This window comes from Aythya fuligula, chromosome 2 (assembly GCF_009819795.1).
Source record: "Aythya fuligula isolate bAytFul2 chromosome 2, bAytFul2.pri, whole genome shotgun sequence".
Classification (NCBI taxonomy): Eukaryota; Metazoa; Chordata; class Aves; order Anseriformes; family Anatidae; genus Aythya; species Aythya fuligula.
The window spans coordinates 27,323,492-27,467,670 of record NC_045560.1 but is presented as its reverse complement, the minus strand read 5'-3'; the positions used below and the strand labels follow the sequence as shown (position 1 = coordinate 27,467,670).

General features: G+C 38.6%; 1 protein-coding gene across 6 annotated transcripts; it reads left to right on the top strand.

Annotated features, from left to right (window-relative positions):
• The first annotated feature begins 61,622 nt into the window (after nt 1-61,622).
• On the top strand, nt 61,623-134,338 carry ICA1 (islet cell autoantigen 1). 6 transcript variants are annotated; one of them, XM_032180932.1, is made up of 17 exons: nt 61,627-61,753; nt 73,034-73,080; nt 74,608-74,645; nt 78,736-78,907; nt 80,828-80,900; nt 82,552-82,675; nt 84,921-85,119; nt 108,690-108,815; nt 108,997-109,095; nt 115,547-115,641; nt 117,488-117,537; nt 120,277-120,339; nt 120,444-120,485; nt 124,345-124,626; nt 129,803-129,901; nt 131,688-131,823; nt 133,168-134,338. In XM_032180932.1, the coding sequence occupies exons 3-16, from the start codon at nt 74,629-74,631 to the stop codon at nt 131,807-131,809; spliced, it is 1,563 nt and encodes a 520-aa protein (XP_032036823.1). In that variant the 5' UTR covers nt 61,627-61,753; nt 73,034-73,080; nt 74,608-74,628; the 3' UTR covers nt 131,810-131,823; nt 133,168-134,338. The 6 variants fall into 6 exon arrangements, with proteins under 6 accessions (XP_032036826.1, XP_032036824.1, XP_032036823.1 ...); XM_032180931.1 differs by lacking the exon at nt 133,168-134,338 and adding an exon at nt 132,459-133,154; XM_032180933.1 differs by lacking the exon at nt 133,168-134,338 and having other exon boundaries at nt 61,626-61,753; nt 129,803-129,898; nt 131,688-133,154.
• The last annotated feature ends 9,841 nt before the right edge of the window (nt 134,339-144,179 follow it).

Below are 144,179 nucleotides of genomic sequence, written 5' to 3'. Positions count from 1 at the left end.
TCCACAGCCAAAGGCACTGAGAAAACTGATGTTCCATTTGGACTGCTTCTCTCTATTGTGTCTCCAGAAGACAGGAGAAAGGATCATATGGAAGCCTGGATTGATCTTTTTTGCCAAAGAAAAAAAATATATAAAATAAAATATAAAAAAGCAGGCTACAACGTATTCCAGCTGTGAACATTTTCAAAGGGAATGCACTACTTATCTGACATTTAGGATTTTTCAACATAGTCATTTGACTTTTATCTGATTCTGTAATATTAGCAGAGCAGCTTAAGTGAAATATTAGATTTTTTAAAGTTAATTTTAATTTCAACCATTTGGATACTGTATGTAATCTTAGCAACAAGGTCCCCAGCAAGGTAGTGTGAGCTGGTGGGGCTTTAAAGAATCACAAATTCTGGGCTTACTAATGGACTTTTAAAAAGTCCAATTAGACTTTAAAATGCAATTGGGCTATTTTTAAAGCTTTGAAATATATTCTGACCTTTAGGTAGCTTCCCTGTTATTGCGAAGAAAGCTTCCTGGCTTGCAGAACTAAAAGGGTCACAGACAGAAAATCCAAAGACAATGGCAAGTGATTAATAATTGCTAGGGGTTCCAAAAGAAGATGGGCACATGGTTTAATTGCTTGAGGCACTAGAAGAAGATACAGTGCTCTAATGATAAATATCAAATAAGTGGGCTAAATTTACTGTGCAATGTAACTAACCTCCCTGCACATGGGCATTTACTGTGCAATGTAACTAACCTCCCTGCACAGGTTATGTATGAAGTAAAACTGGCAAATAGATCTGAATCCTCTGCAATACAATCCATAGAGCATAAGTGTCTATTTTGGAAAAACTGCTTGGGAGAAGAAAAAAAAAAAAAAGTTAAAAAAAAAAAAAAGTAAATAAGAGAAACCAAAGGTGGGCCAGGGTACTAAAGGCTGAAGCAAGACTTAGGAGGTGAAAAGCCGATGCAGCTTAACCACCATTTTTCAGTCTGCTCTGAACTAGACTTTTTTTTTCTCTGTGTTTCATTGCTACAATCAATGCCTGGGTCAGGAATTTTCGTGAAGTCAATAGAAGTTTTGTCCCATCTCTTTAAAGGATATATTAAATTGTTAACAATGGCTGTCTTCAAACAAAAAAAATCTGCCTGTGCTATGAGCAAATATCATCTCATCAATATGCATGTTGAAGTACTATTGAATTCAAGTGCAGTTGCATATGCACTACAGTGACAGATTATGGCCTCCACAGCTTTTCTATATTTGTACTATACAGTACAGGCCAGATGCCTCATATCATTCATGTAAATAATCTTACTGAAATGTTCTTCATATTGCCAACCGCTAATTCATCAGACCTTCTCTTTTTATTCCTTCCCCTTTTCACATATTAAATAGATTTAGTTTGGTTTCAAGGAAATCTTCGTGTACAAACAGAGTATTTTTACTGTTAGTATAAATACTACAAACAGAATCCCTTGTCACATCTTATTTTCATTCTTTCAAGGTCAGAATATGACTGTATGTACTATTCATATATCTAAATATAAAAATATCTCTGTGAGACTCTTATTTTTATTGCATTGATTTCTGCCTACTTACAGTCAAAGACATACCGTGAAGTGGTGTTACTCTGTATTCAATATGGAAAAATACAGGAATACTCCAGGTACTACAAGGGAAGGGTCTTGAATTCATGATGTTTTTAATTATTTCTCCTGTCATTATGTCATGAGGAATCACACAACGGTGGAGTGAGCTGTGGCATTCAGTATCAAAGATGACTAAAAGGTAATGTACTAACAGTAATGCCTGGATCACTCGATACTTCTGTGATATAAATGTGAGCAAGCCTACAGGCTTCACTGGACTTATTCCAGGTGACACTCTGTGTGCGCACACATACTCAGGATTTTTTCCAAAATACTTGAGATAAGGTGAGACATAAATTATTGCCTATATGAATAAAATTTACAGCCAAGTTTATCTACAGGACTGGCTCATTAATAATGCCTTTAAATCCAAGGGAAAAAAAAAATCTCATGAATCATGAATGCAATAAGTAAAAAAGCTTTCTAATCTTCTTTGCATAGGGAGCTTCTTTTCTAACATAATGTGTATAATAGAGATTTGTATTTGCATTCACATTTATTTCATCCATTAGATCTTGACAACACAGGAAATAGAAGAGTTTTAATAATACCCATAAGAAAAGAAAAGAAAAAAAAAAAGAAAAGAAGGAAAAAAAAAATAAAGTAATGGAAGGTGTCTGTACTGAACAAAGAATAATGTTGTCCAGAAAATACCACAACTTGGGTGATTTTCCTAAAGACATAATTAGATTTCAAAAATACTGTAGGACTAAGTGATTTTTTAAATTAAAATCCAATTATTGGAATACTTCATGATGGCCACTCTAGGGATTATTAGCTGACAGCAACACTTGTTGAAATCGTAAAACTTGATAAAAAAAGTTTTATTAAAATCTCCTCTGTGTGTTTTTTTAATTGCACAGTAACCCAACACATATAATATTAGCTGGAAAGGCTTTATGCAAAAGAGCTAAAATATGAGGGAGTTAAATTGTCTTAAAGTATAAATTGATCTGGAAGACAGCCTTTGAGGCAGATTGTCTCCACTTTCTGAGAGAAATAAAGTGGGGAAGACCCTGAAGGGTTTTTGGGCTTCTTGCAGGGCCAGAGGAAGCAGGGACAATCACAGCTGAAGGCACCATGAAAGCAAAGGCTCTTGGGCTCCTGGAAGCACATCACTTTTCAAGGTTTGGCCAAAAAGTGCTTTGTACAAATTCTGAGCATCCAGGACAGAAGTCAGCTCCACATAGAAAAAGAGGAAAAGGCAAAACTTCTCCCCAGAAGCCTGGCTGGATAGGACATCCTGGCTCTATATCACATGTGCCTTAAGCAGAAGTCAACTCCCTGACATAGCATTACAGCCACTGAAGGAAGATCTCCTAGTGTTTTTCCCTCTCTCATTTTTTCTCAGTCACACTGCAGCAGTTGCGTATGCTCAAGCAGTGCCAGGTTGACCGTCCTGAAGACAGAATTTACCTGTTACTTTATGGAGCAGTTGCTGCAGAATGGCAGGATGCCAGGCTGTCAACATCTCCAAAGGCTCTGAGGGCAGCTCCTTCCTCACACTACTCCCTCCCTTGAGTTTTGTGCCAAGAACATTACAGAATGGCCAACAGGCAGGGCCCAGAGCAGTGCTGGGTCTTCTGCTCCAAGCTCACTTATCCATGGGAACCTGGACTGGAGCTACGGCTTATATGCACTGCAATAAACAACCTCACAGATCTGTTGACATCAAGGGAAGTAAAGGTGGTGAATGACTGGAACTGCTATGTCAAAAAGAAACCTTATTCTTTTTTATGGAGGCAGCTGATAAAGGGGCAAATTATCTCACTTTGAACAGCCCGAGACCTGAGCTCAGACGCAGGACTCTTCATGCCAAATACTGTTGCCAGTGGCTGTAGCTGAGATGAAGTGGGCTCCTGGGTGAGTTTTCAAAGAGATATGTGCAGCTCTAAACCCTTTCAGATTGTTTTTTCTTTGTGGGTAGCTTGTAATCTACCTACTATGATGATTTGGGTGGCAGAACGTGAGTGAGGGTGATAGTTTACCTTTCAAAATGACATAGCTTAGTATATTTGGTTTTGTAAGGCAAGAAGAGATATTGTGGAATAACTCAGAAATTTCTGCCTTTCATGTTTTAGACCCTTAAACTTGGTCTAGCAGTCTATTCTTCCTCAGACAAATGAAAGTTTTGAGACTTTCTGCAAATGAGGTAGAGTTAAGCCTTTGTGAAAGTTCATGTTTGGATACCTCTTGCATGAAAATGTGTCAAATTTTATCTTGTAATAACAACACAATAATTGTTTTTGCCTAGCCAAGCCTACATCTGCTATGAAAACAAAATGAGATATTTTAGACCTGAACATTCTTAAATCTTTATTAGAAATGGACAAATCTCAGAAGAACTTTCACCTTTGATGAAAGGCTGAAATAGACTTTTGTCTTTGCTTTACAAGGGGAGAGAAGGCTTCAGGCAACATATCAAATAAATTACAGAAGAAATGAAATTCCTGCTTTTGCATGCAGCTGTTGCTGAGGTATGAATACTTGGCTGCAAAAAGACAGCTGTCAGGATCACCGGTATTAATGAATATATATTTAAAAACAAAGGAATGTTGATTTGTTGAGTTACTTTGCTGTGCTGATGCAATAGCTGTACTGCACACACATGCATTTCCATTTTACTCTTGAGAAAACTTTGCTAAAAATTATTGGAAAGTAAAGCCAAAAATCAGACGAAAGAGAAGTAACCAATTCCTTTGGTTTACATCATTTAATGTAAAAAATCATACTGTCTCTGTCAAAGATTTATAAGGGATGGTGGGGGGGTACGTGGGGGGGGGAGGTGTTAATTACGCTGGATTATTACAATCTTCCAGTGCCACCTTGTGGTTTAGCATAAGACTGCAAAATGCATCCAACATTAAACTTCACATTTGCCAAGCATAAACACCCAATTGCGCATGTAGCAGTCCATAAGTTAAGATAACAAACTGAGAATGGGAAGAGAGTTTTTCATCCTGTGTATTGAACAGCATTTTTCTCTGGCTACAAACAACATGCCAGCTTCTGCTGGTATAGAGTTGCACCCATTATGCCCAATGCTAACATTTGGGTATTACTCAAAGGGCGTGATCTAAAGCATATTGCAGAGAGCCTCTGAGGGGGGATTTCCAACAGACTATGTCAGAACTGATTTAGCATTATTTTGTGTCTATGCCATGTACTTTAGCACCAAGGATGTGCTTTTTGTTTTGAAACCGCTGTTCTTACTTTACCATGAGTGTATCACCATACACGGCCTTACCACATGTGGGCCGCTATTCCAGTGCTACATCACTCCCACTTCCTAAACCTACTAGGACTTCCTTTGCTGCAATCTGAGGCTTCATTATTGAATCACGCTTAGAGCAATGGGGTAACAGTTCCTGAACAGAGACCTTAGACATTGCTACAAGAGCAAAACCTTGCATAAATATGCATAGTACCTTGGTGATAAGGGCTTTGCACCAACAGATAAGTGGACTTCTTAAAGCTGGAAGTGAAGAAATACACATCATCCAGAAATAAAATTGGCCCATTTCAGGTGGACATAACCTCTCTGAACAGGAAAAGCACACCTTTGAGAAGGGAAGGTGTACAAGACAGCAGCAATGGCAGTGACACCGGCATTAGCTGCCGGCTGGCTCACACTCAGACTGGTACTGTGAACTGTGTTTCATGGGTAAGACAGTACAGTTCCCAGGCTAACTCACCCCACATCCTAGAGAAACTGCCATTTTCAGCTATACAAGACTTGGAGCGATGGCAAAGGCGTTTAGAGGACATCAAAAATTAAACCAAGGGGAATCCAGTTGCTTGTTTTCAAAAAATCCATACAACTCACAGAAGGCAATTGTATGAAAATAATCTCTAGGTTGCTAAAGCTGAATTGACTACTAAGATCAAAATCATTCCTGGATAATTATGTCTCAAATGATCTTCCAGTGCCAGTCAACCATTATATAACAGCTCTTAAATTGGGATTCCTGTTTTGGAGAATGAACCATTTAGCGTACTGACAGAGCCATCTTTTAAGTTTCAGCCCACACTCCTTACAAATCTGTGCTGACAAATCTGTTGTTTCATGTCATCTGTCGATAGTATATATTATGCCATTTTCAAAGGTGCTGAGCTTATGTACTGTACCACTCATAAGATAATAGGATCATAAAACATAATTGTAAGAAGCACATTTTAGGAAGATTCATCTTCCTCTCGAGGATATAAGATGTGTCCATGGTTTTATATCCACACATAGATTTAAGGAGACTATCAGATGCTGACAGAGGCCTGATTTAAACAGCAATGTTAGAGCAAGGTGGCCATGATCACTCCAGCTCCCCAGGTAATCCAGACTTGTAGATCTCATTTTGTCTCACAGATGTGGAGGACAGTCTCAGTATGAATGACTAAACTCTTTCTAGACAAACGCATGCTAACTAAACTGGCATCTATGTGCACATCAGAACTTGGATGCACTGTTTTACTGAGTTTGGATATCTCCAGATTCAGATATACAGTCTGAAATTACTCTGCAATAACAGACTGTTTAGAATTAAATCTGCATTTCCAAGCTGATTAGTTCAAACACAGAAAGAGTAAATTTGAGTTCTAGAGATCAGAATTCTAGAATTTATATGTCCCTAGTCTTAAGGGGAATTACATTTCAAGTTAAGTGTGTGTGTGGAGGAAATTATATAGTTAATTATGTTTTAAGCTCAATGAAATTTTGAAACATTGCCAGCATGGCAGAGTGCACTGAGATAAAACAGATGTAAGGAGCTCAGTTTTAGAACTTGTTCAGTATAAGCCCTTGTTGACTAAAATTTAGTAAATCCTGGAGCTTGGTAGTTTAAACTCTGACTTTGAATTACATCCACAGATTTAATGAACAATCTTTAACTGGATCAAGTATAAAGCTGGTCAGAGAAAATGATAAATAGGTACCTGTTTGTTTCCCATTTGAGTGCTGGGCACTGCAAAGATAGATTAATTACTCTTAATTAACTATCTCCTTTGTAGAAGCTTGAAGCAAACTATCTAATGAGGCCAAAAAAAAGAGTGGAAGCTACTTGATTCGCTTAATGTGCAAGAATCGTCTGCGCAATTATCTGCCCTCTGAGCAAATGGGGTGCACTCGTAGAAACCAAGCTCCTGGCCCTGGTAAATGTGACAAATAGAAGGAACTTGGGGAGCTAGAAAACTATGAGTGCTCACAGAAACATCATAGCACAGTGTCAGCTGTGGGCAAACAGCCCCTGTGCTACCGAAGACAAAGCAAGTTTTGTGTAAGGGAAGCATCCACTGAACATCTCCAGGAAATGTGTTCCCTGAACCAGACAGTATCTATATATTCTCTTGAACTAAAAATATCAGTCTGAGGACAAGAAATCTAGCTTACATTGTTAAGAAGATACCCTGCAGAGATTCAATTGTCAGGCACATGAATAATCCGGATTCTGATGCCACAGAAAATGGTCCAAAGATTTGTCTGCCACATGTAACAGTGATGGACCTCTGAAGGCATCTAGTCAGTTTCTTACGCAATACCAAAAAGGATCTGATAGCTGTGGACCATGATAATATCAATATCAAGGGGAGAAGCAGAAAAGACAAAACATGACCTTTTAGGCATGGGGCTAAATTGTAGTCTGAAATGCCCCCTGAACCATGCTCATAACCAGAGAAAAGATACACCTGAAAGAATGGTTGAGCAAAGACAAAAGGGTAAATTTCTGAAACTCTCTGGAACAGACAAGATCTACATCAGAAGGAAAGCAAAGCCAAATAAGAACCAAGTCATTGGTTCATTCAGAAAATTATGCAGAACTTTTTAAATAAAACTCAAGGAAAGGCAACACTTGTGAAAAAGCACCTGCTCTTTCCAATCCTCTGTAATGTTATATCTCTCTTTCTTTTTAAGCAAGCCAAATGGCATTCCTCTTCACAGAATCCACAGCTCTGTCAAGACACCTTCATGGGGTGTCTACTGCCATGATATCTGAAGGGAAGCTCGCTTCCTTCTGTCCCTCCGAGGACTCGTAAATTCTCATTAAGAAAGGACTTTATGAGTGACAACCCCTAGAAGCAGAGTTGCCTCATCTCCATGATGACATGCCAAGATTAATCAAACACCCAGAGTAGCTGTATTTCCCAGTCCATTCACAGACAGCAGGTACCCTGTTCTTGACTTGAAGTACAGCTCAGAACTGTCAGCTCAGAGCAAGCTTCTCAGTGCCCACTTTCAAAGTACCCTTAGACAAGGTAGGAGCTGGAGCACCTGAAGCTTTGGAAGGGTCTTGATAAACAAAAGACATGAAAACACAGTGCTCTCAGGAACTAACTCGGAAGGTCTATTCTTTGCCCAGAGCCCACAGTTAGGGAGTTAAGGAAATAACATACAAGGATTCCTTATTTGTAAGGATTTGTAAGGAATGAATGACTTCTCTCTCCTCATTGATCTGAATACACTGTGGAAAGACTTCAGATCCTAAATTTCCATTCATTTGACATTCCCTCCTTCTGCTCCAAGATACTGGCGCTTAAATCAAGCAGACTCTTTCAGTAGAGTGGAAGGATGGAATCATATGTGTGTGATAAAGCATGGCCAGATAGCTGATAAGCATTATTAGGACTTTGCTAGAGGTACTCAAAGGTCCCAGGGGACAGCTGTTGTACAGAACAGTGTTAGAGGTGCCTGCTCTGTCCTATCCTCAGGACTGCTTTAGAAAAAAAAAAACATAGACATGGCCCACTTTTGATTACATATCATCATAGCTCAAAGAGTCCACAAGAAAAAAAGACAGTATTGACTCAGCAGCTCTAAGAAGTGTCTCACTTCAAAGAGACCTGCAAAAAGGCTGTAATATATTCTTATATTACATGCACAGTAACTATGCCCATAGGAGCAAAAGAGTTCAAACAATTAACATGAATTGTATTTGACTTCAAGAAAGTGAACTACTTAGAACAGAGAAAGTTGGGGAAGAGGAAAATAAATGTGACAGACAAAAGGGTAAACGTTTTTGTATGGTGTGGAAATTGTTTTAAAATGTCATATTAGAGGCTCTTGCTAAGCCAGCAATAACTACAAAAAAAAAAAAAAAACTTTTAAAGGAAAAAAAAAATAACATGTCAGTTGTAGCAAACAACGGAGTGAAGAAAGCTGATGAAAGTAAAAGCAACAAACAAGAAGTTTAATCCAAGTGAGAAAAAAAAAATCATAAACCTGGGAAGTTAAACTAAAAAAAAAAAAAAAAAAAAAAGGAAGCCCAAAATATTTTTAGAAGCAATTTGCTGAAGGCATAAAAGTGTTTCATAGAAAAATCTTTTTAAACACCTCAGAGGTAGGAAGCTTGCCAGCTAGTTAGTCAGGCAGATACATGATCAAGATGTAAAAGGAGTGCTTATGGAAGATAAGGCTAAAAATGTTTAATGAATTTTTCCACTAGTGTTCATGGTGGAGGATCTGAAGGAGGCTCAGGAAGCACAGTATTTTATATGGGGGAAGAATGTGATAATCTGTCCCAGACTGACATGTTAGAGGAAAAGATTTCAGAACAAATGATATAATAAGTTGCAACAAATCAGGTTCCGGGACGAAATAATGTTCACTCAGGAGTCCTAAAGGAATTCATGTACGAAACTGCTGAGCAACCAACTCTGTTTTGTAACTTACAGATACCAGCCTCACTGGTGGAGATGTTAAGGATGATGCCAATTTTTTTACAGAGTTGTTGACCTGAAACTAGGAAATCTGAATTCCATCTTGGGGAAATCGGTGGAAATTATATTGAAGAATAGAATTAATAGACCCAGGAATAAATATATTATGTTGGAGATGGGTCCATATGACTTTTGTGGAGGGACATCATGCTTCATAAATCCATTACCTTTCTTTGAAGAGTTGATTAACATGTAAACAAGGATACTGCAGATCATGAGCAATAAGTGGATTTCTTAAAAACTTTTGCCAAACTCTCTTAGTTAGGTCTTTAAAAGCAGTAAGCTTTCTTTGAGCAAGTTTGACAGTCCTGTTACAAATTCATTTTTTTTCCAGTGGGGGAATTTAGCCATGGGTCTCATAGAGATCTTTGCAGGCATTGTTTGCAGGCATTGTTTGCAGGCATTGTTGGTGTGCAGTGGATCTGGAAGGATCCCCAAATTTACTGATTTTACAGAACTACTCAGGATAGGAAAAAAAGTGAAGACGGTAGTGTAGAAATATTTCATTTACAAAATGGCTGTCATGCAAAATGATAATAAATTTAATGTGAAATTCGAGGTCAGAAAGGTAGAAGCTTATTTAAACATGTGCTCTAAACTAGCTATTTGCACTCAGGAAAGAGGTATGTGGAAAGTTCTCTGAAACTATCAGCTTGACAGTCAGTGGAAATTGTACAGACAAATTGATCTTTAACATTTTTTGAAGATAACGGGCAAACAAGTCAGAAAACATGAGTACACCACTCACAAATGGTTACTATGTCCCCATTGTTGACTGTGCACAGGCCTGATCACTGTATCTGCAAATGACTTTAACAGAAGTAGGAAGGCTGCAGAGAAAGATAAGAGCAATCACCACTCTGCTGCAGTTCCCACATAAGGAGAGCCTCTACAAACCAGGCTCATCTGCTAGAAAAACCAAAGGCAAAGGGAGAAAATGATCTGGAGAAGGTAAGCAGGCAATGATTTTTCACTATTTCTCTCAATACAGGAATGCCTACCCAGTGAACTGAGAAAGTAGTACTTTTAAAGGAAAGTGAAGGTCAAGATGTAAGTGAATTCTGGAGCTTGTGACTGAAGGACGTGCAGGTTATACATCTGAAAGGATGGAAAAAGAGACAACTTCATGGAAGACAGAGCCAGTAGATGCTATCAAAGGGTAACAATAGTCCGGTTGCTCTCTCTAGGTCTGTCAATGTTTAAATTGCTGGTTACCTGAAGCTGGGAATTTTTGTTCTTATACACTTCCATATTACCTGTCAGAGGCAGACTTTTGGTCTAAACAGAGCTTTTATATGTCTAGCCACCCTTAAACCACGGGAACACAGACGCACAAAATATGACTAGAAGAAACAATTTGAATCACAGGGTCCAGTCCTTGGCAGGACAAGCCTCCAACAGCAGCTACCTGGCTCTGAAAGGATCTGCTGAACAAGTAGTCTCCAAGGGCCATAAAAAGCCACACTTAAAAACTAAAGTAAAAGGAGAAAAGACAAAACTGCAATGAATTACCAGAAGAGAACATGGGAGATTGAAGGGTTCCATCTTCTCGTTCATCCCTCCCAAGTAAAACAGAACTGCAAAAAGCAGATGCCTACCCAGAAAAAAAATAATAATAATAATAATATTTTTTGCTGAACTACTGTGGATTGAAAAATAATCTCTTTTGACTGAAAATGTATCTTTTTTTTTTTTATTCTTCTATTCCTAAAAATACAGATGCCTAGATGCCTAGGTGCTGTTTTTGAAAAGTCTGATGTTACTTTTGCCTTTCTGTATTGTAATTTATGTTTAGGTGCATCTGAGTGAGTAGGACTCTCAGAAGGCAAAAGAGGTGCCAATTTTTGTAAAAGGAAATGGAAGTGCTGTTATTCAACTCTGCTATACGATCACTAAATCTTAAAGCTTGTCTCATAGTGGAGGAGCAGTGAAGCAAGAAATTGCTAATGCAAAGTGTATAAGAGAAGATCCACTAGAGCAGGATTCAGGCCTCATCCCAAAAGCCACTGTTGCAAAGGAAAAAAATAAGAAATATGTGGGCAGTGGAGAGCACTATGAAAATACAACAACAACAACAACAAAGCTAATAACCATTTTACTACTGTATTCCAAGTTTAATCGTGTTATAATTTTGAGTGCAGTGTTTAGACTTCAGTAATGCACACAGATGACAGACAGCACAGTTCCCCAGAATCTAAACCACATCAGTACATTGATTTAAGAGTGGGAGAATAATATAATTTGTTTTAAAATTGGTGATTATCTACCTGAGAAGACAGGCTGGTAGTAGCACTTCAGATTTGAAGATCTGTAGCTGCAAGTTGCTTGCTGTCCATATGGGGTTCCTTGGGACCCTGCAGGCAATGCTGGTGGACAGTCACTGGTGGGATGTTTCTGCAGACTCACTCAGAACATGTCATTTTTCTATGAATGAAGATAAAAGGCTTTTAGATCTCTGTTAAATCTAGAGCCTTTAAGCATCTGTTTTAACTCTGCTAACTTCAGCAATACCTTGTATCAATGGTGCTGTTAGTACTCTTTAAATTATGCACATATTTAAAGTGTTTTCAGGGGCACAGTTTGTATTCCTCCAGGCATAAACTCAGCTGTGTCTGGCAGGTATAGGCATGTAGAGCTATGTAATACGATTGATGACTGAAACCATGTGGCTGCATAAGTCTTCCCAGTTTAAGACTGTGAAACAGTTCACGTGTGGACAAATGACATCATGTTTTCCTGAGGTGCTGTAAAACATAATATTCCCAACCAAAATTGATTTCACACTATTTGCTCAATCCAGCTGTTGTAATTTCTGCAGTGAATACTTTCGTCTCTTCATTACACTGCAAAGGCATCTCTAAACCCAAAAGGGAATCTTCCCTATCCTACATTGTCTCAAGTGTCTTCTTACAAAAGGAAGGCTAGGAATCCTTCTACAACCCTACTGACTTGGCAAACGTGCTATGAACAAAATTGTACCTACATTTTAGATAAACTATAATATCATCTGGGTTTTATGTATTTACTTATTTATGGAAAACATGGAATCATTTGCAAAAGTAATTTGCTGAAAATGTAGCCTTCAGGATGTAGCTGCAGCTGTAATTGACAGAGCTGTAGGCATATTTATGTGTGTGATACCTATATGGCAATATTTTAACAGACCTTAAATACACAGTTATATAGTTCAGAGTACTTCACTGTCAGCTGTGTGAGATGTTAATGCATCTTAATATTCAGCATGTTCAGAGATTCATAACTATTGAACAATTCATTCTCACAGTAATAGCTGAAGCACAGTTTGGTTATACAAGAGAACAGTAAATTGGAAAATGTAAAAGATTGAACATATTCTAACCTTAGGGGAAAAATAACTCTAGTTATTCCACATAAAGCTATGACTAGCTCCAGCCTCAAGGTTAGGCTGTGCACTGTACTTGTTGAAAGCAACTAACCTGGTACATCATTCTGTCAATAGATGCTGCTATGGATCTAATTTCCAAAGGTTTTGCTGGGTTTGTGATGCAAAGCAAAATGCTTCATATCCTTTACATCTCCTTGTGCTCTTTGGGCATGAACCAGGAGCCTTTACTCTCCAAGGCACTGTTCAGCTGATCCCTCTTTCTTAAATATTGCTAACTGTATGGAGAGCCAAATATGCAAAAGGGATCTAATTTGGGCAGTTTCTATAGCTATCATTTCTGATGTGGGATTCATCACATCTACTTGTAACCATCAAAAAATTTGGCCTGTACACTTAGCTAGCTGTCTAGTTTTCACAGAGGACTAGGGCAAGAAACTCCATAGGGCAATTCATCTTGTCTAGCTCAGACGTGAAGCTTTAGAGCATTTTGACATTTGATTTAGATTCCTGGCACCAATTAGGCACCTGCTTTAGCGAGACCATATTGCGCTTTGAAGATGCCATCTCTCTCCACTGGCTGCAGAAGAGGGGCCAACACAGATTAAATTCTGTATTTCAGGCAACCAAAGTTAGAGAGAATGAAACCCGTTTCTTGTGTCCTCTAACCTGCTGGAATCATTAATTGTGGATTTTAAATGATGGTATCGAGGCAGCCTTTTGCCTGATGTTGCTTTCAGATACATTATACGCTCACTAAAATGTTAACCTTAAAGTTCAAATTTCTTAATGTTCAAAATCAGATGCTATTCTCTAAAAAAAAAAAAAAAAATGTCCCGGGATCCAAGACTGAAATCACCCTTGAAGGTCAAACTTCAAAGTCTTTTGCTTTTTCTCCAGTATGAATATTAAACAGTCACAAGTTAAGGTATAATGTAAAGATGTTGCTCAGATACAGCCATCTACATAATACCATTGCATGTATACAGGGAACAAACCAGGAGCATTTACTGTCAGAGAGCAGCAGTTATTTACAAACATAGCTGAGGTGCTTCCAGCAGTGAATTGTTCACATGCTGCTTGATGTAAATAAGCCCTTTTTACAAGCTCCCTGGGGCAGGGATCTATTCCTTCAAGAGGCTCACCTCAGCCACCTGGTTAAAAATAAACAAATAATACAATGTACAAAGATACTGGGAATACCTTTGCCATTTTAGTTGCAGGCAAAACAATTTTCCTTTCACTATTTAGCACAAAAAATTCATGGCTGAGGACTGTGGCCATACACCTACTCTAGATGCTTCCTTTGGCTGTACAGCGCACCATGCCCTAGACATCCCTGATTTCTGGATTCCTGTATTTGGCCATTCATTACTTGCTTAAACTGAGCTGTAGGCACCAAAATGAATGGATGACATGAAAAACGGTCTTAATATGGTAAAGAGCAGAGCGGTGGAGCACTCATTCAAATTTTTGTTGCATTTGGCCTCTTTCAGCAGAGGAATAATAGATTAATAGATTAATACTAACTGTGCAGCTCTGCTGGCAATGTTCCCTCCAGTTTTAACTGCTGCCTATGAGCAAACCCAGAAATAAAAGACCAGTGTACCATTTGGTGGAGTTATGCCCACTTCACTCATCCATTGTCCTCATTAGCAAAAGGCCTGAAGAAAAATGACTCCATTTGTATTAATTTCTTAACCAAAATTCCCACTGGATACCCAGCTGTCAGAACATCCCTGTGTTTCAAGGCATTCAAGCATTTCTGAAACAAGATTTGAGTTTTCCTCTGTGTTAATTACAGGAACAACATGCTGAGCTGATCTTCAGTCAGAAATCTCCTTTTTGCCACCCAAGAATGTGTCACGTACAGCTTATGACTGAAAGAAGTGAGAAGTCACAGCTGCATTTAGCACTCACATAAAATTGAACTTGCATTTTTGAGAGGGCATTGCAAAAGAATTTGAAAGATTCTCACTGGATCAAACACTGTAACAATAATCTGCAGCAGTAGCATAACTTTGAGCTTCTCTTGCTCTAACTTTGTGTTTTCTTCTACTGGGAGGAGGAGATCCAACATTCTGAATTTCCCAATAATCCTGCAGCCCATACTGCTGCCTAGGGGTGAAAGAGAAGGAAAAATGAGATACAAGACCATTTCCAAATGAAGAGGTAACAGCGATGAGATGTGACGGGACACAGCCCTTGCAAAGGAAGAGACTGGAAATGGAAGAAGCAAGTGAGATGAAAGCAAGAAATGGTTTATAATTGTAAACAGGCCCATTGTAAAGGGAAGTGAAAAGGTCGTTGGACTGCAATCAGTGACTGACAAAGATGAAAAGTAATACTGTGTGATGAAAGGATTCCTATTATGTACAGCAGCGGGTTCTTGAAAATGGAAATACTGTACTCCTGTGTATCAGATGATGCTAGTCAAGCTGTTAGCAAAAGGCTGTATGAAAGTGACATTACTCAAGGAGAAACAGGTTTTTAAAAGTGAATGAAAAGACGAGAGCACGTATGGAATTGCTGCCAAACTGTTTAAAGAACTAGTGAGTGATAGGAAAGTGTCTGCTACTGTATGCCCTTATAAAAAGTTATCTGTTCATCAGAGCACACTGCAAATGCAGCCACGAAGAAAGAGCTGCAAGAAATCACAGTGCAAGACTGTGTTCACTGTTCCCAAGAAAACAAGTTATTCAATCCACCATTACCGGTAGGGCAACCCGTGAGAGGCTTGGCAAAAGGTGTGGGTGGGTGTGCAGTATGTCTCCAATGATGCTGGTGGTGAAGAGAGATGTTGGCTTGGAGCCGGTCATTATGTGAAACCATGGAAAGAAGGTGTGCCAAACTGCTGAAGAAAATCCCAGGGAGGTGCAAGCGCCTGCATGGGTTCAGATGTAGTGCAATATCTTGTCATAGGGGCTGCTACTGAGGTGTCTACTTCAGCTTCATAGAATCATAGAAGAATCACAGAATCATTAAGGATGGAAAAACCTCCAAAATCAGCTGATCCAATTGTCCCCCCACCATCAACATCACCCACTAAACCATTTCCCTAAATAGAATAAACCATGTCCCTAAATAAAATTCATTCGTAGTCAAAAAGAGCAAGAGTAGCAAGCAGTAAGTGTAAGAAAGTAAGACAGCAAAAAGGAATAGTAAATAGTAAGAAAAAAAAAAATTTAAATGTCTTTGGAGAGTTGTGCAAATGGCAGTCTTGCCTCTTAGAAAGCTTGCTGGTAAAAATGTGAGGCACTGGTAGGTGAGATCAATCAAATAACTGTCTGAGCAGATGAGTGGGGAAGTGGCAAGAGAGAGGAAGTGTCAGCAGGCAAAATGTTGACTGCAGGAGAGGATACACAGACCTCCCAGGGCAGCCTGCAGATTGCCCTCTTCTCTTGCCTCCCCCTGGCCCTACCACAGAGCCTCAAAGGCGAACTGAAACCACCTCCTCTCCTTTTTCATCCCGCAGGAGGGGCTGCCAGAACAGCAGGTGCTTCCATGTGTGCAGATCCTGTCACTTACTCATGTAGCTCTTCATGAGCCTAAGTTTGCCTGCATGTTTCTGCCCACATAAAACAGAGGAGCCAGACTTCGAAGACAGATTTTCGTCTCAGCTAAGCTAAAAGAGTGAGAGATGCTAGCTAAAACGATGCCTGAAGGTACAGTGAGATTAGTTCATAGTGCTGAGCCTCAGCTGGACTCTCTGGAAGCTGCAGCTGCTGGGTAGTGTGGCTCTGAATATTAATAGGAAGAAAACACAGAAATGTCACTAGTATTTGTGCCTTATATAAAATGTATTACTAGTGTCAGCTAGTTATTTCCGTGCTGTACTGAAAGGGCGGTGACACCCTGAGAACCTCTCTGTCCTCCACAGGACTGAAACCTGTGTGCTTTTCTTTTCTTCTCTGACTTAGCTTCCCATAGTGATTCCAACTCAGAAATGATCTGAAATACCCGTTGGTTATCTTTTCATGGCTGGAGGGTGTTCTGTCCTGACCACATACAATCTAACACCTTTACCAGTTTCTCAGTGTTTGGAAGTTATGTAGAAAGTACCAAAAGGAACCTCCTGGATCACTGGCCATAGCTGAGACAAGTAGAGCTGGTCAGTCCACATTTCTTTTACAGGCCACCAGAACCACAAGTGAAAGCATTGTGCCTCCCTGGCTTCTGCATCCTCATGGAAGACAGCATCAGGGCTTTTCTAGGGATGCCACAGAGCTGCCCCTCCAACCCACGGTGCCAGACCCCATCCGCATGGCAGGGAAGTCAATCACTGGACCGTGTGGTGTAGCATGCACCCAAAGTTCTCCCCAGAGGTGTACAGCCCCAGAGCTACTCCAGCTATGATGTGGGTGGAAGGCAGCAGACCTGACTGCAGCCTCTGGCCTGACTCTGAGGGTACCTCTGCTGAGTCTTCTCCCTTCAGGTCCAAGCTACCACGTAACATCTTTCCACGTTACACCTTCTGATGACAGCACCCATTTGGCTTTCCTGAGTATGTGTGTGATTACCTGGGAACAGCTAAGTGTCAACAAGTTTCTTCCCCTTCTCCAGTTTTTATCTCTCAGTGAGAGATAAAACTCTTAAAGAAGTTAATGTTTGATCATTATGCTTTAAAAGACCTGATTAGTTCCATTTATTGCAACTGACACCTGTATAAAGTGAAATTTCAGATTATCTTCAATCCTATTTTAACTTTGTGATTTTTTATTGATTTTAATTAGAATTTTCTTTTGCCTTTGCAGTTCTTCTTTCTGTATTCTTCATAGAACATATAATAAAATATGCATTACTGTAAACTCTTGGTTTGTTAAGTATCATAATGATTTCAGGATGATTGGTTGTGACAAATGCAAGATGCTCTGTGATACAGCTGTCTTGAGAGGGCTGTAAGCATTAGCTGGCATTCCCTAAGTGTATTTCTCATTACTTTCCATCATTTTACTGTCTTTCAACAATGATGTCCCTTGTCTTCATTCCAATGTTGCCTTGGGGATAAAGTAATGAGTCCTCAGACCATTTTCTTCTCTTTTTCTCTCTAAAAAGAAGGCAAACAAAGTACCAGACAGAGAAGAAGATAAAGTAGCTCACATAGTAGGGAAGAAGAGAAAGAGATGGGACTATATGTCAAAGAAACTGACGATTTGATTCACATTGGATTCAGGCACCACTTGACTCATCTGTAATATATACCAGCTTGGTATATTCTGCAAAACTCCATCAAAATCATTTTAGGTTTCTCGTGCAAACTAGCTCGTTTCTCACCACCTCAGCTGCTGGATTTCAAGTAGCCCCTCTGAGCATCAGATCACAGACAGAAAACAAGAATTTTATCAATTAGAGAATGCTGTGATAGACCTTGGCATTTATGAGATGAAAGGAAAAATGACTAAGTTATTATATTTTACACTGACAGTTGCTAGAGACATTTCCATGGTTATTACATCCTTAGCAAGTTCCAGTATGTAATATTGAAACTGAATTATGGATAGCACACATCATTTTCAACACCTTTAGCTTTCACCTTGAGGTAGTCATGTGAAAACCGTACATCTTGGACTCTCCACCATCTTAAATATGGCATCCTGCTCTCTGCTTCAAGGCTACATCTCTGTTCCTTACCATGTGGAGATTATCAGGACCATTCATTTTCTTCCCCTTCTCCCGGCACATCTCCTTCTGCTTCTCACTTTTTACATAAGCTGAAGGCTTCAAGCTAAATGTTCCTCCTCAGCATAGAGATCACCTCAGTCAATGTTTTTGTGCCTAGGACCTCAGGGATCTTTATTTTTATTGCCCAATGGGTATTTCAGTTTCCACTTCTTTTGTTCAGGAAATAAATAACACTGGTTCTTCTCTATGCAATTCAGAAATCAATACCTATTTGAAATTTCCGCAGTTATCAGTGCTGTTGTTCTCTTTAAAGTGCAAAACATTTCACAGCTTTGTACCCTAGCCACACAAAGCAAGGCAGAATATTCTGTTTAAAAAACATTTCTTCCTGCTGGGGATGCACAGAAGCCGTTATGTGTGATACAACATACACATTCTTGTCACAGCTCCCCACAGCCCAGCAGCTTTCCTGACCCAAGAAACTCACATCCTGGGGAGGCTCACAAATAGTTGTAGCCTGGTGTGGGAGTCTTGAGGGCCACCCATAAACAGCCACGCAGATTGCCTGGGTTTACTCAGGGAAGTCAGAAATAAATGCATGATTTATGGAAGAGGTCTGCAGAAAAAGAGGTAGCTCAAGCTCGGGATATAGCTGTCGTGGTACCTGAGGAACCATTTCCAGGAAAAGACACTTGTTTTCCTTTCAAACTTATCCATAAAGAAAATATACAAAGCAGAGCTTCCTTAAAGGCATTTTATCCTTTTCATGTGTCCAAAGCACTGCTTTAACTGCTTATTGACAAATTGTTTCATTCAAAGCTAAAGAAGCCACACAAACTTCCAGCAGAAGTGTATAAGCATGCAAATAAGAACAAAATATCCTGCCTTTTCATTTGTCCCCCACAAAACTGCATCTTGACCGAAATCCTGATTTCTTGAAACCAAACACCTCTGGCTGTAACTGGGGCAGAATATCCCTTGTTTCTGCTCCCCTGCCGTGTCCCACCCAATGCCACCAGGCAGGCCCTCTTGGTCTGAGAGGCTCTGCTCACAGGCAGCTGTTTGCACAGCTGCTTCTCTCCGTAGCAGCACTGAGTAATTGCTCTGCAGCCACACCTCCACGACAGCTCTCACAAAAGACAAGTGCAGCATGAATGCAGCAAGTGCTTAATCTTTGTCCTCATCTTCCTTCCTTCCAATTTCTTCCTTTCCAATCAAACGTGACCAAACCATACATTTTTGTCCCCATTATCATTAGTTTACTTTTTGTTTAACACCTTAGGGCCTCTTCGGGGCTACAACGTGCTATTTCTCATTCCTGCACCCTCAGCTGGTACCTTGAGTGCAAAGGCCCATTCCCAGATGGGGAGAATTGTCCAAATGATCCCAGGAAATCTAAACATTCCTAATCACTACAGAACCATGGATAAACAGGCAGATATGGGTTGTGAGACTCTAGGGAAAAGGAATAAACATTTTTGGAAGATAACCTTTCCTCTGGCATATTTCTGCGACGGCACTTTTAAACATCTGCTGCATCCTCCTACCTTGCATTGTAATACTGTCATAACTCATCAGCAGTGCCTGGGCAGTATTTGCATAGTGAACCCCTAAGGAATATCTTGATTCCTCTGAGAGGAAAAATGGTGATTTGGTAGCTTGCATCTTTCCCTCCAATGCTAATTCTCAGGCTTATATCTCAGGACGATGTGAGGAGCAGTGAGCTGCAGAGGATTCTGCCTTCCAGATAACATGTAAATCCAAGAGTCTGCTACTTGCAGTCACTGAAGATACTATGCCACTTTCCTGTAAGGTATTATTTCCTTCTACTGTGGGTGAAATCCCAGCTGTGAACCTTACATCCTGCCTATCTATTTGCTCCTTAAAAATAAATTGGATAGGATGGTTTTCATTTCCTGTCCCTTCACTTCTTCTGTTGTTTAGCTACAGGCAGTTAAACAACCACAGTGTTTCACCCTGGAGGTGCCTGTATGTCAGTAATGGGTGAAATAATCCTTTTATGAAAAGATTTACCTGCCTCATAGGAATGTTGTGAAGTTTAAGCCCCCCACCTTTTTTTTTAAGAGGATTGAGATAAAAAGCACCATGGGTATACAGATGACCTGCATATTTGCAAAGAATTGATAAATTTTGTATGCAATTAACAAATACCATATTTTTTGAGATTTAAATTTCCTTCATCATTTTTGAGTGGAAGGAGTTGGTTTTGATTAAGCAAAATAAAAGCAGCTGAAAGATAATCCAGACAGGGAAGAAAAACCAACTACAGTGCTTTTCTTTAAAGGAAATAGCTCTCTCTGCCAGGCAGGATCTCTACAGGATGCAGAAAAACTATTGTGAAGGATGGCTGTCATATTAATGCATTTTCAGGTCTTTTCCTACAGCCACTTTCAAGACATGTGACTCAGCTGTATTTCTTTCTATTCAGCAAAAACGGTGCTTGGTTTGAATACCAAAGTCAGAAAAGAAGGAAACACAGAGAGATCTCTGTCAGCAATCACACAGGCAGTGCATTTTCTGATGAAAAGGATGGCAGAAGCCCAGATTTCATTGGTTCCTTACACTTCCATTCCTACTTCATTGAGTTTTGTAGATCTGGAGACTTGCCATTTAAGAAAAATTAACCCCTTGAGGTGAAACAAGGGAGTGTGCTTAAAATCAGGTGTTAACATTGATTTCAACAGACATGGTAAAGACAGGACGTGTTATTCCATGAAGCCCTGGCAGAGGGAGACATCAGAAACGTATCTAGTTATATTAGAGGATCTTCTGTCTTGGAAGGATAATGGCTATTATTAGTCACTGCTTCTGGCAGCATGCAACATGATTGAGAGACTTTACAAGCAATAGAGACCAGTCCCTAATCTTACAATCTTAAATTAAATACCAAGTGGGAGGTAAGGGAAATAGTACAATGCACAGAAGAGTGAGTGCTCCTTAGGACAGTTTGAACTTGTTAACGTGAATCAGCCAGGAAGTCTCATAAGTAGCACTGGGGATTATCTTGAGAATCCTCCAGTCTATTTTAGTCATAGTGTTTGCAGAAACTGAATGCTTTACTCATGATGGATTTTGTCAAGTACCTCCTGTGAAAGTAGGTATACACACTGTAGAGAGAAAATTAAGTGCAGCCTATTCTCATTTATTTTCAGGAGAATTTCCCAACTTGCAGCTTAATGAGACTTCACTGAACAAAACCAAATTCTTCCTTTTTAAATTCTCCATGTAAAGTCTTAACTTTCTTTTTTTTTCTTTCCAAAAGTAAATATACTAACTATGGCCTGGCCTCAGACATCAGTCTACAAATGTTTTATATTAACCAGGTGTTTATTATGTTTGCATTATCTCATCCCTTTCTTCCCTGGATATTTGAGGATTAGCATATGTTATGGACGAGATCAAAGAGATCAATTTACAGTTTGTGAGCTTTATTCAGGAATTATTTGATTTTTGCAAACACAACACAGCTGTTGTGTATGCAAAAATGTACTTACTTAATGGTAAGTAAAGAAAAGATTTCTATGGAGTCTTTTGTTTGACAGGATTCACTCTTCCATCTCCTACAAAAATCAATTAAGATGAAAATACAACTGGACTGTGTATGTGTTTTTTTATTATTTTTTTTAATCAATAGACCCCCGTGTTCCCAGATTCTATTGAATTAGGTTTTCAAAGCTCTTTTGTTCTCACCTGTCTATGAAAAATCATTCACAGCATCCTGGATCTCAGCTCACAGTGTCTGCCTGAATCCAAAAGGTAAAGCACTCCATCCCCAGGGAGGGCGCCAGCTGTCTCATTGATTCAGCATGGCTCTTGGATGATTCTGAAGTAGCACTGGCATAATTTCCAGAGAGAGGTGTATAATGAGGTAGCGCCATGTTAACCATTACCAGGGAGAAGTAGAACATCTGGTCTGGAACAAAAGAGAAGTCCAGACCTGAACTATCAGCATCAAAGCATGCACTTGTGGGGTAGCATATGCCAGGATTCACTGCCTAGAAGCAACAGATTTAGGGATGAAATGGGATGTGAAGATAAGAGTAAAAATAATAAGGAGGAAAAAAAAATAAAATTCTCATGTATATATTTTTTTATAGAATTTATGTTCTTGGTGACTTAAAAAGTACTGTCACAATTCTTGTACATTGATAAAAGGAGGGATATTCAGAACAAGCCTCACTTTGTACAAATGCATAGTTATTTCCTGTACTTTTTTTTTTTTTTTTAATCTAGCTGTCTTTACTCTTTTCACAGACTGAGCTGCCACTTTGATGTAATCCCACTAAAACCCCAGCTCAGTGCAATATTTTCTACCCTTTGCAGGTTCCAGTTGTACAGCAGGAAGTCTGGAAATGCCAGGGAGCCCCCAGTCTGTCAGCTGGGAGCAATCTCCCCATGCACTTCTCCCACAGTCTGGAGGGCTGAGGATGTAAACAGTGAAAATTCTTCATCAACAGTTGGTGGAGATGGTGGGGAGTGTTTTAAAACAGAGTCAGAGGGAGAGAAAAGGAAGGATGTCATCATAGGCAGCCCTTGCTAGCAGGTGCATTCACACCAGGAGCTGGCTCTGTTCTCCACTGATTCAATGAAATCTCTGTCTATAGCAGCAGGACGCTGGCAGCTTTGTCAGGGGTATACAAATGCCTGGGTATGTACGTGCTTTTTTAGGGGGCAGGCAGAGGGGGGAGACTTTTAAGAAATCTGGGGTTTATATGAGAGAAAGGGCAGGGGGGCAGAAGAAGCGTTTTCCTATCATAAGAAATAAAACAATCTCTCCATCAGCTTCCAGAGTACATCTCTCTCACTGGCTGCACTGTTGGGTACCCTGGTGAGCATATGGTACCTTCACAGCTCTCTCATCATCATTCTGAACATCTTCCTTACTGGCCTGAATTGCCTCCTAGAGGACTGATAGTAGAGAATCTGGCCAAGTCTCCTTGGTGCCAAGTCCTTGTGGCAGGTATTTTATAATGAAATTCATCATTCCCTCTCACATTCACAGAGAGGGGTGTCTCTGCCGGAGGTTTTCTGTTTGCTCTGGGGGATGTTAGGATTCCTGGCATTGCTCTGTCTCATGACCAGCAACATGGCTTCTTAGTTGTGCACCAAGACTTCTGTCCTTTTGTCTGTTCATCCCTGGGAACTTAGTAAAGTATTATGAGTTTGATTGCAATGTTATTGTAATGCTAAATACGAAATAGTTAAATCTACCAGGCACTCTTTAATCAATATCTCTAGCAATTTTCCTGCTGTCCCACCAGGTTGTTCATAGTATGGATTCAATGTGACGGACTTTAAATGACATAGTAAAGAAAAGTACTGTTGGAACATAAGACTTCTGTGACCCCTTCCAACCTCAATCAGGACTCCCCAAACTCCCTTATTTCACATTGCAAGGAGTCAAATGCACATCAGCAAATAATTAGCTCCTAAAACAGAATACCAATCCTTCATCTTCACCCGTTTTCTCCTCTTCTATTCACAAACTGCTCCAGGTAGTTTTCTACTGTGAATGGCCCATTGCTCTTCCTCTACTCCCCCATCTGCCCCTCAGAGCAATACATCATCTCCTTTCCTCATCATCATTTTCTATCATACTTTTGGACTACAAAATGCTCTGTGCTTTTTTGGATTTGCAAAGCCATATTTTCCTGTCAGCCCACTCTGCTTCCTGAGTCTTTCAGGCCCACCCCTCTTTATATACCCCCACAAGATTGCTGGGGGATTAACATATATGCTCTGTTTCTCAATTTAGGGTTATGAGTTTGTATCTTTATCACTGGAGATGTGAACTCTGTAAAACATCCACTCTCTTCAGCCCCTGATAGTTCAGATTGGCAGACCTGTTGATAGTTCAGATTGGCAGACCTGTGGGTGCACATTGTGCTCCACGTTCCAGCCCATGTATGTACGTATTTTTTGTTTGGACATTGAAACACAAACAGAAAGAGGTATTTTCCCCAAGTTTTAGCTCAACAAGTAGCCGGAACACTGTTGGCATGTGCCTCCACAGCCAGGAGCTGAAAAATACTCCCAAAAGCCAAGGTATGGCTATACCCAGAGGGTAGAAAAAAAAAAAAAAAAAAAAAAAAAAAAAGCCACTGCATTATAACAGGCTATATAGGCTATATAAAAAGGTTCTTTACAGACCCATCTGTACAAAAGTAAGTGGTTGATCCATTTCCCTATAACACTTCTGATATCAGTAGCCTGACAAGTTACTTGTGGGGAGGGGGGAAGAAAAAACTTGTCATCAAAATGAACTCCTTGAGTATTTCCATTTTGGTGTAGAGAACATTCGATAAAAAGAGGCACTTGTCATCTCTTCCTTAAACATAGTCTTCTGCCTCTTTTGTTCAAGCCACTATAAGCGAGATAGCATATGCACAGGGAGTAAATTCTTCACAGGCAGGCATCTGGATCAGTATATTGAAATTGAGTCTATTTTTAGACAGCTGATGCTAGCTTCCCCATGAAACTGCATATTTGTAGTTTTCAGGCTTTCTGAAGTGGATTTTTGCCATAAATTGATTGTAAGTCGTTTTGAGAGTATGGGAGGAAGGGCCTGCTCCAAAGTCTATTGAAAATATATTAGAGTCTTTCTATTGATTTGAAAAGCTGAAGATCAAGCCAGCAAGGACTCATTCTGTCCATGTAAAATACAGGCAATTTGCATTAGAAATGCAACATAAATGTATTTCTTACAATGCAAAACTCAGCTGAACAGCATACTTCACTGCCTATCTAGCAAATTCCACAGCTGGAAATATTGTTCTCTCTTTTATATCCTTATTCTTTTTATCCAAATAGTTAACCAGATATTTGGGGTTTTCTCAATTGTTTCGTTAGGGGGATAAATTGATGACAGAGTCTGTGATTGCTCTGGTACAACCCATTTTCTTTACCAGGAACAAGCATAAATCCCTGATGCAGCAGGAACAAGCAATAGAATGTCATTTTTTTTTCTTTCAGCATCCTAAATCTGTCTTTTTAACAATCAGTCTGTCCCAAAAGCTGCTGCTTTTTGCTTTGGCTTTCCTTCAGTCATGCCACAGTTATTTCTCTGTCTCCTGCTTTTCTGGTCCTTTCTGCTTGTTTTTCTCACTACCATTGATTCTCTGTTCTATTCATTTGATCCTCAGGCTCTGAGTCTGCTTTCCAGAAATCTAAGGCTGCTGGGATTTGCTGTCAGTGTCCATAGTAGCAAACCCATTGTGTCCCCTACTTCATACCTACTATCACTTAACCATCACTCATTTACCTTAAGAAACAGTGATAGTCATGCCTGGTAATGTCAATGAGACATGTAATTGTATCCAAATGAAAAAACTCTGGTCTACGACTACTCTACAACATATATGTTGTTACCTTGCACTATCTGATCCACACTATGTGTCCAAATATCCATGTTCCTAGGCAATGTCAAATACATAGGAAATTCATTTTGCTAAGTCTGCAAAAAGTGTCATCCAAATCAAAATAAACTTCATGTTGATCCAGTTGTTCTCAGTCCACAGAGACTCACTGAAGACTATATGTAGATCAATAGGTTCACAAGGGGTCACATGAGAGCAGAATATGGATTGAAACTTCTTCAGGAAATATCTGAGTAACCAACAGAGCTATTCCTCATTTTGTGAAATTGTTTTACTTTGAATGGCCAAAAATTGTGAAGTAGATGACATATATTAAATTATTACCTTTTGTGAACAGTGTAACTTAGCTAAGTTACACACTGTTAGGACTGAGACTCAGTGTCCAATGTAATCCTATTATAAATATATATATTTATTTTTTTCCCTCCAGCTCATGCATTTTTATTTCTTAAAGTTTTGAAATACATGCAAAGTCATGATATATTCTTAGAACATATTTTAGTAAACAGGTGTGGTATCTGATCTTGAAGGGAGCCTGGTAATAGAAATTCCTAGGATTTATTCTGGGATCAATCATCAATTTATGGAGAGTTTTCAAAACCTCTTTATATTTGAATTTTTAGTCTTGTGTGATGGCCTGGAGAATATTTTTCAGTAGACTTTCAAATTCCCATTACTTTATAAACCATGTTTACGACTGCAGTTTTCAACATAGAATAAGTTATGCAAAAAAAAAAAAAAAAAAAAACAGACCATGTCTGACAGTCAGAACTAATTCCTGAGGTCTTTGTACAGCTTCTCCCCAGAAAAATAATTGAAGTCACTGCTTCAGCTATTAACTCCTAATAACTTCAAGCAGCAAGTTAAAAACTGGATGGAAAATGGAAACAACACAGAGGAAGGACAGAAGAAGAAGTTATTCAAAACTAGATTTTATAGGCAACCCCCAAACAAAAGTAAAAAAATAAAAAAATAGTTTAGGAAAGAGGGCCTGACAAAGAGCCCAGAAGTCCTGAAAGCCTTAATCACAGTATCAATGACCCTTTAAAAAATATTTAAAAAAATATATTTTAAACAGTGGAATTTGTTTCAATTGTTCATATTTTCTTTTTCTTTTCCTTTTTCTTTTTAGATCTACAAGTCTTCTTTATTTTCCATATCTTTCACTATTTGTATGCTTAAGTTCTTTTGTGATGGCTGAGTGTGTTTTGCTTCAGCAGTTGCAGAGCTCTGCAGTTAAATAGCCTGTCAGGGCTACCTCAGGAGGGCTCTTCTAGACCTTCATGAAACCAAAACAGTTTCAGCTGAATATTATCAGGATAAAAAGTTACAAGATGCAAAACCTATTTACCAAGGTCTTCTACTGCCCAATGGAAGGTTTTTACCTCTAAACCACCATTTAAAGTTGGACACTGTTCTCCCTATTCTTTCTCTGTACCTTCAGAGAAGAAACGGATGTAATTATTTGTTTCTAATTAGCTGGCATAAACAAAAGTGATCCCTACCCAAGGGGCTCACCTTTCTTCATATATTAGGCACCCAACTCCACTCCCAGAGTCAGTGCTGTCACAGACCTGGGCCTACAAGCCTGAGCATACGCGAAATCTCAGTATAAAAAATTTGACCAAGGTCATGTAGAAGACTGGGATGGAGCAGTGGACTGAAATTCTTTCCCTGAAATGGTTTCTCACCTTCTAGTACACCTGGAACAGCCCTGAGGACCGAAGCACTGCCTATTCATATAATGAATAACCCTTCTACTAAAAATGGCTCCAGACACACTTGGCAGCAGTAACATGGATAAGTGGGAGGACTAAGCTAGCTGATAACACTTGGTAAACTATTAACCATCCCACACATGGGCTTGAAAGGTTTGTATGTGTATATATTAATCTTTCCTGTAAACACAGAGGACAATTATGGACACAGTGGCTAAACTGCCAGTGTTAATAGATTGCTAACCCAACACAATTACTACTGCACTACTCCCACAGAAATCTGTCCTTTCTGCTCAGAAGGACATCTTAGTTGGTGGGGAGTGTCTGTGTATATACATGTATATACATTTGGTGTTAGGTTTGCACTGATAAATACTAGCAATATCACAGAAAAGTTCTTCATGATACCTAATATGGAAGATCATCTCGGGGAGTGTGGGACTTGCCCTTACTTGAACGTGGCAACTCCAGCGTGCAGAATGCATGGAGGCTGCCATTTGTTGGCAGTGGTTACAACAGCAGCATCACAGTCTCGTTTTGTGGCCACAGGTTAAAGAGAAAATTTCACCTCTGCAGACCACCTGTACTCCATCCAGCTAAAGTCCTAAAAATATAAAAGCAGAGCACCTCTTAGCATGGATGTATAAGTATCAAGTATCAAAAAAAAAAAATGTACAAATGAGTGTGCATGTGTCTGCATCTGTGTACTTGTCCTCTGTGTCCTGGAAGACGCAAGATCCCAGCAAAACTCTCACATCCCTCTCCAGTTTCTCTCCGTATTCTGTCTTAATGGTTGTATGACATTGCTGGTGGCTGTGGAAAAGGTCTCTGTTCCACTGCAGAAGTACACACATACCAACTCTGAGAAATGTCATTCTTCTTTATATCAAAACGCCTGGCTTCCTTTTGCAATAAAAGGTGCTATATAAGGCGAGATATGACAATCTGAGCAATAAAACAAGAAATCCTAATCTCTTCATGCTGGGCACAGAGAGAAGTTTATTGAAGCACTGGTTTACTGTAGTATGTTATCAAATTGTGATAAAGCAGATAAAAAGGGAATGGAAATGGAAAAGTTATTAAACTAATTGTATCAGCAAGAATATTAATTTAATTTATCTCACTTTATTATTGCCATCAAGCTCAAATGCAAATCCTAAAGTGTGAGTTAAATAGATGATTGAATTTGGTTTGGGTGGAAAATAAAGGCTGAGAAATGATAAATGTTGTTTCATTACATTAATTTTGAAAAACAAGTCTTTCCTCTAAGTGATCCTTTGATATCCTTTTTGTTTTCTAGTCTTGCCAGGAACTGTTACACTTTAGAAAGACCCCTGAAGAGGACTAGGGGGTACAATTTTGCTTTACTGGACATTAACAAACTCGCCTGACATTAATTCTTAATTCTTGGGTGTTTCAGTAGATGCTTAGAAACATATCAAAATCAGAAGATATAGTAACCTCAAAGAGAAATTTGAATAGTTCTTCTGCTAACAACAAATAAATAATATGTTCTAATTCATTTTAAAAATGTATTAGGGTATTGTGAAGCTAGCGTACCCTCAAAAGTATTAAAAATTGAAATAAATTGTGGGTGTTCCATGTTTCCATTTCAGTCTATGAGATTCTTTCTTTAGATTTCATCTTTCTTTAAAGAGTTAAGGTTGGGTTGGGTTTCCTAACACTGTAAGTATTTAAAAGCTCATGTCTAAGGGAAAGCACAATAAACCAGTGTATTCTCATGGATTAAAGAAAGTTCCAGGGTGTCAGTTAAAGTGTAAATATTGGAATCTGAGAGTTTTGTCATTCTGATGGAGGCTATATCTATAATATTTAACACAGTTTGAAGTTACGTGCCAAGCACAATTTACTCTTTAAAAGACCATTTAATTAGAATGACTGTGATGCTTCTGGTACCCCAGTACCTTGCTCAGAGCACTGTGCTCTGAAGATATAACCAGAGAACTATGGCAGAGCCTGCAGTCATCTACTTAATCCCTGTACCTTAGTTTAGATGCTGACAGAGTGGAGGCAAACATGGAACTGAGATTCAGGCAAAAAAAAAAAAAAAAAAAAAAAAAAAAAAAAGAGGTAAAAAATATGGTAAACTTTGTTAAGTATTATGTAAATCTTAAATGAGAAGAATTAAGTTTAAAAACAATAGAAACAAAATTCAAAATTTATTCTGTGAATTCAATCTCCTAGTTCAATTTTAACTTTTCCTCTTTTAATTCCTTGCATGTATCACTTCTCATCCCTAGCAAGTTATCTCCAGAAACAACTTCCTATGGATTTATGTCCTACAATTGGGTTCTCTGGTGTCTCATCTGCTATTGGGACCATGCTCAAACTGCAGCCTTTCCTTGGAGAAAGAGGAAGACAGTTCTTTCTGTCTCCACCCAGCCACATATTTTATAAAGTGAGTGAAAAATTTTCTTTGATATTACTGTTTTTCTCTCAGACTGGTTGGAATAGACCAAGAAATTCAATGGTTATAAGGGGACGGTAGAACAAACACATCCACACACACATTAATCCAGCAATGATTGCAGTACCCTCCTTTTTTTAGGAAACTGAGCTGAAAATGGTTTTAAAAACTTCAAATAGTAGGTGAAGAAAAACAAGGAATAACCATTCAGAATTGCAGGGAAATTGATTCACTTCTGATAAAATTCACACTACAGTGTATTAGACCAAGTCTTAAAACATGTAATGCTTGTTCTTAAGGTAATGCGTTTAAATGGACTTCATGCCTAGAAGATTTATTAAGTTGCAGTCATACTTTGTCCTGAAAGTTCAGATTCAGATCTTATGAATTTCAAATAATAGCTAAGCCAAGTGTAGTCAATGTTTATTTTTATAGCTATGAGCAGCATGGTAATCAAAACTGTGGAAATGTCTGCAGCTGTACCCACAACATCCCTTCTGCAATGATCCCTTCGCTAAGGAAGCTGTTGAACTAAGTAGATTGTTGCCTACCATGCAACATACACAGAAAGAATAGGCAGTAGAAAGCAAAATATCATTTTGGCTGCCATTTCTCTAAGTTAATAATCATTGTAGGAGCACATGTTGAGTTTTAGTATTAAAACGAAGGGTTTCATATTACAGATTATAGGGAGACTTATGTGAACAATGTGGCAGATATAGACAATCAAAGTGTCTATTGAGGCATGGAGCTGCAATACAAAAGCAATCAGTGCAGAAAGCAAGGCAGTGACAATACAATTTTAAATCCATTTGATAGGCAAACTATATCTGTTGAAATTTCTCAGGGTGAATGAGTATAAAACTCATTATCAGTATTGCAGCATGTCCCATGGCACCACTTTATTTATTCAAATTAAGATTGGAGAAAGTGAGTAAATACAGCATCCCTGTACTCTAAAAATTCTTTGCAGATAAATCCTTTGCTTATATTTGCTCTTTGCACACTTCCTATGAGTCTCTCATGCAATGTTCCTCCCAGCGCAGGAAAACAAGCCTTATAGAAAGTACAGCGCATACGCCTGTGAAGTGTATTTACCATTTAGAATGCTCAGTGAACACATTCAGGGGCTGAATGATAGTGGAAAGGACTGAATCCTTAATAGTGGCTTTTATCATTTAATATTCTCAGCTGAGTATCTAAGATATCTGTGAAGCATCACAGACTACTCAGTCATGCTTTTAAATGATGAGAGTTATTTGGCTGGCAGAGTCCACCCAGTCACACTGTATGGCAACTTCACATCTTGACACAAATGTTCGCTTTTTACCAAGAACGTTTCACATACTAATTTTCCCCCAAGATCTGTGGATCCCAAACAGTTTGCAGCCCATTTCAATCAATGTCACTGGTCAGCATCTTGGATCCTAATGCAGAGCAATCTTCTCCTCCTATTTGAATACATAAACTAACATTCCTGAAATATTTCAAGGGCATACAACTAATCACTTTTATACATTTTTTTCAAGACAGCAGAAATTTTAGAGATCACGGTGTCAGTGATCACCAGTGTTTTGGACTGTGGGTGTTTAGATTTTTGACATCAAAGCCAACACTACACCTGATACTGTATTATCCAAACCCCGAGAGATCTCAGCACTTCTATGTGGGGATGTATAATTTCCATTTCGGTTTGTATCAGACTCACATACAATAATTACTACAGTTTGCACTGTAGTGAAGAGCTAGTGAAAGATTCAGACTATGCTTTCTTTTTATATTTTTTTCTCTTCTCATCCTTGCTATAATCTCTGTAATTGTGATGATAAGTCTAAACTACTCTGCCCTTTTCATTGTTGAGTAATTTGATTAGAAAGTAATTCCTATCCTCAAGCTCAGTAACCTTAGGGAAAAGGTGAAACAGAGAGGTCATTCAAAATACAGAGACTATCAAAAAAGGTTTAAATAACTGAATCATTAAGATTCTATAGCCTCCTGTCCACGACAAAGATGGTAATGAGAAGAGGAAATAGCATTCCCAATGTATTCATTGGGAAAATTACTGTAATGAAACTTAAGCACAGGAAATAATGCAAATGTAGCCTGTTCTCATTATATGTGAAAGATTGACATTTTTGTATCCCTTTCTTCCTGTCATTGTTACTGTTGTATGAAAATCAAACCATGCTTTCATCTTAAAAAACACATTCTACTCAACATACAATACAAATGTATCACAGAAAATTATAAGAACAGATAGTCAAGTGGTCAGAGTATTTATTTACAGTTCATGCAAAACAGGAAATAAACCTTATGCTCAAATCTAAATGCAGTATTTATCATTCATTATGACTGCATTCATTAAGTTGTATTAAGTATAGAATAGCTTTTGGAAATATCCCAAGTAAGTTTCTATGTGCAACCTTTTTATGGATCACTGAGAATGGATACTGATTCTGAAGATCTACAAAACCCAATGCATTCTGTAAGAAAAAAGCCTTACAGGTTAATTTATGATTTAGTATAGAAGAACTGAAAAAGAAATGTATAACTATCTGTCCAGTTAACAGGGCTACAGCTATCACCTATCTGCCTGTTTCATTGGCTATCACTGAAAAAATACTGCTCCTGACATAAGATTTTCTTTTTACAATGAATTAATTGTTCTAAGTTATTCCACCCTAACTCAACTTAAAAATGAAGAAGTCATTTTTCTCCTCAGATATTCCAAAGATAACTCATGCCCAAATGTCAGCCAGAGCCTAGTTCTGAAATCCGTACCTCCAAAGGTGAACATTTTGAAAAATATTGAGCAACTTCAAAAAAATCCCAACTACTACAAACAGGAACATATGAATAAGATTAAAGGCAGCAGTCACTAGAAATCATGTTAATTCTTTTCATACTGTATGGTTCCAAAACACTATAAATACTATATGTACTGTTTCTCTAAGTAACAAAATGCAGTCAACAAGATGAAGGGTAGAAAATTTTAAAAGTGTTTTAAAGTTACATAAACAAATACTTCACAACAGCTAGATAGATGCCCAAAGCAGCAAGAAAAGAAATAAACAAATAAATAAAAAGCATATAACTGTGGTTGCTTCATAACTACAGGAAATAGCAAAGATCTTTAGCAGTTACAAGTATTTTTTCTAATTTATTTTGACCATTTTCTGTAAAATACAGTTAAACTGGATTTTGAAGCCATCAGATTTAAAAGGGGTTTTGTCCAGTCAACCTTCTTTTTCATCAGTCTAATTCTGAACCAACAATGAGTATCACTTCAGGTAAATTGAACCACTTGAGCCTTTCTGATGATAATCCAAACTGTTCCTTCTGTACTGACTAGAGTGCAAAGATCATTATCATAAAATCTACAGCCCTGAATTCCTTTCTGATCTAAACCAAGGCAACTATAACAGCACCAAATTAAATCATTTTTCCTTAGGAGACTTTCATAGAGATGATTGCTCCAGTTATCCACAATACTCATGGACTTATCATCCATAATGCAAAACAAGTAAAATGTCACTGATACTTCCATAGCTCACTCTCCTTGTTGGCCTTGATCTAAACCCTTTAAATCACAGAAAGAAGATAGTGAAGTGGGGCCCAGTAATCCTCACTTCATAGAATTGTATATGAACAATGTGAACTCAGTACAGAGTGGCATACTGTATGCAACTTTTTCATAATTTCATCTAAAAATCGATTAAATGAACAGGCATGTGTCATCAAATGATTCTTTGTGCGGAGGCACTAACAGACATGAAGATGCTACTTATTCTTTAGACTCACCTGTAGCAAAGTGACACTTGACAGCTTGGGATTTCTTTTCTCTTCCCATCTGGCTTGCTTTCTTTAAGCAAAATTCTAGCTCTCCATTCCTGGTGGCCCCCGCATCAGTAAACATCCTTATGTTGCTCATGTTACATCTTCACTTGACATAACAACAAATGAAAGTGTTCTTCTGTATACCCATTTCTTTTCACATAGCTTTGGCAACCGCCAGCTGGAATAGGAAAAGATGTTCTGATTTCAATAGCTGACAACTGATATGCAGAGAAAGCCAACCAGTGCCAAAAGAAAAGGAGCAGGGCATTACAGAAATCCTGTATGTTAACATCAGAGTCCAAGGCCAAGCAAACCACTAAATAAGATTCAAATCCTGTCCTTTCTGTCCCCAGCTGTCACCAGGCATTGGACCTAAACAATTGCTAAATTCATGTTTTTCCTCACTGTCTCATAGTCAGTGCTTCTGTACGTGGATGGTGCAGTAGTTGTCACAGCTCACTTTGAATGCATTCTAGAAAGGAGGGAAAATGGAGAAATGAAAACCAAGTGAAAAGACCTGAATATTCTTCATGATTTCAGCTGTTCTCCTCTTCTCCTATCCCAGAGATGAGGATTATGAAATAAGGGAATAGGGGCATACAAGAGAAATTTTGAGAACTGCTAGTAGAGTCTACAGAAAGCATGAAGTATAACATTTTCCTCGTGTAAAGTCATGTCTTGTACTGGAATAATGTTTTTCCCCATTTGAATTCATGGCCCCTACTGCATACATGCCTTTGTCCTTAGAAGGTGTAGGTAACACTGTGTAGGTACATCTAAGGACTTGGGGAGTTGGGAGAAAGGGTGTAGGAGTTGTCATGGACAGACTTGATGTATGAAAACGTCACGTTTTGATTTGAGTGACATAAAAATCCTCTGTAACTCTGATAAAACACACAGAGTTTGCTGCTGATCTCACTTCTACTAACTTCTGACTTCCTAAAACTTCAGTTTAACAAATTCCAGGGCAAACTCATCTACAGAAGAATTTCAATGTATACAGAAACTTATTTCCAACACTTCACATGATATTACCAGACATGTGACAAACCCTGGATGGAGCATTTATGACACCTGACATCTAGAGCCTTTCCATGCCTTTTCAATGACAGCTGCTGAGAAGAAATAACATCCTCCAGCTGCACAACTTTATCCTTCCCTCACTTGTGAATTGAGACATTTTGCTTTAAAGTGGCACTCTATACTGTACTCTTAAAACTGCAATTGTCACTTGATGAAAGGAAGCCAAATGCTCCATCAGTGACATCTGACAGCAAATAAAAATCTCCTTCCTAAGGGCATAATGGGCAGGATGCAGCCATATCATTCTTTCCTCTTATTAAATCACACTATCAGTGGGATTAACTATCAGGCAGTAGACACAAGGGCTCCATGAGAATATACAAAACAGAAGCAGGGCACAAAAGAGCAGTGCATGCCCCTCCTCAGAACTGAGCACTGTGACATTCCATGAATAAATTAATGTGATTAGTCCTTCAAAGAAAGCCTAAGGAAAACAGTCGGCACTAACACAAGGCCAGGTACTCTATCACCTTAAGCCTAGCCTTCACAGTGGGATGAAGCCACAGGGGAGGAAAGAAACAGCAGTTCCTCACTAACCAGATTCACTTGCAGGCTACATTTTAAAGAACAACAAAAACATATACAGAGTAATTGCCAGACAGTTAAACAGGGATGAAAAGCATGTCCAGATGAACAAAAAGTCTGAGCTTGTTCATTCTTTCCTCCCACAGCTGCTGTCTGACCACAATCTCCTTCTCAAGTCTAATTAGCAGGCCAAATTAAGCCCTCATGTTACTCTGTTCAGTGGAGTTTGCATGTGGCATACATTTGCATTAACGTGCTATGCTAGAGATTTTCTTAAGTGACTTTCTGGTAGTACGAAGATGTTAAAGGAATCTGATTTCTGAAAGGGCTTGAGTGTCCCTACGCTCAGATATTCTCTTTGTATAAGGACTGAGGTGTCAAAGGCAATCCAGAGTCAACCAACTAGTTGCAGCTCTACAGGGGCTGTGGTCCCCATGTCAGACCTAGCAGGCACATGTCTACAGGCACAGCATCTTCAATGACACTAGACACCTGTGGTTAGGAACCTTAAAAATTCCTCATAAGTCAAATCAAGAGGTTTCTGACTCATGCATGCTGTATAAAGACACAATGACCCTGAGTTATCACATCTTTCTTCAGCCTAAAAACCAAAACAACAACAAAAATAGCATTAATAAAAATCAAATAAAATAATAAGAGCTTTTTGTTTTTAAACTCTCTTTTATTTATACTTATGATGCCATTTTCAAATTATAGATAATTCCAAAGGATCTACAGGGGCTTAACAAAAAGATTCCCTCTTGAATACAAACAACTGCAATACCAAGGTCAGTACACCTGTCTCCTCCACTAATTGGTCAAAGAGAAGCTGCTTTGTTGGGAGAACCTCACTATAAAAATATCCTGCCCCAAGAGACTATCCATGTCCCTGCTACTCCCACCCTGCAGAAAGGCTGACCATATCTCCCCTTCAGCGTAAGCAAGAAAACATGGGAGGCAACAGAATCCCTCTTTTCTTGTCTGTCCTCACTGTTGAGGAGTAAGGGGTCATCCCTGTGAAAAGCCCCCATTTCCTTTATTCGGTGGTACAGCTTGGGCTGCTAAGACACAATGTTACTGTTTCTCTCTTGCACAGAAAAAGCCAGATTCTGTGTTGCATGGTATAAGTGATGAGTGGATTTGGGCTTTCCTAGGCAGACATCTAGTGCAGACCTCAGACTAGAAGTGTCTCAGATAAGAAGTACTTACGCATGGGGTGAGGGAGGAGAGGACACACATCACTGCACTATCTCTGACTGCACAGCAAGCCCGGACCTCCCCGATGCTCCAGTCAAAAGCACCATGCAAATTACCTTAACTGACCCCATTTTATTCACAGAGCATTTTATTCTAGAACATACATCCTGTGAATCCCCTTGGCAACTAGCTAACAGCCAGCAAAATATTCTCTGGCAAATGCCCATTAAACTTCACACAACGTTCCTACACCAAAGAGGCTTTATCTCTAGTTTGTAGTCTCATTTTTTTAAGCATCCTGCAGTACCAGATAAGCTTTATAAAAGCTGTTCATTATTTCATGTTTCCTTTGTTCAGAAAAAATGACAACAAATAAATTTTGGGAAAAAATAGGCACCACTTTGATATTTTCAGTGGTGCTATTCAGAAGACAAAGAAAAGATACATTTTTAACATCCTTGCCCAGAATATTAAAGCCCTGGGTTTTGCCAGAGAGATGGTTTGGGTATAGAGAGCTTCATTATCAAAGGTCTCAGCAGTTCTTCTTGTCTGTACCTTCCCCAGCAGCATCCTGGATGTCACAATCACTTTCTGGAAAACCAATTTTGATCTTTCACAGAAAGCTGTTAAAAGTAAGCTGGATCTTACGGATATAACACTGTAACCTAAGAATTTTAGAAAGCTGGTAGCCTTTCTTAATTGTTTAATGAAGGTTTAGCACTGGGTGTGTTAGCTCCTGGGCAGAGCTGTATGTCAAGTATATGTCATAGGATTTGTTACTGAAGGATGAACATTAATGTCTGTTGTCACATTAGGAGACAGGCTCAACCTGGGCAATACTTTACTAATAGTTTGCAGGGTGGGAGGACTTTGAATTTCAATCATTTTAAATGATTCATTTGTGTTTTAATGCGGATCCAGGTTCACTTCACATCCTTGGGCCATTGCAGACATTTTAGCCCCCTGAGTTAATCCTGTGTTCATTCTCCAAAATGAATATTCATACCATTCAAATGCATTTTTTAATTAACTGCACCAGCAGCATTATCATTATTGCACCTGAAAGATACAAAGCCAGATCAGAGAAATGTTGCCACAATAGAATTCACTAAATTCTGCTCACATTCCCTTCTAAGGCTGATCACCTTTAAAGTAATGAGAATAAACTGTGGGATAATATGAGACAGATCTAATTAAGATAATGAACTGGAGATTATGAACATTGCTACTCTGTGTCTGAAGAATTTTAATATATTAGTCTAACAGAAGGTTAAGGATTTACAAAAGGAAAGATATAGAAATATACAATGTGTTTTTGTTGGACAAAGCTTGAGATTCAGCACCTAAAATGTATAAATGAAAGAAGGATAGAAGGAAATAAAGGAGCATATTTCAGGAAACACATATCATAATTTATTTTAATTAATTTACTTAACACTTGCTTAGAACACAGGATGAGAGCTTTCTCCCTACAAAGTGTGGAATAAAAAGAAAGCGGGCAGGGAAACATTATGACAAGCTGAGAGGCACTTATAAGGCTATACTGTGGAGTTTTATCCTAGCTTCCATCTGATATGGCTATTATGGCCTTGGATGAATTTTTCTTGTGGGAGCAGCCTAATTAGCTTGCCAGCAGCAGCAAGGAAGGGAAAGGGAGGGAGGCAGACAGAAAGGAAGGGGGTAAATGAGCTGTTAGGTAAAATAGAGTTGATATCAATAAGACCCACTGTTCCTGTGAAGCTTCATCTTCCAAAACAAGGCAGCAGAGAGACAAATGTTTGAGGCTGAAACTAGAACTCAACAATTTTCTGCAATCAATAGCAGACTGTCAGAAATCGTCCTTCTCACATTTGCAGAGGTACATTCTTCAAAGCCAGTGCCTGGGAACTGCTGCCTTGGAAAGGTACCCCCAATTATTTCACTGTAATTATTCTGCCATGGATAAAATTTCACTCCAGAAAGCATCACTATTATTTTCTAGAATAGAAACATCGGTTTATAAGCATATTCATTACAGAATTAATAAAGGAAAAAAAAAATATAAAAATAAATAAATAAATAAATCTAGACCAGGCTGTGCTGACCCAAAGCTGCATACCGGGTAGACACCCATGTCCTCTGTTGAGATGGGAACATTGAGAAAACTGAATTCTTGAGGTGTACGTCAAACATGAGGCATGACTGCAGCACAGGCAGGCATAAACAACCCATCACTGACAGTGACAGCAGCCTCCCTGCAGCTGCACAGCTTCGCTCAGACAGTACTGCCCACAGCTGTAGGTAGGTGCTGGGCTATGAAGCCTCAGCTGCAGTCGAAGGTCTGCTCCTTACACCCAACACAGGAAGTACAAAGCCCAGGCCCCCGCGTCCCGGGAGTCCTGATGGTACAAGGAGGGACACAGCTCACAGAGAGCTTTTTCTCTGTGTTGCAAGATGTTACTGTAGACTAGGAGATCCTTTGGTGTGCTCCAGTACCTGTGCAAGTATAAACGAGTGAAAATGTCCATGGTGCCATTCTGACTCACCACAGGCACCTTCACAGAGCTCAACTAGCATTGCTAGAGGCAACAGGAGGCACCAGACCCTGCACTCAGGGGGATGCAGGGTCTGTAGCACAGACTGATCACCTGGGTGTAGGTGGAAGTAGTTGGGGTCAGCCAGCCCAAAACGCCATTTCATGTTGCGTTGCTATAGCAATATGATATAAGGACAATGGAATCAAATTTTGCCTGATTAAAGACCACAAGGTTTAGTTTAGAAAAATACCCTTTGATGGAGAGACATATCTGAGAAAATAAAATGACAGTAATCTCATTCTGGTCCATTTCTACTGCTCCAAACAGGATGCCATGGACAATACGTAATGGCTCCGAAGTTCATTTCCAAAAGTACAATTCTCACTGCTGCTTCCTGTCCAATTTTCATCTTGTTCCAGAAGCAAAGACTGTACTATAGATAAGCATAATTGTCATTGGCTTCACTGAAATAGCAATGTTTTTTCTCTGTATTTAGGAAAATACCCTTTCCTTGGAAAAATAGCCATCTATGGATCTGAAGACAGAGAAATTCAACTTGTTGGAGCTTTCCTTCAGATTGCTCTACTAAATAAATAAATAAATAAATGATCGGCCTTTTCTCCCTACAGCACCAAGAGACAATATCCATAACATATTCTCTACAAGGAGGAAAGCCTGTCTGTGAAGCAGACAGATATTTCCTGGAGGTTTATTCAATGCTTGAGGTAAGCAAGAAAATAAGGACATAACCAGTCTCATTGCTCATGCTCTGAACACCAAGCACATTGCTTTTACCCTCACTTCTCTCTTATTAACACGGTATTAAAAATAATTCCAAAGGAAAACATTCTGCTGTGCACACTCGTCCCCCTGAGGAGAGGATGAGAGAACAAACACACACCAGCTGTTCGTTGTGCTGCTCTGTGCTCTACTGCATGTCACTCTGTTTCTTTGGTCATGAGCTCAATATAAAACCCCAAAAGAATAAACTGGAAATCAAGACTGTCCTAATATCACTGAGCAGAGCCTGAAAAAAATCATAGCGAGAACACTGAAGCAATTGCTCAGAGGTCTGTCAGCTGTGTACTACACATCAGCTCACTAGGAGAGGACAAACTAAATGAGAAGGAGTCATCTTTACTCCTCAAATTTTAAAAGAGACTCTTAGGGAATGTCTTGTAAAAAATCAGTAGACTTCAAGGGTGGATAAGCCTGGTCTTTTAGAAAAATCTGGTTTACCCTAATGACTTGTATTGACCAAGGCACTGTAATAATTGTTAATACTGACCCAATACATACACATTTAATACAGGCATTAAACATTATATACCTCCCTCGTGATTTTTGTTAGACAATATGGTGTTTGAACAACAAGCAAGGTGGAGAATCAATGAGAATTTAAGACACCACTTGGTAAACACTTGGGCGATGTGAGGTTCCTTACCCTCAGAAGGACAGTCTCAGCCTAACAGTGATCCCACAAATTGTCCTCTGTACACTGAGAAGACAAAGCAATTCTGAATGCATAAAAAGTTAGTATCTCTATTCCAGGAAAAGGCATCTAGAAATACAGGGATATGTTTAAGCAGATATTGTCTGGAGGTAAGTTGAAGGCAGCAGGTCAGTCTGCCTTTAAAAAAGGAAACATAAATACATGGGGACAAAGATTTGTTTTAAAACCTTTTTCTCTAACTGCTGTATTCTTACTGCCACCTTGGAAAAGAAGCAATCTAGTCACTAAATTCTGTCTAGCCACTGTCCACGAGATCAGGACTTGGTCAAGTGAGGGAGAGTCGCTAGATTTTATCCAAAGAAAAATTATAGATGCAAAAGCTAAAACATGAAACCTGAGAAAACAGAAAAAATAAAGTAAAGTTGGCCTTGCAAAGTGTTACAGATTAGTAAAGGAAACAAGGAAAGATGCCAGAGAATCTTATTTTCCTGCTTACTAATTCTGACAATTTTTCAGACAGGTAATATAATTATAGCTTGACCATTTCTGATGTAGCTCATAATCATCATGGAAAGATAAGATAGCACCTGTCATCTCTGATTTGCAGAGCTAAAGTATTTTTACCCATATTTAAGAGATTTGTTCATTCTGTCCAGGATTTGTTAGCTTTAAAATAAATAAATAAATAAAAATCCAAAGTGATCTTAGCTCACACAGACACTAACTTACCTCTTGAATTCTGCCTCCATCTTCAGGGAAGAGAGAGAATTCCTTCACAAATGGAGAACAAAGACCTAGCTGGAGAGTGACTTGAAGTGATTTCTTCTGATTAAACTGGAAATAAAATAAATTATTTGTTTTAAGAACACAGTCTTGACTCCAAAATTGTTGTATTACATATTATTTGTCTTTTACCGTCAGTGTTTATTGTCTTTTCATTATCACTGGATTTCAAGGATATCATCGTTTATAGGTATTTTCCTTCCCCAATATTTAAATCAATAGCTTCAAATACTCTTTTACTCTCCATTATCCTTCCAACTTTTGTTGCCCTCAGGACCATATTTCTATCCCATGCATATGCATGGAGATGAAAAGATCAAGAGATACGAGCTCATTCAAATCTCATCATCTGTCTTATATCCAATGTACCGTACATTAATGGAGCATTAAAGTTTTTGAGTTAAATCAAGGTAAAAAATTCAGTTATGATGATAAAGACTGCTATGATCTAGCAATCACAATTTTAACTGCTGCATGAATACAAGAGTAGGACATATTATTTGAATAACAATGGGAATATTGACAAATATTGAGTAAGTGTGAAAGTATAACGTTTAATATAGCAGCTGTATTATTCTTAAAAAATGTAGGAAAACAGACACATCACCTGACCAAGAACAAGTCCTGATTTTCTCACTACTTCTATACTGATCTTTAGTTACTTCTCATTCCAGGTACTGAAGTGTACTACCTTAATCATGTTTTAAAGGCCTTTGTTATTGCGTTGTTCTATTTAAAGTGAAACAACTAAAGGAATAATCATTTAGCAAAAAGACCAAAAAGTATTCCAGCCAAAAAATTCTAGAAAACTATGTCACTCTCTTAACAGGGCTTTAACTTAGCAGCCGCCAAGACAATCTACATCAAAATCACCAGGACAGTGAGATGCAATTCCAACCTGGCATGATAAGTGTGGGGAGGAAAGCATTGTCACTCTGACACAGCAGCCTCTGAGCAGACAGCTCTTAAGAGAAAGTTTCCAGAAGTCTGGACCTATGTTGTCATTGTAGAGATGTTTCTGGATGATGTACGGAAGACACTGTAGTTAAAACGAGTCATTTTCTGCACATGCACACACACAAGCACACACACACATACACAAAATTCTCACTTCTAAAAACTAAAATGACCTAATAAAAAGTCAGGTATCCCGTTTTTTAATTCGTTCTCCTAATTATTTGTTTTCCAGCATCCTTAGACATCCCCAGAGAACTCTAGACTCATCTCTGCTGGGACCAACACTTGGAATAAAATCCAAACACAATCTAAAAAGCTTACAATTTAGGGACACGTAAATAGAAAAGCATCTTATACCTGAGACTTAGAGGGATTAAACAGAAAAGCCTCTTCTTTACTCTTATCCATCCTAAAGGGGCCCTAAAAATCCCTTACACCAAGTCAGTTTTCCTCAGCAGAATCACTACGAAAAATGCAATAAGCCTTGTTCCTAACATCTTTTCTCAAGGTCTAGTGTAAGAAGCATGCTACATTTTGGAGTGAGGACAAGAGGAACAGCATTATGGCTATTTCAGCCATGACATTTCTATTTCATGCAATCCTATTTCACATCCCCTTAGGACACTGCAGAGGAACCACAATTTGAGCTGAATAGATTACACCAGAGCTCTCACCAGACCCCAGGGCAATCCAAGGTGAAAGGAGCACAAAAGTATCTTGAAGTTACTTTGGCCTATCTTCCTACTGGGTCATGACTTCTGCGCTCCTACTCTAGAGACACAGCACAGAATTTCACTCTGATTTGCTCAAAGGTTTCAGTTCCAGAACGGATTTCAGGTGTCCTGAGTTCCCACTCTGCCTGCTTTACTCTGCAACAGCTGGGGCTGCTCAGCCCAGAGAAGAGAAGGCTTGGGTGGGTCTTATCAGTGTGTGTAAAGACCTTCATGAGTGTGAGTAAAGAAGTTAGAGCTAGAATCTTCTCAGTGATCCCAGTGACAGGTCAAAAGGTGACTGAGACAAACTGAAATAAAAGAAATTCCATCTAAATGAAAGGAAAACCTTTTTTATGGTGAGAGTCATCAAATCATCAAACGCTGGAACATGTTTCCCAGAGATGTCACAGAGCCTCCATTCTGGGAGATACTCAACACCCAGCTGGCTATGACCTGAGCAACCTGCTCTAGCTGACTCTGCTTTGAGGAAGGGCTTGAACAAGACAGTTTCCAGAGATGCCTTCCAACTTCAGCCACTCTGTCCAGGCAATAACTTTATGGTGACTTTATTGTCAGGAACTGAAAGGTATGAGCATCTGGAATGCCTGCTTCAAAATATATGCTTCTCTAAGGGAACACAGGATGTGCTGACATTGAGATGCAAGCTGAAAAATGCAACTAGGAGCTGCTCTGGGATACCAAAGTAATTCAAAACTGTTAATTAAGAACTGCTAATGAAGAACACAGTGCTGGATCAATTTCTTCTAGGTTTTATTTCTAACTGCTCTAGCCTGATTCTCAAGGGTGTCTGAGTGAAAGATGGGCAGCAGAAACTTGGAACTACAGGACTCCCATATGCTTCTGTGTGTCTTCAGCAATTCTCCAGCTTTAATGCTTAGTTATACACAGGATTTCTTAGCACTAATTTCCACTATAAATTAATGGCAATTTGGACATCCTTTGCTTTGGCTGGTGAGGAAAATGCAGCCCACTATATTTTTCTCTTCTTGTGTATGGCTCCTTGCAATGTGAGCTACAAATTCAGTGATGCCAGACCATGAAAGTTTCACACCCCTCTAACAATAATTCATTGTGGGCCACTTTATCCCATATGCTTCTGTCCAGTAGCTCATGACTTTGGGAGCCACGGACCCCCAAGTTAACAGAATGCATCAGGTAAGGAACAGAAATTCTTTCCCAGAAAAAAATAACCAACATAATGATGTTGTTAGTTGTCCTAAAATGGTATCATTCTACAGTAGCAGACGATGAATGTATCAGATTTTTTTGCATTGCACCAGGAATATCAGCTTCCTTCTTACCTTCCTTTTTTTTTTTTTTTTTTTTTTTTTTTTTCCACAGGCTCTGAGGCATCAGCTTGTACCACTATTGTTTCCTCACCTTGACAAGCTGTCACAGAAAAAAACAGGAACTATATGGAGGCCACTATATGTATTTTACGTGTAGAAAAAGGTTCAAAGGTTCAAATCTTCACTACGGCTTGCCTCAATCCTAACAAAGAATTCCTACCTTTCACTTTCATCTCAAACCAATTATCTCATGCTAGCAAAATTTGAATTACATCTAGCACTCACATCCTGGATCTCCATGTCCTAGAAAAGCAGGACCCATAAGAACACTTACATAGCCTTACTTTAGCCTGACACTGGGATCTGTGAACCCCATATTAAATAAAAACTGAACGAACAATGCAGTCTGTCAGGTCTGCCTGCCACAGATAGGAGCTTCTTTGACACTGCTGCAGAGCTAACAAACAGAAGGGACATTCATGGCATGCGTGCACTTCTCAGGGGCCCCTGACTCTCATTTCTCTGAAAAACCCAAAGCTCTTTGGATCTCTACTGCACACATAGCCTCAGTGATGCTCAGTTTCTTTGCTTCCACGCTGATATTTTGCAGATTCTTAATAACCCCTTAGTAAACAAAGGAGTGCCGTTTCATACATGTTAATAAGAACATAATGTTAGTTCAGGGAGAAGGAGGCACTCTCTTGCAATGAAGCCAAAACTTTGCCGAAATACCTCGGTATTCCCATGGGCAGGTGAAATACATACTTGAGGACAGAGTAATAACAAAGCCATATTCACACGCGAGGACATCTGAGCATACATGGCATATAATGAATATGTGTTTAAGCATCTGAACAGAGTGCCTCTGCATAAAATGCTATGAAGGGATTAAGCCAAGAGAGTCATGTGGCAGTGACTCAATGAGAAAGATAAAGCGCAATCATTTAGACCCCAGTTCCCCCAAAACCTTAGCTTCAGCTGCTCAGGCTTCATTTACATTACCACATCTTGCGCTTCAGCTATTAACAGCATACTACATTGTGAGTGGGCTTTTGTGGGGGCACAAAAAGAACGAGTGGTCACAAGGAAACCTTTGTGCCTCTTCCACGGTTGCATAGGAGCTCCAGTCCTTGCAGTCCACAGCTGTATGGGGAGTTTCAGAGTTAATAATGCCAGCAGCAGAACACTTTTCAAAGGAAAGTGGAGCAGAAGGGAGGGCAGCTAAAGATCTGCTCTCTTTCTCTCACATCGGCTACCAAACTAAACAGAGGGAGTTTATGCTACGTCTCCACAAAGGAGATGTACAAACTACTTGTCATTGCAGAAAGCCTTTCCACAGCACCAAGGCTTTCCGTCTGCCCTTGAGAGCTGACAGGCACGACGCTTTCAGGCATTACCCGTGCTGCAGTGCACCTGCAGCTCACCCATGCTTTTGCTGTGCCTTTGCTAGTGCCTGGAGAATAGGTATACAGGATTTACACATGTCCTGTTGCTGGATTTATTTTTGGTGTTTTTAAGCACCAGGCATATGCATGATGCTTAATAAAACATAAGCTTCAGATAGCCTCTGCCTGGAGAAGATTATTTGTTACATATTTATTTTGTGACTCAAAAAGATTGCAAAGTATATTTTTAAAGGGAGGCAAGAAGCCTTATTCAACCTTAAATAAGGGTGTCCATCAGCATGCCTAACTAGCCACATTTTCAGCACTAAATTTTTCCTAAATATCAAACTTTATGAATGAGCAATCATAAAGTGTGAAGTTAGAACTGAAAACCCAAATTCTGAGCATGTTTTACTTTTCTTCCTTCCTTCCTTCCTTCCTTCCTTCCTTCCTTCCTTCCTTCCTTCCTTCCTTCCTTCCTTCCTTCCTTCCTTTCTTTCTTTTCTTCCTTCCTTCCTTCTTTCTTTTTTTCCTTTTTTATTTTATTTTTTTCCTTTTTTTTTCCTTTTTTTTTTCTTTTTCCTTTTTTTTTCTTTCTTCTTTTTTCTTTCTCTCTCTCTTTTTTTTTTCCCCCCAAGGTTTGCTTATATTATGCAATATCATCTATAAGCCCCACAGAATAATTGCTCACAACCTATAGAAAACCAAAAAAGAATAAACCGAGGAAGGGGACGATGCTAGAACACCAGGAGTGCCCTGATGCAGGGAGGATGCAGAGGGCTGGCTGAAATGGAGGCGACGTGCCCCGCCTGCAGAAGCCGGGCGGCGGGCAGCACGGCCGGCAGGTGTCAGCCTTGCTTTGCACAACCCGCGCCTCCCTAGCTCGCAAGCCAACGCTGGCAAATGGGTTTGATCTGATTATTAATATTGACAGTAATTTTCTCGTGAGGAGCAACAGTCGCGCAAGTTAACCGCGTTATCGCAGGAGCCTATAGGCAGCGATATTTATATAGGTTCCAGTGTCGAACGAGCTGTTACCGTGGCAACTGCTCCATCGGCTGGATTATAACTGGGCAAAGGAGGGGACAGGAACAGCTTCCTGATGAGAAATTCAATTAATGTGCTGCTGTTCGCAGGCAGAAGCTAAACAGCAATTCCTCTGAGCGGGCAGTCACGTCTCACATGCAATGTTTTGCCCCAAAGGGGAAACGCTGTCCACTGTATGCTTTCTTCACGCTTACCCTATGCCCATTTTCAAGGCATTCACTTGCGAGTGAATTCACTTGCAAAAATTTTCCTCCTACCAAATTATGTGCAGGTTTCCGTTCAACATAACCACACCACACAGATAGCATTTTGTAACGCCAGGTGTCCTTCTGCCATGTTGCAACATGCAAACAAAATATTTTTAAGACAGCGTTTCCTTTATTAAAAATGCATGGAATATATCTTTTAAGGTACAGCTTCACAATCAATCAATCAATCAATAAAAATGCTGTTACTCACTCAGTATGCTAAGAGGGGGAAAAAAAAGAGCCCAGTCCTTGTGCAATTTAGTTTCTGAAAGACTCCTTATCTCCTGCTGTGCTGTAATTTTCACAGCACTCTGAATTCACAGGGATGCTGTCAGTCACTCTGATGGGTGCAGCACCCAACCCTGTTCATTTCTAATCTTATTTCTTCCCTCATGATCTTTTAAATCTCACCTGTACAGTCCCACCCACAGGAAGCACCTGCAGGGAACAGTTCACAGAAGCAAAAATTGTGTCTGTGGAAGAATCCTGACTCTTCATTTACTTATCTGCATTAAATCACGCCATAATTTGATGTAGGGATCTGTAGTCATTCTTTCTTCTGTAGTAATTCTCTCTTCTGAGATCCCCAAATCATTTTTGGCCTATGCTCATATGAAAATGTCCTTTTGGTTCTGTACTTTAAAAGCCTTTGATCTACTTCAACCACAAAAAACCTTCAAATGCTAGCTAACATCCAAGCTATCTTATTTCCATTTGAAATAGAAATGTAGTACCTGACTCATCCCTTTCTTAACAAATGAATGCAAAGAACATCAGTAGGAAAATATATTGGAAAAGTTTCCCACTTACAAATTTCCCAATCTGTCTTTCCAGCTAATCATTCACTTAAAATAAGCTTTCCCCTCTCTCATAGTACTTCCACCCAGCGCTACACTCACAGATTCCCTAGGTCTCTGCTATTTATCTTCAGGCAGACATCTGCACCAAACTGATGCATCAGTCCCCAGAGTTGTGGTCAGTTTTGAGGGAAATCCCCTTGGCTGCCAAGCCAAATATTCTACTTGGGCCTTGTCCAGTCTAACTCCAGTTTCTACTGCTTTATCTGCCATTAAAAAGAGTGAAAATCAGGGACTTCCTCACTTAGAGTAAAGCAGAAATAACTGTAGTAATGCGCACCCAAAAGCATCTTTGAGGTCAGCCAAGAAGCACCACAAGAAAGAAGAGTAATACCCTTTCACACAGGATATGGTCAAACTTGTTCATAGTAAGCACACACCTAACATGAAGCTTGCTACTGTCACAAGTAAATCGGTGTCAGCAGATACCTATACGACCTCTGACAATATCTGTTTTTTCCTTTGAGATTGTGTTATTGTTTCATTATCAGTGCAACTCTGTGAATTGGGAAGGTTTTCCATGCAACCAGAAGGACTGAAAATAGCCTATAAAATTATCTGTTAAATTGTGCTTGGTGCAGATTGCAGTTAGGTGGGCTCAAGGAGCACGTGAGTGGCAGTTTATACTAATAAATAAGCCACTGGACTGAGGCTCAGATGGATGAGACTCGAGAGACTTGTCTCTTTCAGCTTTCTCACATATCTGATGGGACCACAGAAAACTCACTTCCCTTCCCCGTAATTGTTTATATTCTGCTATCCTTTTTCTTTCTTGCCTGCTAAGATTATGTAGAGACAGAGACTGCCTTTCATTTTATTTATATCATGTTTATACAGAAGGAAGTATATATTGTCTGGATGTCTGAGTACTCAAGCACTACAGTTGTGCTGCTAACAATTACAAAAACATTATTAATAAATCATAGATACCATGGCAAATGTCAACTCACTGAAAATAGCTTTGCAATATTTGTCATATAAGCAAGGCCATCCATCTCAGGGTTTATTGATTTTTTTTTTTCTTATAATATTGCATTAAACATTTCCTGAAATCAGACAATTTTTGGCCAACTTCCTTTTTCTATTCCCTTTACCTAATAAAAGAAATATGCAGAAATATGTTTTATTATTAAAGAAATCATTTCAAAATACAGTTATACTGAGATTCCATACAGGGAATTGCTGTTAGTATGTTAAATTGCAATAAACAAGTTAATTGTCATATTTCAGTGTCAATGCAGTTTCACTCTATCTAAATTTATGGACCTTAGAGGTGAAAGAAGTTGATTTCGATGACACTAAAGTATACTTGGGTTTCTTATTAGGCAGGTTATTATGAATGTATGTAATTTGATATGGAATTATACACAATGTAAGTCCAGAAAAGAAGTCGAATCAAATCAAATAGGCAATTTTTGTGAAGATAAAGTATTTTTATGCCATGTTGGCAACCATGTTAATGAATTAGAGGATAAATGTATAAATCCTAACTACTCCTTGTACATATTTATACCACACAGCTGGGAGGCTAAGAACACAGAAGCAGCATAACTAAATAACAGAGTAACCAGAACAGTAACAGGATGTTATCAGGACATTGCTTCTGCTTTAATTGGTCTTCTTTTACTAACTTGGAAGTGAGGCCACACCTACAGGATTATAGCACAGTCAGACATCAACAAATATCCCTCACTTTGGTGCACTACAGAGTTTGCACATGAGCACAGGCCAGCACAAGAATGGGCATTTCCAGCAAGATCCACTGTGCTTTCTAGACTTAGCAAAAGAAATGGTTTTGCTGGGCTGTTGCTATGGAGTACTGGCTTAATAACACAGAGTGACATTTACTAACACTTCCCAGTGTTTATCAAAAGAAAAATCAAAACTGTTGCCTTTTATACTTGCTTGTTCTTGTCTGCTGAAATGCTCCACAGAGAGTAATGCAAAGTGTCTGTAGAAATTCAGGCACTTGTTAATAGGTCCCTTTAACCAACTGCATCGTTTCAGACCAAAGATCTTTCATAATCTACTGCCATTTCCTGTGCTGTAATTATAAATCTTACATCTTAACACAACCTACTGCTCCAGCTCTCTCTCTCTCTCTCTCTTTTTTTTTTTTTTTTTTTTTTTTTACTAGATGTTTTTCAGAATTTAGTTTTCAGGAATATGTCAGCATCCATGAACCAGATTTTTCACCTTGCATAAAGTTCTGTAGGTACAGGATGTTTTCTGTGGCACAAATTGCTGGGAGCCTTAGATTTGTCCTGGGAGTTGGTTACCTAACTGTCCTTTGTGCCTTAGAAAATATCCCGTGGGGCCCCATATTTATTTTTCTAACTATTTAGAACACTTTGGACCTGAGCCAGCAAGCTTCTTTAAGAGGCACTCAACCAGTTTCTTCATGTAAATTGCAAACGTCTTTAAATACGTGAAAAGTAAAATACATGAAAGTAAAGAAAATAGTTTCCTCTGGACCAGCCACAATCCCCTCTGAATTAAAAATAAAAAATAAAATAAAAATAATCCAACCAGAAATAGAAGACCGCTAATTATTTTTATAATGTTATCATTTTCAACAGTACCTTGCATGTGAAAACCCAAAGCACTACAATGAACTCGTGATTCCTCTACGACTCTGTGATCAATAAAAATTATATGGGTTTTATATTTTGGAAACACAGTTACAATTAATGAAGTCCAGAGAAGGGGAAGAGGAAGTGTACAGAATACTGACCAAAGTGGATGAATGGGTGCTCTCACAGTACAATGTTGATAAAGTCAGTAAGAGCAAAAACGAGTTTCGTGGTAAGGTGGAAAAAAGTTTAATTTCTGTTTAATGTACATCGCTTCTCACAAACCCAGACAAACTGGCAACTAGCGTGAGGAAAGGACTAGACAAAATCACCAGATGAATTAGAAGGCTGATGGATAAACCAAAGAAATCACCTTCTCCCTTCACTGGATGTGCATCCAGTCACCCACAGTATCTCAAGACTGTTGCAAATTGGGGGAGAGTGAAACAAAAGAGAAAAAAAAAAAAAAAAAGCGAGAGAGAAAAGTAGTTTTACAGAGAGAGACTGAAAATACTAATACTGGTTTTCTTCAAAGGAAACAAGCAGAAGAATGACAATAAAAGGAGAGTCCATTCTAAGTCCTTTTAATCTTACCCATGTCTACACACTAGTGGCATCAGGGTTGTAAAGGTCAATGAGAATAACAGATAAGAAGAAAGAAGAAAACTTTATGCTTATGGTCTTAAACTGAGGCATCAGGGATTATGTAGGGAGCTACATGTGGCCTCCAACTAACTCCCATATATTGTTTTGTGTCTTCCCCTAGTGCTGGCCATGGTTAGATAGAGGACAGCATACAAGCCCAGTCTAGTAGGGCAGTTTCTTTGTTCCTTTATCTACTGGACACATTCTATGAAAATGTGAAAATGGACAGGATTCCCAAACCTATTAACTAGAGTCCTTAAAAGGAGGAAATTGCAATTACTACACTACTCAAGTCTGACTTTCATTCCTGAAAACCGGAATGTGAAAGTCATTCATAATGCATTCTGCTTCCATGTTCAGCACAGTCACTCCTTCTAGCTCTTTATCTCCAAGTTGCCTTGGATAAAACCTGCAGGAACTAAAAATAACAGCATTAGCTCATCACCACATTCTGGTCAATGAGTTGAGTAATGCAGACCTTATGAAACTGTACGTTTAGAGCTCTTTCAGACAAGCTGCATAACACAAGCCATTAAACATAACTCTATTGATCTAATTTCATTATTTTCAGCAGACTGGAGTTTAGAAATTATGAGCCTTCCTAATGAATACCAACCACAAGAAAAAAAGGCTACAATTTATTATATCTTACTTGAAAACGCCTAAAATGAGATGTTTGTCATTATGGATAAGGGTTTACTGCAATATAAGTCTATGTTACTGCAAAATACTCATAACCTATTTTTTTTTCAAAGAACCATTATGAAGAAAATTGATTAATTCCTTCATGCTAATACCTGACTGCTTTCTAGTGATAGGGTTAGAAAATTTTATCTTCCTGGAAACATATAAAGGGCGGTAAGTTTAACAGAATATTATGTCCGCATTTGTTTATTGAAATAGAAAAGAGGACTTTTTAATGTTGTTATTAACTAAGCTGTTTTTTCAGTACAGGTGGAGAGAACTAGCCATACAAAGCAAATACTTCCTTGCCACACAACAGCGGTATTTCTTCTTGGCAACAAGGGCCTCATGGGCTCTCCTTCCTTAGCCACGGATGTTGGCTGGGATGCACCTAATCTGCCTCTTATCCATGCCAAATATCATGACTTTCATTGAATTCCCACTGAGAATGAGTACAGATTTTACAAAAGCAAGACCTACCAACCTCTTTGGGATTCACCATGGCAGCCAGACTTGCCTGATACATTTAGGACTTGTTGACTATTCTGTCACTTGATTATTGTAGCTTCATGGGTCATATTCCAGCTTCAGTTAGAGACAAACCTGAAACTCTGAATTCTATTCATTTCACATTGACAGCAATGTAACAGAATTTGGCTTTGATATGATGGAAGAGGAGCAAGTAGCAGTGCTTACATGTATCTTCAACACTGAAATATATGTATTTTTATGACAAAGTTTGTTTTTATTCTGTGCTTTAGAGCAACATATGAGGTTAATTTGTGCTATTTTCTCCAAAGGCCGTACCCAGCTGACATGATGTAACAGTAGAAGTAAGATCCTGGCACGACTGAAGTTGGCACAAAGATATTTACATTACTGCTCTTTGGAAACCTGTCTATCAAATTTGACTTATACCTGGGTGCAGCACACCTGTCTGAAGATGCAATATGTGGTAGGTGTTCTGCTCCGTATCTTGAGTGCCAGGCAGGGCATAGCATCATTCAGATTTGAACCTTGTCACTGATTAATAGTTCTATTACACACAAGTAATGTCCCTACTCTTAAAGCAATTTATCATAATTAAATCATATTGCAGAATAGATAATAGACATTATATCTGCCCTGAGATAAGTCTATGTATATGCATCTACTCATTAAGACACACACATGTTAAGCAGCAAATCAGCCCTAAATTCCATGGCCAGGTTTCACAGAGAGTGCAAGAGATTTATTTCAATTTATTTTCTTACTGAGGGAAGAAAAATTTGCCATTTCCCATCTCCTTAAAAAAATAGAAAATTATATATATATATATATATATATATATATACTATTTTGTTAGAATCATTTCAAAAGTGCTTCAGTGTGAAAATACAACCGGCTGTCTTGCTCATGTGGACTGAAGTCTTGGAGGGATCCTATTGAGACTAAGCGAATGTGCCCTCTGACATTTGCACAATAGTGACAGAATTTATAGTTAAGTGGGTTACAGCCCCTAACCAAACTATCTTTGATTGCTGGCAGTAAGTATTTTTGGAAAATGACCTTCATGAAATCACAAAAAAATATAGGTTGAAAGGCATCCAGGGAGGCCCTCTAGCCCAACCCATCAGCACAAAGTATGGCCTAATTCAAAGTCAGAAACAATTTTAAACTCAAATAATAAATTATATGTTTTATTATATGTTTATATATTTTGTCCAGCCAAGTCCTGAGTATCTTCAGAAATGGAGATTTCAGAGTTTCTCCAGGGGCCTGTTCCAGTGCAATAAACTTGTGTATGTTCAGCATAGATTTCTCTAAGGATGTTCACTCAGCCTTTATCTATCATGGGTCATACTTCCCTCCCTGCATTTTTGCTACAAGACTCAGGACATTGGGAGACCTGCAAGCAGATCTTGCCAACAAAGACCAAAAAAGATATTCAGATATTCATGATTCTGAGAGCTACATTCTCTTGTAGCTCTCAGAATCGCTTTATAAAGGGAGATATAAAAACAATAGGAAGGGAGGAGGCTTTTTTGTTTGTTTGTTTGTTTAATTATTGTTCATAATTCATAGATCCTGTTTGGCATGGCTAAATAGCTCAATGTCTTCAACATTACTCAGCATAAACACTTGGCTCTGCATTGTTGTTCCTGGTTCAAAACAGAATTGTTAACATGAGAGATGAAATTATAGGCATCATAAATGTATCTTGGTTTAGTCTGGGTTACAGTACTAATGTTTATTTTAGACCATTTAGATTGCGTTGATTTTGGTTTCAAGGAACCCTTGAGGGCAGAAAAAAAAATAAAGTCTTGTACCCTACTATGCAGAAATATTAAATCCCAATTATATTTTTCACTGCTCAGCTTCATTGGATGGAGGATAGAGCTCTCTTTTCTTGACACAATTGTGAAGGAACCACCTCTAGAGGACAGACTAAAATGAGCTGTTGGTGTAAACCAGTGGGAAACAAAACTGTAATATACCAGAGAAGAGTGTCTCAAGTCTCTGACCTAATTTTGAGCTGAGCAGATTACACACCATTCACAGATCAAGACTGTGCTGAAACAAACAGTCTAGCCCTGAACATTGCATTTTTCAGAATTCAGTCTAATGAATTCTTTCACTATAGGGCCAACGAATAGTAATAGACGTGAGAATATGACTTGTTTTGCATTTCCCCATGCAAAGGAATTTTAAACTACCAAAAATATATATTACAAGCCAAATTTTATCCTGATGGGAATTGAAATGAATGACTTAGGATCCTCTCCGAAAGAGACATGATAATGCAAAAGTTGACATTTTTCACTGCAGCAGATCAGCACAGTAAACTATTGTGGTATGTACCACTGAGCTGAGAAAATGGCAAATTTTAGCAGGCTTTATCTCTAAAGCATAAGATGATCCACATGATTGGTAACTCGAAATGACAAATAATCTAGTGTGCTTTCACAATAAACTTAATAATGTGATTTCTCTAGAATTACATGGACATTTTAAATCTTAGTAACAATATCTGTGAAGTTTAAGAACCTTTTACAGGCCCTTCATTGAGATAAAAGCTGAATCTCAAGATTTTTTTTTAAATGTATGTTCCAAATTAATGTAGATTTTTCTTCAGCAGTAATGAGTGAATCTACACTGTATCAACCTAGTGAGCAAAATGGTTTAATTGCCTATGACATTTTCAGCTTTGTTAAATGTTCTGAAGGTGCTGAAACACTTCTCACAGAATCAAACTGAAGATAATGTCATGAACAACATGCAAGAAATCTACTCAGGTTTAGTTATCAGGGATATACATGTATGCAATAGAAAAAAAAGGAACAGCACAAACAGCAAATATTGAATCTCTGTGAGAGTACAGTTTGTCTCCTGGGACAAATGATCCATGTTGTTCCAAAAAAAAGAAGGAAAAAAGAAATAAAAATCATTTCATTTCTGAATAAGAGAGGCTGCAGTATTTTGAAGAACACTTTCTTTATTTAAAAGCACAGTTCAACCTTTTTTTCTTGGTCCAACTCAATAATACTCCTATGGTGAGCTGAAGTGCTTTTCAAAAGCATAGTATGAAAAGGGTTGGAAAATAGAATTTTCAATAATAATTGATATTTCTCATCACTTTACCAAAAAAAAAAAAAAAATTAAAAAAAATCTGCCTCACTCTGTAGAAAATTAAGTTTTGTTTTTCAAATGCAAAGATGTACTGCAGTTGCACTAAACAGTATTTTCAGAATAGCAGCCTCCAGGGCTCTTGTTCAGGTAAGGAAATAAAATTTAAAAAGAAATAGAATGGTAAAGATATTTCCAGAGATAGGAAATCTCGGGATAATAGGACATGAAACTTCACCAATGTTCTGTTGCTCAATTTCAAGCAGTGACAGATTATTATTTTTTTCTATTAAAGTGTAAAAATAACATAAATTTCTTACGTTATCTATCCTTAAGGAACTGAAAAAAAAAACTTCTATCTCAATGTGGTTATCTTTGGACAACCAGATCAGATTGCCTGGGAGGCCAAAGGGATTATACAGCATGGGAAAATCTCACTTAACTTGTTGAAATCTCAGAGATTACTAAAAACATGATGTTTGGTTTTACTTCGGTTTTATCACTAAGATGTCTTTGTCACACACGACAAAGTTTTAGCAAGCACGTTGACTTCATTTTAGTTTATTTTCAGGCAGGTATCAGAACACGACAAAACTGAACATTAACATGTTTTGGGAAGAATCAGATATTTTAATGAACTGCAGTTTGGATTGTTGAGGGTACTCTCAGGAGGGACCTGAGATACCAAGCCACAGTATTACATGGCTTGATATCGAATACCTATTAAAGGTAACACCTTTAGAAAATTCAGTAGGTATACATTTTATTATAGAAGCAATAGAGGAGCAGTTGAAAGCAAATCAATCTCTTTAGCAGCATGCAATAGTTAATGGGCTACAAAATTTATTTTTTGACATAGTAGAATTATTCTCACATTACTGAGAGTACGCAGGGTCTACAATTCACAGCATAACAGCTGTTACATTTTTTTTTTAATAGACTTTCATCCTCCTAACATATGAATCGTCTCCAGGAGATCTTTAAAACTGGTATGACTCACACTTTTAATGGGCAAAAATATTTCAATAATGTAATTGTTTCAAAGTTTTATTTTAAATGGAAAAACTCTCATGGACACATCAAGGAGAACACGGTAACAATCAGGAGCTTCAGCTCATATTTCAGTTCTTTATTATGTATTTTGCCTTCTCAATAATTGTATTTTCCAGAAAATATGTCATGGAGTTCATATTATCATCATGTGAATCTATTCAACGAACAACTATTTTGTTGATACAACCTCCACCCAAGCAGTTTTTGTTTGTTTGTTCATTTTTAAGTACCCCACTTCTTCCTCATCCTTGACCTTCTGGAAAAAGCATGTGCATTTCTAGCCTCTGAAAATATTGGAAGGAAGATGGGATGGTTAAAAGCAGTGGTGAATGACTGTAAGAACCCTTGGCTAGCTCTGCCATTGACTTTTTTGACAAATCACTATTCATTTGTGTCTCAGTTTCTCATTTACCAAGTGGAAAAAATGATCCTTGTTGTCCCTTTCCTATTTTTTTCATTTTCTTTCACACTGTAATCCTCTTCGGGTAAGAAGCTACTATTTGCAAACTGTATGTACAGAGCCTAAAATCTCCAATTCAGAATACAACTCATGACTATGGGTTGCATTTGTGTTCAAATTAACATTTTCAAGCAGATGCTTAGAAAGATTTTTTTTCTTTTTCTCAGATGGAAATCAGTGCAAATCACCACCATGCTAGTTCTCATCTTCCTGCTGTGTACTTGCCTTTATTAAGGATAAACCTGGCTCTTGAGCGCTTCACCAATTCTCTAGTGGATTTCCACAAATACCAACTCCATCTAAACAATGGATTAATTAACACGGCTCTTTGATTCAAAATGTCATGTATGAAAAATAGATGGTCACTCCATGTGCTTCATTCCTGCTATTCTGATGCAAAATATGTGACAGAAAATAATCATATGCTGTTTGCAAGGGTATCCAAAGAGTTTGATAATGACAATTAGGGAGAGAATCAGTGTAGGATAGTAGAAGAAAGCACAATAATAGCAATGCTCAGTGTTATCCAGACAAGGAAACAGAAGTATTGCACACTTCATTGATCTTGAATTACATAAAAAAGTATCCACATTAATCTCCATTTCTACAGCAACATTAAAAGATAGGACGGTAGACAATATCTAGAATGAAATCAATCCTGCATGCAGAAAGATCCCAACACACCTATGCTCACACCTGTTTCATTTTCAGTCCACAGAAGTATAGGAAAGCAATGCTGAGTAAACTCATGAAAGCTACTAATTCGGGCTGACCCTCTGCCATTTGGCAGAGTTTTGGTCCAAACCTGAATTTCAGAGATACTGGCATCACTCCAACCAGAGTCCTCAAGTTCTAAACCTGGCTTTCTATTTCTGGGGTTTCAGTACCCTAGTATTTTCCATTCTGTGCACACTAATTAATTAATTGTTTCCATTTTCAATCTCTGAAGCTGCCGATAGGCTGAAGGGTTTCAGCAGATAACTAAGCTGTAATCGTATTTGCCACAGACAGAAGTGCCCAAGCAGTCCTTACATTAACATAATTTCCTCAGATGACGACTAGAATTCATCTACATTAGCCTCTCACAACTGTTTGTTAGTAGGAATTGAACACTCTCCAGAGCCTCCTCCATTCTGTGTGTTGGCTCCTACAGTTCCTAATGCTACTGCCCAAATGAATATGCTCTACTTTTTGCTGACTTTTCATCTGCAGGGCTATCACACAAACAATACATGTTAAATGTTTTACAGAGCTAAATTATCTAAATATAGAAATTAATACAGAACAGCATAAGGCAAAATGAAGAATTAAACATGATTAAAGTGGATAGATATATTTTACTAAGAAGTTTGGAAACAAATTAAAGATTGAAAAGCCATTTGTAAACAGCAGTGATGTTCCAGACATTGTAAGCACTGTGGCAAGACAAAAGACCATCAAACAGATCAGAGATGACAGAAAAGAGTAAAAACATTTATATAGGACTGAAGGGACTTGAAGAGAAGTGTCATTCCATAGAACACACCATGAAATGTTTGCACTTCCTTATGTGGATGAGAAAAAGAGAAGGCAAGCGTAGAGTTACAGGAAGATTACAAAATACCGATGTCTGAAAGTTCAACCATCAACTACTATAACGTTAAAGTCCAGGGAGGATGAGAAATCTTCAGTGTCATTTCTTGGATACTGTACAATACTATACCATTTCTTAACTGACTAATTCACAAATGCAACTAAACAGAGGAGGGAATTAAAACATACATAAACCTGAAGAAAATATGTAGAAGGGAAAATGTTCACTCTTACTGTTTCAATTGGTAAACAGCTATCACTGTACTTCCAAAATACTTTAATTTCTAGTTTACTCCCTCCCTTCGGATGGATTTCCATTTCTTATTTTAACTTCTTTCTTACTACTAAGAGAAATGTAATATCCTGGATTTGGAGGAAAAAAAGCACAGACATTTGCTGAGATTAAACTATATAAATAGCATAGAATGCAGATGCAGGAGAATGTACCAAATTAATGACAAAAAAAGGATATCTCCTAGTATGCTTTTGTAGTAATGCAATATTGTAAACACAACGGGAAAGTGAGTCTCACACACTCAACATATGATTCCAACCTTTATTTTTCCTTTTACGAATTAAATGCAGCTAGGGCATACTGTAACACTAAGCTCAGATGTAGAAAAGATCTTACAATAAGAGGGATAATATTTATTGCTAGTTCACCAAGTGATAAGACGAGGGGAAATGGCTTCAAGTTGCGCCAGGGCTGGGGGTTAGGTTGGATATTAGAAGAAATTTTGTTACTGAACAGGTGTGGCATTATTAGAACACACTGCCCAGGGAAGTCACCGTCCTTGGAGGTCTTTAAGAAAAGTGTAGATTTAGAACTTAGTAGCATGGTGGGATGGACTTGTCAGTACTAGGTTAAAGGTTGGACTAGATGATCTTGGAGGTCTTTTCCAACCTGAATGATTTGATGATTCACCCTTTCAAAGAGCTAGGTTTGCATGACAGTGGCCTTGGAAGTCAGTTCTCTCCCCAAAAACTGTGACCTTTCCAACTTTGGTGTGACTAACAGTTACACCTCAGAGGGCTGTATTTATCTTCACTTGTATCTTCCAGCACTTCTGATGATTCTTTCAGGGAATCAGTTTGCATATGGAGCTCTATAAAACAGCAAAAATGGTGAGTCTGGACATTTTCAAGGCCACCGTATCAATTGGTCAGTTAACGTGAGCAACTAGAGTGCTTTGATGCCCCAAAGGGAAAAAAAAAAAAAAAAAAAAGCAGTAACAGAATGAACGCAGACCATGTTTCAGGGTGTTTTATGCATCCATTCAGCTTTGGTAAAGAACGAAGTTTGTGAAAAGTAGTGGGTACACCTCATTTCATACAGAAAACAGTTACTGCAACTGATGTATTTCTGCTGCACTAAAAATATCTCGATGAGAGATAAGAGAGGTGCTAGAACAACCAGATGGCCCTTGCTTATATTTATAACATTCATGTCTGGTGATAAACTATATGAAACATACTAAAAGACTAAGAAATGCTTGCAATATAGTAAGGAATAAAAGTTTAAAAGTAATTGTTTAAATTTATAAAGTGATTTCAGCTTATACTTTAAGAGATTATCATAGACAGTCTAGAAGGTGTTTGTAACTTGCAGAACGCTAGGCTCATGTAAACAGAAATGAGCCAAACTCAGACCCTCATTCTAGGTATATTCATAATCACACATAACCAGTGCCATAAAATAGTTCCTAAATTAGAAAAGGATAATGTTTTTCAGAATCAAGGTTTATTCAGGACCACTTGCCCTCTGGTGCACCTAAGAAAAATATTATGTTTAAATTTACCAAATAAAATCTCTCTTTGAGTCTTGGTATTGCTCCTACAGTGCTTAAGGTACTTGGTTCACATGCTGTGAGGTTTTCTTTGTTTATCCTTCTACCATCTGGGTGATTAGCACACATAAACCCCATTAAAAACAAGAAGTTCTTCAGGTTCACTTGTAAACTAAAAATACTAAATACCAACGACAGATCTTGCTGAAGGGATCCCAGATCCTTATCCAAGGCAGACAGACTTGTTGTCCCTCATTAGCACCACTTCCCTTTGGAGTAAAGAAGTAACTCTTGTGAACAGCTTTGTCTTTAAAACAATAGTACCAATAATCATTTTGACTAAATCAATAATACCTGTAAGGCAAGTATATACATCCAAGCCTGTTACCCTTTCCTTGCCATGAGAACTCCAGTCAAAAGAATGATTAAACTCATTGGAAACTAAAGTCAGATAAACCACACCCTAACAAGTGCCTTGTTTTCCTACATTTGGTCTAAAAATCTCTGGATGACCACAGCACAGACTGGGAGGGGGGCAATCTGCTGTTGGTGGTCAGACCGGTGCCACAGAGGGAACCACACAACCTCCCACGTCTTACCGGGAATTCCTCAGGTTATAGCCATCACTATCTGACAGTGGAGTCCCATTTCTGCTTCTAGATGTGTGACTTCCAACAAAATGACTCTGCTACACCTCAGTGAAACAGAGGCAGTGACGTGACTGCTTCAGACCACTAAGGTTCAGTCGATCTCCATTAGTGTCCTCATTTCCACCCTTTTTCTTTTCTCTTCTCATTTTCCACAACACTGCAGTCCACTCCTCATCCCTTCAAACTCTGCCTCACCTCCTTCACTCCTGCTTTCGTTTGGGCTAAACTTGCTGCTCCCTTCGCAGGCCCCATGTCAGCAGGAGAGCCCCCGACTCCCATTCTTGCAGCTCCTGTTTCTCCTTCTACCTGTTCAGACTGATGTCAGCTGCCACCTCTGAACTTCTCCCTTCACTCCAGGCTCGGAATTCAGCTTAAAATCCAACTCAGGCGCTTCACTCGAAGCAGCCCTCTCCAAAATCCTCCCTGAGCCATTCCCGACCCAGCTCAACACCATCGCTCTCCCTCTGCCCTTCACCGCTGCCACCTGTCCGCCCTGTCAAGGAACCCTTTTCCCTCACGACTCCGCTCCCTTGTGCCAACAGCTGATCTGGGCAGCCGGAGCCTTTTAATACTGCCTCGTCTGAGCAGAGGGACTCGCTTGAGGGAACCCCCCAAGGGCCCCAACCCGTGCGCCTCTCCCCGCCGCCTCCCCTCAGGCCTCGGCCGGCAGGAGGAAGCGCGGCGCCTCCCGCCCGAGGCCACCGCCGGGAAGCGCCGGGGGCCCGGCGGCCGCCACCCTCCCGCTCCGGGCGCTGGGCGGGCGGCGGCGGCTCCGCTCCGCCCCGCTGCGGGGGCCGCCCGCGCCGGCAGAGGCGGCTCCGTTCGCCGCTGTGACGCCGGCGGCGCTGGAACACCTGGAGGGGCGGCGGCGGCGCCTCCGGCTCGGCCCTGCCCTGCCCTGCCCTGCCCTCCGCTGCTCGGCCGCGGGCAAGGTGAGTGCCGGGAGCGGGGACCCGTGCCGGAGCCTGGACGGGGGGAGCGGGCTCCGCTCCGCCGGCGGCTGCCGCGGCCGGGCTCGGGCAGCGGCGGGGCCGCGGGTGGGGGGAAGGAGGCGGCGCGGTCGGCGGGCCCGAGGCGTCCGGTGCCTGGCAGGGCTCGGCGGAGGGGCCTCCGGGGGTGAAACGGGAGAGGCGCAAGATGGCATCTGCCCGTCCTCGCCGCCCTTCCCTCCCTCCCTCCTGCCGGCGGCTGTCTCGCCATGATTGCTGCACGCATCCGCTGCTGCCTGCCGGCCGCCCTCCCTCCCTCCCTCCCGGGCATCCTCTCTGGCCGCGGGCCCGCAGGGAGCGGGGAGGAGGGGGGAGGGCGGCCCCGCCGGGCCCTCACCTGCCGGCCGGCCGCGGTGGGCCCTCGTGCCTCGTACCAGCTGCCGAGGCGAATGAAATGGGAATTAAAAGGAAAAATACATGTATATATGTGCTTCTGGTTCTACACCTCTGTTTTGGAAAAGGTTGATCTTGGTAATCGGATTTGACCTGCATCCATCTATACCTGGCTCCTGAGTGTTGGTCACCGGGTGCATTGTTCTGGAAGACAGAGAAGGAAGAAAGAACACTACTCGCAGTGGTAGCGCTTAGTAGGAGGAAAGGATGAAGGGCACTGTGCTCTTTTATTGCCAGCGCTGTGTACACGTTCAGCACCAAATGTAAATAATCTCCTGTTCCGTGGTGCTGTGCCCTGTGCTGGCACCCCAAGGTCCTGCATGGATCCTCCTCAAGCACGCCTTCAGTTCACCTTGGGGGATCCAGGTCTAGTTCCTAAACGTGGAACCGTACCAGATAATCTTAGGGATACATCAGTTGTCCCCCTGCCCCCAGTTTTCACCATGGATGTTCTGGAAGGTTGGCGTTGGCGTTTCCTTCTGTTTGGCACTCTACCCACACGCCCTGCTTTAAACCAAGGCAGTAGTTTATTTCTGGGAAGCACCTGTTTGTTTTTTGTTTTGTTTTGCTTGCGTTTCGTTCTGTTATCCTCCTCCTTTCAGTTTTGGGATAGTCAAAGGGTTTTATTTAATTTGCGTCTCAGAAGGTGGCTGTGACCCTTGTTCTTGAGGAAACTTCTTGGGAGTAAGCTGCTCACGTCTAGCAAGGACATTGTTGAAAAGAAAAATGTATGTTTGGTTGCTTTGCCAAAGTGTTGAGCAGAGAAAATGGTAGGCAGAGTTTTGGAGTCTGTAGTGTCGTTGGCTTTGGGTATGGACTTTCACCTATTTTTTTGTTGTTTTTTCCTGGTAACCAACTCTTTTTTCAACTCTGTCCATGCAGGGTTCCCAGGGAGTGAGTAGAAATGTTGCTTGCTAGTGCTGTCTTCCTCGCAGTGATCTAGGAGTTGCACTTCTTGATGGTGCTTAGCTTAAAGTCTGGGAACAACATCTCATTGTCATTGGGACAGTAGCATTTTGAATGAGCTATTCAAATAGCATAGCCTATTGGTTTAACCTGAGTGACTTTATGATTTAAGATTTGTGTTAATACCACCGCAAAAGGAATTTAGCGTAAAGCCACGGAGGTCTCTGGTGTAGTAAACTGTCATAACTGGTAAAACCAGTCAGGTTTTTCCCATAGCAATTTCTCCTAGAAGATGGTGTGGCAATTAAATGCTGCCAAACGTTGGTCTAAAGTTCCCCTACTGTTTAAACTTCATGAGTGAAACATGTTTACTTCCAGAATGGTTTGAACAACAATAAAGTCAAAAGTTAGATCCTGGCAATTGGAATTTGCTTTTTAATTGAGAAAGGATTGGTTTTATGTAAAGGTGATTTTCTCCATTCTTTTTATAAGAGCTAAGATTTAAATAGATATACAGCTGAAGGTTGTAAGTTCAAAAATCAGTTATGACTGTATAGAAGGGAAGAGTTCTTGAACTTTTTATTTACTTGCTTTTGACAAGATTTTTACCATTGTTGGAGTGAGGTAAGGAGTCACTTAGTGCAAAGTAAAATTCCTGCTGAACACTATTGCAGGGCTTAGTAGAGTCTCAAGCCAACCAGTCTTGCCTGTTCTGCTGTGTACACTTTACAGGGCTGCTAAATTGTTCTGATGAATTCTCAAGTAACCTTTTCTGGAAAAGCTGAATAATAATAGCTCTTTTCACTCTTAAGCTAGTGTTGAAAGCTGTTGGTATGAGTTGGCAGAAAAATGTGCTAATATCTCAGCTAACAGTGTCTAGAAATGTCCTCAAAGACTCTTCTTAATACTTTTTTTCAAAATCTTCTCCAAGTGTTGCTGTGAAGCAGTTGGTTCTTCAGGATGTTTTGCCATTGCTCAACTGTAAAATCACTCTACAGACAAAATTATACCACATGATGCAGAAGCATTAAAAATACAAAAGCCTGGAGAGTGAAGAATGTTAAACAAAGAGCCAAGCAGTCAGGAACAGTAGAAACCTTTGACCTTTTATGTGTTGCTAGTAATAGTCTCACAGTAGCTTTTCCTGCGGCTATTGTTAGCTGTGGCAAAACGAGGGGCATTTTGGCCGGTTATGCAATCACTTACGTCAACCTTGGGAACTGCCTGTTCCAAGTCACTGAAACAGTGCTCAGGTCTGTCATGCGAGCAGCTTCATAGGGATCACCGCTGCTCAGGGAACAGTCAGCTGGTGTGCCAGGGTCTGAGAAGTTCCTGCTTCTGTGGCTGAGGAGCAGAGGTTGCATGTGGACTGTGCATCTATCGAGAATATGCAGCCTGTATTGATCGCGTTGACTCAATGTGCAGTGAAAGAAGATCACCCTGTATTGCTGTTTCTGTGCATGCTGAAACTGTTTCGTTAATCAAATTTCTTACCCATGGATGTGAAATGATCTCCTGAGGGATTCTAGAGAAAATTATTTTCCCTGTTCCCTCCCCCTGCATTGTTCCCCCTCAGGTATAACAGCGTTGCTTCCTGGCTTCTGCACAGATGAGAAGGGAGGCAGACTCTTGAGTGTTGACTGTGTCAACAAATAGGGTATCAAAATAAGAGAGAGATTGGTTTGAACTTTATAACCATTTTTATAAACCACATTTATGACAACGTAAATGTGAAAATGATTTCATGAGTATTTGTACATCCACTGCTTTTTTCTTCCATTCTGCAAGGGGAAGCGTTCCTAAGATTAAGACTAGACTGATTATGGATAAAAAGTGTCACACAAACCATCTTCCTATTGTCTTTTATAATCTGTGCACAGCAGGTGTTCCATATGGCACTTTCCTTAATAGTATTTGGCTACTAAGTTTAAAAATACCATTTTGAAGCTGGAAGAACAAATGTGTATTACAAAACAATTTGATAGTCATTTCGGAGAAATGAAGCGAGTCTGCATTTAGAGTGAAATTAAATCCTGGATTGTATATATCCCCAGTTTTGCTCATTTGCAGAGAGAGATTAGACCCATCACTCAACTTCTTTTGTAAGACAGATACAGTACTTATTTACAATACCTATTCCTTCCTAAGGACATTTGCTTGGTGTTCTTCACATATATAAATGGAAAACTAGTAGCTGAGTGAAAGCTGTTACGTAAGGACAAACTAATACTATGTGCTGTTCTTAAATTATTTCACAGTCACCTGCTGAAATTCAGTATTACATGAAAAAGCAGCCTAAAATTAGTTTTGCCTGTGTTTAAATACGTGTCTTTGTGTATATAAATAGTGAAGTTCTGCATGCAGTTTATTGAGAAAGGACTATCATTTGCTTGTTAATCTGCCTACTGTGAGTTTACCAGCATTTATTTGAAATATTTTGTTCTGAGACTACATGTACTGTGTTATGACTACATGTTCCATTCCCATCAGTAGTCTTGAGATAAACCACTGTTTATAAGAATTTGTAATTCAACTGTTTGAAAAACAGCTCAAAGTTTCATTTCAGTGTATTTTATGTTCTTGCAGGACAAGATCGCTTTGCCTTTAAGTTTATCACTTTGGGATAATTTGGCAGACATATAGTGCCCAATATACACCAAATTGTTTTTTGAAGAGGAATACTAACAGCTGATTTCATCCTTGTACTTGCATGGGAGCAAAAATAGTTTTTAAAAAAACTTGATGACATAGTGCCAAATTTCCACATCTTCATGTTGGCTAAAACTTAACCTCTAGCAACTCAGATATTGAAAACTGGTGCAGCCCAGATGGATTTATACTCAAGTTCTGGGTGTAAGTGTATAGTAAACTTCTATTGTGCAAATTTGCTGTATTTATCTGCCACTGCCTTCTATTAACTTGTACACAGTGGGAATAGAAAAATAAAAGACTCAAAATGATAATAAAAGAAATGGGACCCTGGCTATCGTCCTCTGTTTTGACTGCATCAGAAAATTAAGCAATTTCCTATGTTAATTGTGTATTCTGCAGTAATTATTCCACACTAGAAACATAATAATTGCTTTTGGAATAAAGCAGCTTGTACAGTACTCTCTGCAGTAGCTATTGGTCATCTGCCCTGTGGAGAGAGTATTAACAACGAGTTTAAAACCGAGTGAAAGACAGATCATTTTATACTTAATGACAATAGTGCTGCTCATTTTGTTGGGTGTTCTGTTCACAGACAGGTCACTAGTTAATGCTACTAAATGCCAGAAAGAACACCCCAAGCCTCCAGATTTCTCCATACCTTGTGCATAGTTTCTAATGGTGCAAGTCTTTAATCACACGATCTTAGTCATTCAAGATGCCTGCTTGTATTGCTGTGCCTTGTTCTCCCTGCAATTGATCAGCCTGAAAAAGAAGGCAAAGAGAGCGTGATACTGGCTCAAACTGGAAAACAGACTCCAATTTCTCTGATACTTTTGTTGTTTTCAGTTCACAGTTGTTGGTTCATTTTCCTTTGCATGTCTAGTTTTGTTGTTAGTGTTTCTTTTCTTGATGCTTTAAAAGATCAAGACAAACAAATAAATGGAATGGAATAAATGAAGTTTTTGCTGGGATCTTTCGTAAACCTTGATAGACCAGCAAACCTTCTGTTGGCTGCCTTTGTAGAGGTTTAGTGTTGAGAGACTTGTATGGTAATTTGGGCACCACAGTTAGATGACTGGGACCAAACAGCACAAATTTCTTTCCCTCTCAGTACCCACCCAGGAGTATGGAAACTGCGAAAGAGATCCCCTTGCTGTATAACCTTCATGTTTCTGTTAAAATTGCATGAAACGTCTTTGTAGGTGTCAGCTCCTGAAATAGGTTGAAAGAGTCATTTTGTTGATGCATCTTCTCCCCTCGTAAGACTGCAATATTTCTACTCCTGGGAAGTTGTGGGTAACATTTAACATCTGTCTTGGGACCAAGGAATAGACAAAAAGTTGTGGTGGATGGAAGGAACTGGTAATGCAGCACTTTCACAACAATTGTTAAACTTTTTCAATTAATAAATAAGTGCATCAGTGTGTAGTCTAACAATGAAAATATGGATATGAAGCTAAGCATGGATGATTCAGCAGGATTAGAACAGCAGTGATGAGCTTTAGAGGAAAAATTAAATCTTGTCATTTGTCATATCAACATAAACTCTAGATTCGTTTTATCTGGATTACAGCAGCACCTATTCATGGAGTTAGATTAGGTATTATACTTGTAAGTCTATGTATAACTGTGATGCTAAGTGCCTATATAGACCCTGGCTTTGGTTGTCAAATGCAAGAAGAGTGAAAATGTGGATAATTCAGATCAATAGACTGCTCTATTCGCTTTTGCTTGTGAAAGGCAAAATGAAACGTGGTTTGAAGCCCTGACTCATTGGGTCTGCATGTTTGTAGAAAGACCATAGGAGATATAACTGTACCTTGCTTGATCTTCCCCTTGCAGTGAGACTGCTTCTTGCTTTGGAGACCCATTTACTTGATTCAGTTTGATCACAGCTTTCTGGCAGTAGAGGAGAGGAGAGAGGTTGTGAGGCAAGAGCTGTTAAAGAGGCACAGATGGCATTGATTCCCTCACCTAAGCACATCACAGATTTTCCTCCCATCAAAGTATTTTACATAAATGAAACTATCACTGTTTTACAGCTCTTTAAAATTCTTTTTTTGTTGTTGTTACCTAGTACCAATGTACTGTTACTGTATTAAGTTTCTTGGAGAATTACTGATTTTAATAAAAACATTTAAGTGAATCAACTGCAGTGCATGATTCTGCCATTTTTATAGTTATAAGTTGTGGCGTTTTTAAGGTGAAGAGAGTTTGAGGACCTTCCAACCACATTAGCTGCTTTGAAAGGACAGTAAACTGCGAGGATAGCGCTAACTATCAGTGAAAATGCAAATCCATCTGTCTCTTTTGATAAACACATTACTTTCCCATCAGGCTTGCTGAATTCTGCTCTGCCTCTCATTCTGTTCCCTTTTGTTGCTTCTGAAGGCATCTCAGAAGAATTCAATTTACTACTTTCCTATGTAACTATGGTAGGTCGTCTTTGGATGCTACATTTTATCTTCAGCATCTATAAAAGCTTTGCAAGGATTTTGGCTTACCTCATCATTCTAAGATGTGATTGGATCAACAGTTTGTTTTAGATATAATTTCCATGGATGAAAGATTCTTGTTTGCCAAGTCCTGCTTTCTTCTATGGGATCTGCTGGCTACTTGTATTAGTGTAATGCTCAGTCAAGAACAGATACTTGAATGAGGGGAAAATATATATTTATTATTATTTTTTTCCAGTAACTAGGAGGGCATTAAGATCAGAATTTCACTCTGCTACATGACACTTGTTATTTTTCTTTTCCAATTAACATTAAATATATCCGAGTGACATTAATACACAGATAATGTTGTTCAGCTCTTGGGAAACCAGACAACTTATGCTGCAACAAACTATAATATAATAAAGCTAAAAAAGAGGAGCAAGGAAGTATGAACGTCATACAGAGGATGAGCTGGAAGGAAAGCCTAGGGAATGCTGGAGTTCTAATCATTCAAAACACCAAGCTAGCATTTTCCTTGTTTGCACAGGAGGATGTTGATGGTGTATTCAAATGGTTTTGGAGGGTGCAGAGAATCAGAGGATTTTTTGTAGTCATGTGGAGTAGAAGTGCATTGGCTAATGAAGATATTCTCTATCAAGCCTCCTTCGAGCATCATGGCTACTAAACGTTCCTGATACGAAAGCAGGGTGAATCAGTATGCCAGAAATATTATCAAGTCCTGTAGCATTTCAGCTATTATGCCTACTTGTGGAAATAATTTGTGGATAAGTAGCCCACAAACCAGATAAACTGCCACAGATGCGAAAGTGCCCTAGCTGGCCATGTGCAGGGCCATCTTGGTTCCAGCATGTCTTGTTAGCTCTGGCGGAGCGCTGATGAGTGCAGCTGTCCTCCTTCTGAAGCCAAATTGAGTCGTGAAACACTGGTTGTATTTCAGGGTCCAGGCCAATGACTGTGCCAGACCCAAGCTGGTTGCATGTAGTCCTGTCTGGTATCTGTCTGCACACAGGGAGGTTTGTCAAACATGGTGCTGAGGCTTCTCAGCTGCTTCTCAGAGGGCCAGACAGGGATTTTCAGGGGGACAGCAGAGCTAATGGGCCCAGCTGGTTCCACGTGGAAATGGATGTCTTAGTGCTGTGATCCATGTCTTCCAGGTAGGCTTGTTATGATAGGGCCAGCTCAGGTTTAAAGCTGAAACTGAGGTAGCATCTGTCTCAAAACACTAGAAAGCATGTGGAGAATTAGCAGTGTGTGGACATACCCAGACAACTTCAGATCCACTGCTACACAGCTATAACCATGGGTTTGTGTACAGTCAGCTGTAGCATGATGCTGTTTTCCGTAGCAGGCTCTACAGCACCTATGTTTGCTGTCTCTTTTTTTTTTTTTCCATATTATCTAGATTATCCCTACCTTTTGTTAGTCAAGATAAAGGCTTATGATAAAGAATGACGCAACATGCACAAGTGATCTCTATGACAAAGCTAATGGAAACTTTCTGATAGAAATGTTTTCCAATGAGGTGGTGGATGCTGTTGTGTTTTTTTTTCAGTCATGTCAGTGTAACATTATTTCTTGAAACATCTTTTAGTCTTAATACAGTGGGAGGAAAAGCGGAACAGGAAAAAAATAATCCTTTCACATCAACTCACCTCTGGCAAATTAAGCTTAGTTTTATATGCAAAATTCTATGATAAAAGGTTAATTTTAAGTTTGACTGCAGTTTTCAGGTCAGGTATTGGTGGGCTTCAGTCAGTGTCATGTGTTTTCTATTGTAGTCAGCTCTGGCAAAGAGCAACTCTTGTTACTTCTGTCCAGGATATTCGGGCGTTATTCTTTGAAAGCATAAGAGTTCAAAACCTAAAGTAGTTGAAGGTTGTGTGCTCATTCATTCATGTCTTTCTGCAGCCTCAGGGTCTGCCTTTCCTGACAGTGGGGTTTCTTTGTTATGTGGTTACGAAGTTTCCTTTTAATTCCTTGATACTTCGCTGGCCTGTTTCCAGTCCCTGTTTATTAGCATCTCTCACTTTTTGTGGCTGGACTTACGACTTTGGGTTTTCTTTTAAAAAAAAAAAAAAAAAAAAAAAAAAGCTCACTGCTTTCAGCTGTGCCAGATGCTTTCAATAATCTCCTTTGTTACAGCTGAACCAATATCTTAACCCTCTTTTGTTCCCGGAGTTGGAATAGGCAGTAGTAGCATGTGAAGTTAGAGACTATTCTAAACATAAAAAAATTGTGTCCTTTTTAAATGACTGCAGGAACAATTCACGCTGTGTGTGTAGTGATATCTGAAGAAATGAAAAATGTTAATCTTCAAAGTTTTGGATGTGAATGAAAATAATACAACTAAAAGCTTAATGTGTTGTAGGTAACTCTTTGAAAGCTAACATAAAGTACTATTTTTGTATGTGTGTCACCAGTGGTCACGGTACAATGTCATTCCACTGTCCGTTTACAGCATGTTTTTAAGGAAAGTTTTATGCATTAAACCAAAAGTAGCAGCAAACTGTTGCTCACCAGTCTAATATTTTACATTGTACAAGTTGTCACAGAATCACATAGGTATCACATAGGTATCACAAGAACCTGTAAGGTTTCTGTGGGACACCATGACAAAGGCATTGCTAACATCAGCACACAACATCCCCTGCTCTCCCTTCACTCACTCACCAGAGGCAGTCACCTCATTGAAGGCAGTCAGCTTAGGAGTGACTTAAATTCATGTAAATCCATGCTGGCTGTTCCCTCTCTCCTTCTCTTCTTTCACGTGGCTGGGAATAGTTTCCAGGAAGGATTTCTCCAAGATCTTTCTAGGAACTGTGAGGTTGATGGGCCTGAGGTTTTCCTGATGCTCTTTTCTGTGCTTCTTGAAGATAGGTGTGATGTTTGTCTCACTCGAGGCATCTCCTCTGATCAACATAACCTCCAAGAGAACAGGGAGAACATCTGAACAATGACATCAGCCAGCTCCCTCAGCACCCCCAGATCCATCTTATCTGGTTTCTTGAATCTGTGTACATCCCAATGGCCTACATACCTCCTGACTGAGTCTTTCTCTAGTGTGGTTAATGCTTCATATCCCCAGACCCTGACCAGTAGGCTTTGAGAACTAGAATGCTGAAGGGCAGATCTCCCACTGAAAAACACAGCAAAAATGCAAGTCTGCCTTTCCATATTCTGTCACAGTGGGCCTGTGCCTTCTGTAGCCTTTCTTTTGGTGCCACTATCTTTATAGAGCCATTCTTGTTGCTCTTTGTATCCGTTCCTAGTTTCAACTCTAGAGCACAGCTTTGGCTTTCCTAACTCCATCCCTACATACTCTGGTAATACTTTTGTATTCTCTTGAGTAACCTGACCATGCCTCGGTCCCTACGTGTTTGTTTTGCATTTGAGTTCAGTCACAAATCCATCAATGCTGGCTTTCTGCCATAGGTGCTCAGCTTTCTGTGCATTGAAATGGGGAGGTCATGTTCTTTCAGGAAGCTGATTTCAAAGATCACACAGGTGTCCTGAGCTCCTCCTGAACTGAAAGACCAGTTTAGGATATAACATAATCAGTAAGACTGTGTTTCTTAAAAGAAAATCCTAAAATCAAAAGCTAAAAATTTGTATATTTGCGGTTGCTCTCAGATACAAACATGAGAAGTCCTTTAATAGCACATCTGCTACATCCAGCTCAAGTAAGTATTCCTATATTACATTTCCCTCTACCCTTGATTCTGATTTTAATGTCTACATTAATAAATACTGTTTCCATTTCAGTCGAGCTTAACTATAATGCTGAAACATGAAATGTAAATTAGTATACAGAACTATAAATATCACACAAGTGTATCTAACTTGAAACAAGTTCTGTGTGAATGGAATCATTTAGGGTACCACTGAAACCAGTGGGACCCAAACTGAGTGCACTTCTGTGGTCTAAATTAACAGCTAAAAAATGGCATAATAGTAGTGGGCATTCAGGTTTTTCAGAGCATTCTCAGTCAGTAAGAAAGGTGAAACTCATCTGGGACTTCAGAGGCATAACTGGTTTCATTATGAAAGTTCTTTGAACAGCATCTGGAATGAATGGGATCCAGGAACTCTTCATGATGGAAATTGCAGGTGATATGGCTTTTGCCAACGCTTATGGTATCTGATTCTTTTCAAGCAACCACAGTTCTGTTTATTCAGTGCCAGTGCTCACTGAGCCGTCTTTGTACAACCTGAATTCTCATTTAGGACCAAAAGCTAATTCCGTATGGGTAATAAAAGGGATCCAGGGACTAAGCTTGAGCACCGGGCTGTTTCTTGTTCCTGCTGTTTAATTGCTGTAATCTCCCTAGAGTGGTTTTTGTCTATACCACCTACAGTTCTCTGGGACCCTCTATTTCTTGGCATGTTCTGGGGGAGATGGCATGCCAGGAGGCATATCCAGTAGACAATATGGGTAAGATTCCAATTCTGTTTCCTTCCACCCTATATAGCCATACAGCACTATCTCAGTAGCCTTTTGGCCTCAAGCACCTCATGTGCCTTCATGTCACACAGCAGGGCCAGGAGAGCATACCCTCATTTTCATACCATGAAAACACTATCCTAATAACTGTGACACAGTCCTCACAGGTGCTCTGAATTAAAAAAAAAAAAAAAAAAAAAAAAAAAACCACCATACAAAGAGTATCCTGTGGGGATGGGGGGGCACTATGTAGATCTCAAAGGAGTATAACTAAGAAGACCCCAGAGTCAATTATAGGAAAAAAAGAATGTGAGCTATGCGTGTAAGATGAGAACTCTATGTCACCATGACCCTTATGTCTTCTTTTTTTAGGGACATTGGTTTCCAGGAGAGTCAGGTGAACGTGTACAGTGTTTAAGGTCAGTGCCTAAGACCTGTTCCCCTTGCTGAGCTACACTTTGTTCCACATAATACACATTATTTCACCTAGATGGGCTGTTCTCTGCTTCCTGTCAAGCCAAGCATGCTGCTCAATAACTGAGTCATGGATGTGCATACAAGCCAAATCCTGTGTTCTTATCTCTCGCACACACCCACTGTTGACTTAAGCAGAACCTGTATTAAAACAATGAAGTCAAGCACATAGGTATTAGAAAACTGGAGTTAACGTTGTCTGTGCCTCATGGCTCTAGAAATTAAAGCAAAGCTGTGGCTGTTGCTCTCCATTCTGCATGTTGTCTGACATAACAGTGCTGTAATGCAAACAGCAATCCAAAGCAGTTCTTCCTCTTCATTATTTGGCTGTTGGCCTTACAATTAAATGCTGCTGAAGACAGGGTTATGAATTTACTTATGATCTCTTCTGCAGTGCATATGAGCTCTTCACAAAAATTCCATTTCAGGAAAGTGTCCTGCTCTGATAAAATCTTCCAGCATCTCATGGAACTTTGCCAGGAAGTTTCACAGGTACAGAGAGCAGAGAGGCTAGAATCCAAAACCTGGGATTTGGCTTCAATTGGCTGTAAATGGAAGTGTATGTGCTTCACAGTTGCAGGAAGCACTCAGGTTTGCATTGCCTTGTCCGAGTCCCTGCAATCTGTTCCAGTCCCATTACCATCCAGTGTTTGCCATACTGTCTTTAGGCAGCACCTTGTTAGACGTGTTGCCAGAGCCATGGCTCCCCATTGCAGGCCCTTTTTTCTCTCCAAGATTAGTGCCAGAGAGTCCTTTCTGAAAGCAGCAGAGGAGAAGCCAGGTGCTTGGTTTTTTGCAATGAGTGTCTGGCTTGACTAGTAAATTTGGCCTAGAAGGAGTGTGCTCAATTACTGGTGATGTGTGCACCATCTGGTCAGCTCATTGTGTATCAAAACTGGAGATATTAACTTTTGAAATTTAAAGTCCAAACACATGCAAATCATATTCTATTCACAGGAACTGCGATGTCCCTCTGAGAAAAAAACAACTGGTGGTTAAATTTTGCATCCATTGCTCAAGACATAAAGTAGCTAATGCTTTTGAAAAGTGGATCAATGAGACATTGGTGAAAAGAGTAGCTGAAATAGGTTGTGGTTAAAATTCTGGTTTAAAAAACAAAAAGAAAAAGAAAAACACACTTGACTGGGGATTATTCCTAGATTATTCCTAGCATGTATGCTTTGGGCTTGCCTTGTCAAAAATCACTGAATTTACAACAGGAGAACTTGCTAAAATACAAAAAATCAGCAACACCACTTAAATGTGTTTGTCATGGATTTAAGTGAGAATTGTGTGTTATATGAGAAAAGCGTTTGATCTACAGACGGAAAAAATTTCTTTTGTAACATATACAAGATGATAAAGTATGGTAATTTTTATATGTGAAAAGGCAGGAGTTTTTCTGTTGTCTAAATTGAGAATTATATTTTAGAGATGTTTATATTAACTGATAATTTCTTATTTTATTTAAGTGTCTGAAGAAAATAAGAAACATGGAAGGTCATAAGTAGTAAGTACCTTGGTCATTTTTTATTATTCTAAAGAGTTAATGGTGTTTGGCGTGTGATTTGTGACTGCATAATCATGCATTATGTTCTGGCATCTAGTATTTATATGAAGTCACTGGTAGATGTTCTGTTTAAAAAGAATAAAAATAGAAAGTGGAAAACTGCCAACTTATCAAAGAATGGAAAAACAAGTGAACTGATGAGATGGAAAAGTAGCATATGTTATCAATTTTCTGCATAATGGCAAAAATTGTATGAGTGTCTCATTTCAATGGATTTATCTGTGATCATCAGCGTTAGAATAAAGTAGATCCTTCTTCTAGTTATATTTTTGTGTTGTTTTTTTTTTTTTTTAGTAAAATTTAAATATATCTATGACTGCTTGACAAAATCCATTTTTAAAGGTATTGACAAGGACCTTTAAACCTCCAGAAAAATTGTCCACCAAATATTTCATTAAGATAATTATTTATAAGCACATTAGACATAAACAGGAGCCAGAAATTTCTCCAAATGAAATTGAAAGTTGAGTTTGTCTGTAGTGGTAAAAGATTGTATTCTTCACATTCTCCCGGTTTGTTTATCTGTGTCTAATTCAGAAATCTCTATTAATCCCAGGACTTTTTTGTGACCTCACATTAATGACTCATTTTTATTTTTTCCACCCAGTCCCTAGAATTTCTGGTGACCTCAAGCAAGGTAGCTATTAAGGCTGGTTGACAGCAAATGAATTACGGTGTTTTCTTCGTTTGATCACTGAACTGAGATATCAGTTATTTGCACAGCTGTAGCACAAGTTAAAGCACACAACTAGCCAGATAGCTAGGGTCTTAATACTGCCACATGATCAGTTTGATTTTATTTATTTATTTTCTTTTAAAAGTAATGTTAGTTTTATTAGTTAAGCTCACATATTCTGCTTTCTCATAATGCAGGGGGATTTGGGAGATATCTAAATGTTCTCCTAATTTATTAGAGGTACAGCAAGTCAGGTCAATACAGGCTTCACTTAACTTGATAGGCTAGAGTTGTCAGGGGATGTGTAATATCTTGTTTGTGCAAAGCTGCATGTGAAATGTGATATGTTTTCCAAGTGTTATTTTGTGCTGTGGCACCAAAAAAGTGTCTTATTCTAAGCTTAATGAAATTCATAAACTAAGGACTTTGGACTGATGCTTTGGTAAAATTAAATGGGTGAATACCTTTTCTTTTAAAGTTTGGGGAAGAAGCCAGGAAGTGCTGTATATATGTGCATTTTGACTTTTGTCTTTGCTCATTTTACACTGCAATTTCTTACCATCTCTTTGGAGATTTAAGTCACTGTCTCCTAACTCACTGATTAGAAATAACCAAAGCAAATAACAAATCCCTGTCAAGCAGATTTTCTTTTCAGGATGAATTGTGTCATTAGTAACTGCACAGGGGAGAGCTGCCTCTCTTGGTGAATATGTGTGCCAATGGCTTTCAGAACATCCGAAATATTTCACAGCAAGTGTATATATCTGTATGTCTCTCTGCATGACTTGATGTGTATGTTGAGTCTGAGGACTCTTTGGGGTAGTATCAGTGAGTTACCCATGTGTTATGTGAATTGAGCTAGTGAGCAGTATCTCAGTAATGTAAAACAGATAAAGAGCATCTTTACTTGAAAAATAAATTCAACCACTTTAATTTTCTCGGACTATTTAATATAAATTTAAGCAACCATGTATTTCCAAAAAAAAGCTGCAGTGATTTTGAATATCTTACTTTATACACATAAGGGAAATTAATAGTGGAATAACTATTACTGAAAGAGATCAAGATTTCATTGTGAAACTGTAATTTCTATTCATATGGTTTAAATATTGTGGAATGTGCTGGCCAAAAAGGAAAGACCTGATGCAGGGGGTGAGGTGGAGTGAGCTGAGTTAGGCAGCCTGATCTGCTCCCAGCACAACAACTGGTGCAACTGAGAAAAAGTGACAGGTGACAGGTAAGGGGCTCTGTTCTGAGAGGTAGAGACGCATCCTTTTGCCAGCCTGATCCACTCTTGAAGGAAGTCAGCTGCTTACCAGGGGCTTGTATCAAGGATGTCACCTGGAGACTGCCAAGCCTCATACTGGGCACCAGTGATGCAACCAGGAGCAGTCTGAGGGGTATCAAGAGGGATTACAGAGCACTGGGAACAGCAGTAAAGGACTCGTGAGCACAGGTAGTTTTTTCGTGAGTCCTCCTGGTCAAAGGGAAGGGGCCTGAAAAGGCAAGTGGAAAGTGTCAAATCAGTGAATTTACAGGACTGGTGCCACAGACAGGGGTTTGGCAACCTGGACCATGGGACTGGCTTTGAGAGCTTTGATCTGCTGGGGGCTGATGGGCTCTACCTGTTGGAGAAGAGGAAGAGCATCTTTGGTCATAGGCTTGCCAAGGTGGTGAAGGGAAGATGAGGAGGGATCGTCACCCTCTATGTCAATGTGCAGCTGGAGCACATGGAGCTCCTTCATGGGGAGTGTGAATCTCAAGGGTAGTCTTGGCTGCAGTGACCGTGAAGTGGTGCAGTTTAGGATCCCGAGGGCAGTGAGGAGGCAGCATGGCAAGCTTGCTACCCTGGACTTTGGGAGAGCAGACTTTGGCCTCTGCAGGGATCTGCTTGGTAGAATACTGTGGAACAAAGCCCTAGCGGGAAGAGAGGCCCAAGAAAGCTGGTTAGTGTTCAAGGATCATCTCTTCCAAGCTCAGAAGTGATGCATCCCAACAAAGGGTCAGGCAAAAATGCCAGGAGGGAGGCCTGCAGGGATGAACAGGGAGCTCCTGGCCAAACCCAAACCAAAAAGGGAAGCATACAGGAATGGAGGGTGGAAGAAAAAACAGATAACCTGGGAGGAGTACAGAGAAATCATCCAAGCAGCCAGGGATCAGGTTAGGAAAGCCAAACTTCTATTACAATTAAATTTGGCCAGGGACATCAAAGGCAACAAGAAAGGTTTCTGTAGGTACAACAGTGATAAAAGGAAAACTAGGGAAATTGTAGGCCCTCTCCAGAAGGAAACGGGAGACCTAGTTACCCAGGATATGGAGAAGGCTCAGTCTTCACCAGCAAGAGCTCCAGACACTTAGCCTGGGCTACAGAAGGCAAAGGCAGGGACTGGAAGAAAGAACCGACCACTTTAGGAGAAGATAAGGTTCAAGACTAGGTAAGGAATCCTAAAGGTGCACAAGTCCGTGGGACCTGACGAGATAACATCCACGTCTCCTGAGCTAAATGGCAGATGTAGTTGTTAAGCCACTTTCCATCATATTTGAGAATTTGTGGCCATCTGTTGAAGTTCCCACTGACTAGAAGAGGGCAAACATAACCCCCATTTTTAAAAAGGAGAATAAAGGAAGACCCAGGGAGCTACAGGCCAGTAAATCCCAACTCTGCCAAGCAAGATCATGGAGCAGATCCTCCTGGAAACTTTGCGAAGGCACATGGAAAATAGGGAGGTAATGGGTGACAGCCAGCGTGGCTTCACTAATGGCAGATTGTACTTGACAAATCTCTGTTTTGCACCTACATTTATCACGTAGTGATTGCACAGTGAAAGAAATGGGCTATCTTGTACATAGTGTGCTCAAAAGAGATAAGTATTCTCTTTTTTTATTCAATTAAAAAAAAGTCAGTGAATAGTCTAATTTCATTCATAAAATGTACTTTGTGAAATCCTGACAGTACTAAAATTGCATGAAAATTGCTGTCTGCTTAAGCAATTCTACTAGCGCTCTTTAAACTTTCCTAGTAGCTATATAAAAATAAAGTTTTAATTCCAGGAGCTGTAAATCATTCCATAATGCATTGGAAAGAATTCTTTGCAGTTGATGATTTGGAAGTACTACAAACTAAATACATTCATATTATATGCAATGTATTATTCTCCGAAGGAGGATGGGAAATGTTAGTGGAAATATATTACTATTTTAATGGTTTGTTACTAATGCATAATGAGGAAATACATACTAGAATACATGTGTCTGCATGTAAATGCAGTATTCCCAATAGGGGTGTATTAATCTAGCTTGTTAGTCTTATTTTATCCTATTGACACTTTGTAATTTTCTTCCTTAATATTTTAGTAATTATCCAAGGGAATTTTATGATCAATATGCTCAAAGCCAGGAGAAATCTGTGGTCAATAAAATGCAACAGAAGTACTGGAAAACAAAACAAACCCTTATAAAAGTCACAGGAAAAAAAGAAGATGAACATGTTGTGGCTTCAGATGCAGATCTGGATGCAAAGCTAGAGGTTTGTAATGTCTATGTAACGTGTGTTCTCTGATAACTCTTAAAATATTTTCATTTCCATAAAGTTGCTAAGATGTGTACGTATAGATACCAGATAATAACATATATAAATATTATCATTGCTTTTGTGTAATATCCTTTCTAATTTTGGACAAATATACTTATGCAGATTCAGGGAGTCTAGTGGAAGTTTTGTAACACAAAACTTTATTCAGAACTTAACATTTATCGTACCTGTTTTCAGGTAGCTTTTTTTCTTTTTTGGTGTCGGGGGAGCAGGACGTCACCCTTTGTATTAGCTATCCATATCCTTTCCATGTATCAGTTTAAATCATTTTTTTTTAAATACTAGACTGTAGTATACATAAATGATGTTCTTTTTTATAACTATGAAATGCCATATCGTAGCATAGACCATAAAAATATGGAGTATGCAAAGAAGGAATAGATGCACATTGCAGTCTGCTCTCTGAGGCTTTTGTGCAGATTCATGTTTTTGACGTGACCAAAGACAGCTTCTGAAAGTCTGTGAAGTGTGACTGAGAGAAGAAATCCTACTGGGTGATATCTACAGTGCTACTGTCAGTACCCTCAGCCCCACTGGAAAAGAATTAAGGTTCTACAAACTGAAGAGCTTAAACGTCTTTGACACAGACCAAAAGACAGAGAATGGACTTCCAAAGTTAGCATCTAGCTAAATTTTACTTCTATCATTTTGTTACATAAGGGTGAATATTTTGTCACTATTTTTCTTAGAAAATTGTTGACTTAGGAATCTCAGTTTCATACAGATTTTAGCTGAAATACAAGAGGCGCTTTTACAACAATCAAATCTTAATAGTCTACCTATTGTAAAGACAACTTATAAAACTTAGATTCTAACTGTGTGTGTGGCCTTCATGATAGATTTTAAGTCAAAAGTATTGGTATTAAACAAGCTGAAGAAACTGAAATAGTATTTTATAAATACATACCTGATTTCCTATTGTGCTTGTTGTGTGGCAGATTAATCAGGAAGGATGCTTTGTTACTTCATGTGGGATTAAAAATAGGGCAATTTGTGTTTACCAGGTAGAAAATGAAAACATGTTTTCACTTGAACAGTTTCAAAACTGCAAGTCATGCTCTCTCTTGAAAAGACAAGATCCTAGTAAACATACAGGAGGTTAAGCAGATGCAAAAGGATGACAGTTACTAGCAGTCCATTTTACTAATATTTTCATGGTACTTGATATAGTGGAGTTGAGGTTTAAATTACAGTCTAGAGGTTTTATGTGAGCAGAAAGAAAGTAGTAATTTCTGTTTTCCTCTTAATTCTCCAAACTTAGTCAAAAGTGACTTTTTTTCCTCTACTTTCTTTGGAAACTGCTACTCTGTCAATTTGGTTAGAGTACCAGAGCTGTGACAGTAAAAAGTCCATTTTAAAATCAAAAACCTTCCTGTTTGCATACCCATACAAGTTTCTTGCACTAGATTTTGTGGTATTAAAAATTCAGTATACATATTGCTGCTGATCACACGTCATTGAAACTACTGACAGCCTTTTGTTCCATTGAGGGCTGTTCAGAATCAAAGATTTATGCATCTTCGTATGTATCAAAAGATAATTAAAAAAAAAAAAAAAGAGTATTTTGGTTAACTATGAGCTGTTTGGAATAGATCTGTTTCCAAAATTATTTTGTCTTTGTTTATCTTTATGTTTGGGTTGTCTGTCTGTAGTTTCAGTGGACAACTTGATTGAAAGAAAAGCACAATTAATAAGGAAAAAAACACTTTCAAGCTTGAAAGATTACTCGGTGTTCAAGAAGGAAATGGTGATCCCTAATAATTTCTACAAAAATAAAGACAAGCTCTTTCTTGTGTCTTAGTCTTTACTGTTTCTTACATACACTTATTTTTTTGTATTCTGTTTCAATTTCAGCTCTTCCATTCTATTCAGAGAACATGTATGGAGTTGCTGAAAGCAATAGGACTTTATCAGAAAAGGATTTGTTGTAAGTATGAACAAATACAGTAGTTGATAAGGAACTCTGCAATATGAAATCATCTAAAATGTAAAAAAGTAAAAATGAAGTTGGAGAACTACTAGTTTCTTTCTAGTTAAAATTAAAGGTAACATTCCCTGCAGACAATTAAATGTAGACTTGTTTAACTGCTTAAAGATCTCCTAGTTTATGTTAAGCTTTTTATTTGATGTTATACAGTGAAAAGTGGCAATTATGGGAGAAAGCTTGTTTTTTGGGGATTTTTTTTTTCCATTAGTTGCTATGCCCATCTAAATTCAGAACTTTTGAAATTCTAGCTCTCTTCTGAACTCCTGTGTTTTTTAATTGGGATTAACAATGAAAAGATTACTAGTCTTATTACTAGTTTTATAATTAAGTAACCTGTGCGATTATGATGAAATTGATTATGCTGACTTGGCTGCAACAGGTGGATGTTAATTAGTGGCAGTCGTTAATGAGAGAGAGGAACCTCACTTGGGAAGTTTCAAACAGCAGGTTGTATTAAATGACCTAAAGAAATTGTTCCCTCTAATCAATATTTTTGATTCTCTGATGCTGTGACTTCTGTCCTGGAAAAGAGAATCAGCTATGAATGTATCTTTTAATTTACTTTCTTTTTGTTGAATTTTATGCGTATTTTCTCCATTCTTTCCCTTTTCTTTTGCCTGTCCAAAGAGGTTCTGAGCTGATGTTTAAGGATACTGAGGTAAAATTGTAATACAGAATAGAAATATGAGTTCAAGAAGTGTTACACAACAGCAGGTAAAATCTCTTATGCAAAGATGTGTGTGCATACTCTGGCAAAATGTGCTATTAGACTGCAATAGATTTGACTGTCAGCATTTTAAAATGAAAAGAGGACTTAAAAGATCTTCTTTTTTTTCAGTATACTACACTATTCTCCTCATTAAGCCTGGGAAAAAATAGGCACCATAGGAGACAGCCACTTAAAAAGACAAGTAGACAAGGCCACAATGAAATGCTTTTGTAAGGACATGAGATTGTGAAGACTTATTGTTCCAATCTGGAAGTAGCCAACATATAAATGTATAAACACTTTTATTTTTCTGCATCCTAGTTTAAAAAATGAATTCGTAAATAGTATTTTTCATATAAAAAAAAAAATCAATATTGTAATGGAACATGAAAAATGGAGACCAAGAGAAAAAGCAACTGAAAAAGTTTTGGGTAGTATAGCTAAGAGTCAGCTTCAGCAAAAGTATGCTAACTAAAATCAACTGAGGTAGTCCATGTGCTAAAAAAGGATAATGAAAGACAAAACAAAACACAAGACAAAAAGATACTGTAATCAAGCCTTAAGTGGGCCCTTTATGTAGTCTAACCAAGCTACTTTTTTTTTTGTTCAAGAGCAAAGTAGCATGTTTCTCCTACCGACTTTAAGCACTGACAGAATTTTGTGATTCTTGTTAAGTACAGCAAACCTGTCAACAAATGTCTTAAGTGAATCATAATTTCTGATTGAAGATATAAATATATATATAAATGCAGGAATTCAGTTGAATTATTTTTTCTGCACTGCTTGGATTTGGAGTGATTTAAAGTATTTGATATTAGGCCAGCTTTAAAACTGTCAGAAACCTATTAAATTACATTTGACCACTCATTTATTTTTCATTAGTTCTGTCTCAGGAAGAAAATGAATTGGGAAAATTTCTTCGATCACAGGGTTCTCAGGATAAAACGAGAGCAGGAAAAATGATGCAAGCCACAGGAAAGGCCCTCTGCTTTTCTTCTCAGCAAAGGTATGTGTATCAATGTTACCATCTGATTACATGGGAATAATGGTAGTTGATTCATTGCCACAGTTCATTTGAGATATGAGGAACCAATTGATACAAAAGTTGTTATCTACCAAACCTGCTACAATATTGGCAATATTACTGTCTTGCTGTGAGTAATTTTGCCTGATCCTGGTTTTTGTCCATGAATCTGCTATGTCTTTTGATCTGCAGATTTCCCCACCTATGCCTGTTCTGATCAGTGTTTCTGAAGCTGTACAGGTGCCATCTGCATGGCCTTTCTAACAGTAGGACAGTAAAGGAGCTGATATCAGGTCTCTCTCCTGCTTGATGGCATTTCACACTCTGAAAAGAAATGCTGCTATAGCAGGCCTCTTGTAAAAGTGTATTGGTCCTGGGAGAGTAGGAAGTGTCTTTTTTTGGACTCCTGCATTAAGTAGACAGAGAAGAAAGGAGTCTGCCATTTCCTGCTTTAACCTTATACAAAAGCCTCCAGGAGAAGATCCTAGGTTGCAACTGACTTCATGCACATTGAGTAGGAGCAAATTGGTAAAAGGTAAGGAATACAGAAGAACTCATATCCACATAAATTCTTGCTTTTACCTAGAGCTCTTTGACACTCTGACTCTGTGTTCATTCAAAGAGTTTAGAAGTAGCAGTACTTGATGATGTTATGGATTTTACTATATAAGGGTTTCTTTCGGTTTTGTGAATTTTTCTTGGTTGGCTCCATATTGGTACTATGGAATCTTGAATTTCTCCATCATTCAGAAAGTAAAAGTCAATTCTATGACAAATTACAAATTAAATTCTATGCTTTTACAGGATTTTGGGGGGGTTCTTAAATTTGGAAAGTTTCACAATAATTAGCTTAACAGCGCAGCTGTTTGGCTCAGAATAAAACATCACATACCAAGCACTGAGAATTTCATGTTTATCTTGGGCTAGATTTTGGTTATTAGCACATCCAGTAAAAGCTATGAGTGGGATCTTCAAAATACATGTAAAGCACCATTAAAAACCCTAATGATTTGCTTCTTTAAAAAACATATTATTATTATTATTTAGAAATCCCACTGTATGACTTGTCTACATAAGCTGAATTTTTCCTTTAAATGGCTGTTTGTCTGCTTGTAGAATGTGAAGAAATGTGCACTGCACCTACAAAAGCCTCAATAAGAAGTTTGCATTTTGTCATCTGTCTTACTTGATGCATTTTTAAGGCATCTTTATAAAGAACCAACCATAAAAATAGAACCAGTTGTTTGTCTTCCTCCTCTTCTTGAGCCATCCCCAAGCTCATCTTGGAGTCAGGACTGCTCTTATTTATGTTGTATGCCAATAGCAAGCTGGAGAGCATGTAGATGAAATTTGCTGGCTATTGGAGCTGAAATTAAGAATTCTCTCATGCCTAGGAAGTCCCTAAGTGGCAAATTAAACTAGCTGTACACTGATGTGGAGCTGATTGAACCCATTCCAGTGAGGTGGCTTCTGGCAACAAACAGGAAAGCAGAAGCAGCAGGAGGAAACAGCAAAAGTTGGAGTAATTCTGTCTAGTTCTGAGATCCCGTTAGGAGCTGAAGTGATGGCATAGGGAAGACAACAGTGTCCCCTACTGCCTCTCCAAAATGTGGTGTCTGGAACAAACATGTAAGAAAATGCCTAAAACTTTCCCAAAGATAAATGTCCTTCAAAGAAATTGTTCAGATTCTTTAAAAAGAAGAAAAAAAAAGATAATTATCCACTTGACAGATGACTTCTTTATTTATGCGTACATTTGAAGACTAAATGCTAATAGAAGTACTTTTTTTTTTGAGGCTTAACATGACAATTCTGCTGCATCAATGGTATGTATCCAGTAACAAATTATCTCAGGTATATTCTTACATTTGTTAAATGCAACCGACAAAGAGGAATTTTAATAGCATAAATACAAGCAGTTTGGCTAAATAAAATATACGCATTAGTAAAAGTTCCTTTTCCATTCATGTGTAAGAGAAAGGAACTGTAAAAGGTAACTCTTTGAACAGGAGTGTTGCAAGCGCAATATATTTGTAAAATTACCCCATTAATGCATACCCGCAACTAACCTGTAGAACTGTCTGAAGGCAGAGTAGCAATTATGTGAATTCTTTTAACTGTGTGTCTTTTGATTGCTAGCAAAGTATCAGGAGTTGTATTAATATGTGTGCTTTTGTGGAACAGCTTTAATGTATTCTTTTCTTCATTCCTTCCTGCCTTTCCCCAGATTAGCACTGCGTACTCCTTTGAGTAGATTATATCAAGAAGTGGAGACTTTCAGATATAGGGCCATCTCAGACACATGGCTGACAGTGAACCGAATGGAACAGTATCGGACTGAATACAGAGGAGCTCTACTTTGGATGAAAGATGTGTCTCAGGAGCTGGATCCAGATCTTTATAAGCAGATGGAAAAGTTCAGGAAGGTATGACGTTTCCTGTAGTTTCCTAGAAGGGGATGCCTGATGAATGACAATGGAGCGTGATTTTGATTCTTCTGAGGAAGACATAACTCAGCAGCGCTAAGGATGCCATTAATCATAACCAATCTTTTCTGTGTGACAGAACTCCAATTATTCTGATATGGAATACAGTATCCTTCACAGAAGAGTGGGCCGTAAGGGAAGATATGATAGTAAGAAATAGCATTTTTCAGTAGCCGATTCAATTTCAAGCTAAATCTTCATAATTTAAATAAAATATATGGTTTAAAGAATGTTATCTAATTTTAAATACTTAGCTGTGATGCCTGAGTGACTAATGGAAGAAGATACGTCTTCTTTCAGCCGGAAAATGGAAAATTGACTTTTGTAACTAAAATGGACAGAATAGCAGAAATGCCATGGTATCAGCTGATAAATCTTTGGGTGCAGTCAAAGGCCAGTATTTCAAAATTGACTGTTGTAGGATTTTGGGGAGGAGTCGCAAAGTTGGAATTTAAGTTCCTCATGCAATTCAGCATAACTCATGGGCAACCACTAAACACTGAAATAATTAAGAATGCACTCTCCATAAATTGTCTTCCCTCAGTGTCTCTCAAGTTTGCTATAACTCCTCCCCTGCCAAAGGGCTTCCAAAAATCACAAGTTACAGAAGATAGTCTGCAGATTTTCTATCAGATGTGAGGATGGAATTTATTTGGGCTGATTCTGTTCAGGAATGCTCAGACCTTTGCATTTGTTAATGAAACTTAAAAGCTGTGTTTTTTTAGACTATAATGTTCACAGTTTGCTGTTTATAAGTGTTGAGTATTATGAGGAGTTAATATTCTAGCTGTAAGTTGGTGGCTTGTGCTCTGAGTAAATGCAGTAAAAAATAAATTACGAAAACTGCGATAATTGAAAACAGAGGCCTAATAATAGAAATTGCATTAAAGTACATGCATATGTATGTGGCAGGTAACATAGAAAAGAGAATCCCTGTTCATTATTGTCTTCCTGTAAGTGAAAGTGTTTGGAGATGAAAGATGCTTAATTTGGGATTTGAAAAGCTTGACTAAGCCATCCTAACGGGAAGGAACCTGTATGCATACAGACTGTGCCATTTTTGTAAACTGAAGTGGTGACAATAGCAATTAAGAAAGGAGTGGAACAGGTGAAACTCCAACTAGTCATCTAATCTTTATTTAATATCCTTCAGTACAGGATATTCCTGTAAGTCTTGTGGCACCAGACATGTATTTTATTATGCCTTGTGGGAAATGTTTATAATGGCAAGTTCTTGCAGGTAAAATAATTGGTATGGTCTTGGCCTCAGCCGATTGCTTATGTAAAATGTTTGATTTATTAGAAAAACACTTAAAAAATGGAATGTTAGAATGAATAAAGCAGTGCTGGTAATGGTCATACAAAACTGATTTATAGCTTTCTTGCAAAATAAATGCTATAGAAGGTATAAATTATATAAATGGCAAAGTAATTAAAATAATGTATGCCTTGACATGTGAGCTGCTGTAGTTAAAAAGTTACATGTGAAATTTCAGCCCTCTTGTGTTGCTGTGCTTCAAGGTCAGCAAAAATATGACTTTTTAAGCTCTCATAAAACTTAGTAGCATTTAGAATTTCCCCATTTTTACCATGTTAAGTATATTTGAAATATTTCTTGGTCTAAAATGAGTTATGTTCTGACATAAAGAAATGATCAATGTGTTAGATGTAGATTCTGAAAACTTATGTAGCATTTCCTTGAATAGCTCAAAAATATCTTGGAGAAGGTCTTTGAACCTTTCTTTTCTCTGGCTGTCAACACAAAACCTTTCAGATCATGTTGTATTGCAGAGAGCAAAAAACCTCTATTTTGTAGCCAACAAAGTAAAAAAAATGTTTTTGGTATCAACTTTCCTATGTATTTTAACACCTGTAAAAAGTAAACTTTATTTTACTCATTTTGGAAAAACTTTACAAAAATAAAATACTAAAGCATAACATACCTAGATGGCTGTTGCTGAACAAGGCACAATAGTATGTTTCTATTGCTTTATGAAAGTAGTAGACAAACATAGCTAATGGTGAATACTGCAATCCTAAATAGTCATAGGAGTTCTTTTGTCTTTTTGTTATATTTTTGCTTGCAGATCTTAATTGTACCATAGTGTGGCAGTGTAATGCTGGGCTTTTAAGGCTTATTTTGGATCTCTAACAACAATTTAAGTCATGCTAGCTTTGTGTTGCTTTGTGTTGAGAGAGATGTTATAACTACATATGTAGGGGTTTAAATTCTAAAATATACCATCACCAGGGAGAAGTGTTTGATCTGGAGCTGCTTATGTAGTGATATACCAGCAAGTAGTAAATGAAGCTGGACCTGACAGAGCGCTTGAAAAAAAGTTTTCTTCAGACTTCTAGTTGTAAAAATCCTAAGTATTACTTCACTAAACATTTTTTTTATTTCAAGTAAGCATTGCTAGTTTAGAGATTTTTAATTTACCTTGTGCATCAGCAGTATTTGTATCACTTGGTTATAGGACTGTTTTTCAAGTTAGTAGCTTTTTATAATGTAATCCTAAATATATCACTATGTATACAGATATGGTACTTGTTTTAAGAGACCAAAGCTAAATCAATCCAGATGGGTTTTTCATACCTTCCCTCAGAGCAGCTCAGGCTAAAAGATCAATAGTTGAGTCAGTATTTTCAGAGCTGATAAAATCTGAGTTAAAACATTGACATTTTTGTAGCTCTCTTTCCAGACAGTGGGGTACTTGAAAGAATTTTCTACTGCTGTTCCCAAGGCATCTGTGTAAAGATGCTAGTTCCAACAATATTACAACTTTCAAAGTGTTCCAGTGTTGATTTTTCAGCAATAACCTGCAGAACAACCCTTTTACACTATTATTTTAAGATCCTTGTGATTGTAGCTGCTTGAGTCAAACCAAGGAAACAGGTAAAGTATTTACTTCCCCACAGAGTTCTCTAAATGCTATGTACCTCCCATTTGGGGGACATTTGTTGTTCTTTTTGGTTTTCCTGTAAACGGATTTTATGGATGCTCAAGTGTAGTACTAGTTATAGTCACTTGTCATCCCCAGTTTGGAGTATGAAGTGTGGTTGGAGAGAATCTAACCAGTGCCTTGGTGGGCGATGCTGTGATATTTAAAAGAATTTGAACAAGTTAATATCCCCTTACCAAATTCTCCACCTCTGATCAGGTTTGTAAGGCTCTTAAGTTTAAGCTGTTCTATTGACTGTACACTACAGCATGAGCTCTGCTGTGATACTGTAAAATTACAGACCAAGTAGCCCAAGTGACTTTGGTCCCTGAGTCTCCTTGCCATGGTTCTGAAAAACATGCAAAATTTTCCATGCATTTCCTGAGGAGGAACATACTTAAAGGCAGTATACATACTAAAAGGCAGTAATAGGCTATGCCACCAGGCAACAGCTCTTTCCTAGGAGCTCTGCTTCTGTAAGAACCAAACAAAGCTTAGGTGCGAGGAAGAAAAGTTGGAAACTGTGCAAGGGTAAGGAGCAGCACATGGTCTGTTTGCCACAGCTTTGTAAATGCTATCAGATTCATCTGCTTGGAATACAGTGCAAGTCCTACCTCTGTGGTACTCTGTGGTACTGAGATTTTGCAGCAATAAATGTTTGTAAGGCATTGTGTATTAGGCAGGGGTACTATCTGGAAGAGGAGCTGGTTCTTGGTCAATATATTTGTGTGGCAGCTGGGGGGAACAAGAAGTGTGGTTTGTGCTGGGCCTTCTTGTTCTGGGAGATTAGACAGGCCCTACCCCACAATGCAACACCCCAAGCTACTTCAGTGATGCTGAGGAAGTGGCATAGATCCTACTATGGAAGAGAAGTTTCAAGGATATTCCCAGTTCCCCTAAAGATCCTAAGAGTTACAGGACCCTTAATGTCTAGATGTTACTTTTCATACAGCTGTGAGAAACTTGCAAGCTTGCTGCTGAGCTATTTGGGAGCTGTTTATCTCAGGTTCTTCCTAGTTGTAGCACTCTATATACTTGAAACAAAATTAATGCCCTTAAATGGCATTTTAACATTAAGTCTGGCAAAATAAAAGGCAAAGCAGTAAGAAAGAGGAAGGCTCAACAAGAAGGATTTGTAAGGACATAACAATCGTTTAGACTTGTTTTTGTAAATGTACTCATGTAGGGCGTGGCTGGTCTGCACAGTTCTCTGTTAAATGTCTTTTAGCAATGAAAAAGTTAAAGCTTGTGTGGACAGTTGGGGAATAATGAGGATCTAAATAAATCCATTGATCAAAAGGTCAGAAGGGAAACATGTAAATATATGTATGTATTGTAAAGATTTCAGCACGTATGGATAAGATACATCTGCCACAGCCTTACAAGGAGGGCTTAGGAGACTGTGGTCAGCCCTACAACTTTATCTCTCTGCTGCCTCCCTTGCCTATCAGCTGTGCCTGCTGTGAGTGCACTTTGGCTTGTGTGGTGCTGAAGGGGCTGCACGATGTTACAGCATCATCTGCAGCTCTCCTTCTACCCCCCAGGCCATTGACATCACAGCTGCAAACAGCCCTGCAAACCTGGAGGCACTATGGAAAAGTGCTTGAGGATTATTTTTTTAATTGTCTGTTACATTTTAAAACTCCTGGAAAACTGAGGAAATGCAAAAGCCTAGGGAGGGAAAAAAATAATATGGTACTGATCTTTGAAACAAGACCAGACTTGGCGGTTCCTATCCTTGTAAACTTAATTTCAGTTCATGGTAAAATGACGAAAAGAAAAATCTGTAGGCATTTAGAGGGTAACAAAGTGAGGTGTAGAAAACAACACAGGTTTATAAATAACATTACAGAATTTTGTGATGTTATTTTGTGTTTTTAATTCAAATTATGAAATTGGTAGAAAAATACATTACATGTCATAAATCTGGATTGTTCAAAAGTATTTGTTGCAGTTTCTTAGAGATCACTGGGAAAAATGAATTTAATCTTGCTGAAGTAGTAAGTACTCTCAGAAGTTGAGAATGTTGATTGAGGAATGTTAAAAACAAGTTTCTGAAACTCTTAGAAAACAAGGATGGAAAATACTATGAATATCAACTAAGCTGTATTCCTGCCAGGACAAAATTTTGTGCTTTGTAATACATTTTTCCAAGTGTTCATCTAGTAAATATAATTCAGTTGAGGGTGACGGTCTCAGAATTTTTGTGGGTATTGGTTGTGTTCTAGTTTAATTATTTAAAAAGTCAACCAAAATGTGATAATGTTAATTACTTCTGCAGATGACATTGATCTGGGAAGTGTTTGGGTTTTCCAAGCAGTAAAGTATACCAGTACCTCAAAGAAAAATGTCTTTGGCCTTTGCAATCACAGTGGTGTAATCAATAGACTTTCAACTGCCATAGTTACAAATAGCACTGTAAGGGATTCAAGTTTAGACCCAGCTATGGTATTCACTGTTTACTAACTTTTGAGTTGTTTAAAAAAAAAAAAAAAAAAAAAAAAAAAAAAAAAACCTCTAATTACCTCTGTTTCTTTTTTGGTGATACTCCCACGTTAACTTCCAAGTTTAACTTCTTCAGCAAAATGTAAAGCTCTTTTGCCTTTAGGTGACAAGACCATCTTTGCATGCGAGAGAGCAGATGATTATTGTCAGAAAGATCTGTGTAGCTTTAGTAGACCACACATTAGATATGAAGTGTTTGTGGCACTATAATGTGAAAAATAAAAATAATGCTGGCTTTTACAATACCTATTAGGAATGTGAGGTGGTAGAATCTGTCACTTCAGAAGTCCATCTTTATTATTCTTGGTTCAAAACCTTCCTTGACATATATAAATCCACTCAAAAAAAAAAAAAATCCAATCTATTTGCTAATTTGGAATGCTGCTACTCATTAGATGAACAGGTGAGCTTCCGGGAGACACAATTTTGCTGCAAGGTAGCTGCATACACCAAAATTAGTACAACATTATCACTCTGCACTCAGAGATCCACATCTCAGTGTAGCAAGTGATCGCAGAGATAATAGCATATTCTTATAATATGATGATAAACAATACCTACATACTTCACTTCTTGTGAGGTGCTTGTAGCATCAAGACTACATTTGCTTTCATTCTGGTAGAGAATAACAGAAGGAGCGTTATTTCTTTTTAGCATTTTTTTTATTTATTATGGAAGTATATTATTCTGGAAGTGTTAAATTTAATGATTTACCTGTAAATCATGGTAATGAAAATCAAAACATGTAAATAGTGCTCTTTGTACAAAATCACAGCTTTTGCTTTGTCATTATTGTTTCTCCTTGTGAAGTCAGGTGGAGTTTAAGTGCTGAGAATGTCTTCTTTGTGCAATTCCTGCTGTAATGTTTTTTCCAGGTTCTCCAATGTCAATTTCAGTAGCATTAAGTGGAGAAACCAAAGCAGTCCAAGATACCTTACATACAAAATATTTAAGCATTTTTAGTTGGTTGTAAAAGATGTACTTTTTTTTGACAGCATGACCTTAAGCAGAAATGTTTTTCACAGTGTAAGTATTTTATAGTCTTATAAATTTAAATTACCATTTCAAGTACTATTTGTAAGGATTGCTGTAGACAATGAGATAAAATCAATGATTTTCTGAAGCCATTTCATGTATATTAAATATCACTGATGATTGTTACTGGGTTAAAAGCAAAGTAACAATTTGTGATAGAGATGCCCTTTTAAAAGCATGATAAGAGGATGCTATTTAAAAATAGAAGCAAGCTTCTTGGAACAGATTACATCATCTTAAGATGTATTGCTTGTAGAATATAGTTGCTTCCAGAGATTGATGCTTGCCCTTGAGAGGTGGTTCATCATCTCTTCAATTATTTTTAAGAAGAATCTGAGATATAAGAGCCAGCAAAATGGCTGTAAAAAGAATAAAATGAAGTGTTAGACTACAAATACAATATATTTTTGGATGATCTTGTTTAATGTAACCTAGCTGAAATGCAAAAAATGGTGGACTTGGTTTAATTCTTGTGCAACTTCAGACTTTTATGTATACCAAGAAAAAGCAGGCTAAAATTGCTGTTCTTATAATCAGAAAAACTTGTAATGCTTCAACAGAATATAGCAAATAAAAGTATACAATAATAATTTTTAAAAAGATAAGTGATTGAAATCAATAATGGTGTTAAGTCAAACTTTAACGTTGGGGTTTGCAACAATAATTATTGCATTAAACAAGCACTCTCAAATATGATGTGAAAAACATTGTGCTCCAACAATTTTTCTTAGACTTTATTTTATTAGACTTTTTCTGAAGTCCAATAATTATTGAATGTGTAAGCATTCAATGTAATCTTCCTTTTTTTTTTTTTTTTTTTTTTAATTTCAAGAAGAAAGGAACTACCAAATGCTGTTTTCACTTAATTATCCTGCTCTGTTTTGATCTTAAAATCTGAAGGAAATTATGATTGCGTAGGCAATTTCAAATGCTCTAACCTTGCAAACCAGTCTGTGTGGGTAAAGCCCCTAACCCACATGGATCATTATGTGAATTCAGAACCTAAATGAAGTGTAAAAATGTAAACAAGATAGGTTGTGAAAGGAGAAATGAGATTTGGAAAATTCTCTCAGTTTTAATAATCCGGAAGGCTAGGAGGATAGCTAAAGAAATATTTTTTAAAAATAAATGAAATACAGATGTGACTGAACTGAGAGAATTCTGCAGGAGAGAAGAATAAACAGGAAGGGGAATACAGCTGTTGGGGAAAACATTGTTTACACAAGAGAACCAAGTTTTTCTATGGTCGCCACTGCCCAGGAATTCCTTTTTATACTTTCCTAAAATGCCTGGGCACATACATAATGTAGTCCATCTGCTTTCACTTCGTAAGGCCTTTGCTGTTCAGTAATGTGCTACATAGGCTTTGAATCTTTACAAAGATGCTAAGTTTGATTTTTCTTAACATAATGAAACCAAATTGAAGATATGAATGAAAAAGAAAAAATAATCTAAAAAACACAAAACCATTCTAACCAGAGAAATGGCTAATGTGACATTTCATCTTTTTATTTATTTTTTTTTTATTTTAGGGATATTCTGCCTGAACCCTGTTAGATTTTAAATGTTTTCTGTGATAGGACAATGTAAGGTCAAAAAAGCAATGCAGTAAGATTGTTTTTTGTTTTGTTTTTTTGTTTTATAATAACTAAAATCTTTCTAAGTTTGCAGCTGGACAAAATATAATTAAAGTGTTTTGAGGTATACGAGTGAGGTATACTCACCGGTGTATTAAACACCAACCATGAAACCTATTAATCATCGTGCATTTATTTTTCTATTTAACAGCATTGCCATTTCAGGTAATATATAGCTTAGTTGTGTTTCTCACTGGAGCAGTAGTAGTGTACAGGATTAAGTACAACAATGCAAATCAGTAAGTGTCATTCTATTATCTATGCGGAAAAAGATTAAATAGAAAGCAAAACCTGAAATTCAACTGTACAGCTTCTTTTCTTGCATTAGCACTGTAAACTTCATGCTCACAACAGTGAGAGCATATAGGGAGTAAAAATTAAAGGCAACCTGGTCATCGTGGTGATGTTGCAGGTATTTTTCTTAGAGTGTTGGTGTCATACTGATAAGGTCTGCAGTGTGTCAGTTGCATTCCCCAGCATTATCTCGTATCCACCCATCCCAAGTATGCTGCCATCATTTGTGTTGGCCAAGAGGACCTTGAAGGCCAGCTTAGTGTATTACGGTGCTTTAACTGGGGAAAATGCTAGTGCCTCTAAGCATGAGCTTTTCACATCCCATTCCAGTTGATTCATTTCCCCTGTCCGCCTACTCAAAAGGGACTGGAAGTCAAATAACAGTCTTGCTCAGACCATGAAGAATTTAATCTGGAGGCAAATAAATGAAAAAACGTAAATGACACTTTCTAGCTGTGAGGATATTGCACCTAAAGGATTCAAGAAGACCTCCACCACATCTTCAGTAAATGAGATGGAAACTGAACTGTATAATTACTAGGTGAATAAAATCTTGTAGAGAGTTTAGTTTTACACTGTATTGCAATTTTCTTTACATAACCCCTCTTGCTGGTCTTTCAGTCCTGACAACCTTTCTCTGCCTCCTGTGGGGCGTAACTGCCTAATTGCTCTCCTCTTGCCAACACCTCCCCAGCTCCATGTGTGCCAACCATCCTTGGTTCTCAGTTTCCATAATATAATCGGCACAATTGACTTGTGGAAAAAACGCGGAGCAGTTCTCAGTACATTTAATACTAAGTCCAGGTTTCTTCTGGTTTAGAGCTGATGAAGATCTTTTATATCTGAAAGCTTATTTCTTTGCCTTTGCCATCTCCTTTGGTTGGCCCACTTCTTGCTAGAAATCTTTACAACCATTTTTGGCATCTTGCAGACTTGCATCATAGTATCCCCAAAATGACTGCATTCAGACTGTGTTGAGTTACATGCATGTGTGCAAAGAACTGTTGGATTTTATCAACTCCCTCACAGTCATTTGAGGAGATGTTCTGAGTTTTTGGTTACCAGGAACAATATCTTCCCTAAAGAGGATGTATATTCTTGTACAAAAATGTGCACCCGTTTACAGTTAGGAATAGTATGTGTCCAAGCATGTAGTTGTGGTAATTACTCACAACTGCAGACTGACAGATGCGTGCTTACTACTGGAACTACATTTGGGCCTCATAATGTAAAAGTCTATCCCAAAACTATGAAGTAATGCTACTTAAGTGAGTGTTGTCCTGTTTGCAGTTAAGAGTTTCTTGGTCAACAGAACAGAGAAATCATTGGTAATTATTTTCTGTGCATTGTCATTGCTTCGAGGTCTCCATTAGTGTAAATACTTTTTTTTTTTCTTTCAGCTTAGTATAGCACACATCCTGAGTTTGACTAATACTGAAACTTGTCACCAACAGAAAGCTGAGGCACATATGTAGGCTGCTTAAGGTAGAAAAAGCAGACCTGCTAGGAAGGTTAGATGCTAGATGGTTACTGCCTTCCCTTCCTTTAAATTGTCATTTTCTATTTGTTCCCTTCTGAAAACAATTTCTGTATTGATCCAAGCTAAAAATGAAGTACTGTGAAAAATCTTTCCATTGCAATTGCTTGAGTGATATGTTATGTGTTGGCTGATAATCAAAGAGTAGCCAGAAAGTGTTTACCCTGTGAGAGGTAATGCTGCTCTCACACAGTTTATGCCTGTGAACTCCTCTCCTGGACTGGAAATTATTCCTGTCGCAGGTTTGACAGGGATTTGGTCAGGCCAAGTAAGAGGTTTGAGTGAGGCTTCATCTGCCACGTGAATCGAAACAAAGTCCATCTTCCCTTTACAACAAAGCAAAAGACTTTGAGGGAGGATGTGGGTGTAGAAAGTTGCAGCAGGCCAAGGCCTGCAGTCATGCAGACCTAGCAGTTGCATGAGTGGCTGTGTTCTGCCCCGTCAAGGCTCTGTGTGTCACTGTGGCCACCCTGTGTAGCTACCCTGAATGTGCTCCTGCTTTGTGGCCCGTTCACAGCTGCTGTTCTAGTTTTTGTTTGTTTGTTTGTTTGTTTTTAACAGTATAAAACCCCTTTTTGTCATGTAAATACCAGATGGCCAGGGAAATTGCGTTCACCCAATGTGAGCAGGTTTTGAGGAGATTCCACTGGTGTTCTTGCTCTCAGCTGTCATGTACCTGACTGCATGGCAACTGCTCCTTCTTTGGCACAGTTCAAAGTTATAAAGATTACTTTAACCCTAAGGAGTTTGTCCATATGCCTAACCAAAATAGAGGAGAAGCCTCATGCATCCAGCAGTGGTGTCAGTGGGGATGGAGCTGCTGACAGTGCCCCAGTTCTGTCCCATGTCCTCATCTGGCACAAGGGCTATGGCTCATTGGGTCAAAGCCCCTGAGGTCAGAGCATACCCTACATACAGTGTAGGCACATTTGTTTGGAGTTCATTTCTTTCACTCTGCACAGGCAGGAGATGGGGAAGTTGGTATGTACCATGTAAAGAGCACTGAGCTATGTATTTGAAAAGTAGGGCAAGATTTTTGGAAAGAAAAAGCCAATAGTACCAATAGGAGTTGTTGAGTTTTTTCTTCTGGGAATAGGAATGGCTGTACAGATGAGCTGCTCTTCTGAAAGATGTTGCCTAAATGTAGTTTAACTGGTGTGAAACTCAATGCAAATGTTCACTGTGTTTTGATAATAGCATATATGAACTTAGCTTAAAAATGTATTCTTCACAGCTTAAATCAAGTAAATAAAGTCTTGTTTAAACATGCTTAGCAAGTGTTTAATTCAAAGTCATTTTTAAAACACTTCAGTTAAGCTGCAGAAAAGTAACACATCTCCTCCATCTCTAGGACTGAACTTGAATGTCGTAAGATGGTGTGACTCAGTCATGTTTTTTGCTTTGCCTGAGTTTTAGTGTGTGGTTATGTTGTGCTGTGATCTTAATTTTAGTAATGACTTTGAGTGTGCATCTGATGGATTGAAGACTTACTGTTGCTGCTTTTTGCTTCTTAAATTTAACAGACTTTTCCCTGTTTTATAGGAAGTCATGATTGGAGTTATGGAAGTGACCCACCTCTCATGCCTGAGTCAGTTGCATCCTGTGTTTGATAGATCTTTTTCTTAAAGCTGGCTTATTGTTTTTGCTTTGTGTTGTGTGTTTTGTTGCAAATAGTTCATTGCTAGTAGAGTGGTTGGATTCATATTCTGCAATTGCGCTGTGGTGCTCTGTTTGTAAAAGCTGTTGTGAGGCTTACAGCTAAAGATTTGTTCTCTGGATTTTGGCTGGTTGGACTTGCTGGATTGTGCTGAGAAATGTAACTTTAGCTAGGGCTGTGTCCAGCTGCTGGTTATGTGAAAAGGATTCAACAGAGGCTGCTCTCACCAAATAATATGACCATGTCTCCTTGTGTTGGGCCATGCTGGAGGGGCATGGGAAATTGGGAAGGAAGAAGAACATATCTCCAGATCTCCTTAGCAAAACAAACTTAAGAGTTTTTCTGTTGCTATTGGGCTGTACCTCTCAGTCTGTTGGTTTTGTTTTGTTTTTTCTCTGAAGGGACTAAATTATTTTTTAATAATGGAGGAGAAAGTGTATTCATATTGCTGCAGGGCAGTTGTTCAGAAAGTTATTTTGCACAGAGAGCAGCAATGTTACTCACCACAGACTGTTGCCATGTCTCGAAGATATTTGATTTGGATGTAACAAAATTTTGCTGCTACAAAGATGCATTTGGATCCAGATCTTTGCACTACAACAGTATTAATAGTAGGGTGGAAAAGGTGTCAGATTCAGCTCAGAAAGTTAAACAGAGAAGGAAAAGAAAAGGACTCTCCTGAGATGTATTCAAGCAGAATACCTTGTTGGTTGAATACCATGAAGACCTTTGGCACATGAATTTGGGGTATCTTTAACTGATGGACCGGTTCTGACTAGAATATCTAAACCAGTAGTAGGGCTCCTCTAACAATATTTGTTTTTAGCAAACTGCCTTGTCAAAAATTATAAAAAGGAGAAAAAAAAATTAGCTGTATATATGCTTTTTCTAGAGGATTCATATAGATGATATTACTGTTCAGTGCACCACTCCCCTTTTAAATATCATGAGTACAAGTTTCACTCAGCAGAAAACCCTGTAGGACTTTAGGACTTGAACAAGAAGAGAGGAGTGGTGCCTGCATGCTTGGGCAATGGATACTGGAAACCAAGCTAGACCTATCTAGTAGGTTTTGGCAGTTTGCAAAATTGAAACCCCAGGTCTGAATATTCAGACCTGGGGTTTCAAATTTATATATATATATGTGTGTGTGTGTATATGTATATGTAGACTTAGGTGGAGTGGTGTACAGAATTTTGTGAAAATAAAATATTGAGATCTGGGCTTCTCTCTGCACTACAGATATAATTGTAAAAATGTTGGAGTGTTTGAAAATTGCTCCCATTCCTTCCCCAAATGAATCTGTGAATGCAAAGCCTACTTGCTGTCATACAGTTACAATATAGGGAGTATTTGTACATGCTTTCTATTATTTAGGCATGTTTGGGCATACACAGTGCTTGAATACACCCTGGCAATTGAAGATGAACACTCTTAGAGTTATAAAATTCTTTAATTCAATGTGCTTTTGAATTGTCGTAAGGGAAAACCTGCTATTACTGCAGTAAGAAAAGAGATTAATACCTTTTTGGAAAAATGGAAGTATCCATAACAGAACAGCTCTCAGGCAGCACCATGAGAAGGCACCAAGCCAGTGGGAGTCCAGCACAGCACCTTGCTCACAAAGCCACCTTGACCTGCCTCAAGGTTACCTGATTCTTAACGATGGATGCGTTAGCTCAAACTCATCCCGCTATCTGTCCAATATCTTTGTTTGTGACCAATGGTAGCAACCAGTTGCACAGAGGAAATATATGTTGATATTTTCTTATAATACTGTGACCAATGGATGCATCATAAGCTGCAGTGTTGTTTTTTTCTATAAAATTGACCATTTGCCTTTTGAACTCTGGTTCTCACAATGTATTGCTATGATTGAGAGTTGCCCTACTAACACAGATGTTATATAAAGATCCACTGTCCTTCTGTTGACCCAAACTGCTGGTTTAGTATAATGCTCTCTGCTTCCTGCGTTGGCCAATGTATAGTCTTTCCCAATGTTTGTATATGCGATCTGATGGCCTCCCAACACTCTCCTTATTCAGCTTTTTTTTCCATACTGAAAAACCCTAATCATTCTTCCTATAGAAGCTAGTTACATCTTTGATCATACATTTGTTCTACCTGCCTTTTTCCCTTTCCAGAGTAATGTAGCTTTTTCCCCTCAGTTCTAAGGCCAAACTGGTACACTTTTGCAGATCCATCTTGGCTCTGGGCAGAAGAAAAATATCCAGTGGGGAAAAAAATCTTCATGCCACTGTATAATATTCATGGAACCAAGTACACAATGTGTGAGTAGGTACTTGTTTCTCCACATACCTAAAGAGACACAAGAGAGGTACAGTGCAAAACAGCAGGAATAAACAGAGCTAGGAAGGAAGGGAGGTGGTAGGAAAAGGGAAAGAGAAATGAGTAAGGTGTTTGTGTATTTGTATAAACCAAAGAGGAAAGCTTCTCAGTAGGATTCAATTTCCATGATAGCCATCTTTGAATATATTAGAAGATGGTACAACCAGCCTTTGTTTTTTTGGGGGAAAAAAGGAAGAATATTCAAGTCACCCATAATTTTATATCCTCACAGGGGTCACAGAATTGCTTACATCTGCTGATCGTCAGTGGTTATGAAGCAAGCAGGCTTGACCATGGCTTAGTCATTACTGCCAGGCTGGAGTTACATGGCATGTAAGCCAATAGACTCCAGGCAGTAAAATTTTTACAGGCTGAGTACTGAAAAACTTAAGAGGGAGATTAGACAGAAATGTGACACAAACAGCAGATTTCATATTCCACAAAAATGGTGGCTTGAGTCCATGACCTTGCTGTTTTGTAAATATATTTGTATAATATCCTTTAGAAAAAAAATCCTCTGTTGGGATTTAAAAATAGCACTGTTTCCAATAACATATTTTGTTACCTTATATATTGCTCTTAAGGAAAAAACAAAATACAGGAAGGTTCATTAAGCACTTTGCTGCTTGCCATGACGTTGTCCTTGACCTGAGTGGCTTACCACAGAAGAACATGTTGCAGACAGCCAACTAGGTGACATGGGTCTTGAAACAGGAAGAAAAAGGCAGGTATCTGACCCAAAGTACTGGGAGGATAGGGGTAGGGATAGAAATTAGGAAAAAGCTACACAGGCGGGGAAAAAGAAAGAAAAGCATTAGGCAGTTAAAGAAAAAAACAAACAAACAAACAAAAAAAAAACAGAGAATGGAAATCGTAGTTTGGCATACATTTGTATCCTGAGCATAATGGAGTCCTGTATTTAGGAGCTCTTTTGTACACTTAATTGTAATTTCATCTCTTTCTATATCTCTCTTTTCTGCTCTCAGGCAGCTAATCGCTAATTGCAGCAATGCAGCTGCATTTGCAAGGTGTCTGTGCCAATTTTTGTCAAGATCTTCTGTGAAGGTGTAGCTTAGCCAGCAGCAGGATTCCTAGGAAACTGAGACAGTTTTTCTGAGCAGTCCACACTTCTGGCCTGAAAAACTGGAGGGGCAGAGAGATAAAGAGAGAGAGAATCAAAAACTGTAAGAGGTAACTTGAGGACTAGGGGAAATTGCTTTAGACAAGGTGTTTCTAGGTCAGTCTGTCTCACTTATCAAAGAGAAGATGGAGAGTTGGATTGACTGTGGTATATAAGTTCCCGAAGCTCCTCAGTCCCCTTTTCAGGAGTTTAGCAAGAATCATTTATTGGAAGCTTATCCTACATGAATTCAAATAGTAAATGAGCACATATTTAAATAGTTATGGTTGTTATTAGCAATAAAGGAGCTTGTTTTATTTCCAGACATCACTTAGGTTAGGATTCCTTGCCTTTAACTTCTGATAGTTGCTACGTAGATGTCTGCACTTAAGCTAATCATCAAAAGCTCCTTTTTTAGTTCAATGAAAGGAAATGGGTGGTTTTAGGGTAACATGAATCAAACTCTAGAGTCAATAGTGGATGCAGAGCTGGCCAGCACAAACTAAAGACTGCAGAGTAACGGTGTAGATGTCAGTGGCTAAACTAGTTGCACCTAGTGTGTCTTTCTGGAAGATGTGCCTTAGGGCAAGCGCAGGAGAGATGTTATGTGATTGATCTGTTCTGTCCCTAAACTCTCTAGGCAAATACAAAGCAACTATCTAGGAACACTTCAAGAAAAGCTACAAAACTTCTCAAAGCTGGATAAGGTATGAATGATTCAGCTATGCATAAGGGAAAATTTTGGCAAAATAGTGACTACAACTTTGAAGATTACTATGGGAGTTACAGTGGCTTTCAAAGAATTGCTAAAATGGGCCCTGTCCTATCAGGATATGTATTGACAATCGCAGAATCACAAAAAATAATGGATCTCTCTTAGTGCTTCCTGGAGTTTAAAGGTTTGTTACCCACAAATACCTGGACATTTTAATGAAGTGTTTTTAACATATTAAAAAAAAAAAAAAAAAAAAAAAAGAAAAGAAAAAAAAAAAGAAAATGAAGTATAAATTCGTTTTATTTAATATCCAAAATTGCAGTATTTTAAAATTATTAGTTCAGCTAAAGCTAACGACAAATCTGATTTAAAAAAAAAAAAAAAACACAACTCTGAAAACTTAGTATATTTGCACCTGATTAAGCTTCACCTATTACCTAATTATGTTGTTTTCTAGGTAGCTAAGGTTTTAAATGTTGTAATTGCCGATGGGTTTAAAGTACAGAATATTATCATCCCACCTTAAAAGACTTTCAGGTTGTTCTGTTCCATTCTGGGAGATTATAATGATCTCTAGTGATAAATATGTATATGTATGTTTGTATATTCAGTTTAGGTTCTAAGTAATGCAACCTTGCAAAGTTTCTTAAATATAGCTTCTTAAAAGGCTCTTCAAATTTTCCTTTTCAAATTATAATATATGTAGTGCCTCAGGTCAGCACGGCATGTTAGAAGCAGAAGTAAGCTGTGAGAGTACAATCAGTTCCCTGATGAAAAAATAATTAAAACTCCAGTTCTGTGGTGTAGCATCAGAGCCACTGATGGGAGTAGAACACAAAAGGCATTTTTATTTCTATTAATTTCATGGGCCTAAGAAACTCCATTGTATTATGCATTGCATGCTACACACTTATTTAGAGCTGTACATTGTGTCAAAGCTATCATGTGTCGGTGTAAAGTGTCCATGTGAAATCTAGTTCTGTCATGTAATCCTTTCCATGCTTGGTGCACAGAAATTTTCCTGTCCGTAGCATCTTCCAGAGGGGGACAGAAGGAGAAGAGAGAGGGAAGTTTAAAATCCTATGGCCTTACCCATGAGAAATGGTACACAGTGTGCAAAAAAAGCCCCCTGCAAAGCATGAAACGTTAAGCAGTAATTTGAGTTCAGTTTTATCTTCACTTTAGTCAGGATATGTTTATATTCTTATTACAAAACAGTAGAAGCAGAAGAAAAATCCAATCCCTTCAAACTCTCATAATTCTCAGATAAAGAAGCACAGTTGAAGGCTGAAGCTCATTTGAATGTGTTTTGTCCAGACACCCTGTGGCAGCTCTGATGCTTTTTAGCTGGTAGGTGTTGGTGGTAGAGCTGTGCATGTGCGTGCACATGTACTGAAGTGTGTACTGCACTGAAGGTTTAAGAGAACTGTACTACCCAAGTCAAGAATAGTGCACGCTGTTCACAATCATGGCTACATGATAGGGATGTTTAGGTGGTAGTGTTTGTTTTTGTTTTTGCTTTTTTTGAAAATAGGAGGGATTCCTACCTTGTGAAGGAACCTTTTAATTTCTTCTACCTTCTGTGCTTTGCTTTCAGCCTGCATTACCAAGTGCCTGACTCCACTACTTCGGAGATGCCCAGGGTGGTCTCATCTCAGGGCTTCTGTGCAGGTGCATTGCATGGTCTCTTACAGTGTGTGCTGGTGCTGGACTTGGTGCTAGCATGGCTGGCATCCATGCTTAGTGAAACTTAGAAAAGTTTTACCAAGGCTTGTTTTCCCAGCGCAGCCCCAGTTTAAACATCCATCCTTCAAACAATGGGGCTTGTACTTCAGTATTGCATATCACTGGGGCAAGACCTGTAACTTATTTGGTGCTTTTTGGTGTCTGATGCAGTGGGATTCCTCTCATTGAAACCTTCAGTACCTGCTGCAATACAAATTTTACATAATAATGAGCAATAGTATTGAAATCAAAGGGGATAGATGAAAATGGGAATTATCATCAAAGACTATTGTTCTTATGTGAGAATTAAAACTAGTACAGCTATTACTTTGTCTCACATTTTGATTACATTTTGTGAGAAGGAAAACTGAGTGTAAGAATGATGCTAACACACAAATTCAAATAGGATGTTATAGTGAAAATAGGTATAATAGAGCTGGTTTGAATGACAGAATTTGCATGCAAGCTACCAGGTTTGGGGGAATAACATTTCAATTACAAAGTGACTTTCTACTAGTTCTTTTCTTTAGACAGCTTCGTCAGAGTAAAAGCACAGCAAAATATATATCAGTCATGGAGATTTAATTGTTCTGACTAGAAATGTGATTAAAGAAAAAAACAAACAAAACACTTTTACCAGCATATGATGAAGATTTTATGGTCACCTTGTTTGTACACAATGTTTCAGATCTAGCTGTTTGACAGAGAAACATGGTTGTTCTTTGTCCCAGTAAATACAGCAAAATGCTGCTACTGGTTCACTAACCCATATTAAGCTGCATTTCTCTGTATTCTGCTACAGAATGCTATAGCATTTCTTCTGCTTCCCCTACTCCCCCTCTTCTTTCTTTGCGGTACTTCTAGCACTCTTGCTTTATTGTGTACGTTCAATTCCAGGACTGTATGAACATGCTGCAGTGAGAACTCCGAACAAGTGAATTAGATATTCCAATTAAATCTAAAATTTCTGGGTAATTATGTCAGGTAAACTGCTAGTAGGTATTTGCAATTATTTGAATAGAGATTGATTTCATCATGTTATGTTGGATATCACTGTTTCAGCTGAATGTTTGATGTTCTCACTATAAATGTTTCAGCTGCTAAAAAAAAAATGGTCTTACATTGCTGAAAAGTCTTTTTGCTGTGTTCTATCTTATGATAGACTTGCCTTGATCAAGTCCATACATAATGAGAGTTTTATGCCCCTTTGGATACCAGAACGTTTTCTCAGTCTCCTTTCCAGAATCTTTATAGCTTACAACACAACTGGCCTAATATATGTTTAATTTAGCTTTCACTTACATCTGTTGTCTTTTCTCATGGATTTTCTAATACACAGAAACAATCTTGAAACAGGACATTTCAGTTTTCAATAACGCTGTTCCAAAGCTTTATTTGCTTGTACTGCTGTAGTGACTGGGATCTGAGTCATGGGTAGCAATTCTACTCTGCTAGTCTTGTATAGGAATAGAAGAAAAAGGCAGTCTGTAGGGCAGGCATATCTGCATTTTTTCCACTCATCACACAGAATTAACCAATACTTCAGAGCTGATATTTCTGCTGTTCTTCTGTGGCAGAAAGGCTGACGATATTTCTCTTGCTTTGAAGAGTAAGACAGGTAGACAACTAATGGTAATTAAGTCCTTTATAAGAATTGCAACACGACTGTTAATCTGCTTAATCAAGCTTAATAGGGTGAGGTGCCTGGGAATGTGTGCTCAAGCAGGAGAAATTGCAATTAAGTCCAAAATGTCAAACTTGAGAAATGTATCATTGGAACTTACACACTTTTTTCCAGGTTACCTAAACTCTTACCTCTTTCAAGAATTGTTCCACTTCTTGAACAGATTTGGTGTACGTCTGCTTAGCTTCAAACCTGGCAGATATTATTAGGATCTATTACACTGTCCAAGTGGTTTTCCTTTCTAGGTAGGCATTTCTCACTTTGTAAATTTCATCTCCTAAAATTAACTTTTATCAGTGTTTCTCATCAGTTCATAAATGAAGGGCTAAGGCAAACGAACAGAAGTTCGCTACCTCTTTTTTAAACATTATTCTTATGTGTTATTCCTACAAGTTCATGGAACAGAGATTAATACATGCAATAAATACTATTCCCACTCAAGGGAACAGTTGAGCCGAAGTATAGCCTGCAAAATGCAGAACATAGTGAAGCACACTAAAATCAGGCTTAGTACTGTGCAAGACTTAGGAAGTCCGCATGTTGCACATGGAATAGTTTAGTTACAGTCGTTATTTTGTATAAAACATTACCTTTTATGTTCTCAGATTATGTGGCATCAGTCTTGACTTTAAAAAAAAAAAAAAAAAAAATCATCATGTGCTTGCATGTGTTGGTGTAAAATTGTAATGGGTGCTCCTTTTCATAACTTCGTAGCTTGAATGGTGTTCTTACAGTTCTGTGGGAACTGTGATAACCTAGTTCCTTATGCTTTCTGTGCTGTATGCTACATAATTTGTTCTCAAACTGCAGTCTACTTTAGTTTCCATTTCAGTTTCCCATAGTCTTTACAACAATCAGGTATGCCAGAAGGTGCTACACTTACTTAATGCAGAGATTTGTGTCGATTCCATCTGCTGGTGGAGTTTACCCAGAGCCCCCAGCAGGAAGGTTTGCTATATTCCAGGAATTTTTCCCTCTTGATTTACTTCCCCCCCCTTTTCCACCCTGTACACACACTGTGCATGCTTTTCAGATCGAGTAAGTGAGAGGCTGGGTGACAAATTAGACTGAAAGCATCTGTTTCTGCTTCTATGCTGAAAGTGCTGAGACAAAAATATACAGTATATAGAATGAGTTAGTGCATTTATCTGATTTAAGTTCGGTTTGGAGATGATGCCTCACTAGCTGTATTCTCCCTGAAACTGGGCTACTACTAGAAATAAATTTTCCATGTTATGATAGACTGAAAGAAAGTAGTAATATAGAAGACACAAAGGTTTCTTGAAAACACATGACAAATCCATATTTTAGTAACTGAATGTACTGAACAGGATTTTTGATTGCATCTGAATATTATTATTACTATTATTATTATTATTTTATGATAGCACTCTTGAAAGCTGGGCCTTTTCTGTCTGAGATTTAGGAACCTGTGTTTGCAGATATTCGCCCTTACAATCAAGCATGCCAGAGTCTGACTTTCAAACTCCCAGGATTTAGGATCTTAACACTGATTATTTATTTATTTCAATCTATTCAAATTATTTCAGTTTTATCTGGCTTCTTAAAGTTTATCAAGCTATTGATTTAATACTTTGTTTTCTCATGTGTTCTCTTTAAAGAATTCTGTAATATTAAATATTACATATTTATATTGTAATATTGTACTTTGATATTTGCATTGGAAAATTAAAAGTAGATTGTTTTTCCTTAGAAAAAGGAAAATATGGAGGGTAATGGTCTTTTTTTTATGTCAGTGCTGCCATGGTAAGATTTTCTTGTACAGCATAAATCTCATAACTAGCACCTATCGCTTCAGATGCTTCAGAGCTCTTTTATTGTAAAATGTCTGCCTTGCCTTTGCTTCGGTACAATTCTCTTAGTCAGTAAACTCCCAACACTTCTCAGACCAGGATTTTGAAGGAATTTTTTATGTTGTGCTCCAGTGAAACAAAACATACAAATAAAAATTTGCAGGATAGAAACCACAATGAAGTCCTGTTTGTAATGTCTTAGAGTAATTGAAGGAAAAGGAGAAGATTAATATGTATTACATTAGCTTTCCCTTGAGTAGAAAAGCAAAGGTTCATTCTTATAACTTGTGTGGTATTAAGCAGATTACACTTCGTAAGCGTAAAGGTTTTATACCTAATTCCTGAAGCCACAAGTAGTTTTAAATGTTGTCTAATAATAATTCAAATTGAAAATGCACTTATACATGAAAGGTAAAAGCTTGTGCTGATGCATTAATGTGGTGGTCTTCCTGGGCTGTCCTACATTGCTGCTGTAAAATGGAGAGTGCTTCTGCTGAATAAACCTTCAGGATATCAAAAAAGCTGAAAAACATTCTTCATTTAACAGTTCTTATACTTTTGCATCTTCTCTGGTTGGCAAGATAAATGTGCGTCATTTGGTAACGCAGCACTGCATTAGGTATTTTGGATCATCTATACAGACATATCAAGCATATATGCTTGATATTCCATGTTGTGTTATGAATCCTTTTTGTCAGTGTTCTAGGTTTCAAAAGAGGCACTAATTGCATGTTAAGATAAAACACTGATGTTGTTTCTTGCTAAGTCACTGAAGACTGCAACTAGAAACTTTACAAGTTTTTTTGTTCTCTGGCCTTTTTACTTGTCTTTCAAGGAGTTGGAGACATGAGGTAGACACAAATCCCGGTCTGTTGTATGAAGTGGAAACCATGGGTGCAATTTCCTCCTTTCTAAGAGAATTCAAATCTGTCTCTGCCTCTCCAAAACATATCCTAACTACCAAAGACATCTTCCAGCTATGGACAGCCCTCTTTAGTTTGAAGTTCTTTCAATATGCTAAAACAACACAAGTAGAGTGGAATTGTAGAATCACAGAGTAGCTCGAGTTGGAAGCAACCTTAACGATCGTCTTAGTTCCAATGCCCCTGCCGTGGGCAGTAGTCAGTAAAATGCTGTAGTCTAGTGTTTAGAGTACTGGATCAGGCCAGGAGTATGGGATGTAGTTGTGTGACCAGAAGTCTCATGTACTATAAGTGAGTTTAGGTAAATGTGATTGGAAATATGGTAACCCTAATGCTTCAGGTTATGTTATGAGGTATGTCGTTGTCCTTCCTGTGTAAATGAGCACAGGTACTTGCTGCAAGGTGCTGGATTCACTTCTGAAGACCAGAAGCATACAAGTTTGTCATATCTTTTGTGACCGAGTCTGTGTATTCTGAACAAAATAAGTTTACTCTCGGAATTAGGCAAGTAAAGAAAAAGAAATGTATTTGATTTGAGTTCGTGTGTTGTTTTTTTTTTTTCACTGATTTTTTTTTTGGGGGGGGGCGGTAACCATTTTATAGTGACAGTGAAGGAGTTATAGGAAAAATTATCGCATTTTCTGCTTTGATAATTTCGTATTTACTTGGATGAAAACTAGATTTTGTGTACGAATTTTGCTGTACATAAAGTTCTCTGTTAATACAATATTTAGCGTGTTGTACAAAGCTGTTTTAAAAATGAGCTATTCTGTGCACAAAATGCCTTCATCAACTGTGTACCCTGATACATGATGAGAATACAAGTATTTTTGTATAAATACTTGTATTACAAAAAATGCAAAAAAAAATGTGCTGTTTGTGTAACAGACAGTATCGTGTATGCACCTAACACATAGGAGAAGAATCATTTGAAAAACTAAAATTCTTTGAAACAGAAATTGATTGTTGGGCCTTGATGTTTGTGTTTTAGCAACGAATGGGGTAAGCACTCCTATTTCAAGTAAAATTTTAATGAGAACTTTTTCTACCAGTTCAAAGTTATTGAAGTGCTATACTGTCAACAAGAAATTCAGACTGCATTTTAAGTTTGTCAGTATAATTGGTTTCCTACTGTACGTACATGGAGAAGTCTGTGTGTGCATGTATATTGTGTTATAAACTTAAAATTCCAAATCTGTTGGTCAGGATTTGGATTGGTATTTCTATAGAGAAAAATAAGTGTGTTTTCTAGTTATCTTCCTGGTGTATATACAATAAAACTATTCATCTTATAAACAGGTTAGAAAAGTCTCTTCACTGAATATATTAGAAAAGTAGTAATATAAATGATAGTAAGAACCATATTGTAGCATGTTAGCCTGCCATAGCTTATTTTGTGTTGGACTATAATAAATACTATAATACTAAATACTATAATAAAGTTCTGCATAATTTTTAATTGAGTCTGTTCAGAATTTTGATTTTTTCCCCGAAAGTTGTATTAGTTTGCTCTTTCATGAGGAAAAACAGAGGAAAAAAAATCACTACATAAACAATTTTCCTTTGTTTGAAGGTTCAAGCTCAAGTGCGACATGCAAAACTCAACTTTGACAAACTGAAGACTGATGTCTGTCAAAAAGTCGATCTTTTGGGAGCAAGCAGATGCAACCTTCTTTCTCATGTGTTAACAACATATCAGGTATTCAAAACCCTATGAGCCTCCAAAATAAGATTTCCCATTAAGGTGTTTTTAACAGGTTACTATAGCAATTTTTAAATACAAGAATATGTAACTAATACTGGAGGGGAGATGTAAAATCTGTAAAAAGCAGATTGGTGTTTAAGCTAATATTGCCTTGAAATTTTACTCTCCCTTACAGACAACACTTCTTCATTTTTGGGAAAAAACTTCACACACGATGGCAGCTATCCATGAAAGTTTCAAAGGTTATCAGCCATATGAATTCACAATGTTAAAGGTAAGGAATACATCAGTGTGTTTGTCTGCCCAGTGATAACAAATAAGAGACCGTATAACCATGTAGAAAGCACACATTCATATTTTGTCCATATGTTGTCTGGCAATTTAATACCTGTCCCGTCTTTTCATTTGAATACGTGCTTTCTGTCAAATGCATTTCTGGCTAGTAAGATCAAAAACTGCATGTACAGTGTAGTGATAAAGGACATATTTCAAAGGAAGACAATATTCAGGGCTACACTTAAGTATGTGTTTAAGTGCTAACTGGGATTGGTTTTGATTGTTCCTGAAGAATCATGAAGTCCAGCATAATTAGGGATTTATGCTCCCCTCCAAAATTCCACAATGAATTAATGCTGCAAAGCACTCTGTACTTGAAGAGGCGGCTCAGTTTGAAAGCAATTAGGAGTCATAGCCTCAGTCTGTGAGATGTTTGTGCATATGACATGCAGAAGTAGAAGCTGGGCTGCAGTGTGCTGTATAGCCTGTGGCTACCCCAGAGCTCCTGGAGAACAAGCACCTGAAGGTATAAAGTTTAGTTCACCCCAGGCTACCATACTTGCTCTTACATGACTATGCTATATTTAAAGTTGTTTTCTAGAACGTGTGTTGGGAGGGAGTGGTTTCTGATCTTTGAAGTGCATAAAGAGCTTGTGGAGACTGTTATTCCGGCAGCTTGAAACAACACAACAAAAGAACCGGCCAAACACATTTCAAGCTTCAGTCTCTCCTGACCAGAGGACAGAAAGAAAAGGAAGTTCTGCTCTGGACAGCTTTAAAGACTCAACCTTTTCCATCTTACCCAGTCTGTCCTGCCAGAAAAGTCTGCATTTGCTATGAAGCTCACAGAACTCTGCGCTTCCTTCTCACATCGTCCGTATATGGGTTCTAGCCAGAGTGCATCTCCAAATTCCAGCAGGAGACAGTTGGGAATAGTTATCTTGACACTGCCAGTAATTGCCTACAGACTCACCAGTTAAACTCTAAATCAGTAAAAAGGTCCTCTTTGTTTCCCCATCATCACTTCCCATTGCAGTGACGGCTGGTTCACAGCCTGGGTTTAGCATGGCCAGAGTCCTGTTGAGGAGCCTGGGAAGCATGCAGTGGGGCTGTTCTGCTCCTAACCTCATGATGTTTGAAGTTTTCTGAAGATTTTTTTCTCTATGCTTTTAAACAAACTCTTTCCAATCTAATTTGTGCAGATACTCAGAAAAAAATACAGGCTATTTATTCTCTTTCATATCTAAAAACATGATTATGTGAACAAGACATGTTTTAAAACACATAATGTTTAGATACCTTGTAAAGAAGCTTGTATGGAAAATGCACCACTTCTGGAGCATGAAATACCCTTGTGATGGAGAATGAGAAGTACCCTCGTGTTGGAGGATGAGAGAGATTTTGGAATGCCTGTTATCTTTTGAACTTTCTCCTGTGAAAGATTTTAGTATAATCTAAATTTGGAATTAAATTGGGAATCTGTGATGGAGAAATGCAATCTATATTGTGTGCACATATGCAACAAGCACTCCCTGGAATAGAAAGTAACTGTAAAAATGATTGTGGATATTGTAGTATGTTTAGGGTGAAGCCCTTTGTTATGAGAATCATAACCGTTTTTATTGCTGGCCTCCTGCTCTGAAAAGATGTGATTTCCTGTTTGTGCAGTTATATGTATGTTGAGAAATAATGCTAATCAGGGGTTAGTTTTATACTACAGAATTTCATGGAAGTCTCTGCTTGCAGAAAACAGCTGCTTGGGGATAAGACTCTGTTGCTGCCTTTTAGTATCAGTTCTTTATTTCTTTTGGTCTCTGGAGTGTGGGATTATTATTTTATTTTTTTTTAGTACATCAAAGTTCAGTCTCCTATATGATCTCTTTTGCCTCAGTTAGTTTCTGTTTGTTCACATTAAATGGTTGCTGAGAAGATTCAGTTAAAATCTGTTAGTTGCATCAGGTGAGGTTCTGTTGCCTGACAGCTTGGGTGTCTACTGCTGCTTCAGGGACATTCAGGTCAGTCTCCAAACCTCCAGAAGAGTGTGGACTCCCTCAAGTCCCATGCCTTCTCTGCTAGACGTGCTAGAGTGTGGAAAAACAAGAGATGTTTATGGTTAGGAACTGATCCTTACCAGTCATGTCATGTGCTTATGCCAGAGTTTAAGGAGTTGCAACCTACTTCAAGTATTACTTTTTTATAACATATAATAAATGGCTATAGGTGATCTTGGGTAAGTGTAGTTTCTAGTGGAGAAACTTCTGGTCAAAAAAGATATCATGTCTGCTGTTTATGTGTTAAAAACATACAAATGGGATATTAATTGCTTAAAACATAAAATATTTTGATGTGCCCATTTCTACATGTTTAATTGGGAGTTCTCTCTTAGATATAAGACAAGGAAAAATATTCTTTAAAGGGATCTTTTCTAAAATAGTGAATGAAGCAAATCATTTTTCTTTTGTGATTCTAGTTCTGTTAGCAGCTTACTACTAGCAGTTTAACTTTACTCATCCTTAATTCAGGAGTGGTCCTGCCGAATTAAGCAAAGCTTATGTGTATGTAGGGTCAGCATTTTTACTTCAAAACAAGAATTTAAGGAAACAATGTTAATATTTGACTTAGATGTAAATTGACTTACTGAAAAATTAGAAGGTGCCGTGTACTGGAAAATTACTATTTGTATTTTGTAGTATGAATATATTAATGTACTAGATTTACCTCAGGAAAGAGACTCTTAAATGCCTCTCGGTGTTGTTTCTGGAAAGAAAACATTGTCTTTAGAGATGTTTGCCAAACTCCCTTAATGAAAAGCAGCCCATTTGTTTTCTTTGCTTCAGGGTATATGCTGAGAGTAGTATAATTGTGCTTTTGCAGCTGTATTTCCTAACTGCTAGTTTTATGCTTGATGAAAGATGATTATTAATGTGCTAACAGATCTATGTATCACGATGTAAAAGTATCCATTACTGCAGTATTAAAGATGATGGGCTGCTGCTTTGGTAAAATCTTTAAGGTTTCATTGTCTTGAAATCACTATATATCAAAGGAATTCAAATTTATTTCAGGGGCTACTTTTCATGAATTGTACCTATTTCTAATTTCTGTCACTGTTTATTTGTCTTCGGTACTTCACGAATCTTTAGTCATATTGTTTACATTTCACTACTCTAATAATAAACTTCCTAAAGAGTTCACATGAGCCTAGAAACAGTATTAGCACTGGCGAGGGAGTCAAAAGGCCTAAATCTCAATGCATCCATCTATTTGTGTGCAAAGTGGAGCACTGCTGCTTCTGCTGATTACTTGGTTTGGAAAACCCTGCCCTAACACAGCTACTTCAGTACTGCTGCCTTCTGCTGACACTTGCTGTAGACCGGTATCCTTTCTCATTTCCATTTTGTTGCACCATGACTTTATTGCCTAGGCAGAACTGCATATAATCTTACATCTCTGTTCTTTTCTTTTTCTTTTCTATTTTTTCATAAATCTCCCTGAGGAAATACTGAAGCTACCTGATTGTCCTCCTCCCTCTCAGCCCTCTCTTAAAATGAAGCAGATCCAAACTTTTGTCTCTTCAGTGGTGTTATGCATTTCTGGATGTTGTTATGATGTCCTGGGATGTATCGCTGGCTCCTGGAGCTGCCCTTAATCATGTTACTTTGATTCCTTCCTCAGTAAAGAGGAAGAGCATAAGTTGTCCAAGGCACTTGGGAGGAATTGTGGGCAAGCTGAATGCATTGTCAGCACTCTGGTGATGTAACTACAGAGAACAGATTTTGTGTGCAGTCCAGGTCATCTCAGCTAGTCTTGAAAGAAGCTATAACATAAGCGAAGGAGTTTTCATGAGTAGCAGTCAGCTTAGGAACAGTGCCTGAACTGGAATCAGAGCTGCCTCCATGGTGGAGGAATCTCACAGTTAACTGGCTGGGGATATCCAGTCTGAGTGATGGTAGCAAGCAAAATGTCACTGGGTAACTTTTGGTTGCAGAGTCAGGATAAGCACAAGGAATGACTGTGAACTTGCTTCTGTAGCGTGTACGGTCTTATCCTGATTTTTATAGTTTAAAAAAAAAAAAAAAGAAAAAAAAAAAGAGAGAGAGACATAATGAAGCTAAGAAGAAAGCTTTTTAGACCTGAAACCTTCAGTCACATACATGTGTGGCTTACATACATGTGTGGCTTACAACAAAGTCCATGTGAGTTCTTGCTAGCATCCAGACACATGCTGTGAAGATGCACATTTGTCTGTTCAGAGCCAATGAGGTCAGTGATGCTTTACACACCAAACAAGTATGCTTGCTTTTGTCTGAATTCAGTCTGTATCTCACAACTTTGTTTAATCATTTTATTTCCTAGATGATGGGAGTTCTTCCTTTCTTTAGATCTAACCTGAAACAACAGAATGTCAGTGTCATTTCTATGCATGTTGACAATAGTGATCACATTACTGTGGCTTTTTGTTTCGAAAACAGTTGAGAATGGCTTTTTAACACTTATTTCATACCCATTGTCTAGATTTTGTTTATCCTTTTATAAAGATACCTCAGTTCGTAGTACACACTGGGCTGCAGAGTGGAGGAGGCAGGGGAGAGGATAGTAATTTAATTATTTGCTGTTAGAATTGGAGGAAATATTGGCTATATGTCAAAATAATTAGGTAAATTGAATTATTGTTTCTGCTAATTTTCAACAATTTTATCATAATCTCTACTTAAACTGAAGCTGTATTTCAGAGCTATATTTATTTTTCTAATACAGGAAATAGTAACTCCCATTATTATCGTGCTGTTTCCTTCCCGAGGTACTCATGAACTCCATTTCTATATGCTTTTTCCGTGGGTTGATCACAGTCCTTTAAAAATGGATTTCCTGAAACACTCTTTAACAATGAAGGAAGCATCATAATATAGTTTCTTGAAGAAGGATGCTGATTTCTTTGTATTTTTCATGAAGATGTGGAAGGTTTTACTTCTGATAATTCTCTAAGTTGCACAAATTCTCTAACTTCTACAAGTTAGGCTGTAGTTAACGTAGCTGTTTGTTGTTTGAAACCATTACATCCTTCTCAGGCAGGCTCAGTGCTGCTATGCGTAGCCACAGAGCACCACACACAGTTGCAGCATCACCTCCTGAGTGCAGTGCACGATGTGCTCTACAGTGGAGGTGTCAGAGATGGGTCAAGTGCCAGAAGCACTGCTGTCATTCTCTGCGCTCCAGTTCTGTGCGTATGTTTCTGAACTTTAACCCAGGTCCTCGCGGAATCAATGGAATAATCCCCCACCAGTTTTAGTAGTACACAGTGCAGTCTAGTCAACAGCTGGTACAAACACAGCTGAAGAGTAACATTCGTTCATAGGTGATCTAGCTGACGTGGCTTGTGTCCGTTATTCAGAATCCAAGAAGTACACTTAGCAGTGGTTCTGGTTAGCACTGTTACAGTGTTAAAGGAAAAAAAAAAGTGGCAACCATAGATAAGGTACATTTCTTTAAGGCCTCTAGTTGTTATTGCTGCCTTTGTGATCCCTCATCTTCTGACACATGATGTCTGCAGTGCTCTAGGTGCTTATGACAAATTAATCCGTGGCACTAGATAAAGGCATTAACTTACTGGGAGGAGAAAAAAAATCCAACTGCAGTATATGACAAGTCCATTCGTTTGGTTTCTAAAACACAGAAGTATACATCTCCACACAAGTACTAACAGAAACAGAAACTGGAATGCCCCTTCTGGTGACTAATGCATTCTGGTTAACAGGGCAGTGCATACAAGAGCTACAACATGTGTGGGAATATTTTTCTCACAGCAGGTGAGCTGGGGACTCTAACCTTTATTCAGTAGGTGAGACAGACTTAGCAAACATGTTAAGTAACCTTCAGTTATTTAAGTTTTCATGCAGCAACCATAATTAATGCATAACATTAATGCATAACATTAATTATGGGGAAAACTAGTAGTATATTAATACTTCAGTAGTCTCAAACAGTCACTACACAATGCTTTTATGTGTTGGCTTGTTCACTTGCCCAACTTTGGGTTATAAAAGTGCAGACCGTGAAACTGCTCATTTTTATCTTATAGCCTGGTCTTTCACATTGCAAAGGGTCAGCAGGCTGTGGTAATATCACACCTGGCCTCTATCAAATTATCCAAGATTTTAACCCCTGCTTTTGGATTGAGGATATGAGCAGTACTGTCCTAGTGGCACTGCAGCTGCTAAGGTTCTGTGAAGAGTTGGGTCAGGGAAAAAAAGAGTAAAGAAATAAAGAAGCAGTACAAGGAACAAATAGGTTTAAAGAGTGCATCTATTCATTCTGTTTGAGTCAGATATGCTTTTGATACTAGACTAATTTATATAGGCTTTATAGTCTGGTTTGGCCTTACATGACATATTTTTGCTTCCCTGAATCTTTTTTCTTCTCTCTTTTCATTTATAATGATTATGATCTAGAGCTTGCAAGATCCTGTGAATAAACTAACAGAAAGAGCAGAAAAGGAGGACCTGCAGATTGAGAGCACCAAATCAGTAGAAGATCAGCAGAGTCAGTAAGTCACATGTCCTGTATCTCAAAATAATAAGTAATTTTATCTATAATCTACTTTCTCTTTGCTAGTCACCAAATATTTAAAACTAAAAATGTAGACAATGGTAGTCGGACCACACTAGCAAACAGTAAGCTTAATACAAGCATTACTGAAATTATGTACTGTGTGTATGAAAATTACTAAACTTTATGGTGAGTTTAAGAGCTTAAAAAGGACCCATTTAACCTTTATATGTTACTCATTTTTCTTAGCCACCTCTTTATTTTTCTACTTTTGCTTCATCTTTTCTTTAGTAAAAGAAGTGCTAAACAGCATCACATGGGAGAAGATATATGAGCTTTGTATTTCTCCCTTCAGCAGCGTCTCCTTACACCTGGGAACAGGATATGGATTCCTGATTGCTTTGGGCAGCGATTAGTTTTTGTAATGTATACAGCATTGGTTAGTAATCCAGCAAAGCAGGAGGTACTTAGTAAAAAGTACATCTAAGTGAACTGATGCTATCAAGGTTTGGGTTACCTGTAGCTCTGAGGTGAAAGAGAATTATGAATGGGCTGCTATAGAGAGAGAAGAACAGGAGAATGAGATGTGATCCCTCCCCTATGGGACCATCAGGATTCAGTTGCAATGAGATGCTACATTGATACAATCCTGCTGCCACCTGTTGTTTTGACTATCCATGGTTAAGTAAAGCACCCAGCTAAGGATCAGTTGTCAAAAAGCAGAGAACAGCTTGGCCGGTAATTAGTGTATTTTGCTTGGCTATTTATGGTAACAGTTTTTGAAAGAGTTCAGTTTTTCAGTTGTTTTTGCTTGCTTAGATTCACATCCACTGACCAAAACCAGTTTATAAATTGGTCAGGTTTGGGGCTAAGCAGATGAGAAATGACTTGGCCAAGTACCATTTGGCAGGTGGCTGTTTTCATAGCAGTTCATTGAGTCTGATGCCTCTCACGTGACAATAATAGAGAATTTCAGAAACAATTGTTTTTTTTAGTGTTGAAAATAAAATTCTAGAATAAATGCGTGATTTATGCAAAATCTGGGCATTGGCATCTACCAGCAAATGCGTCAGATCCATGTAATGGTTTCACTGCTTTTTACTTATGGATTATCTTTTTCCTTTCATTGAAGTGGGGAAAATAACATTTCCTTACAACTTTGGTGTATCCATCAAAGCATAAACATGCATCTAAGATTCTAGTAGAATGATACAAAGTAAAATAAAGCTTTTCAAATCTTCATGATCTTTCCATTCACTCTAAACATTCATTATACTAGAGTTTGGCCTGAGTAACTTCCCTTTGTGTAAGAATTGCTTGTAAACCATTGGTGTTTTTTTTGTGTGTGTGTGTGTGTTTTGTTTTGTTTTGTTTTCTTTATTGCAAGAGCTGTTTCATCAATAGTGCTGATTTGGTTCTTTAGAAACCTGCTGTCATGGGACAAAACTCACCTGACAGTTGTTTTTATTTAGTCACTATTACAAAGTTAAAAAAAGGAGTGCAAATTGTTTTTCTGTGGACCAGTTATACCTCCTTAGTGATATTAATGACAGCATATTGTGCTTTTCCAGATTTGGTCTACGCTTTTTATTATAGATATGTAGGTAGGTGGTAGGTTTTGACAGTTGGTCTTCAATATTATTTTGGTTTTCAACAGATTTCTGCCAATGAAGCAATAAAATTTAACAACAAACTAGCATATACAGCAAATGCAGGAATCCATATGAATTAGTGTTTGTTTATTGTCAATATGATTCTATAGTGAAGTGACCAAAAAGAAAAATATATGATAGCGGTAGAATTGTTTCCTCATATTTTTTTTTTTCTTACTCTTTCAAATTAAGGTTGATTTCATTAGATGAGGAGAGCCATACCAAGGAATCAGACTATTCAGGTATTTTATTTCATGTGTTCATAACTTGCTAAATGCTGTAATTTATGTTGTTTTCATTTCTGTTATTTAATATACATTCAGCTTCAACAAGCAAATCCATATAAATGCATAAAACTTAAGGCCAGGAAGATCTGGTAAACATAATACCTTATTTATTGTATCATAATGCATTTCACTCAATTACTCTCAGACAGGTCAAATAGTTTGTCTTCCAAAGTGTAATTCTTACACTGGGCATGTCCTCAAGGAAGGGATTTTCTGATTAGTTGATGTCAAGACAAGGAAAGTATGCCACTTAGCTTGCTAGTTTATCCCAGTGATTAAATATCCACTCTGTTAAAAACTTGTTAAATTTGGTTGAACTTCTGGCTAAGTTAGGCAAAGTCCTATTCAGCTGCTGCCAGTGACCTGGTGGGTGGTTATTACCCAGAGACACAGCCAGGCTCTAATTGGAGGTGCACAGTGAAAGAAGGGGAGACAATGGACACAAGTTACAAGAAGGAAATTCTGGTCAGATACTCAGAAAAAAAGCTTCACATTGAGGATGGCAAAGCATTTGCAACAAGTTCTTGGTGAAGCTGTGGAATCTTCATCCCTGCAGATATTCAAAACTTGACCCATCCCTGGGAAACCTGATCGAGCTTCATAGCTGGCTGTACTCTAACAAGGGGCTTGGACAAAATGACTCCCAGACGTCCTTGTAGCCTAAATTATGCCATGGCTTTATAGTATATTTTTATCTAATAAATTAATGGAGAATCCGTCCAATATGTAGTATTTCAGCCTCCATAAAGGTTCTTAAAAAGTAATACATTAAAATCAAAACTCCCCTCAAATCTTCCTCTTGGTAGGCTAAGCATATCAATGTCTTTAAGACATGTCCTATAGACCTTTAGTTTTGAAGCTTTTGTTTCCATTCCACTTCCAACATTCCTTTTAAAATTTGAAAAATACTACTGTAAGAAACATTCCTGATGTTGGTCTCCCCAGTAGTGTTTCTAGAAAGTAAAATCACGTTCCTTTTTCAACTCATCACCTTCCTTTTTGGATTTCCAGGAATATCTAATTTTTCAGTAACATCATATTAGAAGCTCACATTTGATTTTGTTGTTGTTCATAAAAACTCAGTTCATTTTGGTCACAGATTTCCATGACTCATTCTTCCATTCTGGAGCACAGCTTGTATTCCGTATTCCTTGAGATATAACTTAAGGCTTAGTGGTAGTAAATTCTCCCAGCTTGACTATAGAAACTCAATGACTGGCCTGAATGACCACCTCTAACAGTCTGTTATAGTTGTTTGTACGTTTTATTCAAGAGGGATTCTGTGTTTACTTCCAGATGACTGTTAAAGCCATTGAAGAGCAATGGAAATAACACTAAACCTTGCAGATCTAAACTAGAAACACTTCTACTTTGCAGTTGTTTCTGCTAACAACTTTTTTTGACATCTGTTAGTTGTCATGTTCCTAATCCATTCAATATGTTCCCTATAGTTATTATGCAGTGCTAACTTTTTAGCTGGAAGGCTATGCAGTGCAAAGTCAACTTGTTTCTAAACAAATATCTTTACTAAAATAAGCTCACAGTTTCATCAAAGAATGGAATTAGTCATTTTGTGTTTTGTTTCTTTTAAAAAATTAAAAAAAAAAAAAAACTAAGCATGCTTTCCATAAAAATACCTTTTATTATAGGAGCATTTATTATGCTCCTATTCTTTATTGAATCAGTTAATGTTTCACCTTGGAGTAATGATGAGCTATGAGCCCCTAGTTACCTACAGTTATTTGAATCACCCTGTTAATTACTGTTGTTGTTTGAGTGTTTTTTTTAATAGTGGCACCATAATAGGACTTTTTTGGTGTTCTGAAGTTTAACCCATTTTGCAAGTAATCAGTAAGATCAAATATCTGTTTTATCATATATTTTAGCGTTCCTGGATGCAAAATCTGACTTTTAAGATACTGTATTAGCAGATGTTTTCTAGAACCTTTCTCAGTTATTTACAGACTGCAATATATTTCAGCATCATCCGTAATGTAAATACCTTGTTCTGTCTCTTTCTGTGTCACCTTTAAAAGGAACTGAAGTATTTTGTAATACCTCTGCTAAATTTTTCCATTTCCCTATACTAGTGAGTCTAAGTTTTTTTTTTTTTTTTTCTTGAAGTACTCTGTACATCCTAAAATAATAGGCAGCACTGCTAGTGCTGTTTCTTCATAAGAGCAGTTTATGAGGAATGCTACTTCATAACTTCCAATTTGTATCATTTGCTCTGCATTTGCCTTTAATGTGCTATGGATGTTTTTAAGATTGGCTCCATCATATATGCCATTCAACTGATGTATGGTCAAGAATGGCAATTTAAGGAACAATGAGGTCCTGGGCACTTTTATGCTCTCTCCTGCCCTGTGCAAGTACAAGCTTCTGAAAAAAAAATAAAATAAAATCTCTGCTTCTGCAGAAAAGCAGATACCTGTCTGATTCTTGCAGTTGCCTCAGCTGGGTGCACCTAGCCTGGAGATGGGCTTCTGTGGCGGGTGGTAATTAAAAGGAAGATCAGAAATTTGACATCCTTTAAAGTGCTTGTATCTAGGCTGGGTCTTTCATCAGTTGCAATGAGGTTAATTTTAAACATGAATACCAACAACTGTTGCATGTTGAACTTAGTGACATTGTTTATGAACATATATTCTTGTGCCAAGTGCAATTTGACATGTTTATGGATCTTGATTACAGCTGCCGATGGCAAGGATGCCCTATCCAAGTTACAAGGAAATTGTAATCACAAGCAGAACTCAGGTGAAGTGTCTTAAGAAAACTACCTCTAAATATATATATCATAATTGCCAGTGTACTGCAAGTCTTCTTTTGTTACTTTCTAATTATTTTTTTTCTGATCTTAGGTGCCATAGATGACTTATTAGACCTACAACCTGAAGAAAATGGTATGAAACGTTTGTGTATATCTCTTTCATTTGCCTTTCCATTGTAGGTTTCAAGTATAATTTTAATCCTAGATGTTAATTGTTTTCCTAATCTAAAGGGTTCATGTGTTTCTGAATGAAATTGTTCAGTTAGTTTTTAAATAGTGTTAAAAGAAGCTCAACTTCATAAACCTACAGAGGCACTATACCTGATGTTAGAATATAAAGCATACCTTATTGGTATGCCAGAGGTGATTCAAGGGTATATTGCATTTTCCCCGTTAAAGTAAGTTCCACTGTAAACCTACCTTTCCTATAACTTTTCAAAATCTTTTGTTTTTAGTTCTCTTGTTGTACCCCAACCCTTCACTTGGCAATACTTTGTAACCACAAGATTTTATATCAGAAATGGACATATAAGAAACAAATGATTAAATCCTCTTAGAAAACATGTAAGAACAGGTAACATTTTCAGCCACGTAGTTAATTAAATCTGCTGTGCTTTTCTCAAATACCCATGCAAAAGCAGTCTTTAATTCTGGACTCTACTCCTATTGTTAACCTTCTGTTAGATTAGTGACAGCTCAAGGGGATATGCTGTACCAAAGGGGCTGTTTTACCATGTAACATATGAAAGATCTAGGCAAAAAATTTGTATCGAGTTCTCGCATGGAGTAAGGCTATTGCTCGTAGTTTCTTGATTTGCTCTTCACTTCATTCATCTCAGAAGAATGAGCAAAAGCTATCTTAAGAACAATGAAAAGAAAAACCTGTGGCAAGGCAAAAAAAGCAAGCAAAGAAAAAATCCCTCCCTGTGGTTTAGTCAGTCAGCCTTAGTGTTATTTGGAGTATTTAAGGTACTGCCTTCATGTTAGGTAAGGAACAGTGGACTTGCAAACACTTTGACTTTGGATTTGCCACAAGCAGTCTGTCGCACTGTGGGGAAATTACACCTCCACTCACGAAGGCAGAAAAAGGGAAAGTTTCCTCGGGTACCTGTGCAGATAGTCCTAATCTGTGAACAGATAAGGTAGTGATTACTTCGTTTCTGTGGTTAATAACAAAAAGGTCAGTGTGTGGCCTTTTTCCTCCTGGTTTTCCCCTTAATCATTTGCATTCTTTCTTGGACCTTCTTAGAGCAGGTACAGATAATGCATACAATTACTGGTCATACAAGTTTAGCCTTGTCAGTTAGAAGTGCTTTCTTTTTTTCTTTTTTTTTTTTTTTTTTTTTATAAGTGAAATAGCTATGTCAATATGAAAGCAGTTGTGGGACAGCTACATCAGATAAAGATGCTTATGTTAATGTTATGATATCAGCTGTCTACCCTAATTTCACACAATAGCTAGCTTTAGGCTAGTGAATACTATATTATTTTAATTGCTCCCAAACACCCTTTTTTGTGTGTTTCAGAAGGTAGTAGTCTTTATCCTGTATTTCAGACCATGTATCATTGTAAACATTTTTCGCTTCTCTTCCTATGAATATTTTTAAATACCAGCAAAACGAGGTGACATTGCAAAGGAGTATGAGGGTTGTTAGAGGCTTGTTCATATAAACACAGAATATAGTGACATTGTTTTTTTGGGTGTTTTACTGGAAGTTTTTTTTTTGTGGACATTTATAAGATGAGGGGCAGCATGTGAAGGCAAAGAAGGGATCTTGACTGTGAAAATGGGCAATGAAAACAGAGAAACAGGAAAAGAAAGAATAGAAGTTCTATGGGTGAGGTAAGAAAGTCCGTATCATTCTAGTAATCTAGCAGATACCACATGAGTAATGTCTTGATAAGCAAGACTGGTTTCAAGATAACTTTTATGTCAAACAAGTCAAGCTTACTGCTGTTTACTTGGGGTACTCTCAACATAAGCATCACCCTGTCCTCCCCTACTCTGTGTGCGTTTTCTCTCCAGGGAAACCAGAAAGACTGCTGAGACATGAAATGTGTCACTCTTCTTTTCTGGTGGTCACGTGAAGTACAGCAAGATCTAAGTGCTCTTCAGATGTAAATCTATATGTTTTGCTTTTTCACACAGTAATAATGGGACTACTGCAATGGGATAGCCAAATGAAGCACAGTTTTGCTCTGAGCTGTGTTGCTGCAGAACTTCTGTTCCATTATAGTAAACGTAATTTGTGGTTAGGCACACTATTGGTTTGTTTCAACAGTTCTGTTACTAAGGATGCTCACTTATGCATCTCCTTCCAAGTTCATGAAGGGGCCTAGTGCAAGCAGTTTTGAGATGGTGCTTTCCAGTAAAAATCAGTTCTTACATGTCTTAGAAATAATAATTGTCTTTTCCCTCTGGAAGGATTCACCCCTCTTCTTCACATGATGGAACAGCGATGGGCTTGAGAGAACTATAGGTGCTGGGAGAACATTCACATTTATTACTATTTATCTGAAGTTTGGAAAGTGCCTGAAAGTTCGTGAGAACAAGTTGTTTTATATGGTTTTAGTTATAGTCTAGTGGAAATATTAGAAGAATTGATTTGTTTGTAAAGTTTCTGTTTCCATTTTTTGGTCCTGTCAGGGAATATAAAATGTAAAATTAGAAAGGAACTGAACCTCAGTGTTGACTTCAGTGTTGACTTAAAAAATCCTTATATTATGTGTTGGCTTGTTTGTTTCTTAGCATGTAGGTGTGTATGTTGACTCATCAGCCTATTTTTAAAACAGTTTTGTACTTTTTTTTCTCCTATGACTCAAATTCAGCCATTTCATTACAAATGATTACAGCTTTTATAAGGGAACTTTCCTGAGAAGGTAGTTGCATTTAAATCAATAAAAATCATCTGTTGCTCTGATAGCAGACACTTTGCTGCTATCCATCGTTTATCCCAACCCAGAAGGGTTAAAACATCTTTGCAAGCTGTATGCAGCTTGGAGAACTCAGCTGATCTACCAGAGTTTTGGAAAACTGAAGTTGTTTCTGCACTTTACCACAAGTTTGAAATGATTGTAATTAAGACAAACTGATCTGTGTTTTAGTAACAAAGCATTATCAGCATTGTTAACCACCATTTTTGTCCTCCACATACTCCCACAATGGAGTTCTAAATGTTTCCAAGTAAAATAACACTTGGGATTCCTTGATAGTTCCTGCACTCTCCAAACATTTTGTAAGCTAGGGAAAGGGATTGTAATCCTGGTTACAAGCTTCATTTATTTTATATAACTGTTTAACATTTCTAAAATAGGAAAAAAAACGTTTTTAAGGAATGTCAGCATAAGATTCCTCTGCTGCAGTTCTGGAACTAGGAAAACTAACAAGGGTAATCAGAAGGAAAGTGGCCCCAGTTATTTCTCAGTGGCCTAAGGAAGAAAAAAAAAATATTACTATAGCATTGAACAGTGTAGAAATCTCACTTTGTGTGGAGTAACCTGTTCATGTGGGGAAAAAAATACAAATAAACAATGAATAGAAGGTCATAAAGGCTATCTGAAATACATTCTCACAAAATTCTAGAATCATGCCCAACTGTTCTTTATTTTCAGTTTGTACCAATTGGCTTTTTTGAGAGGAACTTCATATGATGCTTCAAAAAGTTTCTTCGATGCTTTTAAGTATTGGACTATGTAATGGTTTTGGTGGGACATTTAATAGATTTTTAAGTATATCTGTAGTTTTTTAATGGGAAATGAGTCTGAACAGTGAAGTTATCTAAGGTAATCAAGGAATAATTTGTTGCATAAGCTACAGCCCAGCTGTTCAAGAGAATTGGTTCTAAAAAAAAACAAACAACAAATATTCACAGAAAAATATCCCATCTCAGTTAATATATAAAAACTAGATTGTATATTTTTTAAATGTTCCTTCTATTCTTTGATTGTTTAAAAGTTGATTTATCTTTACTCTCTGTTTTGCTCTGAGACAGCATCAAAGGATCAGTTTGTGAGGCCCTTGGAGTCAGAACCTGGTGATAAGGATGACATGGTGTTACTGAATGAGATCCTCAATGCTTCCTCCCTGGATGAGGGGGAATTCAGCAAAGAGTGGACAGCTGTTTTTGGACAGGTTGCACTTACTGATCTCACCATGAACTCTTCAGCTGGAGATGAGGAGACCACTTCATCGTCAATGGCATCAACACCATCAGGCTATTTGCCCTCACAACTGTTAGACCAAAACATGAATGACCTCCAGTCATCTTTACACGGTGAGAGCTCATCTTGGTTTGTTAGATCTTTGTTTCTGCTTTTGGGCTTTAGAGTATGTCTTTTTGCTTCTTATAAGTGTGGTGTTGTCTTACATCGTGTCAGGAACTGCAGAAACCCTGAAGTTAAAGTAAGGTGTGGCCTGGAGAAAAATATATGTATTTGTTTTTCAAGTCCTGCTCACTCAGTGTTGGATGAATTAGTCTAAAGCCTGAAGTACAAATAATTGTCTTGAATATTTTCATTAAACTTTCTGAAATATTCTGTAGGCCTTTGAAATGTTTTTTTTCTGTAATAGAAAATATGTTTTGGTAGGTTTTACTGTAATCATAGCTGCTGTGACAGTTAGGGAGCCAAAGAACTAAAAATGATTACTGTATTTTGTCTGGAAATAACTATTTTTAAACAACTTAATGAAAATCAGTTGCATTCATTCGCTGCCTTATTTTTAATGCATCCAACACTGCTGCAATGTAGGGATATGGGTAAGGTAGAATGGAATGTTTCTCATCCAAGCAACAGGTGGATTCCTCTTGTGGGCTGCATATCTGCCTACCACTGCAGGTAACAGCTCCTTCTCTCCCCCTTGTTCTGTGCCGATTGTTTTTTTGGGGCTTTTTGAGTTGCTGCTGTGGGAAGGGAAAAGGTGGGAGTGATACTAGGAGAAAACTTTCCTATTGCTTATGTGGTTTGGGGGAGGGATGCAGATGGTATTAAGCCAACAGCAACTACCTTTGTCCTCCCCACCATACTCGGCTGCCAGCCTAGGTTTCTCTGTAGGGCTAGGGGAGAAGCTTGGCGTTTTGGGCCAAGCCCAACAGTCATTTTCATCTCATTTGGGGAAGAGCAGAGTAGGGAGACTAGCAGACTGATTTCTTCCTGAAGACTACTTCTTGGAACCCATGAAACTCACACAGTCACATGTGATCTGAAGTGAACTGTGCCGTTTTGGCAAAAATAAGAATGTTTAAGTTATAATTAATTCAGATACAACTCCTTCCCGCCATCCACCCAAATGCAAATACTTAGGTTCACTGACTTCAAGGATTAGATGGGAACTGGGCAAGTGACATTTGCAATGCTGCACAATTTTGTGACGATAGATAGGAGGATATATCTTTTACATATATATATATATATATTTATATATAGTGATACATCATACAGGAGTATGATTAATAGAGTAAAGAGGGACTGGAGAGGATTTGACTCCATAAAATATGAAAAGAAAAAAATCACGAGGTTTAGTTATTACATTGTAAACTGAGCAGTTTCTGACCAGAAGTAGACATGCTATCTACTGAAAGGAGAAAAAGGAGCAATGAGAAACACCTTTTTTTGATATAGAGACATAAACAAATTTTAAGCAGATTACTAAAAATAGCAGATATATTATGAGATTGGGTTGTGTTTTGTGTTATTATTGTTATAGCTTAGTTTTTGCATGTTTTTAAATGTAAGCATTATTTTGAAGATAAAATATTTTTAAGGTGTAAGTGGCAAACAGACTTGTGTATCCTTTCTGATGTTACCTCTTTTATTCGCATGAGACTGTGACATCGGCTGTGTTTTTGCCACTTCAAAATCAGAAGTCAGATCTATGGCATTCAAGAAACACTAGAAATAGAAAATCAGTTCCAGTCAATATAATATCCCAGAATTGTTTTGAATAAGAAAAATATAAATATGTATTAAAAGAGTAAAATATGTTGATGTTTTCAAAATGAATTTCCAAGGTTTTGGCAGAAGATCATAGTAATTGATCTACTGGCATTTGAAAAGTCACGGCTAATCAACTCCATGATTGTATCTGATAATCAGCATGTTCCCAGATGACTCTAATTGCCAAGTGAAATACATTATTTAAACTAACTCTTACAGAATATTTTTAATTTTTTCCATATTTTAACTGAAGGTGAAATTCTGTCCATTTGCGTTTCAACTTTAATTTTAAACTGCATTTCATTTCACAGCACTTCTTTCGTAATTTGACCTTGCCAATAAATTTGGGAACAGAGACTATTTTTTAAAAAACAAAATACTAACTGCAGAGTAAACATATCTAAACATTAAAGTTGAAAAGATCAGACAATATGATTTATGGGTATTTTACTGAGGATCTGTAATACATATTTTACACTGCTGTACTCTTTTTTACTCTAATTGATAATGCTTAATAAATATTCAGTGTGAGGTGCTGCAGTAGAGCCTAGATGGTGCATGCTTCCTGTGTGAATTTGGCCTTAAGACCATAAAGATTCTTAAAACTCACATGCTTAACTTTAAGCACATTAACTTTTCTATTAACTTCAGTGGGATTACTTACTTATTTTACGTTAAGCACACTCATAAATCTTTGGGGCTTTGTTTTCTCTCTGCCTCAGATCTTAATCTGTAAAACAGGCACAATGCTATGCAGGTTATAAACTGTTATGGTCAGGAATTCCCAGCTCCGAGTTTTCTCTGGCTGTATTTATGGACAGGATCTAGCACAATGGGACTTTGAGTTGCTATGGGACTACCAGGTGCTGTTTTTAAAATATGTATAAATATTAGAAGCAACGCATGCTCACAGCAATTTTTTTTTTTTTATATTCCACTCCAGATACAGTTTTGTGATTTGGTTGCCTTGCCATTTTTTTCAGACAGCACTGGCTTTCTCTTTCATAATGTATATAGCCCCCTTTACACCACTGAGAATTCCTCTTTATATTACCTACACATGGTCATGTTCTGGTTAGTACGAAAATGTGCAGTGCACTGGTTCCATTTCTAAATGTAATTGTGGTAGCTTTTGTGAAGATGCTAACTGAAAAGTAAGCTGTTTGGTTTCCTTGCTGTCTCAACGATAATCTTTTGTCTAGTCACGTAATGAATCCATCCTGTGAAGAGGCAAACCAGAGTAGGCGTCAGGCCAGCAAGAGCTTGCGATTTGATAAAGACTGCAATTTTGTTTTGGAAGGCAAAGCTTTTGTTCTCTGTAACTCACCGTGAGCGGACACTAAAAATAAAATCCATGAAAGTATTTCATAAAAAATCAGTGGCAATCCTTCCCAAAACCTTCATTACGAAAGCATCAGCTATTTTGAGGAACACTTTGGGCATGGATTTTTTTTTTTCCTTGGTTAAGTCCTTTTTGTTTTCTAAGTGGTGCTTAAGCTAGCTGTGTTTCAATGAACACAGAACTGGAGCACAGCATCTCCCATGGACATGCTGCTTGCCAAGACTCAGGCCAGGGAGTCAAAAGGAAGGCCCCAAAGGAGTTAGGTGCCCTGCAGAGTTTTGCCTCATGGCTTGCTGATTGCATCAGTGCAAACTCACCTGGGTGAGTCCTTGGAGAGACAGCTTCTGACCTCGCTGAAGGCAGTGGAACTTGCACAGAATGTCTCTGAGCAGTGCCCCCATTCACTTATATGAAATTTGGATTTGGCTCTGTTCATTTCAGCCACTCAATTTGTCTGTTGCCATCCATGATATATAAAGCACTTTCTTGCAATTTATCTGGAAAGAAAAAAAATGCATTACATGTTTTCTCTAGTTGTTTGTAATCTCTGCCAGTCTTCTCTTGTGTAACACAAGAGACAAAATGCCTGAAAAAAGCATGTCATTCTGAAGTGGTAATGCATACTTTTTTATTAGTTATGATTCAGATTTGCTTATTTGAAAGATTAAACTCTTAAAACCTCATTTTTAGGAGGCACAGGCTGGCTTATAAGCCATTATCACCTTTGCCTAGAATAAATGTTTGTGACCCCTCTGCATCCAGATTTTGAAAAAGGTTTTGTTTCCTCTCCTTGGAGATACAGAGGATGTTTGTGGCTTAAAATTCCCTTTCTAAGCTATGTGATTTTATGGAAACATTCTTCTTGCCCCCTTTTAACAACACTGCTTGGGCTTCGAGCCCTTTAGAGTCAAGGCCAGATCAGAGAGTGAAAGAAATAATCTGTTAGAGGAAGGAAGGGCTCCTGTGATTTAGCAGCTGTTGCAGGAGTTCTCAGGAGGCTGGGTACCAATATCTGACAGCAACCTCAAAAATTGAGAAAGTAAAGGGAGAAAGGAAGAAGAGAGAAAAAAAATGATGTGAGAGCATGAACTTGTAGACTGAATAAGGAAATGCTAGCTGTATGTACAGATTAATATCTTGTTTCTGATACTGCCAAGTCAGATATAGCAGCTCCCTGTGATGGATAGATAATTGACCAGGCAACACTTAGAGGAGACAGAGTTGAAATAAAACATAAAAGCTATCTATACAGGCCTGTATTGTAACATTGGTGTTAAAAATGTGACTGTTTGTCCTCTAAATGTGATAAAGCATAGGAATTTAAATACCTTAAACCAGGGATAAAAATGCTCCATTATTTCCTAATATGTATCCACACTATGCCATCCCTAGTTCATTTTGCCAGCCTAGAGCATCCAGCTTCAATAACTGTAGTTATCATTACTCTCTTGCGGATGGAGAATATGCATGTAGGAACAAGAAATTGTGAGTAGTTTCAGTTTTTTCCACATAGTTGCTCTCTCCTGCTGAGAAGATTCTTACAAATGAAAGATAACAAAAAAATATTCAATTAAAACCTAGTTTTAAGTTAACAGTAAATAGTGCATCTAGAATTAAATTCTTCAGGGTATTTTGCAACAAATGAACTTTTTCAGAATTCTTCGTTTTAAAATTAATTTAAAAAACAGGGTCACAATTACTTGTTTTCTGGACCAGTTGGAATGGAAGTCTTTGGAATTGTAAAAGTAAAGGAAGGAGGAAAAAATGTTTAGTATGTGTGATATTTTTGCCCAAATGTAACTGATATTCTTTGCTCTACAGCTATGCTTGACTTGATTACTGTGCTGGCATTTCTGTGAACAAGTATTAGCTGTGATTGGATAAAAGAATTGAGAAAAAAGTCTTTGTTTAGACATATTAAAGGTTTGAGAAGAGTACAGTTACTTGGATCTGGAGATGAAGAAACCACTCCACAGCTATTCTGTTCTCAAGGATAGTGGTTGTCTGCAGAATCTGACTGTTGATGTCTCGTGTATGAGGAAAGATACAAATAGCCATAACCAAAACAGAATACTCTGCTCCTTCACCTGGTGTGAGCGCTGTGCTGCTAGATAGGGTGGCAGAGTGGACAAAGTAATTCTTAATGCTAATGCTGTTATATTATTGAATTCTAGGATGGGCAGCTAACAGTGGGAGCCCTCCATCTATACCACGGCCAGCACAGAAACCGAACAGCCTGAATGTGAATGCTAACAAGACACCAATGAAAGGTGGTAAGTCATTTAGTTCTTCAGTTATTTAGCTTTTCCTGTTTAGCTGTGACTCATGCATCTTTCTAGTCTTCCCATCTAATCTACCATAATAAAACTTATTTTTGTAGTAGTTACATATCAAGAGTCTTGTGCTTACTGCTAATTACTCTTTCGGTGTCAGTTACACATATAATACGTGTGTGTCTGTGTATTGTGTGTAGGCTTCAATGCTGGTAATCTGTCAGAGGAGTAGCGTGCTATATATATAACAAGGGAGCTGAAACAACAGTTTCTTCTACTACTTTAATTTTGAGTCATACAGAATAGCATCTGCATGCACTTAGTCTAAGCTAAACACTGTTTTGAAGCTCTGGGAAGAATCTGTGGCTAAAATACAAGCTACTAATAAGGCAGAAGAGACCTGATTACAGATTTCATTGATAACACGCATCATATCAGTAGTCAAATGAAGCAATTCACTTGTGGCAAGTGAGCCAGGAGTCCTGTCATCAACTGATATCGAGCCCCACTATTTTGACTAGTGTTTTATGGGTAGGCAAACTAGGAGCACATTGCATCCTTATTGCCAGTTTGCAGTATATTTTCTGCATTCATATTCAAACAAAAGCTATGTGAAAGGTGTTCAGTGCAGAAGGAAGGAGCAATGTGTATTCCTTCCCCTGCCCCCTGGGATTAAAAGACTGACTAATTTCAGCCCAGTAGAAAAAGATGGTTAAGATGTTTTGGGAACAATTTTGGGAAAAGCGAGATGTCACAGCCACAATAGCTTCACCAGAAAAAGGAACAGCCTTCAGCTATTTCAAAATCTGTTTGTAAAAGTGACAGATCTTCTAGCCTTGCAGACATGAAGATGGAAATCATGCTAAATGGAGCCTATTCTGTCCATGAATTCCTCCTAGCACAAAGGGTGCTTTCATTTAACATGCAACGTTATCTTTCTGAGTAGAATAGCACATCTCCATATCTTATTTCTCTATGAATATAATGTGTGTTAAGCATGAGATCACAAAAAAAGCAAGTGGTGATGTAGCTTCTTTATAGCAGCCAAACTCACTTCCTCTTTAATTTGAAAATCTGCCCTTTTGGAACAATCAGGTTCCAAAGGAAGCAGGAAGGCAGGAGACCTCTGCAACATCTATATGTCAATACAGATACAATAGATGCAATAGTCCAACTGTTGCTGGTATTCAACATATTCCTGGTTCACTTTTTTTTTTTTTTTTTAATATATATCAAAAAATATACCCTAATACCAGAAGCCATACTTGGGACATGAATAATGATATTGTATGGTCATATACAGGGGGAACAGGAAAGTCACATGAACTGGATTTAGGTTAAGGAATTCAGGCCTGTAAGATGGTAAGGTAAAGTAGAGTTTGCTTAGCTTTTGGTCTTTCACAGGCCTACAGGTGCGCACACAAGTAAAATACCTTTCACTAAACAAAGCTAGACAGAGAGAGATTGTTTCTATTTTTAATTAAAGTGTTCCTGTACTTATCATGGCAGGAGGTATATAAAGCACACAGGCAGCCAGATGTAAAACATTCATTCTTACTAAAGTTCCATATTCTGTTAAAGGTGGTGTTTTAAAATGTAATCACTCATTCTGATTTTCTTGTCAGAAGTGCCCTTAGTAATAAATTAAACAATAGCATGGCGTTTGTTTGACCTTAGTCAAACTTTCAGTCACTTTTGTTTTAAAATAGCTGACAAGCAAGAATTCCAAGTTTGTACTTTTCCTTTTTCTTTCCTTTTTTTTTTTTTTTTTTTTCTCTTTTTCCAGAACCTACAAGGAATCCTAAAGACTTGACTGCTTGGTTCAGTCTCTTTGCTGACCTTGACCCATTATCCAATCCTGATGCTGTTGGGAAAACTGATAAAGAACATGAATTGCTTAATGCATGAGTCAGCTGCCTATGGTAACTCACATTCTTCCATTCATCAATGCTATTTTTGGGTTTTAAAAAAACTAAATGAAAACTAGTATGCTGTTGTGAAACTATGAAGTATGTGCCATGATAACAAAACTAAAGGGAATGAACCCCCTTTTATATACCTACAGTTATTTGCTCTTGTTTTGTATAAAGACTTAGCATTTATTTTCTACGTGGATTTACAAAAATGAGGTTAAATTAGGGCAGATTTCTTGCCAAATAAGATTATCTGCTGAAACACTGTCTTTGCCTGAGGTGATGCAGAGCTAATACTGGAGTGAAATACAAATTGCAAACCTATTTTTTTATAATGTTTCTTGAGTAAATTAAAAAATACATATATCATGTAACTGAGGAGGCTGCATGAATCGAACATCTATCACATCTATAATATATATATATATTACTGCTATGTTAAGACGTTAACTGAATTTGTTTTGTTAGTACTCACAGTGAAAAATCTGTGCTGGAGTTAATTATTGAAGAAATACATTTGGGTCTACGCAGCCATGGAAATTGTGCCCTTTCTGATTTAAATTATTAGACAAACTGTACTACCTAAACAGAAGTAATGCCCCAAAGGCTTCTTTTCTGACTTTTTTTTTCCATTGCACCAACAGAATTTGCACCTGTTTGCAGAAGTTTCTTGCAACTGATGATTTACCATGCCTTCAAAACGTATTTCTGTTCAGAGTGTTTTTCATCAAATTTATTTCTGAAGCATGTGTTATTTTGAGCTTGTTGTGACATTAACTCTTTAATAAAATGATTTTGACAAAAAAAGATATTTTATTCCCCCTGGAATGTTGGTGTGCTGTTGAATTGGTATGTAACAAGCATCTGAAGATAACATATAACTAGCTTTTAGAGAGTATCTGATAATTCATATCATTAGCTCACACTGTTTCTGAATAGTGATGCAGTAGGACAGTAAGAAAATCTGAACTTGATGGTCTCTCTTTGCCTCCCTTCTCTCCTTTTACAGTGAAGGAAGGTGAAAAGGATGGCAGCAACCACAATATCACAAGTTCTGCATGTTTGCTATATGTGCTGTATAGGATCTGCTCTGCAGTTTATTATATTTGGCCTTTTTTAATTCAATTGATTTTTGTTTTATGTTGATGAAGTTTTTCATCCCCAGTTAATTTGTATGCTCAGGTAGTTAATCAATTTCTCACGATCTATTAGATAACTACATACCTACACTGTAAGCCTCAAAATAACCATGTAAATGCAGAAGTTATCTAAACTGTCCTGCTTCTCAAGCACAGCAGAACATCATCTGGAAGCTGCACTGAGCAGTATTAATGTGTGTTTGATATGTTCTAGCTAAAAAGCTACGTGCTACTTAGTGGACACACAAGCTGGACTGACTGGGATCCACCTGACTGAACCCTCGGCAAGTTTTAATCACCTCCGTACAAATCTGTAGTGTTCAAAATCCTTCTTAAGGTGCCACATAGCTGGAAAGTCTCAAGGTACTTCCATTTTTTGCCAGAGATGTTCTTCAGCTGTTATTATACTGGATAATGGACAGCCTGGTCTTCTCTTTATGGAGTACCCAGCCCACTGATCCCCAACAGTAAGACCATTCTATTGTGTGGCAATTAAGATATGGAAGTTGATACAGATGTGGATACCTAACTGTTTGCAAAGATCACTGTTTCCTGCTGTTTGGTAGTTGGCAGCTTCTTGCTCAAAAAGCTGTCACCTGTGAAGTCTCTCCTGAGACATGTAACTTCCTTGAGCGTTAGGGCTGGAGCCTGAGGTCCTGACTTTGAGCTGCAGTCTCTGGCATTAAGGAAGGCATCTGCAAAGAAGATTAACTGGAAAACACCTAACACTTATGCTGAGGTGCATTTACACTTATGAGTGTTAGTTTGCACTCAAAACACTAGATGTTTGCCTGAAATCCTCTTCATCTCAAACAGTAATTATCTGCAACGCCAAAAATGTTAGCAGCTCTAGGAATAGACAGGCTGCTGGCATTTTCAGCCCAGCTTGGTTACCACTGAAATCATCAAACAGATTCTTGCAACGTTAAGCAAGTCTGTGGTTACTAAACTTGTTTTAGATTATGTTTGTCTCAATACTTCTTAAAACACTTCTGGATGATCTATTCTAGCATTTTTAATGGCTAAAGCAGTTACAATAAAAGCACAGGTGAGGCTAAAATGTGGCCTATATTCAAAATAGCTAACTGTACGTTAAGTTAGAATTAAGACTCAGAAAATGGTTGTTTTTTAGGTCACAGATTCTAGACTTTCAGGATGTTTAAAACAAACAAAACCCTCCTTCTTGATTGGGAAAATTAAGGACATTGTACAAGTTTCAGCTAAATGTGTTGTGAATCCTTGTCATGTTTTTAGGTAGAAAAATAGCTGAATAATCATCCTTTTTACACCAGAGAAACCATAGCTGCAGGTTTTTTACCTCAAGCTGCAATACTGATTGGTTCATATTATGCATTTTCTTGTAATATGTGATTTTTTTAAATTAAAGTTAGCTTTGAATTTTGTGCTTTCTGCCTATGCATTTTTTTCACATTTTTCAATTAAAAAAAAAGAAGCCAGAGGTTTTTAATACATGATTAAATTTGCTTAAAGAAAAGCAAGTGAAATTGCCATGTACAATGCATTACTATCGTGATTATTATTTAAGTAGAAAACTAGAGCAAGAAAAGAAACACCCTGCAAATAGCCATTTTTTTCAGCAGAAAAAATCTTAATTGCAGTTACAAACAATACTTCCTTAATCATAGAGAAGTGTATGGCATGCACTTCTCTGTGCAGTCTGGGCTGCAGAGTAACTCCAAGCCACAGTGCCATTGTTATAGGATTTTCTGTGATGTGTGTGCAAGCTCAGCAGTAATTGGGACAACAGGGTAGTTAATCATCCTGGTAAAATTACAGATTGATTGTTCTACACACATAATGTTCATCTTGATTTAATATGCTTCATTCCAATTGCATATTCTTGTTTAGTAGAGGATTGTCTTAAAATAAAAACAGCTGCAGAACCCCTATGGCAGATGAAAACAGTGGTAATTGATTAACTGTCTTTATCAGGAAGTTTATTAAAGTTGATGTAATTGATTTTGGTGAGTCTAGGATTTTGCAAATCTAAGAACAGCTACTTCAGGAGAATTCAGGAGAATTGGACTGTGCACCTTGGGAAGTTGAATAGCTTATGGAAAAAACAGTAACTAAAAAAAAGTAACTTTTCTGACCTCCTTAAGTGATCAGAATTCACTTCCACCACAGTAATATGATGCAGCTTGTTCCTTTCTATTCTTTCCATATACAATATTGCATGGGCATGAAATTGATGTACTTTCTTTGAAGCAGGACCACCTGGCCATGACAGCTCCAAGCCTGAAGGGCTCAGTGGAGCAGCAGATTGATGTGAGGACACAGCACCCAGTCACTGTCATGCTTCAAGCTGAGTTTTCCCAGGGCCTTTGCCATCTACCATTGCAAGCACCTGCTAGTGATACTGGATAAGCAAAGTACAGTGATGAAGGGGGGTTGTACTGTCCCTGGTTGCTGCTGAGAGCATCCTGGGCCACCTGCAGCGACACTTGCTCACCTTGCAGGCTAGGATGAGTTGAGGAGCCCGTACTTGTGCCGCAGTAACCTGTAGCCATCCCAGGGGCCCTGCGTGTTTGTAGGCTTTTGACCCTCTGGTGTGTAATTATGTGGATGTTGAGTCCTCACTGAAACCTGGGGTTTGCTGTACCCCACTCTGGTTGGCCTACTTTTACAATTGACGCTCTTTGTCAGTGCCTTATTTTTAAATAAGGCACCATATGGGAAAGCAGGAAGCAGAGCAACAGCTCAGCTTGCCAACAGCCGGCAAGCAGAGGGTTTGCCTCAGCTGAGAAGCAGCAGTGTTGACAGTCTAGCGCTATGTTGGCGAGCTGGGCCCAAACGGGCTGTTAGGGCTGTGCTGCCGTCCTCACTCAGCCTTTGCTTGGTGTACAAGGGAGAGGAGTCTGTCCTGGTACTCTGTGCTCCTGAGACCCCAGCGGGAGTGCTGCCTTCAGCTCTGGGGCCCCAGCACAGGAAGGATGTGGGCCTGGTGGAGTAGGTCCAGAGGAGGGCCAGGAGGATGATCAGAGGCTGGAGCACCTCTCCTATGAGGACAGGCTGAGGGAGCTGGGGTTGCTCAGTCCTGAGAAGAGAAGGTTCCAGGGAGACCTTACAGCAGCCTGCCTGTACCTAAAGAGGGCCTACAGGAAAGCTGGGGAGTGACTGGGTCAGGGAGTGGAGGGATAGCACAAGGAGAATGGCTTTAAACTAAAAGAGGGTAGGTTCAGATAATGTAAAAGGAGGACATTCTTCACTCAGAGGATGGTGAGGCACCAGCACAGGTTGCCCAGAGAAACTGTGGATGCCTCATTCCTGGAGGTGTTTAAGGCCAGGCTAGATGGGGCTTTGGGCAACCTGATCCAGTGGGAGGTGTCCCTGCCCATGGCAGGGGTTTGGAACTGGATGGTCTTTAAGGTCTCTTCCAACCCAACCCATTCTGTGATTATCTGATGATGCTGTAGAGTAAATGAGGCTCACAACCACAGGTGTGGACCCAGGGCTGCACCTGGGTGCCCCAGCATCAGGACCTGCTGACTGCCCAGCACACGACATAGGCACACAGGCCTGCAGCTACATAGTCACTGTGACAAGGAATGACTAGTCAGAAATCTAGGCCTCAGCCCTGTGGCAAAAGTTTCTCAACTAACAGGAATCCTTATTTTCTGCCACTTGGCTGCATTTAGTCATTGTCCCTGGGAGTGCAGCTGTGTTTACACATGCCAGATATGACCCAGGTGCTTTTAGGGCGATTCACCTGCACACCTGCCCGTAGCAGTGGACAAGGACACCATGACCAAAGGGGCCAGGCAGGCTCAGCACATTTTTCCCCTTGGTGACCACCAGCCCTCCATCTCTTAGGCAACCTGGCTTTGCAGTCAATCACTGTGCTAACCAGGTGTTTATTAACAATATTATCCTCAGCATTACACTGACTTTTCCCCTCATGCAGTAATTATAAAACGGTCTAATTATGCAGTTAAAGAACACAAGGTATTTGTCTGCACAGGAGCCACCATGAAGGGAGGATGCTGCCACTTGCCAGGGAGCAGCATCCAGCTCCTGGAAACTACATCAAATTTTAACTCTTCTATCACATTGGAAGGTTGTGCCTGAGCTCGTACTGAGCCATAGCAGAAGGGGGGGGGGGGGGGGGGGGGGGGCTGGAGTTTGCTGCTTTTAAAAAAAATATATAGAATTTAAAAAGGAAAAAAGAAAAAAAAAAAAAAAAGAGAGAGAAGCATGCATGCTATAGCATGGAAGTGAATGTCTGTCTCATTCTACCTGCCAGCTGCTTACATGGGTTGCTTTTGAAATCTTTATGGGGTAATGAACACACACACAAATAGATAAGGAGTTTAAGAAATAGCTAAATGCCTGCAGACCTACCTAGGCCATTAGGCACATTAGCTGAGCTCAGCCAGCCTTCTTTTTAAACAAAAGTTCCCAAAAACCTTCTCCGTAGGGTGTTTCTTTTATTTTGGACTTCCATAGCTATTAAGGCAGCAGGAAAAGCCCCAGGACAGGTGCTGGAAGCCATATGCTTCATGAACAGGCTGGAAATTAAAAAGAATGTGCTCTAATATGAAATCATCCATCCTGTCTCCACCTATTTGGGTAGATGGCTGCAGGAAACAAGCATGCTGAATATAGCAGGAGCAGGATCCAATGAGGAAAACAAACAAAAACACTACTCTTATTCCAAGTGCAATCTTCACAATAAATACTTGACACACAGAAAGTATAGAAACTAAATTCACAGTCCACTGAAGTAACTGCATTGTTAATGTAGTTGCTTGTTTTCCTGGACTGTTCAGGCAGTCCATGTGGTTTTCTGCAGCCTGCCATGAGCGACTCTGCTTTGAACATGAGTACCAGGGCTTCAAAACACCAAAGTCTGACAACAGAGAGATGGCCTCACTGTAACAGGGTTTAGTCTGATTCAGTTTTGTGAAGAAGACAACAATTCTGATAACGAGACACACCCTGAAGGGATTTTTCTGATCTACATTACAGCTCAGTCTTGAGCCAATCTGACCTTTCTGTGAGGCTGTCCCTGAATTTGGTGACAGCAGCAAGGGCTGCAAACAAGCCATAGATAGACAAGTGCTCCAAGGCTTTTTCTCCAAAATGGCTGCCCATACTGTTAAGTCACAGAATCCTGCCCAGGGGTCAGATCAATGAGCATCCCCAACCCATAAAAAAGGGGGCCACCGCTCTCCTACCATCAGCCCCATGGTCTTATAGCAGGCACTTTCCAACTGCTAAAGAAGCATTTGTAATCTCGCTGAAAATCTAGGGAAAAGAAAAAAAAAAAAAAAAAAAAAAAGTTTGAGCCACTGCAGCTCCACACAGGCACATGAGCAGTGTGGATTGGCAGCAGTGGCACCAGAGCCTTTGGCTATTTGTCTCCAAAGCACAGGCAAGTTTACCTGCAAGGTGTGTACAGCCATTGCTGCTCTTCATGTAGGGAAATAATAATTATGAAAAACCCTAAAATGAACAAAATCTCACTATTAGCCACCCTTAACCCACTCCCATGCTGAGTGCTTTACAGCTTTTTCTTTCATTTTTAAGGGAATGGATCCAATCCAGGTCTCCTTGGAGGTAGAGGTGCTCCTGGATTTGCTGGCCTTTGCCACTCATTAGTTCTTTTTGCTGTGCTTTGAAGGCTAGAGGGACCTCAGAGAGCATCTGTCTATCTCGTAACTTGCAGTTTAAGCAGTGGGAACTTTGCCAAGACAAAGTAAAAGGGAAACAAGATTAAAAAGCAAACAGAGACTTTCAGGAAGAAAGGTTGCACTGCCTGCTTCAAGTCCGTCCTGTTCCCTGCACTCCCCTCCAGGCTGACAGCCCACCCTGTTAGCAAACAGGGAACACAATTGGAAAACACACAGAGTCCATAATGGGTCATTTTTCTACCTGAGCTTTTAAGGAGCAGGTTGAATAGCCTGTCCCGGGGTTGTTTTTAGAGAACACTACAGCTTGCCTGTCAGTGTTTTGGCTTCTACTTCCATTCCCTATAATCACACAAAGTATGTAATGGAGGGAGTGCTGAATTGATGTGAAGGTACATAATGCTGTTTTCTTTGATATGCTGTTATCCAAGTGAAAGAAGGAAAGTGTTTTAAAATACAGGAAAATGCTTTTATGATCCTAAAATCAGTCCTCCCCTTGTGCAGCACTGCCAGAATAGCAGAGGTTCCTTTCCACAGGGCATGCTGCCAAAATGAAGCAAGTTCCTTTACACAGGGAAGACTTAATGCAATGTACACACCATCAGCATTGACAAAAACCTCTATTAAGTTTCTGCACCAGCACATATGAAAAAAAAAAAAAAGGAAAAAAAAAAAGGAAAAAAAAAAAAAGCCTGACCCATGGCAGTGTCGAGTCCCTTGGAGGCCAGTTGTACCACAACTCACAGGTGTGATGGTTCCTGTCCCCAGCTTGTCCCTGGAGCCTGAAACAGTGCTGAAACTGCTTAAGTCTTGAAGACTGCTGGTGACTTCTGGCATCAGGACAACAGCTCCTGCTCCACCTTCAGATCTGCAGCTCCAGGACAGCCCCAGTGCCCTGCTGACATGCCAGGGGATGCAGCTATGTCCAACGAAGCACCCACACCAGCAGAGCCATGCAGCGGTACCAGGAGGAAGCAGCAACTGAGAGCAGAGACAACTCTCTGCTGCCATCCCGACCTATCATCTATCGAGATTTGCAGCATCCCAGGAACTTGGATCCTGGATGTCATGGAAAGCCTGCTGAGGCCTATCCAGGCCTCAGATCCCCAGCCAGGTGACAAAGTTGCCCAGGTTGTCAAACACAGGGTGTCAGGCCACGTGGACAAGAGAGACCTCAGGGATCAACCAATGCAGCTGAAGAAGGCCCATCCAAGGTGTAGATACACCAGTAAGGAAAGTGCCAAGACAACAGCATTACAGGGAAGATCTCCTACCATTTCTGGGAATTAGGGGTGGTTTCTTGAACGAGCTGTATGAGGTGAAGAAGCTTGGGATCCTGAAAAGAGGGGAAAAACAAAACAAAACAAAACAAACAAACAAAAAAAAACAAACAAAAAAAAAAAAAACAAAAAAAAAAAAAACAGAAAGCTGGATCATAACCCTGGACTCCAGGAGAACATCCTTTGGGCTCTTCAGCGACCTGCTTGGAAGAATCCCATGGGATACAGCTCTGGAAAGGAGTTCAGAAAACCAGGTTGATTTTCACGTCCTCCAAGCTCAATAGTACTCCAACCCCACAAGCAGGAAATCCAGCTAAGGTGGCAGGAGGCCTGCATGGATGAACAAGTAGCTCCTGACAAAACTGAAACAGAGAAAGGAACTGTACAAATGATGGAAGCACAGTAGGGGACCTTGTTCAGTCTGGAGAAGAAAAGACTCAATGGGGGTCTTATCCATGTAGACACATGGACAGGGAAGCAGGCCTGAAGATAGGCAGGAAACAGGGTGCCAAAAAAAATTGGAGCCAAACTTTTCTCAGTGGAGACAATGGGCACAAACTGAAACACATGAAATACCATTTAAACATAAGAATTACTTTTTCACTGTGAGTGTGGTCAGACACTGGAATATGTTGCCCAGAGGGGTATGGTCTCCATCCCCAGAGAGTCTCCAAACCCAACTGGACATGATGCGAGCAACCCAGTTCCAGTTGATATTTACGACAACTATGACATTTATGATCACCAGGGTTATACCCACAAATTGACTTGCCATGTCCAGAATAATCTTCCAATTCTATTCAACAGTCCCTGATCCCAAAGACACACAAATCTCCACGCATTTCAGTTTCCCTCAATGTGTTTCCACAAGCACCTACACCAAGGGCAGCTATGCAGATACCAAAGACCTCAGGCACCTGGGGCGTCCCACACTGAAGCAGTCACAGGATTCACAAACTTCACTCTTTGCTCAGCATCTAGTTTGCTGGCCAGTCTAGTAGGTACACTTTGTCACTTAGTGGATACATTTTTTTTGCCACTTTCAAAAAACAATTACTCAACAGCGCTGCACTCAACAGCCTATCAGTTAGGAGGCCACCAGAGACACAGACTTCAACCTACCGATGGCTTGATTTGGGTTACATCTACCCAGGTTTATGCTCATGGGGAGCATCAAGGCATCTGCTTTCTTCCTAACCCAAGGAACATCCTGTATGTACAAATACACAGATACAAGACAATCCTCCAAATCACGTAGAGGTGGAGCATACGCTGCTTTTGTTCTCCTGTTGCTTGAAAGGTGAAAGACCTATTACCAACATTTTTTTTTCTTAGGTTGCAGGCATTTCCCTCAAGAAGAGGGTCAAAACAGGAAGTCCTTCCTGGTACCTGAACTCAACAACTGTCTGAACTCTCTCCTTAGCATTATCCACCAGAACAGACAACGATCATATCCTCTGCTGTACCCAACTTCAGTTCATAAATAAAAGTCCCTGAATGAGGTGGCAATCCTTAACATACACTCACCCCATCTAAGGTAAGACCATGCAGTGAAAGCCTGTAGTATGGTACCATCCCTGCACTGTCATAGCAATGTAGGCTACACCTTACACATTTTTTTCAGAGATCGATATTGAAATGCTACATATTTTTCAGAGCTTTCTCAGGAGGTGCAATGAATTAGAATTAATCCAAAGGAATCACAAAAGCAGAGCCAGGCATTTGGTTTTGTTTCCTGAAAACAAGGTTTTGTTTCCAAAGGCAACACCCTTTCTTCATTCTTCACACGAATGAGTTCTTCCTTCCTGATGTAACAAGCCCAAAGATACCACCAATCTTATGGAAAGGGAGGCTGTTACCCCCTGAGAAACTTCTGCATCACAAACATAGGGCAAAACTAGAAATTCTTATCCAAATAAAAATCAGAATGGAGGAATTGCATCACCCATATTCTTGGCACCAAACCTCAACAAGGAATCTACTCTCTCTCAGCTTTTTCCTCCTTGGAGAAAGAACCTCCTTCTGCCAAAATCTCAGTGACCCTCTTAGACCTCAGCTGCTCTTTCAGCAAGCAGTTAGACATCCATAATTACTTAACGTGACCACTATGCCTCCCAGTCTGTATTTAAAAAAAGGCTATTGACTTGCAGCTTATTTGGAGAGCTAAAAGTTAAAGCAAGGGTGCAAGAAGCATATTACCATGAGTATTACAAAACATATGCTGCCCTGAGCAAACCCAACCAACAGCTGTACAAATCCCTGCGAAGTTTAGCCACGCACTTCACTATGCACATACACACACAAAATCCAACCACCACCAGAAATTACTTTTCTACAGGCATAGTTTAGTATAATTGTGCTTCGTTAACAAGCACAGTCACTAATTCAGAGGGAAGAAAAAAAGATTTGAAAACTTCTTGTTCTCCCAGGCTTTCAGCTTTTCTGTTTCTGAGCTTCCAGGCTACAGCTCAAGGCAGCCAATTTAAAATCAGAACTTGTTACAACCTGACATAAAATTTCAAGTTCTTCTTAAAAAAAAAAAAAAAAAAAAAGGGGGTGGGGGGTCATCTATCAAGCTTGATCTGATTCCTATTCTTTCTTGTTGAATTAGCAGTTTAATATCCATATTCACTCACCTCCACTGAGGTCTTTACTGAGGAAACACTCTACCTTCTCAATCAACATCTTCCTATCAGCTCCACTTGACACATTATTTCTCTGACCAATGCACTCTGAAAAGGCACCACCTACTCTAGTTCCTCGCCATCTGTCCAAAATCACAGCATTATTGAGGAGGTGACAGAAATCAAAACAACTCTAAAGCTAGTCAGCCACCTCTGCTTCACTGGAGGCTTCATTCAAGTGTGATGCAAAGCAAAAATCTTCAGAAGTTATCTTCAAAGAATATTGCAGAAAGGTTTAAAAAAGTGTTAACCCCACCCACCCCCACCCCAGTTAAAAAATATTTCAGGATGCTATTTTTTCAGTGATGCAAGAATGCTTCAGGTTTGTTAAAAAATGCCTCTTCAATGTCAAGTGAAATGTAAAAAGCCCAACATAATCATGAGCTACTAGGACTTAACATTGTCTTCTGTCATCTACACAGTAGCAGCATTTCAACTTTCAGAAACTGATTCTTCTTTGAGAGCACCTTTTGTAAAACCACCTCACACTAAGCATACCAGTGCTTGACAATCCACCTTTCCAAGATGGCCAAGTACCCGACTACCCTTAGGGCTAGAAAATAAATCAATCCATATTTCTAGTATGTATTTATCTAGCTTCATAGTCTGTTTTATTCTTTTAAATTTAACTAGCTTGATACTAAGCATATTCTATACAGGTATTTACTAACTGGAATTAAATTAGTCTTCATCTGTTAAGTTAAATGCAAAACTTTGCTGTGTGTTTTTTTCCAGTATCTCACTCATTCCTAGAGCCCTTTCCTGAACCTTCTCCAACCTTTTACGGTTTTTCTTGAACCAGATAGTTTTCCTGGAGTGGTTACACTAATGCAAACAGAGACAAGATACACATATTTTAACTGCTTGACGATCTTTGATCAAACAACTTCCTTTAGCCAAGCACCACACAAGGAATGGCAGTACGTGTGCAGCCCATTAACAAATGTACTTTCCTAGCTTCAATCACTTTTTCCTTGCATTTAGGTTCTGGAAACACATTGCCGGAACTATGGTTATTTCCTCCCAGTTGCGCAGCTTCAAGTTTCTGTTTGCAGGGCTGCGTTTTGCAGAGCAAGCCAGGCTGTTTTACAGCAGTAATTGATTTATACTCCTACCGGCCGCCTGTCATCTCCAGGCTGCTCGGATTTTACCTCAAGAAACAGTTCTACGTATCGACCTGCTATCACCAAGCAAGGCCCAGAGCGAGTTCGCTAAGACTCGGTGGTCTTTGCCTGCAACTGCAACATCAGCTGACATCTCTAATCCATTCCATTTCTTCTGTTTATTTTGTATTACCCCAGGCTTATGTTTAAATACTGGGAAGATATTGAGGCTCTACCCACAGGCCGCTGTCTGGCCCTTCCCAAGAGGTGATTTGCCAGGAAGCCATAAATCATTTCCCTGACAGCGCCCTGCTTCCTAAAACAAGCAGGTCACTATCTGCTGCCCCTGGCCCAGCATCCTCAAGGGCTCCCTTTACACACTCCTCCACAGCCTCCAAAGTGTCCCAAAGGGTCCCCTGCCAGAGCCATGAACTAGAGCCATGAACTGCTAGGAAATATAACATGCAAGTCAAGGAAAATCCTTCCATGAAAGCAGGGACACAATGCA

What these genes read in the sequence shown, in the direction of transcription:
- ICA1 (XM_032180932.1), top strand. An exon ending in ATGAATTCACAATGTTAAAG is followed by an intron (nt 109,096 to 115,546) that starts GTAAGGAATACA and finishes ATTATGATCTAG; the next exon opens with AGCTTGCAAGATCCTGTGAA. An exon ending in GTAGAAGATCAGCAGAGTCA is followed by an intron (nt 115,642 to 117,487) that starts GTAAGTCACATG and finishes TTTCAAATTAAG; the next exon opens with GTTGATTTCATTAGATGAGG.